The sequence below is a fragment of the Gossypium raimondii genome, chromosome 9 (assembly GCF_025698545.1).
Source record: "Gossypium raimondii isolate GPD5lz chromosome 9, ASM2569854v1, whole genome shotgun sequence".
NCBI classification, from domain to species: domain Eukaryota; kingdom Viridiplantae; phylum Streptophyta; class Magnoliopsida; order Malvales; family Malvaceae; genus Gossypium; species Gossypium raimondii.
The window spans coordinates 42718997-42861572 of NC_068573.1; the positions used below are offsets into that span (position 1 = coordinate 42718997).

General features: G+C 33.7%; 13 protein-coding genes and 4 long non-coding RNA genes across 35 annotated transcripts in view; 9 read left to right on the top strand and 8 right to left on the bottom strand.

The window, feature by feature from the left end:
• Nucleotides 1-765, bottom strand: part of LOC105799929 (putative tRNA (cytidine(32)/guanosine(34)-2'-O)-methyltransferase) — a 3361-nt gene extending 2596 nt beyond the window's left edge. The window contains exons 1-3 of the mRNA XM_012630751.2: nt 387-765; nt 205-298; nt 71-120 (exon numbers count right to left, since the gene is read on the bottom strand). Of these exons, the coding sequence (XP_012486205.1) occupies nt 71-120; nt 205-298; nt 387-413 (171 nt within the window). The 5' untranslated portion in view covers nt 414-765. The remainder of the gene's footprint in view (nt 1-70; nt 121-204; nt 299-386) is intronic.
• A 1881-nt stretch (nt 766-2646) lies between these two features.
• On the bottom strand, nt 2647-5251 carry LOC105799932 (glycerol-3-phosphate 2-O-acyltransferase 6). The gene is made up of 2 exons (XM_012630754.2): nt 4504-5251; nt 2647-3703 (listed from the first exon to the last, which is right to left on the bottom strand). The coding sequence occupies exons 1-2, from the start codon at nt 5119-5121 to the stop codon at nt 2807-2809; spliced, it is 1515 nt and encodes a 504-aa protein (XP_012486208.1). The 5' UTR covers nt 5122-5251; the 3' UTR covers nt 2647-2806.
• A 12583-nt stretch (nt 5252-17834) lies between these two features.
• On the bottom strand, nt 17835-19353 carry LOC105799933 (aquaporin PIP1-2). Its single transcript, XM_012630755.2, has 4 exons — nt 18937-19353; nt 18564-18859; nt 18329-18469; nt 17835-18207 (listed from the first exon to the last, which is right to left on the bottom strand). The coding sequence occupies exons 1-4, from the start codon at nt 19268-19270 to the stop codon at nt 18115-18117; spliced, it is 864 nt and encodes a 287-aa protein (XP_012486209.1). The 5' UTR covers nt 19271-19353; the 3' UTR covers nt 17835-18114.
• A 4033-nt stretch (nt 19354-23386) lies between these two features.
• On the top strand, nt 23387-24242 carry LOC105799934 (uncharacterized). Its single transcript, XR_001135690.2, has 2 exons — nt 23387-23648; nt 23951-24242. It is a non-coding gene; the product is annotated as an uncharacterized LOC105799934 (long non-coding RNA).
• A 10264-nt stretch (nt 24243-34506) lies between these two features.
• Nucleotides 34507-35220, top strand: LOC128032444 (uncharacterized). The gene is made up of 2 exons (XR_008188598.1): nt 34507-34648; nt 35017-35220. It is a non-coding gene; the product is annotated as an uncharacterized LOC128032444 (long non-coding RNA).
• Nucleotides 35221-37768: 2548 nt separating this feature from the next.
• LOC128032437 (uncharacterized) lies at nt 37769-38861 on the top strand. The gene is made up of 5 exons (XM_052620527.1): nt 37769-37901; nt 37988-38232; nt 38314-38514; nt 38596-38684; nt 38760-38861. The coding sequence occupies exons 2-4, from the start codon at nt 38131-38133 to the stop codon at nt 38671-38673; spliced, it is 381 nt and encodes a 126-aa protein (XP_052476487.1). The 5' UTR covers nt 37769-37901; nt 37988-38130; the 3' UTR covers nt 38674-38684; nt 38760-38861.
• A 9723-nt stretch (nt 38862-48584) lies between these two features.
• On the top strand, nt 48585-52578 carry LOC105799935 (auxin transporter-like protein 2). Its single transcript, XM_012630756.2, has 9 exons — nt 48585-49077; nt 49252-49456; nt 49547-49732; nt 49826-49938; nt 50039-50222; nt 50320-50417; nt 51025-51232; nt 51368-51625; nt 52094-52578. The coding sequence occupies exons 2-9, from the start codon at nt 49280-49282 to the stop codon at nt 52304-52306; spliced, it is 1437 nt and encodes a 478-aa protein (XP_012486210.1). The 5' UTR covers nt 48585-49077; nt 49252-49279; the 3' UTR covers nt 52307-52578.
• A 6189-nt stretch (nt 52579-58767) lies between these two features.
• Nucleotides 58768-60443, bottom strand: LOC105799938 (uncharacterized). Its single transcript, XM_012630760.2, has one exon. It carries the CDS (start codon nt 60124-60126, stop codon nt 58936-58938), a length of 1191 nt encoding a protein of 396 aa, XP_012486214.1. The 5' UTR covers nt 60127-60443; the 3' UTR covers nt 58768-58935.
• Nucleotides 60444-69596: 9153 nt separating this feature from the next.
• On the top strand, nt 69597-72109 carry LOC105799936 (uncharacterized). Of its 4 annotated transcripts, none has more exons than XM_012630757.2 (5): nt 69597-69899; nt 70275-70314; nt 70394-70554; nt 70649-71356; nt 71693-72109. In XM_012630757.2, the coding sequence occupies exons 1-5, from the start codon at nt 69690-69692 to the stop codon at nt 71927-71929; spliced, it is 1356 nt and encodes a 451-aa protein (XP_012486211.1). In that variant the 5' UTR covers nt 69597-69689; the 3' UTR covers nt 71930-72109. The 4 variants fall into 4 exon arrangements, with proteins under 4 accessions (XP_012486211.1, XP_012486212.1, XP_012486213.1 ...); XM_012630758.2 differs by having other exon boundaries at nt 71708-72109; XM_012630759.2 differs by having other exon boundaries at nt 71584-71778.
• A 53-nt stretch (nt 72110-72162) lies between these two features.
• On the bottom strand, nt 72163-74327 carry LOC105799939 (protein yippee-like). Of its 2 annotated transcripts, XM_012630761.2 has the most exons (6): nt 74214-74327; nt 73921-74081; nt 73322-73365; nt 72676-72784; nt 72493-72548; nt 72163-72414 (listed from the first exon to the last, which is right to left on the bottom strand). In XM_012630761.2, the coding sequence occupies exons 2-6, from the start codon at nt 74014-74016 to the stop codon at nt 72330-72332; spliced, it is 390 nt and encodes a 129-aa protein (XP_012486215.1). In that variant the 5' UTR covers nt 74017-74081; nt 74214-74327; the 3' UTR covers nt 72163-72329. The 2 variants fall into 2 exon arrangements, with proteins under 2 accessions (XP_012486215.1, XP_052477073.1); XM_052621113.1 differs by lacking the exon at nt 74214-74327 and having other exon boundaries at nt 72676-72787; nt 73921-74202.
• Nucleotides 74328-92147: 17820 nt separating this feature from the next.
• LOC105799942 (high mobility group B protein 1) lies at nt 92148-94275 on the top strand. 4 transcript variants are annotated; one of them, XM_052620707.1, is made up of 8 exons: nt 92148-92338; nt 92790-92837; nt 93074-93196; nt 93286-93343; nt 93429-93473; nt 93757-93837; nt 93925-93990; nt 94067-94275. In XM_052620707.1, exons 2-8 carry the CDS (start codon nt 92791-92793, stop codon nt 94091-94093), a joined length of 447 nt encoding a protein of 148 aa, XP_052476667.1. In that variant the 5' UTR covers nt 92148-92338; nt 92790; the 3' UTR covers nt 94094-94275. The 4 variants fall into 4 exon arrangements, with proteins under 4 accessions (XP_052476667.1, XP_012486220.1, XP_052476669.1 ...); XM_012630766.2 differs by having other exon boundaries at nt 92152-92329; XM_052620708.1 differs by lacking the exon at nt 92148-92338 and adding an exon at nt 92347-92407.
• Nucleotides 94276-95613: 1338 nt separating this feature from the next.
• Nucleotides 95614-97285, bottom strand: LOC105799941 (cis-prenyltransferase 4, chloroplastic). Of its 2 annotated transcripts, none has more exons than XM_052620706.1 (3): nt 96831-97285; nt 96632-96699; nt 95614-96430 (listed from the first exon to the last, which is right to left on the bottom strand). In XM_052620706.1, the coding sequence occupies exons 1-3, from the start codon at nt 97191-97193 to the stop codon at nt 95992-95994; spliced, it is 870 nt and encodes a 289-aa protein (XP_052476666.1). In that variant the 5' UTR covers nt 97194-97285; the 3' UTR covers nt 95614-95991. The 2 variants fall into 2 exon arrangements, with proteins under 2 accessions (XP_052476666.1, XP_012486218.1); XM_012630764.2 differs by having other exon boundaries at nt 96783-97284.
• Nucleotides 97286-102047: 4762 nt separating this feature from the next.
• LOC105799943 (proline--tRNA ligase, cytoplasmic) lies at nt 102048-106556 on the top strand. 6 transcript variants are annotated; one of them, XR_008188681.1, is made up of 7 exons: nt 102048-102289; nt 102439-102533; nt 102623-102722; nt 103535-103669; nt 104009-104228; nt 104463-104556; nt 105988-106556. XR_008188681.1 is itself a non-coding variant. In XM_052620710.1 (6 exons), the coding sequence occupies exons 4-6, from the start codon at nt 104031-104033 to the stop codon at nt 106020-106022; spliced, it is 327 nt and encodes a 108-aa protein (XP_052476670.1). In that variant the 5' UTR covers nt 102051-102533; nt 102623-102722; nt 103535-103669; nt 104009-104030; the 3' UTR covers nt 106023-106556. The 6 variants fall into 6 exon arrangements, 3 of the variants coding, with proteins under 3 accessions (XP_052476670.1, XP_052476672.1, XP_052476671.1); XR_008188682.1 differs by having other exon boundaries at nt 102439-102487; XR_008188680.1 differs by having other exon boundaries at nt 102049-102533; nt 105988-106122; nt 106190-106556.
• Nucleotides 106557-108087: 1531 nt separating this feature from the next.
• LOC105799940 (vacuolar cation/proton exchanger 3) lies at nt 108088-111444 on the bottom strand. Of its 2 annotated transcripts, XM_012630762.2 has the most exons (12): nt 111095-111443; nt 110748-110815; nt 110612-110640; nt 110075-110271; nt 109715-109927; nt 109492-109623; nt 109279-109395; nt 109124-109177; nt 108901-109017; nt 108709-108799; nt 108567-108625; nt 108088-108481 (listed from the first exon to the last, which is right to left on the bottom strand). In XM_012630762.2, exons 1-11 carry the CDS (start codon nt 111356-111358, stop codon nt 108570-108572), a joined length of 1338 nt encoding a protein of 445 aa, XP_012486216.1. In that variant the 5' UTR covers nt 111359-111443; the 3' UTR covers nt 108088-108481; nt 108567-108569. The 2 variants fall into 2 exon arrangements, 1 of the variants encoding a protein (XP_012486216.1); XR_001135691.2 differs by having other exon boundaries at nt 108567-108799; nt 111095-111444.
• A 1239-nt stretch (nt 111445-112683) lies between these two features.
• LOC128032610 (secreted RxLR effector protein 161-like) lies at nt 112684-113223 on the bottom strand. The gene has a single exon (XM_052621278.1). The coding sequence runs from the start codon at nt 113221-113223 to the stop codon at nt 112684-112686; it is 540 nt and encodes a 179-aa protein (XP_052477238.1).
• Nucleotides 113224-120819: 7596 nt separating this feature from the next.
• LOC105799944 (uncharacterized) lies at nt 120820-123266 on the top strand. Of its 5 annotated transcripts, XR_008188557.1 has the most exons (3): nt 120934-121123; nt 121338-122464; nt 122551-123266. It is a non-coding gene; the product is annotated as an uncharacterized LOC105799944 (long non-coding RNA). The 5 variants fall into 5 exon arrangements; XR_008188558.1 differs by having other exon boundaries at nt 120820-121123; nt 121338-123266; XR_008188561.1 differs by having other exon boundaries at nt 120820-121123; nt 121367-123266.
• Nucleotides 123267-126925: 3659 nt separating this feature from the next.
• LOC128032431 (uncharacterized) lies at nt 126926-128259 on the top strand. Its single transcript, XR_008188562.1, has 2 exons — nt 126926-127067; nt 127805-128259. It is a non-coding gene; the product is annotated as an uncharacterized LOC128032431 (long non-coding RNA).
• The last annotated feature ends 14317 nt before the right edge of the window (nt 128260-142576 follow it).

The following is a 142576-nucleotide window of genomic DNA, read 5'->3' on the forward strand; positions in this document are numbered from 1 at the left end:
GCATGTTAACAAAGAAGACTAGCTACTTAAAAGTAGCCGATCGGGTTATCATCACTAAGTGCGTGCAAACCTGACTCCAGCTACCAGGGGCAGCACATAAATCTACCACGCGCTTAACTCCTACACACCAAAACAGAATCAAAACCAATGAATTCAATGTTCTACGAATGTATTTATGCATAGACATATATAAGAGAATTTGACCTTCAAAAATATTGAATTCTTCGTCAATCTGGAGAAGCTTAAAGGCACTCCGAGCACGCCAACCTTCTTCTTTTGCTTTCCGATAGTAAATATCCTGAATATCAAACAGCTTACCCTTGTTAAAAGTTGCAAAAATCACTGAAAATCCCAATAAAGAAATTAATACGAAAAAAAAAACTCACCCTCTTATCCCTGGAAGCTTTACCCATTAGTTTCAAAATATGATACCGTTTCTTTTTCTAAATACACGGAGGAATAGGGAAATTTCTTAGTTCTAACTTCAAAAACCCAGCCGTCGAGGTCGAGGTCGAGGTCGAGGTCGAGGGTTTTACAGTAAAAAGGGGGTGATCTGACAATCAAGAAGGAAAAGACTGGGCAAAACTACGTAGCCAGAAAAAGATAATTGGGCCGTGAAACAAGAAAAGGTTGGGAATGGAAACCGGTTCAACAAGCATGGGCTTATTTGCTATTAAGCTATAACAAAAAAAACCCACTAAGTTTGATCGAATAGACTTGTTTCCTTTCTTGGAGTGCCTTCCCATTCTGTTTGTAGTGATGTATACTATGCTTCAACTCCATACAGACTGTTTATAGCATAAACATAGTATATACCACTAATAGAGTCTGAATCACCTTACTGTCTCAGTAAAATTACCTTGAATTTCTCTCTGGACAGAAAGGGTCCTTAAATGTCTGTACAGATTTACTGGGTCACTTTTATGTACGGTTACTGTACTCCCTTTTTATTTTAATTGGATGAATGGGGATTCTTTTTGAATACTGTCTTTTTTGGAGGACTGTTTGCTCAATCAAGTTTGTGTGGAGGATAGGCCAAAGCATGTACATGGTGTTTTCAATCATACTAATCGATTCTTGCTATAAGATTATCTAATAAAAAGGTTTCTGATTTTATGGGTCCAAATATCCTTTTTGTTTTTCTTTCAATAAATTATGCGAATGGTGAAGTAATTGGGTTTGGAGCTTCCACTCATTTTTTTCCTTTTGAGCAATGGAACTCAGAAGTTCAAAAGAGCCCTCTTGGCATACAAAGTAGATTTATCTATTATAAGCAGTTGTTGATTGGATTGTGAGATGGATTGAAGCAAACCCTATGGAGTAAACACTACTAACAACTCATGGATTTACTGATATAATAAATGTTGAGTCCATGCATTAAACAGGCCGAATTTAAGAGCTGCTGCAGTTGTGGGACTGCTTGACAGTGTGGCTAAAATAACGGTGCCAGATTTGGAGTAACTGCAATGCAAGCTCAATTCTTTTTCTGTCATGGCCACGTGCATTATTACTGAATGAAAAGCAACACCCAAAGTTGTAATTTGAATATTAGGCAGGGGATCTAGAATTCCAACTGTTTGTAATCAAAGGTGGGGGAGAACATGGGGATTGGTCCCCATTTTCCAGGATGGACCACTCCATTTTAGATCAAACCAATGGTTTTTCTAATATTTTTGTTTAGCACTGAAGTAAGCCAAATCTGGATGTTTGTATATCACCCAACTCCTGGAATTCATGAGTGGTGGCCGTATTTATTCTTCTGCTTAAACAGTGGGAGAAATTCAAGCAATAAAATTGGGCTGGTGGGTTGAGACTGGAGAGGTAAGGGAAGATTCTGGTTTATGAGCTAATTTTGGAGACATTAATGGTCTGGTTTGGTCTATGGCTCTATACTAGGTCAATAAAACAGAGCTAGACAAGAAAACTAGTGTCCTGCAATTTCAACAAGTGCTGGTCACTATTCTTTGGCATTGAGACAGAAAAATTCTTATGTAAACTAGGTTCTAATTCAAGCATCTCACCCTAGCAAACAGGGAAATCAAAGGTGAAAAAAGCAGGTTGCAATTGCAGTATTCATCTCTCAACTTGAATTGAGGTTGGCGGCCCATTAAAAATAGAAAAATGGAAACGATTTTAGTTCACCTATACCATCAAATCCATATGCTTAATCAATTCCGTTGACTCAAATGCATTGAATTTTATCACCTAACTAACTAACTAGGAGCCCGCAGCCGTGGCTTGATGTCTTCTACTTTATTTAGTAAACAATGAAAAGATAAATGTAAAAAAAATATCTTCATTACCGACTTTCTCATTAGAGGTAGATTGTATTCATAAGCTATTTATGTTTTAACTTGATGATTGTTTTCCTTCGTTGGAGATTCTTGAAGTTAAAAGAAGAAGAAGAAGAAGAAACAATCACGTGACTCAAATCAATGCAGCGTCACTTGCTCTGTATCTAATCTCTGATAAGTCCTTATCGAGCCAAGCCAACCCTTAGGACCACAAAACAAAGCCAACATCTCATTTTCATCAATTCATCAAATGGTCATCACCAAAAACTACGGTGATATCCTAGAAGAATGAAGATGCAGAAAGATAGGGTAGGAATAGCAGAGAGCAACCAGTGACATTAGGCATTGGCCATTAAAACATTAAAGATTTGTATGTATTCAAATTACTAGCAAAATATACATATTTGTTATTTTTATAACTAGCATCACAAACAATTTTTTTATTTGTAAGACAAAGTTTTAACGTAATGAAAAACAATGGCCAAATTAATATAAATCATCTCTTTTTTTTTTTAAAGTACTTGAGCCTTTTCCTTTTCCTTTTCCTTTTCTTTCATGGATGGAACCCGACCGTCCGTTCCTGCAAGCATGGCATACTTGTCCTTCCTTGTCAAGTTGGTGCACTCAAATCCCAATGTCCCAGCCAGCACCCTTTGGATGTAGTTTGCAACTTCAATGGCTGATTTTCCACCTTTGCAAGTAAGCTCTGTAGGCAGCTGGTTCAAGAAGGTGATCTCGTAAGTAGGCATGGGATTCATGAATACAAAATAAGGATCCAACAATTTGTGTCCCCGAACTGTTGTCCCGTGGAAAACTGTTTGTTTAGTGTTGATTGCGACCGGCACAATTCTATCAGTGAGTTCAGCGAACAGTGCACTGAATCTTAGCAGAAATGGTTCTCGGCAGGTAGTCCCTTCAGGACAAATAACCAAGTCACCTTCCTTGAGAAGGCGCTTGATGTCGGCAGCATCTTTTTCTCTTTCTCTCGATAATGCAACGGCCCGAATAGGCGAAATAATTTCAGTGAATTTACTAATACTATAAGTAACACAACTGATTTTTCGGCCTAAGGCAACCGCTGTGACAACTGGGTCTAAAACTGTTCTATGGTTGCAAACAAAGAGGACTCCACTTTGGCCTTTCCTAGGTGCTGGTGGAGGGGTACCCTTAACAATCAATTTGATCCCCAGCAACCTGTAATTGTATCGAGCAATTCGCTCCGGCAACGGGATGTTGGTGTAGACCCTGAGTAGGGAGAGGATGAAGCCTATAGGAAGCCATAGGAAGGTCAACAGAGCAGCCAAAGGGGTTGGCCTTTGGACTAGGCGGCCCTCATGAAATATAACAGGGCTTAGAAGCTTGTTCCTTGGCAATGGTTCGCATTTGGTTCTTGGCACCATGTATCCTTCCTGTACATAAACAAAATCAATGTAAAAAATGCCAATCAATTCCATAAGTTTATTCAATAAAACTTGAAACTTTTTGGTGTTCACTTCACCAACAATCATCTAACCATCTTGCCATGCATTAACTCCACCAAATAATATTTCAGCTCAAGAATATGAAGCTAAACGTAAGGAATCCATGCACATGTTAATTTTTTGTTTTAATTATTATTACAGAGTTAATTCAAAAGTATTAGTACTATATTTATGATACATGTCAGTTTCATGTAAAAGTACTTTTCCTTTTCTTCTTATTATTAATTGGGAGACAACCCATTGAAAACATCACGTGGATGGCGCTGCTGCTTGGAACAAATGGAACATGATTTGTATAAAAACTAGAGGTACAAAAGAGTGGTTATGGCACGAGAAAGTTGTGTTCTTAATTAGAAAATTAATTGAAGAAAAACTGGCTTGAAACTTGAATTGCAACTTGTTCTTTGATAATCTTTTCAGCAAAAAGAAAAAAAGCTAGAGGAGAAAAAGCTTTCAGGATTAGGAAAGGTGTTGGGTAAAGCTAAACGTAAAATTAGGAGTATGGAACACTGTGGACCATTGAAGTATGAATTTTGTAACTATAAAAAGGCAAAGGGACAGGCATCTCAAGCAAAAACATTATTGGGGATCATAAACGCACTCACCAAACATAATCTCATGTTTAAGGAATCTGTGTTAGATCCGATATTAAGAAACCATCTGTAAAATTGTTCAAATATGGCAGTGAAAAAGAGAAAGAAATGAGGGTTTAGTTAGTGAGACTGAACCTTGCATAATGACATGAAATCATGGTCGGTTTCTCTGTCTCCTAGCCCCAAATCTGGCAAGTTGGTCCCGAATTCTTTCAAAACGGCAGCCCTTTTGTGTTCTCCGACGAGAACTCCAGGTTTAATGGCAAAACCAGTTGCCCTGCCAGATTTCGTCACTTCCAACTCTGTTCCAATAACCTTGTCAGCTCCTAAATATGTCTTGGCAAAGGGTTCCACCATGATCCTAGGACTCGCTGTAATAATGTATCGTTTGCCAAAGGAGCTGAAAACTCTCCAGCTGTCTGGATGAACATCCTCGGCATAAAACTTGGGCAAGACCGACCTCGAAACGAGCTCAATGTCTCTAACTTTTAGCCCGGAGAAGGTGATGAAAATGAAGGTATTAATGGCTACGGACTCAGAGATGAACAAGTACGTAAAGTACACAAATGGAACGGATGTTAACAGAACAAGTGCTCTAACAAGGCTACCAGCTTCAAGAGCAACAAGCATGAAATAAGGAAAAGCACTTTGTGACACGAGAAGGGTCCCATCTAAATCCGCAGCCACCGTCTGATTCGATCTTCCGTCGCTGCTACATTTGGAAATCGGTTCGAAACAACGGTAAGCCCCCATGATTATGGAAGAGAAGTTAAAAGATAGCCTTAGTCTATTGGTTTTTGTCAGTAATGTCGAGAAAAGAGAAAGGAGAAAGGGGGCTTTAATAGGATTGGAGAAAGATGGCAAATGGCAATGATATTGTTGAAGCTATTCGTTAGCTTTTATAATTTAATAAAAATAAATAAATAAGCAATGTAGTTGAGACTTTGAAGGATACGAAAATGAAATGTTTCTAATTAATAGATCCCTTGAAAAAAATGATTATTATTGTAGACTTGTGATTAACCTTTTCCACGACAAAAAGATTATATGCATAATATATATTTTACGTACAAATTTGGGCAGTTGAGTGAGAAGAGGGGTCCGTCCGAGTAGTTGGAAATCAGATGCCAATATCCACAGGGTCATTCAATTAGCCTATATTTTAGTTCTCGGACGCCGCCCACAGCCGCTTCACCAAAGCTCATATTTCGGCTCTCGATTGCTGCTAAATTTACCATACCCTCTTTAGGTTAAATGAAATTTTCATGGTTTTCAATGTTTAGGGTCTGTTTGATTGCCAGTAAAATATTTTCCGTAAAATGATTTCGGGAAAATGTTTTACTTTTCTGTAAAATGATTTACTGGAAAATATTTTCTGATGTTTGATTGAATCTGTGTAAAATATTTTCAGCTGTTTGGCAGATTTCATAGAAATATTTTTCGAAAAAATTGTTTTTACATATATTGATATGTATTAATAAATTTTTATATTTTAAATTATTTTTACATATATTGCAATGATTTATTTATAATAATACTCAATTATTAAGCTACAATATTAATCGTTATAAATTGAAAAAATTAATATCAAATAAATTATTTGTAATTGTGTTAAAAAACAAGTATTGAATAATTAAAAAAGTTACTGGAAAATCGATAAACAGAAGCAATTTTCTACCGGGAATGAAGGAAGGAATAAAGGAGGCGATAGAGAGGAGAGCACGGAAAATGTCTTACGGAAATTGAAAGGGTAAGACATTTTCCCTAAAATGTAACCTATTTTTCCTTGTTTTGGAGTTCATTTTTCAAATGGAAAATGTTTTCCACCAATCAAACGCTGGAAAAGTTGGAAATGATTTTCCGGAAAATCAATTCCTTCAATCAAACAGACCCTTAATTTCGAGTTTGGGTTGAGCAGAAAATGACCAATAACTAATTACCACGTGGCTTTAAGTTCTCAAATTAAAAAATATATATTAGCATGTGGTGACAAAATAATATAAAAAAAAAGTAAATAAGACATTAAATTCAATTAGATGTGGGGGGAGAAAAACAGCTGGATGAGGCTTCAGCAGTTGAGCCAACTGGAGACTGGAGGTGCTTGACTTTTAATTAATGCAAGGCTAACTAAATGGGCTTTATTTTCATTATCTTTTCTATATATTTCCGAGATATTATTTTATTTAATCTTTTTAATAATCCCGTTATAGAATTACTCATAATTCCTCCCCAAGGGTCCAACCCATAAATGGGAAGATGATGCGTTTCAACGCGCTCGAGCTAAGAAAATATTGACTATTTTGTTTACTTTTTTAAAATATCAAAAATATAAAATTATTTATTAAAATGCGTTTTCTTTTTTTGATTTAACAAAACTTTGCTACCTTTTGTGAAGGGAGAGAGTGCATATAGAGACTTGCCCTAAAATAAAATAAAAATTTACTTTAAATTATAGTTTGGTCTCTCAAAATAATAAAATTTGATTTAATCCCTTTTAAAATTATAAAAATATATGCGAATACAAATACAATAGTAAAATTATATTTTAATTCTCATAAAAATATATAACTCAATCTCGATTCCCCAAATAAAATTTCACCCAACTACCCATAAGAGACAAGGTTCTTAGTGTCCATTTCCCCATACATTTTTTTGGGTACATTTCTCCTCTATATTTTTTTTTCTTTGATACAATGCTTACGGCTGGTCATTTATCAACTTGGAACTTTGGTTTGAAAATTTGGATTTGAATTTCATTTGTTATGTAAATGATAAGAATGAAATGTATATATTATGGATAAATTAGTTGGGATTCAATCTAATATATATTAGAAAAATATAAAAATATGGATTTATCAAATCTAAAAATATTTTTAGGATTTCAAAGTCATTACTAAATAGTTCTCTAGCAAATCCATGAATTTGAGATTTACATTATTTTTTAAATTCTAATTCTAATTCTAAAATTTAAATTATATTTTTTATAAATTTAAAATCAAACATGTTCGAGGTTCAAATTATTTCTCTCAACAATATTGTTTCTAAAGTTTAAAATGCGTCTCCTTTCATAAGTGCAATGTGCCTTACCACACCACTTAATATTTATTAATGTTATATGATATACATTTAATTTAATTTAATACATTTGAAGTGTTGTCTTTTTGTGAAAAATAATTAATTTCGTTACCAACTAAATTAAATTTCTATGAAGTGAAATAAAAGAATAAATGATTGTCTTACTGTAACTTAAAACAGGCATTTTCAGTTGAACCTGTTATGGAATTTTATAGACTTCGGAAAAGTAGTTAAAATTCCAAGGGGGTTAGATATTGACATCAACCAACTTCCACTCCTCTCTTGTAGCCAATAAGAAAGCGATTAACTAAAATAAGGTCATCAAAACAACATCTAATTAAAAGCAGGATTTTGTGGTTGAAAGGTAGGAAAGTTTTAGCCTTTTATTTTTCCTATCTATATTTTATTTTATTGGGTAAACTGTGAAAATGGACACTAATTATTCCCATGTTTCTGTTTTGGTTACTTAATTTTAAAAAATTTCAATCTAGGCACTAAACTTTGTATCTGTTATTGTTTTGGTCACCTGCCTTTAAATTGATAACGTAAATGATAACATGACGTTTTATCTAATTTGTATAATAACACATTAGTCATCAATACTTACATATTCTATCAATTTGATCCTAATTCTAAATAATTCAATAAATTTAACTCTTCACATTTACAAATTCTATCAATTTGATCCATGCACTTCCTACCCAAAGCTTTCAGAAAGTTTTGACAACAGAGGCATTCCAAAACTCAAAAGAAAAAAAAACTTCTTCGATTGTGCAAATATAACATATGCTTTACAAGGTTTATTGATGATTGAACTATATATATGGAGATTTTAGTTTCTAGGTCATTTAAATTTCTACTTTTTCTTGTATTCGATGGTTACCCAATTAAATCCATTGCTCAATAGAAAAACTGAAAAAAATAGAATTTTTGTTGTTAATTGATTTTATTTTGTCTGCTAAATCATCCATAAATAAGAACTGCAACTTTGCTATTAATTATTCTGAATTTTATTGAATTAATTAGTACCCACGGCTAGATTTTATGTTTCAATCCTGGTTCTTTGAATTTGGACGTTTAGTGGCGATCCGATTGTTTGGTTTCTAAGAAATAATATATTTGCACTTATTATTTATTACATGTTATATTTGCACAATTAGAAATATTTTTCTCTTTTTAGGTTTTACAAATTTATAAACGTGGAATGCATTTGTTTTAAAAGTTGAAATTGTAAATGTGAAGGGTTAAATTTATAAAATTATTTAGAATTAAGATTTGATTACTTGGTTTCTAAGCAATGATATATTTGCACGTGTTATTTATTACATGTTATATTTACCCAATTGGAGATTTTTTCTCTTTTTGGGTTTTACAAATTTATAGATGTGGAATGTCTCTGTTTTAAAAGTGAAAGCTTTGGTTATAAAATTTGAGAATCAAATTGATAGAATTTGTGAATGTGAAGGGTTAATTTTTTAAATTATTTAGAATTAAGATCAAATTGATAGAATATGTAAGTATTGAGGACTAAATGTGTTATTATACCAGTTAGAAAAAGGTCATGTCATTATTTCTGTTATCAATTTAACAGCGGATGACTAAAATAAGAACGAATACAAAATTTAGTGCTTAAAATTAAGTGATTAAAACAAGAATGTGATCATAGTTGAGTGACCATTTGTATAGTTTATCTTTTCTTTTTTTATACAGCTATGTATATTTTATTAAGTTGCTCCCAAGTAGACCTGTTCATGGGCCGGGCCGGGCCTAGAAAAAAATTTTCGGCCCGCCTCTTAGGCCCGGGCCCGGCCTGAAATATGGGCCTAAAATTTTGCCCAAGCCCGGCCCGGCCCGATTTTTAATAAACACAAAAAATATTTTAAAAATAAAAAATAAAAAAATATTTTTAAAGTATTTTAAAAATAAAAATAAAAATAAAAAATATATTTATTATATTCGGGCCGGGCCGGGCTCGGGCCAAAAAAGTTGAGCCCGAGCCCGGCCCATTTTTTAAACGGGCCTCGTTTTTTTGCCCAAGCCCATATTTCGGGCCTATATTTTTACCCGAACCCTCCCATATTTCGGGCAACTTTTAAATCTGGCATAATAATCACGTTAACCCTTAGCATTTATACATTGTGTCAATTTAGTCTTGATTCTTAAAAATCTAACCCTCAACATTTACACATTATATAATTTGATTTTTTACAATTTTGCTTGACTCTTTCACCTAAAAAGCAAAACAATAAATAAATTATAAGCTAAATTTGATTGAAAATATTCAAAAGATGGAAACACCTAAAATCCAAGATAATAATTTTTATCTTTTCTTATTCTTTTAAAATTAATCATCAATGTCATAAATAAAAGCAAAGCTGGAAAAAAAAGAAAAAGAAGAAGACATAACGACTTATTTGGTGTTAAATTTAATAAAAAATTTATTATGTTCTAAGATTGTAAATATAGTTTTAAATTATTAAATGAATTAATTATTTTCAATTATAACCATTTTAAATAGGTAATAAATTTTATTCAAACATAATAGTTTATTATTATGAGCAAATATAACCTAATTTTGGTCTAAATTTACTAACAAAACAAATTAATTAATTAAATGCATGGACCTAAACGAACATGTTAAATGCTTCAAATAGGGACATAGTTACATAAACAATAAATAATGTGAGGGACCGAATATGGAACTAGCCCATTATTCATTTCCCTCAAATGCCAACATTTTCCTCTCTAGATAGGTGTCACCATGCGAATACCCATGGACACTCATTCCCTATATAGTTTATGTTAAATTATAGAGCAAATATTTGAGGTAAAAATATGCTTGCAACCTCTATATAATTTCCACGTTTAGGGTTGGTTAGTCAGATTTTTTTAAGAAAATGACTTAAATAAAAAAAATTAGTATTTTATAACTTTTTGAAATTAGTTGAACAAAATAAAAATTTTTAAATAGTTAAGTGATTTTGGGTGTAGTTTACCCACACGTCAGTCTATTCAAATTATATATAATCATATAATATTTTAATAACACAATTAACGACTAATTAATAATGTTATAAAAGAATTGACTTCTAGAAACAACGAAGAAACCAGAGGTGACAATAAAACATGGGAAAAATAGAAGAGTGAGAAGGCAAAGAAAAGCAGAAAGAAAAACAAAAATTAAGGCCGTGTGTTTAAACCAAAATCCTTCAACGAGAAACTGGAGCTTAGCGTTTCCCATGAACTTTGGCACAAAAGCATGTGTGGGATATTAATTTCTAGAAACAATCAATCATAAGCAAATGACAAAGCAGAGGTCAAGACTATCTCAAATTTAAAAACACCAAAACCAACAACCCTGAATAACTCTAAAACTCTTGTAAATCAAGAAAGATTTGCTTAGACAAAGCAGTCATGGATTTAGTTAGGTTAAGCCACCGGATTTAAAAAACAAAGGAAGATTAGATAATTTGTATTAAATTAGGAATGTTCATCGCAACTAACACAGCGGCCTAGTTCGGGAAGGTCCATTTTCATTAATTATTTTATATACAATGTTGACATTAATTTGTTAGGTCATTAATGTATATTATATACATATTTTTTGGATAAATATAATAGAAATATTTGTTATTTATATGATGTAAGTTAAGGGTACATGGGGCTTTTTGCATTTGGTCTTACCTAATTTATCGGTACTTCTTCCAAACGCATTTTTCAGTACAGTTGATCATAATACAAGTAAGGAGTATTATTAAGCAGTTGAATTTATAAAATTCCATAAATATATAAAATAATATAGTCGGATTCAACGGCAAAGCAAGAGGGGCATTCCGCAAACATTTTTTTTTTTTGAAAAATGACTCTTTGAATATGTTTATGAAAATCCATGAATTCAAAAATAATAATTTTTTTTAATCCTGGGCGGAACCAATTATCCTCCTTGGTTTCGCCCCTGATTAAATAAAATATTTATTACATTTTAGTAACTTACGTTATCGTTTTGTTATGAAGTAGTCATTTTGTTGTTAAGCTCCGTTAACAACAATTCTAACTGGTTGTCCAAATGGATTTTAAATGCCAACTTGAATGTCCAATTGGGACGATAATAGGTTTTTAATTAAAAACTTTAAATTAATTACACCTTAAACTGAAAAAGAAAAATCGTTTGTCTTCTTTTTCTTTTAGTTTTCTTTTCTATTTTGACAGAAAAAATTATTCTCATTCAAGTTGGCATTTAAAACTTATTTAGACTGCCACGTAGAATTGCCGTTAGGGAGGTAACGGAGCTTAATGATAGAGTGGCAATTTCGTAACAAAACGATAACGTAAGTGACTAAAACGTAACATTTCAAACATAAGTGATTTAATCTAAAACAAACAAAAAAATAATTATTTTTATAATTTAACCTAATTATAAAATAGATATAAATTATTAATGGGGGGAATAATTTAGATTAAGACATGCATGTCCTTAATGAGATTAACATGAATTCAATTGACAACAGTAACTTAATCATGTTATTTAAGCCTACCTTCCTGAAACATATACATGCGTAAATCACACGTCAATCGGCATTTCATTCTAATGTCATGTAAAAGAAGAAAGCGAACTAAATGCGGTAGAAATAGACATCATTTCATTTCTTTTTGTCGTTGAACACATTATTTATTTTTATGGGAAAAGAAACTTTCTAGTATTTTTTTCTTCTTTTCCTTTTCAAGCAATTTCTTAAAACAGAAACTACTTTCTTTTTTTTTTTACTTTTTAGAATAAAGTGAATTCGTTATCACGGTAAAAAACACAACAAAAAGTTAAAATTCAGTCCTAGATACACTCAAGTTCTAGAGTCTTTCCGTAATGGGCACATTAGAAGCATCTATAGAAAGGAGATCATATAAACATAATAGAATACTGAAATGCGTATTTAATAAGGTCACCGTGAACATTGATTAATAGGCGATAATTTAATTTTAAATTTTGATATTTCAATCATTCATATTATATGGATTTTGAAAATATCTTATATATATTGGGTTAGATTAATATAGACGTGAATTGTCATATAAATGTCATATTAGCAGTTATTTATTTTAAAAATATATATAAAAAGTAAATGTTTAAAACAATTAATTACTTACATGGTATACAAGTAGATGCCACGTTAGCAAAGTTTACAGACAGATAAATAATGAAAATTCAGGAGTTGAAAGAGGCGAAAATTAAAATATAGGGCTAAAATAACTTTTTTAATAAAGTTAAAAGACCAAATAAGTTATTACGCCAAAATAAATAAATAATCTAAATTTACGTACTAAATGATACATTAAGCAAGTGCATTTATACGTTGTGTGTAATATTATCATGCTATTTAACCCTAAGAGTAACAAGCACCACAAGCATGCAAACCAAACACGGGCCAAGGTCATAGGCTGTCAATGAAGAAGCCCACTAATAATTGTTTTGTGTTTGGCCCAAAAGGGCATATATAGAAAAGTTTATATCCGATTGAATGGGAAATTTGTATTTTAAGCCACTTAATTTACCATTCATTTTAATATAGGTTACAAACTTTTAGTTTTATCAAATTATATCACTAAACTTCAACCATTATCAAATCAAGTCACTTATGCTAATTCTATTAAGTGATTTGCATAGAAAAACCGGCTCAAAATGCATGATATCCCGAGATTGATTTTATTTAAAAGATAAATAATGTATGCATGCTAAGATAGATTTTAGATTAAAATTATTGAATTTAGAGTAAAAAGATGATACAAAACCTAATAAACTAGGATTTGTCATATCAAATCATCAAGAATAAAACTAGATGCGAAACATACCTAAATCCATTAATATTTTGAAATCTTTGAATATTGCAATTTTGATATTTTAAATTAACACACAAATAATTTAAAGAAGATGAGATGTTATATATAATTTATAATTTATAAAAAAACAATTTAAACCTAAAATAAAATATACAAATGGTGAGAGTTGAGACTTTGAAACTTGACATTTGAACATCAATATCTCCAACGTTTCATCATTCCAAACCTTTTATTACTGTACTCTTACATAAGTAATTTTTGACATGAGAAAGCTTTGCTTAGACAAGGTAGGATTTTTACAAAATAATATAAAAAAATTAAAATTACCAGAATGTTATAAAAAATTTTATTTACCAAAATATATTAAAAAAACCAAAAAACAAAAAAAAAACAGAAAAAAACTGGACTGATTTGACAACTCCTCGACAAGGAACATGTTGGCGGCACCAAACAAGGAACCTGTTGGCGGCACCAAACAAGGGTTCCTGTTGATGCACCACTGTGTTATAAACACGAACTCATCCAATTGAAACAAGATTTGTATTTTTTTGTTTTAGTTTAGTTATTAAGATTAAAATCAAGAAAACTCAAATTAATAGTTTTAGTTAGGTTTTATTATCAAAATATTACAAAAAATAAAAATTTTATAGTATTATTATTATTATTATTATTATTATTATTATTAAGATGTTACTTAGTATTATTGTTAGTAAAAATTAGTATTATTTTTATAGTTAGTTATTAATAATTTTAGTTAGTATTATTTTGTATATAAAATTATTAATATTATTATTGTGTTAGTTATTAGGATTAGTGGTTAAATGGCTTTCATGTACAAAATTGAATATTGAAACATTAATTTTTTATTTAAGTTATTTATTATCCGTGCGAGATGTTTTACGAGATTTTGTTTATTTTTGATGATTAAATATTGAAGATGGATGCTAAGTTTTTGTATGCGTTTATTTCGATGAGTCATCTTGACAACAAGTGTTGGATGTGTATTTGAATGTCGCAACAAATAGCAATGAGATTTAATAGAAATGTCTCGTTTGATGAAATGAAGGCAAGGATTAATGCAAAATTTTAAGACGTTGTGGGAGAAGGATAGTAAAATTTTCTACAAGTTTCCGGTTTCGACAAATCCAGTCAAATTCGTCGAAATGGAACTTGCGCGACGACAAAGACGTTGAGACAATGGTCGATCTCTACTGTGGGAACGGGAGTGACAAGAATGCACCGATTCACTTATTTGCTGAGTTAGTCGGTATGGAGCAAAATGCATCTGATGAAGAAGACGGGGGTGAAGAACCGCGGATGGTGGCTCCAATATCATACGTTGATAGTGAATCAACTATGGGTGGATCGATGATCGACCGAATATTACACCCGATGTTGATATGGTTGGTGGTGAAGAAGAATGTGATTGCGAAGAAGAAGGTGGTGGCGATCATTGGGATGAAGAGGTCGATAGTGACGGTGATCCCGATGTGGACGATGTACCTGATGATATCGACGATGAAGACATTAACGCTTCTTCGATCGGGGAGCAGATGCGGCATATTTTGATACACAATAATCCTGGGCCACACATGTCGCTCATAAACCCCGACGCAGCAGTATGTAATGAGTTCCCGAGTACCGAAATAGTTCATCGTCACGGTGGCCGTAACATCCGATGATGATGAGTTATTCATAGGCGTAGATTCATTGTAAAGAAGAGTGCGATATGCCATCAAACGATGCAACATGAATATATCAGTTGATTATAAAGTCACATTGTCTACTCCGACAATATATGTTGGGGAGTGTTGGAAGGCAGCGGAAGGCTACAATTGGCGGGTGCGAGCTGCATTCATTAAAAGTTCTCAGATGTGGGAGATACAAAAATTTGTTGGTCCTCATACATGCACATCAACACGTATGACAGAAGATCATGGAAAACTTGACAATCTGTACGTGTATCATGCCAATGGTGAAGGACATGCCGACCATTAAAGTTTCGGTACTGATTGCCGAAATGCAAGCACGATTCCAGTATCGAGTCTCATATCGGAAGGCATGGATTGCTAAACAGATGGCGATGGAGCAATCAGTATGGAGATTACGATTCATCGATAACGAGCTTCAAGGTTGGATAGTCGCTATGCGGGAGTATGTACCGGGACCGTGATTGAGTTGCGACAAGGCCATATTACGGCTCGGATGACCGATTCTGACCAAAGAAAAAGGATTTTCCATCGGATGTTCGGACGTTCGATCCATGTGTGGGCATTTCCCACCGCAAGCCACTTGTGCAGTAGATGGGACCGGCCGTATGGAAAATACACAGATCCTACTTCTTGCGCTTGCTCAAGATCGCAATGAACGTGTTCTCGATAGCATTTGCTATCGTAGATAAAGAGAACATGGAGTCTTGGGAATTCTTCCTCACAAACTGCGGAGGTATGTTATTAGCAACGATAACATTTGCATCATCTCCGATAGAGGGAAGGGTTTAATTAAGCAATCAAGCGTTGCCCGGCAGCCGTGGAGATCGGCCATCTTGATCCGTCACATTGCATGCTAACTTCCACAAAGATTACAAGAATGCGATTGGAAGAGACAAGTCGTGGCAATGGGTAAATGATAACCTTATATTTTCAATATAAGTTGTAATGTTTCATATTATGGAGTTACTAGAACTTATTTTTCTTAATACGTATGCAGCGTACGAGTTAGAGCCACATCTGTTCCGGCAAAAAATGATTCGACTTAAGAGTGACATGGAGGGGCAGACAAACACATCTTTCCGACAATGGTTGGGCACAATGGAGCCGTGGCAATGGGCTCAAAGTTTTGACGAGGGCTTTCGTTATGGCCAAATGACCACAAACTTAGTCGAGGGGATCAACGCTGTTTTGTTAAAAACACGTCATCTTCCGATTGCATCTGTATTTTCTGCTACTTTCTACAGGCTAGCTACTTTGATACCAAGAATGGGTCAGCAGCAAGTCGACCAGATTGAGGCGGGACACGTGTTTGTCGAACATGTCAGGGATACAATGGTCGCAAACCGTCGGTTGGCGAGGTCAATGAATGTAGAAATATATTCACGATGACTGGAAACATTTTGAGTTACTGAGAGCATCAGTCGTCGACCTGGTATACCAACTAGGTCCTACGGAGTTGATCTCCGGAACCGACAGTGCGAGTGCAGAAGGTTCGAAACACTTCATTATCCCTGTGCGCATGTCGTGGCAGCGTGTGCTAAAGTTAACGTTAATGTTGAACAATATGTCGATGATGTGTACACGCTGGAGCGCACATTGCGTGTCTGAGAAAATGAGTTCCCCGTCTTGCCTGACCTATCAACGTGGGAGGTGCCTTTGACGACTTTCGAGCTTCTCCCGCATGTAGGGTCATGGAGGAATCGAGAGGTCGTCTGCATCAAGCGAATCCGTAATGAAATGGACATCGTGGAGAAGTCGTGAAAGCGTTGTGGAATATGCAGAGTTAAGTGGTCATAGTCGGAATAAATGCCCTAACCAAACTTTCATGTTGGACGATCGTCCGGATCGGATCGTAATTGACTTAATATTGTAAAATTTTATGTGTAATGATAAAAACTATACAAATGGTTATGATTACATTGTATCCAAATTAAGTTATAAAATAGTATATGGCGTTTGGAATTATTAATATTATATCGAAAATGGAGGCATATAACCTTAAATTAAGATTTAATATAATGCAACTTTAAAATAATTATATTGGTAAAAGAATTGAACAATAACCATGGCCCAAAGATGATGCGATCCCATGGCACATGTTTGTACATTAACACGTTTGTATTTTTTGTAATATTTTGATAATAAAACCCTAACTAAAACTATTAATTTGAGTTTTATTGATTTTAATCTTAATAACTAAACTAAAACAAAAAAAAAAAATACAAATTATACAAAACAATAACAACAAAATAATCAATTATTTTTTAAAAAATAACTTCTTTTTCTCTCTTTTTCTCTTTTTTTCCGCAGCACCTCTTCTTTCTTTTCTTTTTCTTCTGATTTTTCTTGTTTCAGCTGGACAGAGTTCGTGTTTATAACACGAGTGGTGCCGCCAACAGGGAACCCTTGTTTGGTGCCGCCAACAGGGAACCCTTGTTTGGTGCCGCCAACAGGGAACCCTTGTTTGGTGCTGCCAACAGGGTTTCATTGTTTGGTGCCGCCAACAGGGTTCCCTTGTCCGAGGGAGTTGTCAAATCAGTCCAGGGTTTTTTTTTTGGTTTTTTTGTTTTTTTTGGATATATTTTGGTAAATAAAAAAAATTATATATATTTTAGTAAATAAAAAAAAATTATAACATTTTGGTAATTTTTAATTTTTTTTATATTATTTTTGTAAAAAACCCGACAATGTATTTAAATTTATGTTACATTTGTGGGATGGAAGATGGAAAGGGTGCAAAATGCAAATCATATGGAGACGTTTCTGTGTGAATAGGCTTAGGGCGGTGATAGAGGAAACAATTATTTTGCTACCAACTCAGCCTATACGGCTGTACTAGAGATAGAGTGAAACAAGCCGGCAATTTATTTAAGAGTAGAAAATGGTCAATTTGCCTGCCTTAATCATAACTTTTGTCGTGCATCAATTACATTCATATTAGAGAAAACCATTGACATTGAACCACCACTAGTACAATATAGGTGCCCATGCTTTGTTCCTTAACCGACCATTAATTACATAGATGAAAAATAAACATCAAACTCACTCCTTGGAAGAGAAAATGATAATGGAGAACACATCATCGTAGACTGACACTTATCAAGCACCTGTTTCCTTCCTCACTCCCTTACTTGGACTTGAAAGGGATGGCCCTTATCACTATTTGGTGGTACAAAGCTGCTAAGGCTGCTCCAATGAAAGGTCCTAACCAGAATATCCACTGCACTCAAAGGAGGATTTTGCATTAGATATAGATATCGTTTCCAAATCATATTTATTTGGCCTCTTCTACTTGCTTGAAATGAAAAAAAAAAAAATTAAAGAAATATGGGAAAACTTACATGGTCATCCCATGCTTGGTCCTTGTTGTATATAAGAGCTGCGCCGAGGCTCCTAGCTGGATTAATGCCTGTTCCAGTAACGGGAATTGTTGCCAAGTGGACCAGGAACACAGCAAACCCAATAGGCAGCGGTGCCAAGATCTGACATCCATTTTAGATTAAACAATGGGCAACTCTACAATAAATTTCAGATAGAAAGGAAAGGGAAGGTAGAGAAGCTGTAATTCTTGCTTACAGGGACGTGAGAGTCTCGTGCATTACGCTTAGCATCAGTGGCGGAGAAGACCGTATAGACCAGAACAAAGGTACCAACAATCTCAGCACCAAGGCCACTACTCTTGCTATATCCCGAGCTAACCGTGTTTGCACCGCCGCCTAGCCTTTCGTATTGGGTCTTTTGGAAGCTCTTTACGACGGCAGCGCCACATATAGCTCCAAGGCATTGCATTATCATGTAAAAGACTGCTCTTATCAGCGACAACTTCCTCGCTAAGAACAGCCCGAAAGTCACCGCTGGGTTAATATGACCCCCTGCCAACATACATAGATAACATTAGTACATATCCATGTTGGAACTAATCTCCAAGATTTTAACTCGAGTTGTGTACCTGAAATGCCAGCAGTGCAGTAGACAAGAGCAAAGATCATGCCACCAAAAGCCCAAGCAATGCCCTGAATCCCAACAGTTGAACACTTGGTTGAAGATTTAGCGACACCCATTACAGTTAAAACGGTGATGTAAAGAAACAAGAAAGTGGCAACGAATTCGGCAATGCCAGCCCTGTAAAAGGACCATGAAGTTAACTCGGCAGGCTCAACCAGTGGTGCAGCAGGTGGTTCCTTGTAGTCCTTGGTATCTTGGGTTTGAGCAGCTGTTCCTATAGGCTGCCTCTCCCTGTACTTATTTGCTCCCAGCCTAACATCTTCACCTTGTCCTTCCATTTTACCGACGATTAAAACTGTTTCAGGCTTTTGCTGGGATGGAAATGGATCAAGCAATGGGCATGGCTTAGGAAGTGAGGGGATTGGGGGGTATTTATTTGTAGCGTGACTTTGGGACAAAGATTTGAGGGAGAGTAAGCCGAACCCTTCTGGAGTATTCTGATTGGTTGAAGAGGGAAATGGACTGTGTCACTGTGCACTGGTGTGACATGTGACCGACAGTCCATTCTCCACGCACATCAAGAAAAGGTCGCCTCTTTGCTGGATATCATGTAAAGATTTTGGATGTCCTTGTCCTCTGTTGTTTTTCTTGAGTAATTTTCACTTCATTAAATATGGACCTTGCATTTGAATATTGCATGCAGGAGTGGGAATCTTTTTCTTCTCAATATGTGGTTTGCAGTATGGTTATGATTCTCGCTTTCGGCGTAAATTATTAATGTTTATTTTGTAAGATAAGAAAAATGCTATGGAGGATTAATTTGTTAGAAGGGTTGGTGGAGTTTTCAAGTTCTCAACGTGCTCCATTAAAAAATCTAGTGTTTTTTTTTTTTGAATTTCTTACGACATAAACTCAAAATTGGTGTCATCTTCTTTGTAAAATACTACGCTTCATATAAGGGAATGATGGTACCAAATATTATATATACTTTTAATTATTTTTAACCTATAAATGGAGTTAATAATTCAAAGAGAAAACATGTAGCTGGTGCTATAATAGTACATTTTTACTTAAAAATAAGAAGACAAAAGGTTATATAGCACGGGTTGGCAGATGTTGCGGTGGGCGCAGTCACATCCTGGGACCGAGGCGCACACCCTTGCGGGTCCCAAACTAGGACCCTCAAGAATGACTAGTGATCATCAACCATTTCACTAGCAATTTATTTATGAAACTAGATAAATTGTTTTCACGCCTACAACACCAGTCACAAACTACATTATAATTTATAGCAAATTCTTACTATGAGTCAAGTACTAAGGTTGAACCACGAACTAGATTATTGTTTCCATGGCAACACCACCAAAATCAATATTGTTTTAGTTAAAAATCTCTGTCCACATGCAACTCCATACATGTCTAAATTTAAGTGGTAGTCCATACCGGGACTTGGGAGGAATAAGATGACAATTAACAATTAGAAATGATTCTCTCCAAAGATGTGCTCTTTTTAACTGCTTAATCACTAACATTCCAAAGAGTAAAGACAATTATTTATGTCCTCAGAACTTAATAATTGGTTATGGAGGATGATGGGTTTCAGGCAACGGTCCAACCTAATAATCTAGTAACCAAAAAGCAATGTTGCTTTTACATTTATATTGGTGGTTGTTTTTCTCCCACTATAGTGAGAGGCTGCAGCTATAGGACCGACCTCATCCAAGGGGAGGATGATGGATGAAAAGTGTGAGTGGGTGGTAGGGCCATAATGTTGCTTGCTTTTGGTTGAATAAGAGCCGCAAGATGAACAGACTCCTACTTCTAGTCACCAAATTGGGCATGGTGACCACCGACTTTTGCCGCCCTCTGTCTTAAACTAGTACAAAACTCATGTACGTCACGTTGCTAGGGAAAGGGACATTGGGCTCTACTCTCAATAATGACCCATTAGCTAAGGCTTCTTCTTCATTTTTTTTAGTGGTTTCTTGAGAATGAACCCACCACAGTCTGGGCTATGAGCCTATAATGTTTCATCATTATCTACTTCTGGGCTTGTTCTCCTCATAAATTTGCCAACCAAGTGCAATGATGACTTTGCTGACTACACCAATGCGATTTTTGGTAAAAACTCCTCTCTGGTCCCTCTCAATTTTGTTATTAAACAAATTGGTCCATATCAAAAAAATCAAAGCAATTTGATCCCTTTTAATTTTGAAAGTGAGCAACTAATGACAATTAATCACAACGTTAATGTCTTTAGCAATTGTACATGTTTTTATTGATATAATAACAAATTTAACCCTCAAATTTTACACATTTTGTCAATTTAGTCCTAATTTAACCTACATTTGTTAACATTTAGACAAGATATGTAAACATTGAAGGTTAAATTTGTTATTACACCAATCAAAATTAAGTACAATTAACAAAAAAGAGCATTAACATCATAACTAATTATCTTGATTTGCTTACTTTTGAAATTGATAGGGATTAAATTGCTCCAATTGTTTCAGAGGGACCAATTTGATCAATTTAAAAATTGATAGGGACTAAAAAGGTGTTTTTACTGAACTTTTTTTGTAGTAGTTTTTAATCTGGAATTTCACTCGTAATATGTGGCCCAAAGCTGAGCCTGGTCAAGAAAACTCCTCTAGGCATCATTGATAAAACCCAAAAGTCAGACGATTAAATTTAACGAGGCTTTGTATTCTTAGCCATAGTCGTTGGCCCAATTATGTCTAATTCTGGTTTTCTTACTTTACAAAAATTGAATTTTCATGATAATTTTCATGTCCATGATAATTGGATTAACTTTGAGGTAATTACTGACAAATTAAAATAAATGAATTAACTTATTAATTTCTGTAAAATTCAAGATTATGCATCTTTTCAAATACATGCTCCATGTATGATATTGAAAACACCCTCAAATCGATACTACTTCCTTCGGCTTCTTTAAATTTCAGAGCCTTCCTTGACCTTGTATGCTTTGTGTTGAAACCATTTTTTTAAAACAAAAATTTAGTTATCAACTTTAAAAAACAAAAAACTGGAGTCATCATCGATGCGTTATTGAGGTGTGATCGGCTCACCTTAAAAATGATTTTGGTCTATGAAATTTGTGAAAACGAGTTCGGGAGTCAGTTACGCACGAGGAAGGATAATCAAATGTTTAAGTCAGACGAAGAAATCGAGACCCAAATTGATTATTTTAATGTCTTAATGTCGAGGATTAAAAAGATTTAAAAAAAAACTCAAATGATGAAATCTGAAAAGGATAATCAAATGTTTAAGTCAGACAAAGAAATCGAGACCCAATATGTTAGGGTACAACTTCTCAAAATCTCCAAACTTTGAATATCACTTTTATTTTATAAGAAAATCTTCATTTCAAGAAAGTAATATGTCATGCCCAATACGTTAGGACACAACAAGTTAAATTCCCGAAAATGATTCTTATACTCATGAATTTTGAATAAAGAATATTCTCGTCTATATAGGATTAATAAAGAAAATCGGAACCCAATACGTTACGGCTCAATTTCCTCGAAAATCCCTAATATCGAATATTACATTATTTAAAAAACCTTTGAATCAAAAGAAAATGATTTTAATGTTTTGACGAAACCAAAATATATATTTTAAAAGGTATGTCAAAAGTTAATGTACCATATAAAACAAATACTTTAATTTAAATTATACATATATATGTGCATGGATTATGAAATATAAAAGATGCATACATATTATAAAATGTTAAAGCATATATATATATATATATATACAAAAGTCATGAAGATAAAACAATAATAAAATATACATAAAATATATACATGCATTTACAATAAGTAAAAATGTATAAGTATAATATATTAGTAAATTATATAAAAAATGCAGAAAATATATTTATAATAGTTTTGAATAGTGTATGAATATATATATACATATTATAAAAATATATAAACATATATATAGATTATAAAATATGGACAATATATAAATATTATAAAATATAAATGTATATACATATATATATATAAAAACTATGAAAATAAAATAACAAAATAATAATAATAAAATATGTATATGTATCTAAAACATTTAAAATATATACATATATATTATAAAATACATATGCGTGTTATATATGTAGGTATAATAATATATAATATAATAATAATAACAATATTAATAAAATAAACCCCCAAAAAAATGAAAGATTTAAGTATTAAATTGAAAATAACTGAAGTTTCAGGGGCAAATCTAGAATAAATAAAACACCAATGGATCAAATAGAACACGCAGTTAACAGTGGAGGACAAAAAGTGAAATTAATCCCTCCCTCCGAAACGCTGCGCAGCAACCCGGATTAAATTGAAACAGTAATAAAATATGTTGCAAAATTTAAAAGAAATAAAAAATAATTTAAAATCACTGTAAAAAAAGGGGGATCAATTGCGCAAAAGGCCCATTTTGAAGAAATGCGCGGATCCTCTCCGGGTCGGATCGGGTTGCACACGGGCATAGGCTACACGGCACCGTTTTGGGGCCACTGAAACAGGCCCTAAACGACGTCGTTTAATACTATATAAAAGCCCAAATTCTAAACCCTAAAATCTCACTCCCCCTGTCACTCAAAATAGTGCCGCAGCACTCCCCTCTTCCGTTTCGGACCCATTTCCGACCGGCCACAACAATAACGACGGCGCTTCGACGGTAAGTCCTCCTTCCCTTACCCTTTTTGTTTATTTCGTTTAGTTGTTTTTAAAAGAACAAGAAAGAAAAAAAAATCAAAAGGAACAAAACAGTAAACAGAAAAGGAAAAAAAAAAACCAATTCACCACCTTCAAAAATTGTTTCTTTTTATTCCTTGTTTCTGTGTTTTTTGGATCTCCAATCGTGTAACGCCTCTTACAAAAATCCCCTGGCTTTTTATAGCCAAATCTTTTACATAAATAAAAAAAAAACTTTTACAATTTGTTGTTGTATATTCGGTCACTACCCATGGTTCGTTGCAGGTGAAGGAGAACGTGGAACGGGCATTGCAGGGCTGCTGAACGTGCGAGCACGACGTGGGCAGTAGAACGGTTGCTGCGGCGTGGGGTGGCTGGTGCCAACTGCTATTTAGGGTTAGGCTAGGGTTTGCACACTTGGGCCTTTGTGGGCCAAATGTAATTGGGTCAGGATTGGCCCAAGTTTCATTGGGTTTGATTGGTTAATTTGAGCCCAGGCAACAATTGGGTATTACACTTCGATACAATTAAACCATGCAATTTGGGCAATGCATTATTAAATTTAACGGTTCAGCCATCCAAATCTTGAAAAACAATTTCGCGTGGGTTCCCTTCATGTCTGCCACAAACACAAACACTATCCTTTCCCTTCTTGTAATGAGAGAAGGGTGGCAAATAGTAGTGGCAGAAAAGAAAAGAAAAAAACAAAAGAACATGAAGTTGGAAGAAATACACTTTCAACATGGACTCCTTTTCATTCATTCATAATAGAAAACCATTTACTTGAAATCATGCCAACAAGCTACTGGTTTAGTGGGCATTTAGAGTTGACACCAAGTTCAAGATTTTAAATCTTGGACAAACCCTAAAATTAGCAACATAAGGAAGATAAAACCAGAAATGAATGTGCCATCGGTTACCCTTTTTCAGTGCCAGGAAGCATCAGCTTATAAGGCTTCCATTTGAGCAAAGCGGTTCATCACATGCACTTTCAACAATTGTAAGGTGTAGGACACGAATGCCCACTAGCAAAGGTAAAAGGTGAAGCTTTAGTTTTGTACCTAGGAACTATAGAGCTCAATCAATCAATTGATGTCTGTGTAAATATCCATGTATTTGGATTTCTAAAGTTAGTGAAACCAATGCTTAACATTCTATCAAATTCTTATCCTCGCATAAAACTTACATTAGACAAGAAAAAGAAAGCCAGAAAAAGCCCAATTCAAACTTAGAAAGCGGTGTCAGAAAGCAAGGCTAATGGATAAAAAAGCAAAGGAAAAGAGGTGTAAAGTGGAAGGATGAAGGCAATTTTTTCTATTATCTTTCAAGTCCTCTGTCCTGCTCTGCTACATGGTTATGAAGTTTGAGTACTCAACTTCCCTGGAAAACTTGGAAAAAGACGTGTGGTGGGAAATGGCTCATTATTTTTGGTACACCATAGTGGCTGCAAATATACTATGTTAGCCCCTGGAAATCTAACAAGCAAGAAATACTTTTCGTCCTCTGGCATTGGTTCATGTGTGTCACAGAGCTTTTGTGTGGAAATATGAGGGAGGTATCCTTAAGTCAAAAAGATGCCCACAAATTCGATGGTGGCTATAGTTTGATGGGACAATTGGTATTGAAATTAATCATTTGATTGGATTCCATCGAAGGGTCTTAAAATATCTCAATATCCAAGCCCATAAAAATAGCAGTAGAAAAAGGAGTAAGTTGAGCATAAAAACAAACTCTGGAAAAGTGTGTGAATACTTATTGATTCGAGTTTGTTTATAAGGATACTTTTGTTTCACTGAAAACGATTTTTGGAAAATATTTTTTTGTATTTTCCTATGTTGGTAACTTTGACAAATGACTTTAAGAGTGATTTTATTTTATATAAAATTAACTTAAGTCAAGCTTAATATTATTATACTAATAATAATCTTTTTATTTTAAAATATTTAAAATAAATAAAATATTATAATTTTCAATATTATTAAAGATACCTATTTAATTATCTATATTTAATCATATAATAAATTATATTAATAATTTATAATTTTAATAAATTATTTAATATTTCAATTTTATTTTAATAATAAATTTTAAAATAATAATTTTAAATAATATTCTTCATATATTATTGAAAATTTTAATATTAATATTTTAATAATAAATATTTATTAAAATTATAAATATATTAATAATAAATGTTTTGTAGTGTAAAGGTTAAAACATGCCATAAGTCTATGTACTCTTCACAAATTTAGAATTTAGTCCTGTACTTTTATTTTCAAGAACTTTGTCCCCTACTTTTCGATTTAAAATCAAGTCCAATTGTTAACATTGTTTTTTTGTCAATTTTGTTAATATCACATTTTTAAATAAAAATACTGAGTATTCATGTAACTAAAAAATGGCGTTATAATGAACATGAATTTAACAAAATATTTTTAATAATGCTAATAGTGAATTTGAATTTTAATATCTAAAAAGTAGGATTAACCCCAAAATAAAATTACATGGACTAAATTTCAATTTTCTGAAGAGTACAAGGACTTGTGACATGTTTTAACCTAGTACAAAAATATGAAAATTTTAATTGTATAAATATGAGTATTTGTTTAAATAATGCTTAACTTCATTTATCCCTTATAACACTAATGTGTCAATATGTACTCTCATACGTATAATTTAAACTAAGTTTTAATTAAGCCTTATTTATTATTAAGTTCATATATAACATTGATTATTACAAAATATTTTTAATTATAAAATAAATTTCGATTGTTAAAAGAAAATTGCACTATAATATTTTATAACAAATATATTTATATCGTGTTTGCTTTACAAAGAACAATGTAAAATATAAATGTATAGATATAAAATAAACTTAATTAAACAATGAAAATATAAGAAAATATCAAATAAATGTTTGTTTGATTGAAAATAACTTTTATGAAATATTTTCAAGAAATTTATTAAACAGTAGAAAATATTTTACACAGATTCATCTAAATATCATAAAATATTAAATTTTTTAGAAAAATAAATATTTTTAAAAATATTTTTTGAAAACTAATTTGAGTGAAACAAAGGGGGGAGGTAGGCATCAATTTTTGTTCATTAGCCTAACTGGCATACAACAACGTGTGGCAATTCAAGAAGGGATAAATAGGCAGAGCTGCCTTTGTGTCTAAGGACAGGATACACGTGACTAGCTCGATGATCCCTAATCTCGAATGTCTGTACTCTTCGATAGCTCCAAATAGTTAACGACCCTTACCCCAACCTAGCTTCCTCAGTATGACATTGAGGCGCCATTAATGTTTGACATTTGAACTCATTAAATCGGAATTTGCTGAAGTTATATTGCAAATTCGTTGTAAGGTGATGATACAATTGTAATAGGGTGCTCATTATTTGTGAAGGAATGGAAATGGAAGGGGCTTCTCCTGGACATATAAGTCCAAATAAAATTCAAAGTGTTTGTTGATGATCCATCATGAAGGAACATTGAAAAGATTGATGGGAAATTGAAATCAGGGCATTCCCCCCACCCCATTAAGCCCGTATAATTCTTCTGCTCACCACCAATTGTTGTTTCATATCTAAAATGGAATACATACGATGTGCACAGGTTTGGGACAGACCCCATTAGTTTCTCATTTATGATGATCCACCCCATATGTGTCCATCCAGAGATGCTAATCGTGTATATGGCTTACTATAGCATGTCTCAAACATGACGTTTGGATTTTTTTTGCCATAGAAATTAAATACTTAAGTTTCAATAAGAATAACGAGAGATAGGTTGTCAGCTTGATTATTAGTACATGTATGATAATTGTACTACTATCTTAAGCATGCAAATGTTTGAAACATCGACAGCATCAAGTTAAATAATTGAGCATGGAGTAAATTTTGAGCAAGAGAAAAACAAGTACAGATTGAGAGACAAATGAGGGAGCATATATAAACTGGAATTATATGCCCATGTTGGAAGAAAACAAGTGGGGTATAGGCTCACATGGCATCTAAAACAACAAACATTGAACCTCCTGACATGAAATACTTTCCCAAGGAGGGAGGAAAAGAATCTCATATTCAAGATTATATATATTATGTGCCTTAGAAGAGCTGGTAATTAAATAAAAGGAATAAAGTATGGGAAGTCCTTCAAGCAGCCTTCAAGCCCCAGATGGTGTAGCTCCTTTTATGGCATGCAATGAGGGCGAGACTCGACTCTGATTACCACTCACATTTCATTTCAAAACATAGTGTAGACATTACATAAACATCACTGTTAGAGTTGTGTGACCCAAATTCTAGGATATTGTTTGCAAGTCAAGTTAAACAAAATATATATTTTTTCTAGAATATTTAGTATTTATTAGTATAATATATTTAGCATTTATTAGCATAGTTTATTTGACTTACTAATTTAGCCTACAAATAAGTTCTTTTACAACCTTAGAAAAGACACCCATTAGAGATTAGAACTCATAACACATTTAGAGAAATTTGTGTTTACGTTTTGAAGGTTCTTTGTTTTCGGGTTTTTCGGGGTTTAGTTTTTTTATCTCCATCTTTTGTACTCTTTGTTCTTTTGCCATTATAGTAAAATTATCTGTGCCCGTGATTTTTTTATTCTCTTTGGAGGGGTTTTTCCACGTTAAATTTGTGTGCTCAATTTCTCAAATTATTCCGCTATTTTTGTTACTTGTTGCTTAATCGGTTCGATCCTAACAAGTGGTATCAAAACTAGTTCAATTTTCATAAACCATTCCGTTCAGAGATGATAGCAACAAGGTTTGAAATTGAGAAGTTCGATGGTGAGACAAATTCCATTCTGTGACAAGTTCGGATGATGACAATTCTAGTTCAAACCAGCTTGAAAAATGTTGTTACCGGGAAAAAGCCTTAGAATCTAAATCAAACAAAATGAGAAGAGCTTGATGAAAATGCCTTATCTGCTATCCAGTTGTGCCTCGCGAATACGGTATTGCAAGAGGTATTGATGGAGAAGACCTCATATGCCTTGTGGAAAAGGTTAGAAACTCTTTATACGGCTAAGTCTCTGGCTAATCGTTTAGTGTTGAAACAACATCTATTTACGTTTCGCATGAATGAAGGTGAGTTTCTTAGAGATCGCATCAGTCAATTCATTAATCTTTTAAATCACTACACCAAAACAGGCTTTTAGCGGCGTTTGGACAAAAAACGCCACTAAAAATGAAGCAGTAGCGGCGCTTTTGGAAAAACGCTGCTAAAAATAAGCATTAGCGGCGTTTTTTGGAAAGCGCCGCAAAAAGCCTAAGCCCTGAGTTTTGGGGTCTTTAGCGGCATTTTCTGAAAAGCGCCTCTAATGCTTAGGTCTTTAGCGGCGTTTTTGAATAAGTGCCGCTAATGCTCGTACCTTTAGCGGCGTTTTTTAATAAGCGCCGCTAATGCTCGTACCTTTAGCAGCGTTTTTTGAGGAAGCGCCGCAAAAACATTTTATCTATCTATTTGCTATGTAATTTGTTTATTTATATTAATTAAAATCCAATTTATTTTTAATTGAATATTTGTTAAAAATGGATAAATTTGAAATAATGAGACGTAAAAATAATTTGAAATAAAAAAAACATAGAAAAATATTTGTTAAAAATGGAGAAATTAAAATACTATTATTTAAAATAATTTTAAAATTTTTGGGTACATAATTGATTGATTTTAATTTATATATTAAATAATTTCAAATATAATTGTAAAAGATACGATAGTATTAATTTTAAAATATTTAATTTAATTATCATTATAGTTTAGGGTATATATATATGGTTAATTTAGGATTTTGTAGGGCTGGTTTAAGAGTTACAATTTTAAGGTTTATAGATTATGGAATTAGGGATTTTGATTTAAGGGTTGTGATTTAAGGTTTATTTAGGGGTTAGGGGTTAGAGTTAGAGGTTAAAGGTTAGAAGTTTAGGGTTTATGGATTCGGTGTTAGGTTAGAGTTTAGGGTTTGGACTAATTAATATATTTTAAATTATATAATATTAAATAATGTTTAGGGGTTAGGGATTTAGGGTTAGGGTTTAGGATTAATTTAGATTAATTAGTGTTTTTTAATTTATATATTAAATAATGTTTAGGGGTTAGGGGTTTGTGATTTGGGGTCGAGTTAGGGTCTAGGATTTAGATTAATTAGTGTTTTTTAATTTATATATTAAATAATGTTTAGGGTTTAGGTGCAGGGGTTTGGGGTTTAGGGTTAAGGGCTAAGAGTTAGTGATTTAAGGTTTAGAGATTAAGGTTTAAGCTCAGATTAATTAGTTTTATTAATTTATATATTAAATATGTTCTTAATAATATTTAACCTTAACAATTTGATATTTTTATATGAATATATATAGGTAATTAATTATTTAATTTGGACAGACCAAAATATAAGAAAAATAAAAAATATAAAAGGAAATAAAAAACTAAAATTTATAATTTTATCAAAACTTTTAAATATTACTTAAAACTTTAATAATTATTTACTAAAAATTTTAATGAAAATACAATAAATAAATAATGTGAAATTTAGCGGCGTTTTTTCTAAAAACGCCGCTACTATATATACAAATTTTCCAAAACGGCACCGTTTTGGTAAAATAATTTAAATTCCTTAGTGGCGTTTTTGCCAAAAACGCCGTTAAAGGTAGACATTCCCGGCGTTTTTATAAAAAACGCCACAAAAAAAATTCCAAGCTGTTTGGATACGACGTCGTTTCAGTTTATGGATAAAATTTAAAATTTGGAAAAACGGCGCCGTTTCAGTGGAAGAATAGAATCTGTTACTAGCGTTTTATTGAAAACGCCGCAAGAATATATAAGTGTTTGTAAAAACGGTGTCGGTTTAATTCAGGTAATTAATTTTTGTGGCGTTTTTTCAGAAAACACCAGAACAGACACTATAATTTATTAAAACGATGCCGTTTCTTTACGTGCTTTAAAATATTAGTGGCGTTTTTGTCTAAAACGCCGCAAATATGAATACAATAGAGGCGTTTGTTTTAAAAACGCCGCAAACGAGACTTAAAATTACCTTAAACGGTGCCGTTTCCTAAGAGGACATATTTACTTAATCCCTCCCCTCCGTCTCCTTTACCAAAATTTGAAGAAACTTAAGCAGAGTAACAACAACGATTCGACAGGGAAGAAAATAAAAAAAATAGCAAGAAAAAAAAAGGAGCCGACATCTCAGGAATCAACAGAAGTTTGGAATCGATCTTTACACCATTGTTGGGCAAAGCTGCGAGATGTGTATCCCAGGTAAGCCATTTCTGTCGATAACCGATTAAAATTTTAGGGTTTTGTTTATTTGGGATTCAGGGTTTCGATTAAACCAATTCTGTCATAAAAATAAAATTTTAGGGTTTTGTTTATTTGGGATTTAGGGTTTTGTTTATTTGGAATGAATCGATTGGGAATGGGCAATTTGAATGAAATAATTTTCAGCAGAAGGAATAAATTATTGATGGGTTCTAATATTTATTCATTTGACATTTTTTGCGCATGTTAATTACAAATTTGTTGAATATTTTTTGAGTTGAAATCATTACGGATTTCATCTATTTGAGTTTAAAGCTGAAGCTTTTGAACTTAGATAATCCTGTCATTTATCCGGTTTGTTTGAATAATTTCAACTTCCAGTCATTTATCCGGTTTGTTTGAATAATTTCAACTTCCTGTCATTTATCCGGTTTGTTTGAATAATTTCAACTTCCTGTCATTTATCATTACAAATTTGTTGAATATTTTTTGCGCATGGGAATTACTTTTTTTTTACTCCTGATAAGTATTAGGTTTAATCCATTTCAGTTGAAATGAATTGAAGTTATGCTTAAATGTATTTGAGTTGTTAACTTATCAAGTCAGATTGGCTCGGCTTTAAATTTGGGTTAATATAGGTGAGGTAAATTTGGAATATTCCTAGTAACCAAGATGCAGAAGTCCTCCATTGGGAAATATCGGTTCCAACATCTGTATGTACAATATACAAACATGATGATGGGTCAACCAACCCAGAAAAGGCTAATTTATTGAAAGGCAAAAATAAAAAAAAGAACAAAACAGATTGCTAGCTGGATCTTTAAGTTGGTTATATTTTTTTGTATAGTTTAATTTTTTTGGTTATATTTTAGTTGTATAGTTTAATTATTATTTTTCATGTTTAGAAGGGAGTTTTATTTACCATTTTAGCTAAATTTGCACTTGACTTTGCAGCTTATTACATTATTTGATGTTTAAATTTAAGAATTGCTATTCCGCAAACGCAATTGTTTTAAACTATTAAAATTGAATATAATTCTTAAATAACTTTATATATTTGAGTAATTGAATAAATTATGGGCGAATCATTTAATCGGTTTAGCATTTATAAATTGAATTAAATATATCAAACTTTAGATTTAAAATTTTCATGCCAAATGACCTAACCTCCCAAGATTTGATAGATTCTTCTCCTAAATTTTTAACTATAAATTGATTCCTATAGTATGAAGTAGTTAATTAATTGAAATTAATGTTAGTGCCTATGTTAATACTGATGTTGTTAAATTTGACTTGAGAGACGTAGAAGCCACGTTTTCAGTCAAGTCTTGACCGAAATTATTGGAAATTTGGTTTCGTGTTATGATCACCAAAAATATAGCATAATTAAAATATGTATATAGCTTAAATGAAATAAAATAAAAAAATCCAGTGCATATATAGTTAGATGACAAAATTCATTGGTCATATGCAGTCAAATAATATAGAAATGCTTAATCCAGTGCATTTCATGGATGAAACATCTTATTTGTTTATATGACAAAATTCATTGGTCATATGCAGTCAATTTCTTCCCGCAAGCTTGCTGCCTCTTTCGCTGCATAAGTCGTCTATTCTTTGGCGTGGAAGGTAAATTTTCATTCTTCTGTTGTAAAGTATCGCCGATTAATCATGTAGAAATAAGTTTGAAGATAAATAAGTTTGAAAATGATGAAAATACCTTAGTGGTAAACTTGTAGAAATAAGTTTGAAGATAAATAAGTTTGAAGATATAATTGAGTTACTTGAGTTTGAACTTAATTAAACTCGTTTACCACTTTTTGTATTAAAATAGTTAACTTACATAACTTAATTAATTAATATTATATATAACTTACATAACTTACAACTTACATAACTTACATTAATATTAAACATAAATTACATAAATAGTATTTTATTTGGTGTTTATTATGTGTGAATTTGCATGTGTGGAAGTTTCGTGAATTAATATTATGGTTTGAGTGCTTAATTAAAGAAAAAGGACTTGATCGCGAAAAAAATAAAAAGGCTAGTTAATGTGTAAAGTGTTAAATTGCTAATGCCTTTTTAATATGGAGTCCTTAATAGGTTATTAGCCCACTATTAAGTAAGTGGGTGGTATTGGTCAAGAATGACCTTGTATTATAAGGTATATAAATTTATAAACAAAGGTTAAATAAGTAAACTAGTAATATGTTAATATATGTTAAATTATATCAAAATATAATTCATTATTCTTCATCTTCTTATGACCGAAACTAAAGAAAACAAAAAGAGAAAATCATAAGCTAGGTTCGGCCAATTTACAAGCTTAATTTAAGGTTAGTTTTGTTTTAATTTTTGATAATTTTTACGTTTTTGATATCGTTGCTAAGTTATCTTTAAAGCCCATGCTTGAATTTTTGAATTGGTTGTGTATTTTGTGATATGCCATTGAAGAGAGCTTGTTGTTTTTGTTGTTAGATGATGGAAAATAAATATATGTTGTTAGATTTTTCATGTTTTAATTAGTAATTTTTAATAAAAATGTGTATTAAGGACTAAATTAAGAAAAGTGTAAATTGAGGGACTAAAATGTGAAATATATGTCATGCATGCACTTACATGAGCTTATTGAATATTCGGCTAAGCTATGGTACAATGAAAGTTTGTTAATTTTATATTTTTTGAAATAGAGACTAAATTGTAAAAAGTGTGAAATGTCAGGGGCAAATTGGTAATTTTCCCATTTGTGTTTTTTGGACTAAACTAAATGAATTATTGAATAAAAAAGTTAATTTTTAATATGTTTAGATCGAGAAACGAAGAAAATGGAATTGGATCGGGGGAAGTCAAAAGTAATCGAGTAGTCGACTGTGTTCGTCGATATCCGAGGTAAGTCTAATAGCAATTTAAATGTTATTAATTTGGAATTTATATAAATATATCTATCATACATTTAGTAAGCTGGTACTAAAAGTATACAAATTGAATAAAACTTGATGACTTTTCTATGTGAAAGCCGAACATAGAAATTAATTTTGGGAGGTTAAAATTAATGGTATAAATTACATGTATATTAATTAAAGTATGCTTTAAGTTCAATGATATGAAACTAATAGTAGAATTTACATGGATATGTAGTTCGAATGTAAGATTTAATTTCATGAGTTGAATTTAAAGTTATGAACTATAGATATAGTTGAATGTATGATACAAGTTCTTTGAGTTGAACTTAATATTATGAATATATATATATATATATACACACACATACGGTTTGAATATATATATATTTTAAAGTTCTTGAGCTGAAATTAATGTACAATTTTATATACATATGTGATTCAAATATAGGTTATAAAGTTCTTAAGCTGAATTCAATTTATGAATTTTACATACATATGTGTATGGTTCGAATATAGCTTACAAATTCTTTGAACTGAATTTTAATGTTGTAAATTATACGAAAGATCATATTTGTATTTGAGATTTTCAGGCTTAATGCCTAGCAGGCTTGATGCTGGTGAATTAATTCAGACTTTATGTCTAGCAGGCTTTGTGCCGGTGAAATGTATCAGGTTTTGTGCCTAGCAGACTTTATGCCGGTGTTTTATACAAGGCTCTATGTTCTATAAATCTTATGTGAGCAATAGTAAAAGCAAATAAAGGTGTTAAGAAAGCTAAATTATTCAGGTATGTGTTAGCCACTTGCTTAATTAGTGTTAAGGTAGGTTGATTATTTTTAAATTGATAATAGTTTCAAATGAAATATAGAGTATGAGTTAACCATTTGAGTATAAACATATTTTGGCATAATGATTTATTGAATATTTGGCTTTGCTAAATATTTATGTGTATTTGGCCATATGGTTTGTTTATATGAAAATTTAATGTGATTTTATTTAAAGCGTTATATGATACAAAATATTAGGATCTTTGGTTTATTTTAACTTAATGATGGAATAAGTATTAATATAAAAATATATATATGAATTTCTGCTTATGACTTACTAAGCTTTAATAGCTTATTATGTGTGTTTTTGTTTACCTCGGTTTTATAGATTTTGGAATCGTGTTACGAGCTCGGGGATCATCAGCAAGCCTATCACACTATCGACTGTTTTCTTCGGTATTTTACTAAGTTAAAATTTGAGCTTATGGCATGTATAGTCTGGATAAAATAATTGATTTTGGAACTTGTATGTATATAGCCATGCGAAAAATGGCTTGTCTTTAATCATTAGTATTTGTTTTGGTTTTTGTCTTATGGGTTCTTGATTAAGTGTTTAATTTTATAATTTTGGCTATGGCTTATTTATATGTAATATACGGTAGCTATGTTTTGTTGATAATATGGTGAATGAGATGATATATATATATATATATATGAGTGGAATGTATGGAATTGGTAACTAATTGAGTTGCATGTTTATAAATTTTGGAAGTGTAGGATAACTTGATTCGGGTTGTATTGATAATATGTTTGGGTGTATCTTGGTTATACTGAGTTCGGTTTGTTTTTTTTAAAAGAAAATAAAAATGAGTTATCCATGATCATTTTGTTTAAGTTGAGTTTATGTGATTTTGAATGGATATTTGATGTGTATAATTTTATATTTGAAATTGATTATATTGGAGCATGAATTGAGCTTGCAATCGAATGAATTATTAAGGTGATATTTAATTATGAGTTTTGACATGTTAGTTGAATTTTAATTATGCTATGTAATAATTAGGTATTTAGAAATATCGTAAATTCATGTGGTGCTTTTAAAATATGTTTGGTTTGAAAATATAAGTGATTATATGATTCGGCTTGATGTTCATATTTAAATTGATAAGTATGCGAATTGATGAATGTCAATAAAGTATAAATATGTTATAGGTAATGTGTTATAATGACCGAACATGTATTTCTTAGCCTGGTGATGATATTGAAATATGGTTATTTGGAAATGGCTCATTAGGAGTTCAGGCGTAAGCTTTGTTCTTTTATAATGACGTATATTTGTCTTTTAAATGAGTTTAAATAGGTTAGTCGAATAGAGTACATGGTAACTGGCAAGGTGTGAACATAAATTGATGTGAATAGCTGAACATAAGGAATTTAATTACTCAAGAATTTTTATTGAATCGATGTGATAATTCATAATTCTTACTTAAGATTTTAATGTACATTTTCTTGTATGGCTTTGTGACATGTTTGTTTAAATATAATTACGATTATATGCAATTCGGAATTGTTTGAAAGTTGTATCTTATTTAGTAATGCATCGTAACCCTAATCCGACGACGGATAAGGGTTAGAGGTGTTACATGAAGCAATTCTTGGCGGACCCGTTTTCTATCGATGGATGTATCCCATAGAAAGGTGTTAATTACAATTTTTAAAATTTTCCTTCATTCACCTATATGCCTTTAGTTACAACTTTTGATAATGTTGTATATCGTGTTTAGGTTCCTATCCAAATTAAAGTCTTATTGCTGCAACAAGCGTTATCCAGAAGGATCGATTGCTGAAGGCTACTTGGCAGAGGAATGTATGACCTTCTGTTCAAGATATTTGGAAGATGTTGAAACAAGGTTGAACAGACCAAATAGAAATGCTGGACTCACGGATCATAACTTTGCTGATAATTATTTGTTCCAAAGTTTTGGAGAACCAATCGGTAAAGTTGAAATTGCAGAATTAGATGATTTATCGTGGGTACAAGCACATCGATATGTTCTGTTTCACCACGAATCAATGGAACCTTTACGCAAGTAAGTTCTAGAAATTTGATAAATATTCATCATTTAAAAATTGTTTATAGTCTAACAAATGAACATATTTTTAACATAGTGAGTACAAAAATATTGAGATCTCGTTCAGGCCTCCGAAGAACACAACATCGAGATATCAATAAGTTGTTTACGAATCTTTTCATGAATGGTTAAGCCAAACGGTATGTAATTGGAGCTTTCACTGACAAATAATAATATTTACTCAAAACATTTTTAATTACTCAGTTTACTTTCCATTCAATAGGTTTGGAGTGGGAAGAACGTCACCGACGAAGTTAAATGGCTTTCCTAAGGTCCAAATCGGGTGGTTAAAAGATGTAGTGCGTTCCTCATAAACGGATTCAGATTTCATACAAAATATCGCGAGAGATTGAGGAGAACGCAAAATTGTGGAATAGTTATTAATTCCTCAATTACAAGTTATGCTAGTGCTAGGGACAATAATCCTGTGGAGGGAAATGTGGAATATTTTGGACTTCTTACTGACATAATTGAGTTGGATTACTACGGCAAATGGAAAGTTGTCTTATTTCGAGGTGATTGGGCCGATGTTAATACTGCACGTGGAATCAAGCAAGATCAATTTGGTTTCACAATGGTAAACTTCGCTCGATTGATTCACACAGGACAATAATTGATTGATGAGCCGTATGTATTTTCTTCTCAAGTCAAACAAGTTTTTTACTCAAAAGATCCAACTGATGAGGGTTGGTACGTTGTACTCCGTAACATCCCTAGAGACTTGTTTGACATGGGCAGTGGATGTAGAGATGACATTGACGACAGAACACAAACTTTGCCATTTCCAGAACAGAACTTAAACGAAAACATCCCTAGTACTAGTACACAATTTCAATGGGTCCGCCAGGATACGGATGAAGATATTTACGAATTATAATGTAGTAAGCTTTTACGATTATCTAATTATATTTACGAATGATGATATTTCAACTATTTTATATGTGATATTATTGTTGTAATTGTATACTATGTTTTCAACTAATTTATTTGTATTGCAGATAAAATGCCTAGAAAAAAGTGTGATTGCACCGCATTGTTCAATGTACTCCAAACTCGGCAGAAACAAACAGCACTGAACAACAGACTGCTGTTGGATCTTCGAATGTTCCGGTTACACCTGAGGAACCTATAGAAGTTCAAAGTAATTTAACATTTAATTTACATGTGTGTTGACTTCTTGTTTAATTTTTTTTAAATTTCGTATATTACAATACTTTTATTTTTCAGATGAAACTGGTGGGACGCGGAGAGTTCGCGGACGTACGGTACTGAGCGATTTATATGAGCTAGATCCAGTTGAGCATGTCCAAGTATCCAGTAATAGCTTTGGTCAGCCTGTTGGATCAGAAGCTCGCCTTTTAGCAGGATACATGGGCATTCTAGCACGGAATGCAAATATGTTGCCACTTAACTTCGAGTCATGGCATAAAGTGCCCGAGAGTAAAAAGAACCAAGCTCTCGATAACATTAAGGTAACAAAACGTGTATGTCATTTATAATACTTGGGTTTAAGTTTCGTTTACATTTACTTTCTTAAGTTGTGTTTTTTGTAGGCGAGATTTGCTCTAGAGGTCTCCGATGCTTATGTAAAGAAGGCATTGGGAAAAAGATGGAGAGACCATAAGAGCACTTTAAAGAAAGACTATTTTAAGACAAAAACAACACTCGACGAGAGATTACAAAATGTCCCGCCGGGAATGCTGAGGTACCAGTGGGAAGAGGTCGTTAGATTTTGGACTTCGAAGAAAGGAGAGGTATGTGTAACTTATAAAATTTTGTAATTATTTTACTGTATAGTATTTCCTAATTAACGTACTAATAATTTCATAATGTAGGATCGTGAACGAGTTGGAAAAAATAGTAGGCAACAACAAAAATTCACTCACACAGCTGGGTCGAAAAGTATTGCGTAGCTCATGCAGAGGTATTTTGAATTTTTTAATATTGGCAGATATTTATTACTTTCTATCAATTAATATTTTTACTATTGTATTGTAAGAACTGTCGTCCGGTCAAAAAGTTGGACGCCTTCAACTTTTTGACATTACACATAGGAAGAAAGATGGAAACCCTATGACTCCTGAAGCTGCAGAAATTATGGTACGTTTGCTTAATACAATTTCACTTGTTTTAATTATTTATAGTGTTTATTTTCTAATGATGTATTTCATTTATTGTAATGCAAATATTTTTAAGTTATGTTGCATTGGGTTTTTTAATATATATTATGTTCCTAACTATGTGATTTATTTTTTAGGAAAAATTAAAGTATAAAAAGTGAGTCTGGGCGATTGCTTCCAGTGATAGTTCTGTTCATATTGACGACATTGATAACCGGATTATCACTGAAGTTTTGGGTCCTGAAAGGTATGGTCGGGTTCGATTTCAAGGATCTTTTGTTAACCCATCCCAATATTTTGGATCTAGCTCGCAACAATATATGCCTTCGGGGGGTCGAGCCGAAGCTGAAGTTTAGAGGTTAAGAGACCAGATGGCTCAGATGCAAGCGACAATAATTGAGCAAATTACACAACTTAAAGCGGAGGCAACATCGAGAGAAGCTGAGGTTCAAAAAAGATATGAAGAACTCCAGCTACAATTGAAAGCGAGATCAAAGACCCGGTGAAGCCGAGGTTCAACGAAAGTATGAAGAACTCCAGAAGACTTAAAGCAGATCTGCAATAAGAGAAGCAAAGGCGGCAGCGAGAGAAGTACAGGCTGCAGCGAGGGAAGCAGAGGCTAAAGCGAGGGAAGCAGAGGCTGCAGCGAGGGAAGCAGAGCAGCGTCAAAAGTTCGATGAACTCCAGCAGCAGCTTCAGAGTATGATGAAGATGTTCAAAGAATGCAATAAATTACTGCCTTAGACTATCGTGTAAATATACTTGATTTTGACTTTTAATTTATCATTTTAACTTTTAACATTTTTGTAAGAATAATACAAATTTTATTTTATTTATTGATATTTATTATATTATTTGTTTAATATATAGATTTATTACTTTTAATTTGGTTTAGATATGATTTCTTCGATTTGTTTTTACGGAGGGTGAAAATATAAAAAATTTATTTTACAAATCGCCAAATTTAGTGGCGTTTTTTAAAAACGCCACTAAAGGTGTTAACCTTTAGTGGCGTTTTTGGTAAAAGCGCCGCTAAAGATAAGGTTCTTTAGCGCGTTTGTGAAAAAGCGCCCTAAAGATGATGGTCTTCGCGGCGTTGTGGGGAAAGCGCGCTAAAGATTAGGTTCTTTCTTGGAGTTTGTGGTCGAAGTGCGCTATAGATCGTGGTCTTTGCGGCGTTTAGAGAAACGCCGCTAAAGACCGAATCTTTAGCGGCGCTTGCAGCAAAAACGCCGCTAAAGACCCTGATCTATAGCGACGCTTCGACCACAAACGCCACTAAAGAACCTAATCTTTAGCGGCGCTTTCCCCACAAACGCCGCAAAAGACCCTGATCTATAGCGGCGCTTCAACCATAAACGCCACTAAAGGTCTTAGTCTTCAGCGGCGTTTGTGCTAGAAGCGCCGCTATAGACCAACACCTTTAGCGGCGCAGTCATTAGCGGCTTCTGTTGCGGCGCTAAAAACGCCGCTAAAGGCCTAAAAAAGCGCCGCTAAAAGTCTGTTTTGGTGTAGTGAATGATTTAAAGAACGTTGAGGTTCATATTGAGTAGAGACCAACTCTTGTTCGAAGATGTGAAGGGACATTTATTGAGTAGAGACAAACTCGACAATGAGTTTGGTTTGGATAGCAAGGCAGATAGGCAAGCTTCCATTTGGGTAGCATCAAATAAACGAGACAAAATGTGTCGCTATTGTAAAAGTTAGGTCACGTCAAAGCAAATTGTTATAAACTGTTAAAATAAAAGAGCTGCTGAGAGTAACGAGAAAGATGTAGCTGGTGCTAATTTAGCCGATGAAAGCGGTGTTGATTTCTTGTTACTGTCAACGAGCGATGTAACTCCAAGCTCACGTCCGAGTGGATCCTAGATTCGGGATGTTCTTTCCACATGTTTCCCAATAGAGAATGGTTCTCCACATACAGTTTGGTTAAATGTGGAGTTCTGCACATGAGAAACGATTCATCTAGTAAGGTAATTGGTATTGGTACTGTTAAAATAAGGATACACGATGGGACAATTAGGACACTCTCAGATGTAATGTATGTACCTGATTTACGAAAGAATCTCATCTCATTGAGTATTTTAGACTTGAAAGGATGCAGAATCAACATCTAGTCGAGTGAGATTAAAGTATCTTATGGAGCTCTCGTTTTGTTAAAAGGGAAAAAACCGGCAGTCTTTATATTCTGGAAGGTTCTACAGTGACTGGTGAAATCGGACGTCCTTCGTCCGTTACGGAGTCAAAGTCAACTCGTTTGGAGCCGAGGCAACTTGGTCATAACAGGGAAAAAGGTATGACCGTTTCGTTGAAGAGAGGTCCTCTTTTGGATGTAGGTTTTGAAAAGTTAGGGCAGTGTGTTCATAAAAATCAGACCCGAGTTAGTTTTGATTTGGCAGTGCACAAGTCGAAGGCTAGAAGTCTTCCAACTTCTAAGCACAGATTCGACTCAGTTAATTCCCTGTATAGTTCAAGATAGGTCCGTGGCAGGCTTTGGCAAAGATGGCGTTGTAAGAATTCGTGTCAAGGTAGAGATTGTCAGAGTTGTGTGGCCCAAATTCTAAGAAATTACTTGTAAGTCAAGTTAAACAAAATGTATTTTTTTCTAGAAGATTTAGTATTTATTAGTATAATATATTTAGCATTTATTAGCATTGTTTATTTGACTTACTAATTTAGCCTATAAATAAGTCCTTTTACAACATTAGAAAATATACCTATTAGAGATTAGAACTCATAACACATTTAGAGAATTTTGTGTTTACATTTTGAGGGTTCTTTGTTTTCGGGTTTTTGGAGGTTTAGTTTTTTATCTCCATCTTTTATACTCTTCGTTCTTTTGCCATTATAGTAAAATTATCTTTGCTCGTGATTTTTTATCCTCTTTGGAGGGGTTTTTCCATGTTAAATTTGTATGTTTAATTTCTCAAATTATTCCACTATTTTTGTTACTTGTTGCTTAATCGATTCGATCCTAACCATCACACAATAGCTCCTCCACATATATACATATTTAAAGAAAAACACAGACAGCGAACAAAAGAAGCATTATTATCATTATTAGGGTTATTATTATATATGATTCGTAAGCCAAATTGTCACTGTTATGCCACGGGCTTTTCCAACAACTCCCACATGGCTATGTAACCAAAAAGCCAGGCATCTGATGTGTGTCTCCTAATCCAAGGCCTTTTCCATCATCATCTTCCGGCAAAACAAAAAGAAATCTTTAATTACATGATCTGTAAATAATTATTACTCCTTTGCCTAAGCCTTAACCACAAATCTCTTTGATACCTGCAAACAAAATCAACAAATTCATTCTCCCATGCACGTTGAAAAATTAGCTCAAACATATGACTCTATCATCGCCATCAAAACAGTGACTGATCGAGCATCGAAAGTGAAACTGAAATGGCAAAAAACAATTGCATTGAGCTCAGCACGAAAATTTCCGTTTACATAAGTGCAAGATGGATGAAAAGTAATTATTAGTCCATTTTAATCACAAAACCAGAATTCGTGGGCACGATGTTCTCTACATGTCCAGCTTGCTCTCGAGTGGAAGCTGCGAATGTGGGTCACTAAAAACCCCGGGCATGGTTCAAATCACTGATTTTGTTTCTCCAACACAGTGCTTGCATGCTTTGAATAGCCGCACCAATTCCTCTCTAACAACTTTCACCACCCAAAACTCATCTCCTTATTCATGCTTGCCATTCGCAATGCACCCTTATCTCTCTCTACTCTACTACTACAATTGCCATGCTCGTAAATACCTGATTGGTTCCGGAAGTTTAATTGGTTGATGAATCATATACGTCTGAACTGAAAAAAGAATTAAAAAAAATTGTTAAAATAATGAGATTAGAGTAGGGGTGAGTGTTCGATTGAATTGAGTGAAAAAATTTTGAGATGGTCGAGTTGACGAGTCCTATTTTATCATTCTAACTTGATTTAATTTTTTTTTCAAATCGAGTCGAGTGAAATGAAATTCGAGTCAATTCGAGTAAAATTGTTCGAGTTAAATTAAAAAATTAAACATGTCAAATAAAAATATTGTTATAATATAACTAATTTCGTATTAGAGGACATAAATTTGAAATCATATATATTTGAAAAAAATTGAAAGCAAAAAAAGAAGATACTTTCAGAGGATAAAGTTGAATTATTAATTAAGTTATTTAGGTCTTAAAATTATTGTTTTAGAAAATTTTAAAATTTTAAATTTCTTTATATATATTTTAGAATTTCTATAATTTTTAAAATATAAATTTTGAACTTTTATAAATATTTTAAATTTTGAAAATTATTTTGTATTTTTTAGTTGAGAGCGAAATCAGTTTGCTCATTTTCAAAATTGATAGGGACCAAAAGGATATTTACACCAATTTATTATTCGAATTATTCAAATTGTAAAATTCAACTCGACTTGGACTCGAAACTCGAATTACTTATTTGAGTTTACTGGAGTAGCTCGATTCAATTAACTCGAAATTTAAATTTTTTTTCGAATTGAGTTGAGCTTTGCCCATCCCTAGATTAGAGAATAAAATAATCCGGTAAAATCAGTTTAATAAAAAAAATGAGCTTTTTTTTATATTTTGGTTTATTTTTTTGTAAATATAAAGTTTTAAAAAATATTTTATGGTTTTTATTAATATCTTTTAAAGAGTCTCAAAATAATTGTTGATTGAGTCTTAGTTTGATTGACATGGGCATTATTGCCAATATAGAAGGACATGGGTTTGAGTGTGTTGAAACACATTATTTTTCTATTTATGAAAACCAGTTATAACCTGAACTTATAATGATTCAATTTATTTCAAGCATGTTAATAGATTTAATAATTATTTTTGACGTCGAGAAAAAAAAGTAAGATAATTTTATCATTTTCAATAATATATTCACCTAAGATAAAATTATATATAACAACCTTAAAAAAAGTGTTTTCACAACATTTCATCTTAAAATACCATTAGATGCTTGACGGTAAACAATTTGCTTCAGGTGACAACGCAATTGCTACTTTTTTTCTTTCTTTTTATTATTATTTAATTTCCATTTGATCAATCCGCAACTTTTGGTACTGTGATAATGCCGTTGGAGTTAATCTAGCCATGTCTTAGATCCGTTAAAGAAATTAAAGCGGAAAAAGTTGAAGACAAAGTGCATGTTTACTAGACTTTGGTCTCCCAATTCATGCAAACTATATGGTGTCTTTGTTATCATAGTTTGTTCGTAATTGTACCTACCATCACACTCATTCCTTTCCTACAGTGTGGAGCCGAGAATTCATTGCTCGGTGCTAAAATTAGTGTCTTCTACATAAGTTAATATTCGAGATTAATTCATAAAAAATCTTTTATCGTCTTTTTTAATTGTTAAGTTATATAAGGCGATTTGTTTTGCTTGAACACTTTTTTATATCCATAATTGCATTGAATTTAATTAAATTTAAAAATTAAACCGAATTAAGCTATGAAATTTGCCAAAAATTTTATTTCTGTATATAAAATTTAAATTGAAAAATATTGTTTAAGAATATCTTTATCATAGAATTCAATGTGTCTAGCATTGAATAAATATACACTATATAAAGTGAAAAAGTTATTATGATTTTGCTACAACTTTTGCAACTTGCGGTTTCATTAAATGTGAATTGGGTTCAACGATGCTGCTTTGAATTGGTGAAATTCCGAACAGCTTTTTGTCGCTGTAATGTATAGCAGCGGTAAAATCATATTGGCGTCACAGTCAGTGGCGGCACCTCCGTAGGCAGTTTACCCATCAAAGTAAGAAAGAAACTGTTGGAGGGCAGTAAAAGTAAACTAATAATGTATAGGTTGTTTTCGCATTTAAAAAAAAAAACCAACAACAGAACAGTAGCTTCCATTACTCCCTAGTAGCATTTTTTATTTTTAACCTTTGGTAACGGAATCTTTCAGCCATGTACATAAAAGAAAGGTTTAAATTCTAAAATACGATTTATTTTATTTTAATTATTCTAATTTTTATGAGATTAATCACTTTAAATAAGATAATTGTGTTAATTAATCACTGTCTTTAATGAATTATTGATGTGATACATTAGCTTATTAAATAAATGACATGTGACATTTTTTGTTGACTTTTTATTAAAGTTTAGGTGGACTAATTATAAGGAGGTCCCTAAACTTTAGTCAAAAGTCAATAAAAATATCATGTGTCAATCACTCAATGTGTTAATGTGCCAAATTAGCAATCTGTTAAAAGAAAATGAAAATTTTAACAACAGTGACTAATGCACATAATTATCTTATTTAAAGTAACTAAATTACAAGAAAAATTAGACCTATAAAAATAAGACAATCTATTTTAGAGAGACCATGGATGTAGTTTACCCTAAAAAAATTGTGCATTGTGCATATTTTACTTTATTTCCACTTATAATTATATGTGTGTTTACATCTGGTTTGTCGATTATAATTCATTAACAAAAAGATGGTATAATTTATGTTTCGTCTGTTATTCCACCAAAGATTCTCTTCATCACTTCTTCATGCCATATTCACACACATATATAATTATTTATACCTCTCTCATTGTTTTAACTAAAATCAAATATGATTTTATGTATTATTTATAGTAAAATAAGCTTGTTTCAATCACAGGAAATTTAATTTTCTATAAAATCTCAAATATATTTAGTTTTTGGAGTGAAATCATAATGTGGCAAGGTGCTTCTTAACCCTCACACACACCATCATATATGTATGTATATATGACAATTTGCATCAACAAAATCCTTGGGGGAACTACTGGAAACCCTGCAAGCTTCATCTTTTTCCATTCTACTCAACCACCATGATTATCTTTAATCCTAACCAACCAAGTGGAAATCCTGTTATTATATATTATTACTGGATGGGGGGCATTTACATGATGTTTAATGAGAATTTGGGATCCAATCCCCACAAAGTGAGGCCTAGATATGGACTCACCTTTCTCCAACTGGAATTCCCATGAACTGCATGTTTCCATGTTGATGCAATCCATGAATGTAAACGCAAAGCTATAAACTCTTGAATCAAATTCATAATATAATAATTATTTTTTATTCCAAGAAGTGGGAAAGTATGAGCCGATCATCGTAGGCCGTACCCACTGGTTTGACCCTTATCCCAATTTGGCTTTTAATATGGCCTACTCAATTATCACCTATTATTAAACCCCATTACAAGATGCAAACTCTTTATATTTTAATGTTTTCCGTATTCCAAATTTTACTCAAAACTTCATTTAATTAAATCTCACTCGACTCAGCATGTATTAATTTTTATAAATTTAATTTCTCTTTATATTTTTCGTTTTATATATAAAGGATTTGCCCAATCATCCAATCTTTTAGGGTTTTCTACAGGTACCTTTGAACCCCCAAAAAAGGGACTCTGTTTATACATTTATTCTTATTAACATTTTTTGAAACAAAAGTAACTTTTATAAAATAGAATTTTAAAAATGGGAAAATATAGTTGATTTAATAAAGACAAAGAAGGGGCCACAACAAGTCGTCCGATTAAACTATAAGCCGGTTTTATTTATAAGGCTTCATTGCGCGCGTGTTTTTACTTTAAAAGCGTGCCGCGTTCTGGCGGGTCCGTCTTTGCTCCTCTTTTTACCCTTTTTTTCCTTTTATATCAACTTCCAATTATGCCGCTGTGCCCATAGTGACTTTCCTTTACTACACTGTGAGGAATTACTAATTTATTTTTAGGGTAAACTATAACAATAGTTATTAAATTATTATTTTTTTGATTTAATTATTAAAATTTCAAAACTAAATATTTTGGTCACTTACTCATTAGTTGGTCTAATAATAAATTTAACTCTCCAACATTTATACATTTTTAATTTAATCCTAAATAAAAATTATTCAACAAATTAAATAAATTCAACCTCAAAATTACAAAAATTATTAATTTAATTTTAATTTTAAAAAATCAATAGATTTAGCCCTTAGTCTAACTCTTTATCCTCTTTTAGGTCTCTCTTTCAATGACATTTCATCTTTATTATAATTCTTCTTCTTCATAAAGTAGTTTACGATGAGATTCATGCATTCTTATAATACATAAAGAAAAGAAAAGAAAAACACAGGCTAACATCATTAAAAAGAGAAATAAAACAAACAAAAAAAAAATCCTCGTCATATCTTTTGATCAGTGCCAAAAGAAACCAAAAAAAAAAAAGTAAAAATGAAAACCAAAATGGACCTCCATTAGTCCTTATTCTTGGCTAGATTAGGTGTTCAATTACTAAATAGAGAATAAATAAATAAAATCCTCCTCATATCTTTCATGTGTACCCACAACCGTCACAAACACGCAACTTTAAACTCATGGCTAACTAAGCAATTTTAATGGGTTAATACAGAAAATTTACCATCATATTTTTTATAATTATTGAAATTTTTTGCTATACATTATTTTTATTGATATTCATCATTATATTTTAAAATTACGATTAATTTTATCACTTAACTACTTTTATATGTTTGAATTTTATCATTAAAATTTACCACCAATTTTAAATTTTTTATTAAATTTTACCATTCAATTTCAATTTTGATGATATTCAGTAAAGATTTCTTTCAAGAGAAAATATTTGGTACAAAATACTGGCCCTTATTTTAATTGTCAGCAATAAGTTAATTTATAAAATATAAAAATATAAATTAAATTCAAATTTTATTTAAGAAACAAATACTTGCTACATGTATAAAAATTAGTTTAATTTTAAAAAGAACCATTTTATTATTTTTAATAGTATAATAATTAATTTATTATGGTTGAATATTAAAGTAAAATATAAAAATATTTTTTATAAAAATTGTCTTCAAAATATTCCAAATTAAAATTGAATAAAAATAATATATTAGGGGCAAAATTCAATCCAACCAAAAGTAAAACCATAAAAATGAATATAAAGTGAAAAGATAGTGAATGAAATATAATGAAGAAATTATAATTTATGTTTGAATTGTTATTAAATTAGGAGTAAGGGATTGATTGAATATTTGTTGAGAGTGTAGTGTAATCCTGATCCATGTGCTGATGGGATGAGTGGGAAATGGAATCCATTTCATTGATTGGGGTGGGGCGAGGGAAGAAGCCTGCATCAATGACCAATTAACATTCAATACAGAAAATGAATCCCCTCAATTATTTTGACTGAGATTTGGATTTGGATCTTAGGTTAAGCAACAGGCAGCAGCTGAGCCACCATTAATTGGGGAAATAAATCCCCGGAATTACACAACTTAAGAACCTCGTAAATCAGCTCTGGATCTGTTGCTTGCTGTAATAAATAAATTATCCTCTCACTGACACACAGCCACCATTACATAAATACCAAGCAATAACTTGACAGAATTAGGTAAAACAAACTTTCGCAAAAAAATTTATGGTATTTGGTTAGGTTGAGACTCTCCATTTGAGATCAGAACAACGTCTCAGTCGCTTTGATCTTTAATTGTCTTTTAAGAATCGAATCAAAAGTGAAATAATACACAGGGAATTTTGGGTTTAGTCACTCTCACACTTTTCCTTTCAAACTCCACTCACACAAAAATAATTATTATTAAGAAAAAAATAAGTATCTTTAGCTGCTTACTGCTTGATGTAGTGAACTTTTCAAAAGCCAAATACAAAAGCAACTGTAGTATTACTTCAGAGTATATAAATATAAATCTATATAGGAGTGAAATGAGCCTTTAATTCAACCACTGCAAAGACCATTGAATCTGGTTGGGAAGGAGGGGAGAGAGAGAGAGAGAGAGAGTTTTTTATTTCCTACTTTTAAGGTCTCGCCGTCATTGGGTGCCACTGCCACAGAGTTGTTCTTTTTTTTTTATTTATGATTTCAGCAGAGAGAACCATGGTGGCTGCATTAAAGTAAGAAGCTTTTACTACGCCTAAAGTCTTGACTGACGAAGAGGAGCCAAGCAGACCCAGAGCTGGATTTTTGAGGCAATTATTTCTGCCAATTCTTCAAACTCTTTATCCCCATTTATACAAGTCTGTGCTACACCTGGTCTGCCTGTTAGTTTCTTTGGCTTTTCCTTTTTCATCCAAGACAGAATATTTGGGGGTCATTCACACATCTCTGCTTGATTTTCTTCAATCTTTTTACACGAAAGAGACAACTCAGAACAAGGTTTGTGCTCAACTCACTTGACTTTTTTCTTTCCATTTTTCTTTTTGGTGTTTCTATGGAGTTTATCTTTTTCTACATTTTGGATCTGGAGTGTTATTGACTATCGTTTTCCCGGGGGGCTGCTCTCGTTTTGATTATAATTTGTCTCGTTAATTGTCCTTTTATATGATTCAGATTCTACCAGGATTTAGACGTTAAAACAATGTTGCCCCAAAAGCAAGCAGAAGAAGCTATCGTCTCCAACTTTAGCGAGACGGGTCATGAAACCAGAGAAGAAGAAAATGAAGATGAGCAACAACAATCGATGTTCAGCGTTACGAACTTACTCTGGCATGGTGGCTCCGCCTGGGATGCCTGGTTCAGCTGCGCCTCCAATCAAGTATCCATTTATCTTCACCCACCAATACCCACCATTCTTTCTTAACCTGTTAATGTAACAAAAATTTTCTCCTTTTGTTTTTCCTTATAGGTGGCGCAAGTGCTATTGACACTTCCCTATTCCTTCTCTCAGTTGGGGATGCTGTCAGGGATTCTACTTCAGGTATTTTATGGACTGATGGGAAGTTGGACTGCATATCTCATCAGTGTGCTGTATATAGAATATAGAAGCAGGAAGGAGAAAGAGAATGTCAGCTTCAAAAACCATGTCATCCAGGTTAAGAAACCTGAAACCCACTACTACCACCATTACTGATGCTTAATCTTTGCTTACAAAACCCTGAAAAAAAATCTAAAAAACCATTTGCAGTGGTTTGAAGTGCTTGATGGGTTGCTGGGTCCGTACTGGAAGGCAGCTGGACTTGCTTTCAACTGTACTTTCCTCTTATTCGGATCTGTCATACAACTCATAGCTTGTGCGAGGTCAGGAGGATCCATCTTACTTCTTGATTTAACATCAAACTTAAGCAGAATCTGAAACTGGGTTTTTATTATTTTGTTCTTTTGCTTTGCATGATAACAGTAATATTTACTACATCAATGATAAGCTGGATAAACGGACATGGACCTACATCTTCGGTGCTTGCTGCGCAACCACAGTTTTCATACCATCCTTTCACAACTATCGGATTTGGTCTTTCATTGGCCTTGGGATGACTACCTATACGGCCTGGTACATGGCCATAGCTGCTGTTCTTCACGGCCAGGTAAAATATATTAAAAAAAATGCCATGCAACCACCGGCTTCAATGCTTTTTTTCTTTTTTTCCTCTTCTCTTTGCATAACATAATTTTGGTGCTTAGGCTGAGGGCGTAACTCACAGTGGTCCAACAAAGCTAGTACTCTACTTCACCGGAGCTACCAACATTCTCTACACCTTCGGCGGACATGCGGTGACTGTGTAAGCTCTTGGGTTCTCCTTGAAAAGTTGGAAGTGATAATAGATATTCATTTCTCTTGTTACTACGCGGCTTTTCTTTGCAGCTTTTGCCGGCCATCTCGGGGTTCGAGACCAACACAAAATCATGAAAAAAAACTTTTTGTTTGCTCGGAAATGAACATTATAATCCCACCCACGCCCTTTATCCATTTCTCTAGGAAATTGAACAGTTAAATAGTCATATGTTCAACTTCTTTTCTTTGTTTCTTCAAAAAAAAAAAAACTATATTTTGGGGGTTCAATCATACATTCAACAATTTGCGAGTTGTTTTCGCTGCTACATACATCTTGATTCAAACAATTAGCCCAGTTTAGTCTCCTTTGTCTTTACCTGTACCATAATTTCTCTATAATAGACTAAAATGTGCATAGTTCATTCACCAAAGAATATTACTAAAAAAGTTACAACATCACTTGGCTTTAGGGCACTTTTGCCATTTAGGTATACTTCCTAATCAACTTGTTATACACTAAGATTAAGCTAATGAATGAACGTTATTGACCATTTTATCACTTTTTTTTTTTGAGGTAAAAACAATTTTGACTGAAGTTTTTTTTTTCTTTTCAGGGAAATAATGCATGCAATGTGGAAGCCTCAAAAATTCAAGTGCATATATTTGTTGGCCACATTGTATGTTTTTACCCTAACAATTCCATCTGCTTCAGCCGTGTACTGGGCATTTGGGGACCAGCTTCTCAACCACTCCAATGCCTTTTCTCTCCTCCCTAAGACCGGTTTCCGTGACGCCGCCGTCATCCTAATGCTTATTCACCAGGTTCGTTTATACTAGTAACTTTTTTTTTTTTTTGCTTCATAATTAAACCAGCGAGTTTTCTGAATTCGAACGTGTAATAGTGGTTTTATTTAATAGCAAAACTAACAGTGGGATATTGATGAAATGTTTTGGCAGTTTATAACATTTGGTTTTGCTTGTACTCCATTGTACTTCGTGTGGGAGAAAGTGATAGGGATGCATGACACGAGAAGCATTTGTTTGAGGGCGCTGGCTAGGCTGCCAGTGGTGATTCCGATCTGGTTCTTAGCCATCATCTTCCCATTCTTCGGACCCATAAACTCAGCAGTTGGTGCTCTTTTGGTTAGTTTCACCGTCTACATCATCCCAGCTTTAGCCCATATGCTCACCTACAGAACAGCATCTGCCCGACAGGTAAAATTTTTTTATTTTATTACCCAGTTTTTTTGGACTGTTATCTAATCTATCACTTCACAAAAGCTCCCGTAAGGCCATCATCTTGTTGTCCCACTTGCCAGTATTGCCCCCTTTCTTCATCACTTCATGTATGGTGCTAGTTGTAGTTTCTTTGTTTATGAAGGCTATGTTGTTGGCATTTAATTGTGTGGAGAAAAAAAGGGGTGGGGATGGGGGAAGTCTACAGCAAGTGTACAAAAGCATTTAAGGCTTGGATTTGGAAACATTATTGTGTCTTGGATTAGCTGGCTGACTTGACTGTTTTCCTTCCAGTTTGGTTGTGTATAAGTTGGTCACACTTTATATCAACCAATGCCTAACCCCAATTGACTGATTTGGTTGCCCAACTTTGATACTAACCCGTTTGGGTGTAAGGAGTTTGAACTTATTCTGTGTGGTTCGTTCTCTTTTCCCTGTTGTGAGCAGAATGCTGCAGAAAAGCCTCCATTCTTCTTGCCAAGCTGGACTGCAATGTATGCAATAAACGCCGTGGTTGTGATGTGGGTGCTAGTGGTTGGATTTGGGTTCGGTGGATGGGCTAGCATGACCAATTTTGTCAGGCAAATTGACACTTTCGGGTTGTTTGCAAAGTGCTATCAGTGCAAGCCTCCAACACCAGCAGCTGCACAGCACCACTAGTCTTACTCATGAATCCAAACCCCAACAAAAAAATTGAATTCTCTCTTTTTACTCCATGTTTTGTATCATACATAGGGAGATAGCAAAACCTCCCCTACATGTGATGTGTGTTAGATTTTGCCTTTTCTCCTTTTTATATATATATTTATCCCCTCCCCCCTCTCTAAATTAGTTGTTCAATTAAAATAGTGTGCTTAATAGTGATGATTCCTTTTTGTGTCATGGCAAAGGCCTAAAATTAATCATAAAATAGTCTTATATGTTTAGCTTCACTTCGTTCTCTTCTTTTGTTTATATATATTGCTAATTTTTTTCCTGAGTTGATTACATTATACATTCACGGAATATTAATCTCTAAACTTTAAAATATTTTAATTGAAATTTTAAATCAATACATTATTTCAACCAAGCCAAATGCCACTTTAGATTGAACATGATTTTCTTTCTGAATACATATAGATTAATAAATATTTTCTAAAGCTAATTGATAGATTGACAAATAAACTTGATTGGAATGATGAAAATCCAACGCTAAAAAACAATGAAAGCGTATGGTTTTGGGACATGTTTAGACGGGCCTTTTAACATTAAATTCAGTGGAGGAAAGTGGGCCATGGACCCGCGCCACATTCACATGGGTTTCACGTTGACTCATCTGATTGTCACATGCCACTCTTTACTCCAAAATATTCCCTCCCAAAAATTGGCATGTGAACATACCTACACTACTATATTCATGTATCTCACCTCACGTGGTTTCATGTATAATCAAAAACCAATAATCATATAATATATCTATCATCACTCAATTATTAATAAATTTATGTTATAATTTTTTAATTTTAGAAAATTATAAAATGATGATTAGATTATTTAAATCATAAAATAATTTAATTTTTTTATTTAGGTTATTAAGCTGTTAAGTTCTTTTCATTATAAAAAAAAAACATCAAAATTAGTGAGCTCAAAGTGACGATCGGATAGGTGAATCAATAAACATCGACAAGTAGAAGAACATATCTTAAGTCCAAGTCGATCTGATAGTCAATGTTAGAGCTCGAAGAAAAAACCGTTTGATTTTTGGTTCGCAAATTGAAGAGAGGAAAAAGAGAATTAGAGTTTTCAATTAGTCTAGACGGTATGAACAAATGTCATATAACAATGATTTTAATAGCTCAATGACTTAAATGAAAACTTAGAATAGTTCAATAATCATTTTGTAATCTTTTGAAATTAAGTGACCAAAATATATATTTTCAGATAATTTAATAACTTTGAATATAGTTTAGGTAAAATATGAAGATATTTTATTAACGTAATGATGCAATTTATAAATAAATAAAGTTACAGTTAAATTTGGAATTAATGAAAGATGGCATAGAAAACGAAAGTAATATCAAAATTACGTGTGAAAATGAGTATATGCATTTATGATGTTCTACCCCTAAAACATATGAAATGCAATTTGGATATGAAAATAAAGTTAGCATATGATATCAATGTTCTTCTAATAGCATTTGTTAATATGTTTGTCTGAAAGTTATTCCACGTCATATTTTTTTACCGTTAAGCCACGTGTCAATATTAGACACATCGTTCATTTAGGCATTCCAACACCTTTAAGAAAAAGGTACTTGAAATGTAATCGGCTGAAGGCTCGAGAATGAATAATCCATTCAACAAAGGTTTGGCAATGAGGTCTAAGGCCAACCTTCCAACTTCCAAAAGCTAAAGTTGTAGAGGTCACAAAATCTTTGTCCTTTAAGTGCAGATGATCCAGAGAGCGTCACAAATAGGGGTAAGCATTCGATGGAATCGACTGAAAAAATTTTAAGTTAATTGAATTCACGAGTCTTATTTAAAAAAAAATTAAACATGTCAAATAAAAATATTGTTATAGTATAAATAATTTCATGTTAGAGCACATAAGTTTAAGACCATATATATTTGAAATTTTTTTAAAGCAAAATAATCATAATAAGATACTTGAGTATGATCCATTTGAATTATTAATTAGGCCCCAAAATTATTATTTTTGCAAAATTTTAAACGGTAACTTTTATATATATATATATATATATTAAAGTTGATAAGGACAAAAAAAGTATTTACATCAATCTGTTATTCAAATATTCGAGTTATTTGAATTGTGAAATCCAACTCGAATAACTCAATTTGATTAACTTGAAATTCGATTTTTTTTAATCAAATCGAGTTTTGCTCACCTTTAATCACAAAGATGGCTGCCACCTTCCCAGCAACGGAAAAAGAGTTGTTGAGCTCTTTACTGGGTGAATGTAAGGATGTTTTCGTTGGATTTGGTGCCCTAATTGTAGTATTTTTTTTCTATGTACACTTGTAATTTTTAAACAAATTGGATTAAAAAATATTACGCATTGGTTTAATCTCCAAATATTATGCATTAGTTTATACGACTTTTATAAATTTTTTAATTTTGAAAAAAGTTGATCCCACAATTCAAATTTTTTTGGCTCCGACTCTTATTCAATGATTGCAAATAGATATAATTGTTTATGATGTTTATTTTCTTGTTATTTTATTGGTAATTATATTGTCCACTACTTTCTTATACTAACATATTACAAACGATGATTTTGATTTTAATTCGTTACTTGTTTAGAAATTTCTTTCTCAAGTATTATTAATAATTATAATTTATACCACCAAAAATAACATAGATGATTACAAAGTAATTACCTCTATCAATTAAATATGTCTTGGGAATTACAATTTCTTATAATTACCGGGTGATGTAATTACTACCTTAACATATTATGAAATTTTAAGCTAAAGTATTAAACTTTTTAAAGGTGAAATAGATCACTAAATTTCAATCTTCAAATAGTATTTGTTGTTTTGTTTAACCACATGGAACAAATACATAGGTGTCTTGTTGCTGTTCTTTTTTTATTTATAAAGGATTGACAATGCTGACTGACTAATTAAGATCAAAGTACTAGAAGTAAGTGAAAGATTAGGCATTTATCGGATTTCAGCTCCTCATTTTAACTTTTAATCATGATTAGGTAAAGATTCATGTGGGAAAGCTGGGTTCCAAATTCCAATAAGATGATAAATATGGTAGTGATCGCCAAATCTACCACATGCTTACTTCTTTGGTGCAGTTGATATTCATTCCAAAAAGATGGCTTAGGATTCTATCTTCCTAAACAGTTTACTAATTACACGTCTTTATGCATAAAATACTTCATAATAGAGATGGATTTTTAATTTTTCTCGTCTATGCTCGAATATCATAAAAGACAACTCAAGTTTGATTTGGTTGCTCTTCTTTTGATTTACACGTGAAAACATTGCAATTTGCAAAAGGGTAATAAGGGCCATGGACCTTACTGTACTTACTCCTTTGGGCCATCCATTTTAACTTCCATTCTCAATTAAAGAGTTTGAACATTGAAGGCTTAAACTGACCCAACATTTGAATCTTAACTCAATCTGTATACAAGTACACTCCCTCATAGTTGTACAAAGCTGCTTAGGCTGATATGAGAAAGATGATTGAATAAAGGAAATGAAGCAGGAGCAGGGTCCATATTCCCATTCTTTAAGTCACCAACCCTGGTTTAAGCTGGAGTATTCTTCACTTAAAGTCACCTCAATGTGACCGCAAAAACATTAAATCCACCATCCATGAGTGAATTCAGGATCCTGTAACCTTCTGGGGTGTTCATGAAGCTATACAAATTAAATTAGTAAACGTATGCACAATCCATCTGGTTTGGTGCCGAACAGTCCATCCAATGGCTAACAACTATCTAGGTCCCAAAGACTGCCACATTATGAAGAACTGAGCCGAACAATTTGAATGTAATTTCTCACTCAATTCCACTGCACTATTCCATTCTTTCATCTACACAAGCATCGGGAGGTGGAGATGAATGATCTTCATTCTCTGTTTCTGTCAATCCCCAAAATCCAAATGTTGCATTCTCATGAAACGAATCTTATAAGCATTCCAAGTAATATTTATCATATTAAACAAAATCAAATTACTAAATGCCTCTAAATAGAAGAAAATACAAAAACATCAAAAATAGAAAGGGAAAAAGAACTAACTTGGAATCAACAAGTTCAGTTTTTTTCCTTTAAAACTATGTACGAACTTTTTATTCTCCTTCAACAAGTTCAGTTTAATCGAAATTGGAAAGGGTAGGGCACTAAGTTATCCGTATGGGTAACAAAAAGAATAGCAGCATAGGAGATGGTGGAGAGGTAAACTGGCACATTCATATAATCATATATAAATCAATGATATATAATTTAAGGCTTAGTGGATATTTTCTTTTTGAAACAATATTACAAAAACCTCTGAACTGCACCATCAATGTCCAATTGAATTCAATTTTCGAACAAGGTTGAAGTCGGAGTAGGAATTTGCAACTTAGACACATTTATTGTTTAGCCCAACTATAAGAGACTTTTTTAGTACCCAAAGATATCCCCTGAAAAACAAATAGATTGTGATTCTTTCAAATACGCCAGACAACCGTTCCAAAAAAACATTGTCAATCAATCCCTTCCATTTGCATCCTCAGCTTATTCTGTAAATTAGACGCTAACCACTCATGTAAACCTCCAAAAAAGAAAGCATTCAGCTTGACTACTGGAATTATTCGAGACCATATCTCCTTTGTTGCAAGACAATCTCGAATAACATGTAGTATAGCCTCAGAGACATGCCCACATAGACCACAAGAACCATCTTGTCTAATCCCTTGCTTCATACGTTCCAAATTAGCACGTAGGTGTTGTTTGAGTAGAAGCCATATAAAGTACCTAGCCCTTTGAGGCCCTTGAAATTTCCATGAAAGCTCCCAAATCATTTCCTTCGGATTTCATGACTCATGAATTTTTCAATAGACACTTTTAATGGAAAAGGATCCAATTGATGACCTAACCCAAATGATCCTATTAATCTTGCTTCTGAATGGAGGGGAGGAAGGCTTAGTGAAATATTTTAATTCTACAAGAGGATTCAAAGAAGAATATATATATATTTTTAAAACAAAGTTAATTACTATACTTTAAATGTTACATGTACCCCTCCTTAAAACTTGGCTAAAAGCACTGCTAATAATATATTAAATAATTTTCCATGTATTATTGTTGGTAGGTCAAATTTAAACAAATTGTGGTTGTACATGCATATATATATACATGTGATCATAATTATATTAATAGAGTAAATGCATGATATCAAAGAGAATTTTCTTGCATGCATCTGAGGAGAAATGGATGTATCCTAGTCTGAACCAAATTTGGATGGATAAATAAGAAAGTGACTGAGACATGCCTGGATTCAGGTAGTTAATAATACCGTTAAGAGATATGCAGGGATCTCATGGACTCGGCTCCATAATTGGGTCCTGCTTATAAATGCGTGAGCTAGGATGTTCAGGGGAACAATATATATAGATGGATGTGCCCTGTTCTTTTCATTATTACTGTCCTGGGGAATTCCAAAGGTATCTCCCTTATCTAGAATGAACATATTTACTTGATGAAATTCTTTTCTTGGTTTCTGTATAGCATATAATAAGATGTGTTCTTTATTTAGCTTGTTTATAAAGCAAGCTTCAACCATTATCTAATGTAAAAACATCCCTGTTTAAGTCAAGTTCCAGGTTTACTTATAGATATGAACCCAGGATGTGTGTCATCTAGCACAAAACTAGACCCTCTTCTGTTTTTGTTTTCTTTTACCATGGCCGGCTTTTACTTTTGTTTTCTGGCAGTTGTTGGCATATGTGTTCCTTTTTTCTTTCTTCTTTGTCCATATTTTCTCAATAACAATGAATTGTGTTTTAATTCTTGAATTGAGGGTTGATTTTGGACAAAAGAAAAAAGATTTTAGATTATGATATCATCGGAGATAACCGAAGAACAAGATGAACAGAACCCTTATTTCATCAATTCAGAAGCTCAAAAAGAAAGCATTAGGCGGATAATCCAGCACCAGAAATCTCTGTATTGGTCTTCATCATCATCTTCTTCGATAACTTCCAACGCAGCGGCTTCGAGTTCCTCCATTTCGTCTTCTCGAAGAAGTAGCAGTTTATTAGAGTTGATGAAAAGCGGAAGCACGTCATTGAAGAGATTATTCGAAATGGAACATACTAGTTTGTTAACTCATTTCCAGGATTACAGTGGCTCACCAATCGTAAAATCTGTACCCTTATGGGGAAGTGATACAGATGGTGAAGTAGAGGATCCCTGGGCATCGATTAAGCCGATTGGATCGTTAGATAGGTTCGAAACCGGTAGCCTAAGTGGCTCTGTTTCAGATGGTAGTTCCATGGGAAAAGACTCTAGATTCAATAATAGGAAAACAAGAAATAGTAACCGTAGACTGAGCAGGAAAAAGTCATATAGGAAGCTGCCAGGTTTTAGATTCAGGTTGAGGTTGAGAAGACTTAGGATTATGATTTGTGGTAGATTGATCTGATTTATCTGTATCTAATTCACATTAAATTTACAAATGGAAATCATAAAGAAATGAAAAATCACAGACCTCGAATTCGAGTTCCTTTCAAGCAACGAACTGTACAAAATTGTGAACCTGTTTGAATCGGCTTTACAATGTGCAATCAAGAACTATATATCTGATTACACAAGACACAGTGCTCTGATAATAACTTTCCCATTGCACTTCCCTCTTCAACCATTAGTTTGCTACTTTGCTTATTCCAGAGATGGAGTCCATAGCTCTTCTCGTTTAGCTCTTGCAGCTTAGCTTCAAACCATTTGGGGTCAGCCTGTTGTGATGGCACCTTAAAAAGGCGAACTATTTTAATCCAATCAACAGGATAAAAGGCCACAGGTGGCAAGATGGTGAAATTGTAACCAGGTCTTCCTTCCACTCTATGAACCACCCTGGAAACCATATAGGGACCATTATGTCCCCATTTGTTACCATCAAAGGTTAAAGCAAATTCCTCAATGAACTTGTATAGGAGGGGATGGTTCATATCAAACACCAGAACTGCATTGTTCAATCTCGTCCAGTTCTTCGCCGAATTGATGCTTTGTGCTCCGATTGTATTCTTCAGACCTTTAAAACTTTTCAGCACTATGAAATCCGTGTCCAAGTAGACACCTCCGTACTTGTATAAAGCTGCCAGTCTCATTAAATTGGATAGATTCTGAGCCAGAGGGATCCCACCAGGGTCCTTTTCCCCACTCTTGATGTCATTGAACCAAGCTTCGGCTGGCGTATTCTTGAGCAAGAATGGCAAGTCTGGGGTCACTGCTTGAACTTTGAACCCACGATCGAGCAGGGGTTTAAGGATCATGTGACCCTGGGCAGAGTCCAGGGTTCTTGATAGAATCATCAGACAACCATGAGGATGTGCCTTAAAAACACTTTCCACAGCTAAGATTTCTCTTGTTCCAAAAGACTCAGCCGTCGAAATCCATGTCATGAAGAAATGAACCTCGCACTTGTGATTAAAGAATTCCTGGACCCGACCATGGAACTTCTCTGTCAACTCGTCCGACCTGAAAATCTCGTTTTCCGGTAGTTTTCTACGGATTCCCCTGTGAAACTGATCATTTTCACTATCACCTTCAACGATCATATTCCTTTGTGTAGAAATAGTGAATGAAATAGGAAGAACAGTGAAGGCAGCCGATTGCAGAGACATGTTAGAAATGATACTGTACGCAAACATAAAAAATATAAGAAGCGAAAACAAGACAATAGAAATAACAGGCGATTTGGACCGGCTAACAAGCCGGTGCCCAAAAATTTCATGAGAAACTACTCTTTTAAACGTCATGATACTTGGCAAGATATGGGGTGGAGTTTCAGAAGCAATTAGAATTTAGAGCTCCCAAAATAAAGCTTGGATGGAGGTCAGAGAAGAAAGAGATGGTTTGAAGTAAATAAAAAGAGAGTCAGAGACACGTCCCAAAGGAAACATGTATAGAATTAAACATATAAAAATGGGAAACTATGAAAATGGATTTGTTTTTCCCATACTTGGTTTTTCTTTAAACACGTAATAATATTTATTATAGGTCTAAGAATTCTAAAGGCATGTTGTCAGTCGTGTTTGGCAAGTTTGAAAAGCCGCCAGCCGCCGGGGTGTATCGAAAATAAAGGATGGAAATTAGCAGTTTCCTTGACCCTTCTTACGAGTTCTATTTATCCCGTCCTGCTTATATGACTAAATGGATGTCAAATTCATGCTCTTCATGGGTAAGGCTTGAAAGGAATAGCTGAGGCTATCCATAATCCTACAAAAAAGCCAATAATCATGTTATCTAAACGTTTAGCTTTTTAAGGAAATTTTGACCAATTTTTTTATTCCCATTAATAAAAACAACTCTCCGATATAATATTAACTGACAAAAATATAATAAAAAAACTTGTCCAAATTAACTTAAACCTGCTTTAAAATCTAAAGCCGATAAAGAAGAAAGGTCATAATTTTGAACATTACTTGTTAATTACCAACCCTATCTAAAATCACTCGATTTATTATTGACTTCTTCCTTTGTCTATGCTTTACAAAAACCTATTCTTTTTATTAATATGACCCACTTACACTCTTAAATACTATACCTAATATTCAGTATCTTGAATTTGTGGGTTTTAAGTTTTATTCCTACCATTCAAAATATTACATTTATGTAATAATTGGTTTTTAAATTAATTTCTATAATCATAATTAAGCAAATCCATTAAGATTTATTTCTTGCAATGCGGCTCTCTGACTTTAGGATTCAATTAATATACTTGGAATAGATTATGGATTCTGAATATATTATTTAATTATGTGTAAGTCATACATCCTAAGTTAAATTATTTTTTTATTTGATGTAATTTTATTAGCATCATCACCAGTTTGTTCAGTGATTTTTTTAATATCTATTTTGATAATATTATAAGGTTGTCCCAAAATAATAATTCTTTTAAAATTATAAAAATATAAACCTAATATTTCCTCCAATAACAAATATCTTTCATACCAATACATCTCCATAAATTCCATCCATACATATTTGAAATGCGGTGCCTCAACCAGTATAATTTTTTTAAATCAAACTTCGCTTGAAACCTATTCAATATAATACATACATTCATATTTTATATTTGAAATCTATTAATATGATATTTGTAAATATTTTAAAATAATAATTCATCTGAAACTATAGATCCAAGTATCAATATATAATAATACTAATCAAATGTATATGTATCTGTATGGTACTCACTGTGTTGACCAAAACCAGTCTATGCATATATTACCTAATCTTAAGCTACCTCAGCAACACCCAAATTTCAATGCTTTATAGTTTACGTTTCTATTTTTCTTTTCCTTTTGAAATTAGTTAAAATTGATTGAATTGAATATCGGTGAGTCTTAGCTCGATTGGTGAGAGGCTATAAGTAATTTTAAACATTGTGTTAAAAGAGCAGATATGATCATAATCTATATTTATTTGTCCTTTTTACTGGGTTTGATGGGTATAAATGATTTTAGGAAATAAATTATAAAAATTTATTGTTTTAAAAATTGATGATAAAAACAAATAAAAACTAGTGGAAGGGAGCAAAATAAGTTGATATCAATTATAATGGATTAATAAGAGAGGACCAATCGGTTTCGGTTGATGATGTTTTAGGGAATTGACTAATTCTTTGATTTTCACCCATCTGAATATATAAATTATATGGACCAGCATTGGAGGTCTTGATGAAGACCAAAATTTGGTCCCTAATTATATTTTGGAAGATGAGAAGTCCCTATAAGGCTTAAGTATTTACAATTTTTATTTGATAAGAATTATTTATAATAATTTTAAAAAAAACTTCAATTATTATAAAAATTAGTCATGAATCATGATAAAATTTTACTTTTGTTATGTCATGCCAGGTACAAAAAAATCATCATAAAATATTTAATAAGAGATAAAAAAAAAAATCTATGCTGCTTTATGATAATTTATCTTCTTTTCTGTCTTGCAGGTCTTTACTTCTCCGCAACTTGGATTTAGCATTAAACGCATGTATGCATTAAATTATTATGTTTATTAACAATGGTCTTAATCTCTAAATTAGCTCAACTAATTATTTTATAAAAAATCCAGGCATCTAACAAACACAAAGATGACAACATGTGGAAATTTCTGCATTATTTTTATTTTCGATACGTATTTTATCCATTAATTGCTGTATTTGTAAACTGAGTAATCAAATCGTGGCTACATGATTAATGAAGACTTTAAAAGGATGGAAGGAGGAGGGCAGGACGGCTTGCCCCCAAACATTTGACTTTAAGCACCCATTTGATTGCCTTCTCCATTGGGTCTAAACGATACAACTTGTTTAAGCACGTCCACACCACCACACACTGTTATAGGTTTTTATTTAGATTTATTAACCTATATATTAATATTCTGACCCCCAAACATACTTCATTTTGACTTTTAATGGTAAAATTTTATTAAGAATAAAACCTTTTTATAATACATTATTAATAAATTTTAATTGATTAAAGCGTTTGAAAATAGTTTAAGTTTAAATTTAAATGGTTTGATCCTAAAACCTCAAATTTGAGTTATTTTATTGGGACATAGAGAATTTTGACATATTATATTTACAATTAGGAGCATTTTAATAAAACATGTCAACGTTAGTGGCTAAATTGGTCATTAAACCATAATTTTATTATGTTTATGGATTTATTTTAAATATTCATATTATGAATGTATCTAAACAGTACCATTTAGATATTGTTTTGTAAAGACAAGTTGTCTGGCAATAGTACTTTAGATATTTGTAATGATTTCCATTTTAGGATTTGAGTGAAAAACAATAATTCAAGGGTGTTTAAATAATTAATCAAACGATTAATTGAATATAATTAATATTAATTGATTTTTAATTGTTTAACCATTAATCGAACCAAAATTTATATATTTTTAATTTTTGGTCAAAATAAGTATAAAACATATCAAAAAATAAATTGATAATGTCAATTTGACCGAATTAAAACTAACTGATAACTGAATTTCAAAAAATTCATTAACTGACGTCCAACCGAATTAGATGAATTAACCGATCGATTCAATCAGTTAATTACATTTTAACCGAAATTTAAACACTCCTATATAGCATACATGTTGTTGATTATTTTATGTACCTTACCGTGTCGAAGTAGAGTTAAACTCCATTTATAGTGTTAGAAAATTCTAATGTATTCTTACACTTTAATTAGAAAAAAAAGAAATAAAATTTCAAAACAACAAATTTAATAAAATTAATAGCCACTGTTTTGTTAGGATTAAAATTCCAAAATTTTTAAATATATATATAGAGAGAGAAACTAAAAACATCATCAAAGTGTAAAGACTAAATAACATAGTTTAACCTACCTAAAATGAATTAGTAAATTTATTTGTTTGTTTGCGAAACCAGGGCTGAAATTTTTTATATGATTCCTTTAAAAATTTTAAAATTTAAATTAGTAAAGGTAAAATTGTACTTTGACCCTCTTAAAAATATAAAAATTGATTTAATCATTTAAAATGATAAATATAAAATCTATTAAAATAATAAAATTATATTACAATTTAAGTTCGGAAGATTAGATTTATTGTGCATCAAATTTGAATACAGAAAGTATCATCTAAATGGGGGCCCACAGTAAGTTTTACTGTTTGCAGCAAACTTGGGGCTTTAAAGAAAGAAACAAAGATTAAAAGATAATTGGTGAAACCATGAAGAAACATCGTTTTCATCATATCAGAAGCTTCCTTAATCTCATTGCTTTATTACTTTGATCCTTTGCCTCCCCAATCATCCCATAATCAATTACTTGCTTTTCAGCATGCAATATATATGGGTAAACTACTTAGTTGGTCACCCAATTTTTAAAATATTTTTATTTTGATCACCCAAAATGAATTTTTTGCAATTTGATCACTTCATTTTTAGAATATTTTCATTCTAGTCACCCAACCTTAAATCTCTAACGGCGATTAACTGTATACGCCACATTGTAACACCCCTTACCCGTATCCAACACCGGAATAGGGTACGAGGCATTACCAAAACACATACACTTGTAAACGTATTTAACCGAGTTATAAAATTCATCTAAATTAAAACTTTCAAAAATAATTAACATGTTTCTATAACTTTTCACAATATATCCTCAAAATATTATAATCATAATAATTAGGGCCTACGAGACCCGATACATACTCATGCAATTTAATGCTTCATTTCCATTTCATTCAATTCGCAATTCCTCATGCTCACAATTTAAATCATATCACTAGCAATTTCCATTTAATTCACTTACAATTCAATGACATTAAGTTCAACACTAATACGTATTTGCCATTTAAATCAACGTTTATCGATTATACCATTCAATAACACATTTATGAAATTCTCAATTTTGAAATGAAAATATCACTTTAGCTTAAATAACAACATCATCCTGGTATAAATACACTACCACTTATCCATTTACTTTAATTCTTTTGGGCCCATTTGTCACTTACCATCCTTAATCAAATTAGGGAACAGTTACGGAAGATTGAGTACTTCACTTCCACTTTGCCATAGTATAACTATGGTCTTACGTATGATCACTTATCACTTGTCCCTGATCAGATAAGTGTAGCTAGGCTACCACTTATCACTTTGTCACTTGATCAGATAAGTGTAGCTAAAGCTACCACTTATCACTTTGTCACCTATCACTTATCACTTTGTCACTTGTCACTGATTAGAAGTACTCAAATCCGGCGTTTCGCTCAATTTGATCATATATTCAGTTTTCACATTTTTATTTTATTCTCATTTCATCAATAAATATATATTTCATCATACATTATATAATTCATGAAATTAACATTTAATCATTAAATTCCAGCCATATGAACTTACTTGTCATTATCTTTCCACACTCGTTTTCTATGCACATCACACAAGATATAAACATATCATTCAACCATAGTCGCAAGCTGGTGTATTTAAACATAACTCTTTTTGGGGCTAGCCACATAATAAACCATTTCAATGCATAACTTATAAATTTAACGTGGCATAGTCTAGCCACTACTTGGCCAAAGCCTAAGCATGTATACCAAATATGTTAGCCAAATACACATATAGCATAAGCCTTATAAGCATGGATGAGTACAACATTTATTCATGTATCAGGCTTACCAACATGTGTTAATTCATAAACCATTCATGACATTATTTCATGCCAAATCATATACCGAATATATCATACACGCATACTATGAAACTTTATTTTCACACATGAGCTTAAACCATGACCAATAATAAACAAATATAAGCATCATTTCTATTTCATCGTTTATCAATTATAATCAAGCATATGACCAATTATACACAAATCATTCATATATTTCTCAATTTTCCTCCACCTCCTCTCCATTCCTCATCCTTAATGTGTATAACACATTTAAACAACATTATTCATACTTTCACTATTTTCTTGTATGTAAAATTCAAGCTGTCCGTCTGAGTCTAAGTCACTAAATTATTTTTATCTGGAGATACAGAGCTCCAAATTAAGATCCGTAAATTTTCCCTGAAACTAGACTCACATATATTCTTACCATAAAATTTTCAAAATTTTTGGTTCAGCCAATTAGTACAGTTTATTCTTTAAAGTTTCCTCTGTTTCGCTGTCTGACAGCTCCGACCACTCTTCACTAAAAATGAATTAGCTAATTGTACAGAATTCCGATGATATTTTTGTTTGTTTCCTTTGAAAATAGATTCATTAAGGATTCTAAGCATATAAATTATAACTCATAATTATTTTTATTCAAGTTTTGATGATTTTCTAAAGTCAGAACAGGGGAACCCGAAATCATTCTGACATTGTCTCAAAAAATTTATTATATCTCATGATTTAAAATTCCATTTCTTACATTGTTTCTTCTATGAGAAACTAGGCTCAACAAGATTTAATTTCATATTTTATTCACCCTATAATTTAATTCCCACAATTTTTGGTGATTTTTCAAAGTTATACTACTGCTGCTGTCCAAAACTGCTTTAGTGCAAAATGTTGATTTCCATTTTGCCCCAAATTTCACAGTTTATACAATTCGGTCCTTTCTCAATTAACCCCTCAATTAATCTAATTTTCTCAATTAATACTTTACCTAGACATTATAAGTTGTATCACAACTATTGAAATTCAGAATTTCCACATATAACTCTATCTTGAAACTCTTTTACTATTAGGTCCCAAACATTCACTTTCTATTAAATTCTTTCAATAAAATCAGCATATGAACAATTTAAAGCTCTAATTCCAAGCTAAATCATCATATACTTCCAGAATGTATTCATAGCAACTTTCAACTTCTTTCATAGAATCAAAAACTAATGAATACAATAAGTGGGCCTAGTTGTAAAAGTCACAAAAACACAAAATTTTCAAGAAATAATCAAGAATTGAACTTACCTGCAGTAAAAATAGGAAGAACCAGCTTAAGAAAACCCTTCTATGGTGTTTTTGCTGATGAGAATGCGGAAAAATAAAGAGAAATCTAGATAATTCCACTTTGGTCCTAACTTTATTAAGTAAATTTTGCTATATTCCAATTTTGCCCTTAATTCTCCTTACTTTGTTGCTGATTTCATGCCTTTGCCGTCCAGCCCAAATAGAACTTGGGTCTATTTCCCTTTTAAGCCCTCTTCCTTTTATCATTTAAGCTATTTAATCATTTCCCATAATTTTGCATTTGTTACAATTTAGTCATTTTTGTTCAATTAATTATCAGAACTTTAAAATTTCTTAACGAAACTTTAATACTAACTTTTTAACGCTACATAAATATTTATAAAAATATTTATGGCTCGGTTTAAAATCCCCGAGGTCTCGATACCTCATTTTCGATTCTAATTATTTTAATATTTATTTCTAGTGTATTATTCACTATTTCAAAAATTTTCCTAACTTCACATTTAACTTATACTCACTAAATTAATAATATTTTCTACCCATTTGTCGAATTTAGTGATCTCGAATCACCGTTCCGACACCTCTGAAAATTCAGGCCATTATATTTTTCCTCGTCGGATTTGTGGTCCCAAAACCACTAATCTGACTAGACCCAAATCGAGCTGTTACACACATCATGTTTACACTTTCATTTTAGTCACCCAATTTTTAGGTCAATTTCATTTTGGTCACCCAAAATGAATTTTTTTAAAGTATTGACTGGGGTATAAAAAATCAATGATTAAAGTGAAAAGCAATAGAAACTAAAATAATTCACAAATTGTTAAATTGTACTTGTTTATCCCATCGCTGAAAATTTAATTTTTTAATATTGAAATTTGAAAAATTCAAAACATCCAAATAAATTGTTGAAATTTTTTATTCATTGATAATTTTAAGCGATTTATTACTATAATATCAAAATTAATTAATTTAATCTCCTTTTAATTTTTAAAATTTTATTTTATTTTTATAAATTATCATTAACAAAATGAACTCAAATTTTGTCTATAAAACTTAAATTCCTTTTGATTATATACTCTCTAATATTCCATGTTGTGAAAGTAAATGAAAAGATACTTGCAATTAATTAAAGACATAATGACTTTTTTGGCTCTCCAACTTTACAAAAAAATTATTTTAGCCATTCATTTAATTTTTCGCTTCTTTTAGCCCTAAAACTTGCATTTTTTGTCAAATCATCCCAAATTAGATGAAAAAGTTAATACGTGTTAACTTTGCTGATGTAGCATACATGTGGGTTTGCCAAATAGATGACACATCAACATTTAATTAAATTTTAAAATTTAAATAATATTAAAAACTATTTTATAAGTTTTTAATAATTTTAATGATTTTTAAATTTTAAGAATAGTTTTATATTTTTTTTGAATTTTTGAATTTTAATTAAATACTTACATGTCATCCACGTGTACGCAACATCAGTAAAGTTAAAATGTTAATTTTTTATTTATTTTGGGGTGATTTGACAAAAATGTAAGTTTAAGGATAAAAAGGCAAAAATTAAATAAAGGGCTAAAATGACTTTTTTGTAAAGTTTGAGGATCAAATTAGTCATTATGCCTTAATTAAATTAATTGCTTGTTTTAGGTTTAGGTAAAGAAGCGATGAAAAAATACGAGTTTTGTTTGGAATGGAAGATAAGATTAATTAATTGTAAATATGTTTTTTGCTTTTAGCTTAGTATGGAAGATTCAAGATCATATAACCAAAAGAAATTTGGGTTTCGTGGACAACTATTAAAGACAATAATTTTCATTAATAATTTTTGAAAATAATTTCAAAACATCAAAATAAATTAAATAAATTGTTGAAATTTTTATCCATTGATAATGCAACCGATTTGTTATTATAATTTTGAATATTTCTATTTAAAATTTATATTTCAAATAAGTACAATTTGATAATTTTGTGTATTATTTTAGTTTTTACCATTTTTCACTTTAATCCTTAATTTTTTCTTACCACAATCAACACTTCAAAAGATATTTTTGAATGACCAAAATGAATACGTCTTAAAATAGATTAGTTTTTAACCATAAGAATTAAGTAAGATGATAAGGGTTAGTATTTAAATTTGGTTCTTTTATTAGGATTTTCATCGATTTGAGTTTGAATATTTTTAATTTATATTGATTTTAGAGTTTGATTTAATATAAGCTTGAGTCAGTCCATGCCAATTGTTGCTCTTACAATGATCCTAGAAACTAGATCTCAAATCCCAAATCGGACGAGGTCTAACCGGTCTCTTTCAGCAGCCCTTAAACAGGATAGTGGCTCCAGAGAAGGCTTACCAAAAGGCCCAAATTTGATACGTTATTTTAGGATTTGATCATACACCAACATTTCAGGGAATATGGTAACCCCAATGCTGTATCGACTGGACCCTGACCTCTTAACAACTTTTAAAAAACTGGTGGCCATAAATGGAGTATAGCACCTGGAACTGCAAGCCGATTATGAAACTAGTAAAGAGACAGATGTGACCGCCATCGAACGGCGTGGGATCAAAACAAAGGCTCTCTCGAAATGTTAAAAACATAACAGTTGCCAGTTAGGTTGAGAGATTCTTACGCAAGTAAAGCCAGATTCAAACTCAACTCATACGGTCATTACGTGTCTAAACGCCACGTGGATGATGATACCAATCCCCTTGCCTTCTTTATCCCGATCAGGTCCCACCCATTTTATAGAGATCACCACCACCACAACCAAAATTATTACCCACAATAGACAAAAGCAATGATTTTTGTGAACCACAACTGAAAGCCGCAAGTGAGAGAGCGAGAGTTACTGTTGTGAACTGGAAAATGATGAAAACCTTAACAAGCTCTTGTTGCTCCAAGCCCATCATTGAGAAGCATAATGATGTCGGGTTTTCTTGTTTCAAGGATCTTTCTCTTAATAGACCTCAACTATGCTTATTTCCTTCAAAAGATGTTGTTAGAATCCGGTCCTTGCATTTGCTTTCTCTGCAACACAAGCGTCTGCATCCTCTTCTTTCATCACAGGACTCGCAGGTATGTACCCTTTATCTCTATTTTCGGTTTTTTTCCCCCTTAGAGATATTTCTTCAAATATTTATGGTTTTGATTTATTTTCTTCTTGTACTGGTTCTTGAATGGTTTTGGTTTCTGGAAACTGTAATTCTTGCCTTCTGTTGTTGAGGAAACTCGTTAGCATGATTCCCAAGTTTCTGCTCTTTTTTTAATATATATGATCTTCCCTGTGAATCTTTAATCTAGTCTGGCAGTGACTGCCTTTTAATATTTAAGGAATCTTTTAGACTGTCTATTTCTAAAGAATTTAATAATCAATCGATGGTTTCGTTTAAATGTAGAAACGTAATATATTGTTTCATTTACCGTTTCAATCGGTAAATTTCCATTATGTAGGTGGAGTTGGAAACGGTGGAAACTCAACCTGAACAAGAAAGTAAGATCTTGCAGCCTTTTAAATATTTGTCTGTTATTGATTTTGCTGAAATTCTCATTTTAAATCCTGTAATGCACAGTTCCATCAAAGACTGTTAATGTCAGATTCCAGTTAGAGAAGGAGTGCTCCTTTGGAGAACATTTTTTTATAGTAGGTGATCATCCAATGTTAGGGTTATGGGACCCTGAAAATGCTGTACCACTGACTTGGTCTGAAGGACATGTTTGGACAGTAGAGCTGGTAAGGAGGAATCTTATGAAGAATGTGAAATATTTTTAATGTTGAAACTCGCAATGGCCATATTGATGACATTTATTGTTTTGAACTTGCTCAGGATGTACCTGTTCGAGTATCAATCCAGTTCAAATTCATTCTTAAAACTAGCACTGGGAACCTTTTATGGCAGCCGGACCCTGATCGGATATTTGAATCCCGTGAAACTGAGACCAATAATACCATTGTTGTTTGCGAAGACTGGGATAAAGCTGAATATCAGAAAATTATAGAGGAAGAGGCATTAACTAATCAAGACGGACCTCTTCTTGATTCTGAGATGGCAATCGTTGCAGAAAACTTGACACCTCCAGAGGAAGAACTAGTCCCTGACATAAATCATACCTCTCCTGGAGAGGAGCAATTACAAGCATTACCTGAGGAATTGGCCACTGGCAATGGTGATCCTTCACCAGAGAAGCCATTGGCTATTGTTGCAGAGAACATTAGTTACCCAACAGAAGACTTCATAGCAAATGCTGCAGATGATGGAGTGCTTGATTTGAAGAGAACTAACTACCCAGATGATGAAGCTTTGGATATTTCAAATAAGAATGTTTTGGTAGCAGAAGACATTGGTGATATCAGCAGAGCAACTGAAGAAGTTGAGGGAAATATGATAGCATATGAAGGTAATCCTGTTCTAGTGCCTGGCTTGAGTCCATTAACAACAGTGTCAACTGAAGAAGAGATGTTGAGTGATGATGAGAATAGTACAATTAATGCATTGATTGGAGTCGATGAAGCCTTAGATCACAATTTGTCTGAGGTAATTGCCTGATGAGTGTATTGCTCTGCCCTTTCTGATGGTTTAAGAAAAATGGCATATAAAATTATTGCAAATGGGACAAGAATTATCAATGCTTGATCAGTTATTCTAATATATAAAGCCTCAAATGTAAAGGAAAGACTTCAATGCTTTAATCAGTACAGAATTATCAATTACTTGCCCATTTGACAATCTGTGATGCTTTGATATGAACTTTACAATGATAGGGTTAAGGGAGGCAATATGTAGTTTTCCCCTTGCAAAATCTGCCTTGGTTGTTGGTATTGCGGCTGATAAAGTTATGCCTTTTCCTTTGCGATGTTATTTTAATGCCAGCATAATAATGTTCAGTTAGATGAGAAGCCAGAACCTGAAGGAGAACAATCGGAAGAAGAAACAACTGCAGTAGCCAAGGACGATGAGGAGCAGCTCAACCAGCATATTCAGGAGCCCCCAGTAGCCAAAGAAGAACTTCCTGATGTGGCGCCTTTTCACAGAAATGTGTTGCAAAGTGATGTTCAGTGGGGTCGTAAAACATTGCAGAAGCTTCTCAACGGTTTAAGATTTCTATAGCTCATCTAGACTAAACTAGATATTACATATGGTCAATGAAGGATGCATGTACATACAAACACTGCTTCCTTTTATTCTGTTGTGTATTCTATCATGTGAAGTAACCAGAATTTTGTACTATGCGTTCATGGTGTGTTCTGTATTAATATCAGGAGTTAACAAGCAATCCATTTGGTAATATGTAAAGACTTGCATAAAGATTTCATTAGGAAACAATGACAAACAACATGGACTTTGACGAATGGTATCATTCTAGTATCAATTGCAAAGGAAGTTCAGTAACAGAAAATATTTCCATATTAAGAGGCCATGGAAGGCCAACAATCACATGAGATTAAAAGGATGTACAATTAAGACGTTTGGTCAAATGGCAAACTGCCAAAACTGAATTGCAAAGTAATCAAGCATTATCAGCATCACTTCCACTAACCATAGCATCATGATTCACCAAATAGTTGCTTCCATCAGGACCCAACACCTTAAACCTGCTCCACAGTTAGAAAATACATTTGAGAGCATTGCAATTTTACATGCAAACCAAAAGAAAAAGGTGAATATGGCACCTCTCAAGAATGAACTTTCCCTCTTTGTACTTCTGAGTCTTTTCATGTGCAGACTCCTAGAATCACTCAGAATTCACAACGTTAGCAGAAGAGAAAAGGTTCTCTGAAAATAACTCATGCACCTAAGCCTTGAAAAGAAATCAAACCGGCAAATGCGCCAAAAACTGAAAAACTAGTTCTTACATATTTCCATCCCACAATTGAGCCACACCCAACACAGAATATATCAACAACAGTGTGCAATCCAGTCATCATCATGCGTTCTTCTTTCTCTCCCACTGTGATATTCACACTGCTATGCATTAAAAAAGAAAATAAGTAATTTGAACCACTCATATCTGCAGATTATGCTATGATATAAGTAATGAAGCATGCCCCAAGGCTTTGAAATCCATCATGAGTATTTTGCATTTGCCTATTCCATGGTTCTTCTTGCAACAATGCATATACTTCACTTATAGTCTAGAGATTTGACAAACTAAGCAGTCATTAATGAAGGGAAATCATAGAAAAGTCATGAATGACTTATTTATTTTGAGCTGTCTGCTTGTCAGTGTGTTGTCTAGAATAGCGGGTAGCTGACTGGTTCAGATTGTTGACTTCTTGGTGTTTATTTAGTGGCAATAAGATGATCTGGGTCATCTTTCTTTGTGCAAATTGAAAGAAAAGAGCATACATACCACAATCAAAACCTCACAAATACATAGCTCTCACTGATTGCAGAAAGGAGAGAATAAATACATAGTAATATAGTAGAAAAGAACAGTGCTAGACAAGACTCTACAGACAAAAGTTGACTTTATACAGTACGCAACAAAGGAACACTTACACCTTATCAAAGAGATAAGCCTTTCCATGCCTGCAGTGGAAAGACTGAAACACGGGTAAAGGATGAGGTTAGTATGTGTCTGTATTGCTGAAATATAACTGATATTATACCAGGGGACAATGAGAAAACAGGGTTTAGATGAAGAGATAAAAGACAGAAAATCCATTCAGGTTCGAGTAAGTATTGACAATCTCCCCTGTTAGTATGATGATTCTAAGAGTATCCAAAATTTAACAAGTTAGACTAACGTACAACCTACTTATTCTACTTCTTCAATCAAAGCAAATATTTATACAAGAATCAATATACCAACATCCACAATTGCAAAACAAAAAAGGAATCACATTGAATGTAATGTGCAACATTTCAGCAATCAGAAGCAGAATAAGGCATCAGTTGAATCCCCACTATTATTTAGATGATGGTTCAATCATATTCGGTTTATCTATCACAATATTTATCAATTTCCCGTAACCCAAGAACACTTCAGAAAGGAACCCAGAATCACATGTAACCCCCATAAAAAAAAACACTAACAATGTAGAAAACTAACACGTGAAAGATCAAAAGATGTTGTCAGCAATAAGAAAAAAACGAACCTTAGAAATGATGTCGTCGAGGAGAGCCAGATGGGTATGGCAGTGGTTGCAGCTATAAACGCTTCCTTCAAGGGTAATTACGAACAACCTCCCCATTCTGCTTTTTTTTTTTTTTTCCCTCCCTTTCCTTATCAAAAAACCTATCAATCTTTCCACTAAACCTTCAAAAAGAAATCAAATAAACGAGAAAAAAAAAGTAAGAATGGAAGAAACTGGATCGAAAAAGAAACCAATGTAGGAAAAGTAATGGCGGACGTGTAATGTACACATATGTTACATATGAATGACATTACCTTTACCAATTCCGAGGCAGCAGTCACAGAGAGCAAAATATAAATGAAAATCGCGATGAAATTTGGAGCCAATACTGGATCGGTTAACCCAATTTTTATTTATATGATTCCAGGTTAAAGAAAATATGGATAGTTGAGTTGAGCGTAATTTATAATCTTCATTATTAATATTAATTTCTGGAACTTTTAGCTTATAACTAGTTTATTAAATATATTTTTATAATTTTTAAAATATATATTTATTAATTATATGAGAATTTTGATTTAATTTATAATTAAATACACTTTCTTCTGACTTATAAAGATTAATTTATTTATCTTTTAAACAAAGATTCAAACGCGACGCAGATTTCACCCATCGTCGTCGCACCGTAGGGAATAACGGCTAATTTATCAAAAAAGCCCATTTTTAAAAAAATTACCGAAATGAGCCGATTTTTTAATTATTTACCGGAATGGGCCATTTTCCGCGAAATCGCGTCCACGTCGGTAGCGATGTCGAGTGCGTGACAGATATCGCGTCCGTCGGTAGCGATTGCCGACGTGGAAGGAAATCGCGTCCTTGAGGAAGCGATTTCCTTCCACGCCGGCAGTCGCATTGACATGGACACGATGTCATGCCACGTAGCGCGGTACCGGGGACGCGATTTTGACGCTGATTTTACGTTTGAGTTTTCTGACTTTTAGGGTTTAGGGTGCAAGCTTTTTAGGGGTTAGGGGTCCCAGAAAATTTTTTTTCGAGTTGACGTATCTGGTCAAATAGTGGGAAATCGCTTCTACCAGGATGCTATTTGAGAAGAAATTGTGAAATCATGGCCTTGTGGACACGATTTCGCTACAGTGGTCATGTAAGAAATAATTTTTTTTGACGTTTTCTGAGCAAATAGTATAAAATCGCTAATACCAGGATGCTATATGAGAAGAAATTGTGAAATCGTGCCCTCGTGGACGCGATTTCGCTACAGTTGGTCATGTAGAAAATAATTTTTTTTGACGTTTCTGAGCAAATAGTGTCAAATCGCTACCGTGGATGCGATTTTGCTACTGAGCAAGTTTAATGAGGCTATAAATTAGGCAGAAAATGTTCTTAGAATGCATAACTCACAGCAGAAACATTTTAGAGAAGCTAAGAAACTTAGAGTTTCAAAATGAGTGAACGTATTAGTGTTATTATTTACTACGATTGTGAGGTTTGCCACACCGAGAATGGTGTTTTTTTTTGTCGGAGAATACGGTCATGATTGTCATTTAGCCAAAACATAGATTTGTGAACTCCGTAAAAGAATTAGGCGTAAAATCTTCAAACGACGCTAATGAAAGTTCATCAATGACGATCGATTTTGTTCTTCGTTGATCCGGTGACATATGACTCGTTCGACATAAAAGGTGCTCGTAGCTTGGAGGCAATGGTGCAGACTCATCTTGCTAGCGAGCAACTTATATTGAGTTATATGTACAATTTACGCCGCCAATTGATGTACTTCCGTCCGGTGTTCAAGATGTATACGACCGGCCGACACTTTCGGTTAGCGTGTTACAAAATACGGAACGACCCATGTTCGATAGCGGTGTCGAATGCACATCCCCAAGACACTCGTCGGTGGATGGGACATGTACGTCGGTGGCTCGACGTTTGACGCCGGAAATACGAGTGGGAAGCGCATCAAGTTCTACTGGATGGCAATCTACATCCAATTGGGGACGTTATCAAATGCCCAGAAAAAGGGATGACGTACTACCTACGACATCAACCGATGAGGGGACGTCGTACGCTGCAGATGATTGTGGGTTAGAAGGTGACTCCGATGTGGATCCACTTCGAGAGCCCGGGCCGGATGGTGCAGAGGTGGGATTATTTTCTGAACCGGAGCCTATTCCAACAGAAGGTGAAGATGGTGATAGAAGTGCAGATGATGAAGAAAATCCACGATTCAGAGCATACTCACCTCCAGCCCACATGCATAATGTCGATCTGTCAAATGATGATGCGTTAGAGTTTCTAGATCTACCACACCGGGTGCGCGATCGTACAAGTTCGGGGGTAGATCTCGGTGAACTTGAAGTTGGTAATCAGTTTACCAATAATGATAGTTTTATTGGTGCTTTGAAACAGCATAGCATCAAAAACGGCGTTAATTACCACGTCGTTAAATCAAAATCTGATAAGTTTGAGGTGAAGTGTGCGGTGGAAGACGGCACATGTTCATGGAAAATCGTCGCCTCGTTAAGGAAGAGGACAGGGTTGTGGGAGATCAAAAAGTACAAAGGTCCACATACATGTGCTGCAGTATGATTGAATGTGTCTCGAATAATATTTTTATTTTCCAATGTTGCATTATTTAATGTACTCCCTCCCTCTGTAGGTGTTTTAGAAGATCACCCGAAAATGGATTCAGCTATGTTGGCTAGCTTGATACTGCCCACGATAAAAGCAGATCCTCGGACTTCAGTGCCGGCGATAATTGCCAATATCCGTAGCCAAATGGGGTACACGCCCTCTTACCGCAAGGCTTGGATAGCTGAGCAAAAGACATTGGAGAAGATGCATAGTGGGTGGGACGCCTCATATAATGAAATATGGCAATGGTGTCAGGTGGTACAGAGATACGTCCCAAGTGCCATCACAGACCTTGAAACGGAACATGCGTACTACAACGACCGATTGCTACGTGGATGCCAAGTGTTCAAAAGCCTATTTTAGACCTTTAAGCAATGCCGAGACGCATTTCCCTACTGCAAGCCGTTGGTACAAATTGACGGTACCTTCATGTTCGGTAGGTACACTCATCGGCTATTGGTTGCAGTGGCATAGGACGGCGGTGGGAGAATTCTTCCAATTGCATATGCAATAACACCGGGGGAGTCGTCTGATGACTGGGATTTCTTTCTCTCTAGGTTAAGGAGGCATGTGTGCCCCAACCTGATATCTGAGTTATTTCAGATCGGGGCGCCGGTATACTAGCTGCATTTGATAGAGAGGGAAGCTTGTGGCAGCGTACACACCATAGATATTACCTGGGACACGTTGCTTCGAACTACTACAGGCAATATCCATCTAAGACGGAACGACGACAAGTGACCAACAATGGTATTTACTGTATAACTGTATTATTTTGTTTGTCAAATTGAATTAGTTTTATTGGTAGAAGCGGTATAAAATATTCACTATGTTCTTATATTGGTAGGGTATGAAATGAATAAAGATCGTTTTCACGAGATGTTGGCAATCTTGCGATCCCAAAACGGAGAAGGGGCGGACTACCTTTGCAACATACGTTTCGAACAGTGGGCACAAGCATACGACGGAGGCCTACAATATGGCCATATGACGTCGAACCTGGCAGAATGCATAAATTCTGTTCTTAAAAGAACGCGCCATCTACCGATAACAGCGGTTGTGCAAGAGACATATTTCGCATTTGGCGCTTATTTCCAAAGCGAAAAGAACTTATGCGAGCGATGCAGGGTGGGCATGTATGGTGCAGTAAGGTAGTTCAAGAAATTAACAAGGCGAAGGTGAGGGCAAACATCATGCACGCTGTGTGTCACGATCGAGACAATTTATGGTTTCGCGTGACGGAGTTCGACATACCGCACCAAGGTGTTGTTGGCGGGCAATATCGTGTACACTTACGAAACAGCACTTGTGACTGTGGGAAGTTCGATGCACTTCGTTATCCATGCACTCATATTATTGCAGCCTGTCAGAAACTCCGTCTGGATCCGCTGAGTTATGTGGACGAAGTGTACAAATTAGAAAACATGTACAACGTATGGAGACAAGTTTTCCCACCGGTCCCAGATGAACGTAAGTGGCCACCCGTATCTCTTGCTCCTTTTAAGCTGTTACCGGATAGAGAATTGCGTCGCAAGTCGAAGGGTCGACCTTTCTCCACTAGAATACGGAACAATATGGATATCCGAGAAACAGCCAGTCAACAGAAGTTGTGCGGATGGTGTAGGAACCCAGGCCATACAAGTCGATCATGCCCTAATCACAATAGTTGAATGTAATTATAGAAAAAAAATTACCTTTTATTCAATTATTAATTGATAATTGTATTAATTGTTAGTAAAATTATCAAATTACTACAATTTCTTAAATGTTAGCACTAGTCAAAACATTTTACGAAATCGAACATTATGTAAAACTACAATTTCTTAAATGGTTAGTAAGATTATCAAATCCGCTGAGTTATGTTAGGGTTTTTACATTAATTAAATTAGGTTAGGGTTAGGGATTTCAAATAAAATGATAAATCGGGTAAGAGTTTTCAATTAAATTAGGTTAGGGTTAGGATTTTAATTAAAATAGGTTAGGGTTAGGGTTTTCATGTAAAATAGGTTAGGGTTAGGGTAGGTTAGGGTTTTAATTAAATTAAAATAGGGTAAGGGTTTTAATTAAATTAAAATAGGGTAAGGGTTTTAATTAAATTAAAATAGGGTAAGGGTTTTAATTAAATTAAAATAGGGTAAGGGTTTTTAATTAAATTAAATTAGGTTAGGGTTTTTAATTAAGTTAAGTTAGGGTTTTAATTAAAATAGGTTAGGGTTAGGGTTTTAACTAAATTAGGTTAGGGATTTTAATTAAATTAGGTTAGGATTTTAATTAAATTAAATTAGGTTAGGATTTTAATTAAATTAAATTAGGTTAGAGTTTTTAATTAAATTAAATTAGGTTAGGTTTTTAATTAAGTTAAGTTAGGGTTTTAATTAAATTAGGTTAGGTTAAGGTTTTCATGTAAAATAGGTTAGGGTTAGGATTTTTAACTAAATTAGGTTAGGGTTTTTAATTAAATTAAATTAGGTTAGGGTTTTTAATTAAATTAGGTTAGGGTTTTTAATTAAATTAGGTTAGGGTAAGAGTTTTTAATTAAATTAAGTTAGGTTAGGGTTTTTAATTAAGTTAAGTTAGGGTTTTTAATTAAATTAGGTTAGGGTTAGGGTTTTTAATCAAATAATGTCAAAATAACTCGGAAAAATTTCTATGTGTATTACATCGTCATAAACTTCTATTTCATTACATCAAATGATAAATTTTAATACGGTAATCAATGTCTATGACCGGGGGATTCTGTTCCACATGGCGGCCGTCGACGGTTACGCGCTAGATTCCTCCTTCTTTTAGCTTCCGGCGGTGATTGTTCTTCTTCAGGTGGTGATTGTTGTTCTTCCGGTTCGGCATCTGCTTGTCGGACTTGGGACGATGATCCACTTTCAAAGAATACTGTATGTGGAGGTGTCTGCATCATGAACGGCGACGGAGTTTGAAAGCCATGCGTTGCTGGCGATTGGTAAAAAGGATAGCTCTCGACGGCCCCTTGCGATTCCCCCGAGGCCGATGGCCTAGTTATCGATGGTCCGCTTCGGTACACAGAAATGGAGTTTATCCGGCATTTGGCTCCAACCTGCCATAGGATTCGGAAAAGGATACATGTACGGGTTAGGGTACATATAAGGGCTAGGAAACATACCTGGCATCATAGGGAAAGGCGATTGCGTGGGTATCATCTGTTGAATTGCTGCGTCAGGTGACTGCGTCGGTGTTCTCGTTGGGGACGGTGATTGCATGGCCGCTGATGATGAGCCGGGTGAATGTCTGGGCCTCGTTGATGGGCTGCCATCGTAGTCTTGTCCCCTTGGATTTAGAGGCCCGCGCCTTTCCCTCCGACACGTATTTGCCGCTGCCTCTCATCTGGCATAAGTAAATATGACTTCCCGTGGATCCTAAACCATGGCATGTATTTTGGAACGCACGCTAACTCGGGAACGATGATTTGTTCCCGAGTAGGTAAATATTCATGCCGATTTTCCCACATTTTCGTGTACTCTGACCAGTATCTAGGTCAATCCGTACCTAATAGCCGAAGGTCGATTTTGTGGTGCTCGTCAAACACCTCAGGGTCCGCAGGGATCGGTTGTCTACATCTAAACTATCGTAGGACACTGTCTGTCTGGTGGGGCTCCACAGTTGCATAGTTGATCAACACCACTTTCACGTGCCAAGCGTCCGGATTTTGTAAAAACTCTTCCGAGATTACTACCCGGATTGCCGGATCCTCGTATGGTGTCCATTGAAACTACATGAACATGATAGAAATATTACTTATATACATAATACTAAATAGTAAATACTAAATATCAATCCACTAGCGAATGTATGGAAATATCTATTTGCAATAATACTTATTTCTGCTTCCGACCGTTGGTCCAATAGAAGCCGTATATCTTCAAGTTCAGACGGTAATCCACAATAACTCGCCGGATGGTTTCACCTATTAAATAAATTTTTAGCATACTTTTATTCTTACAAAATCTACATAACAATTTCAAAATGCAATATAAAATTTACCTCGTTACGAGTGGGAATGTATATGGGTGGTTCACTCGAGGACGTAGAAATGGAAAGTGAAACCGTGCCTATGATTGCAGTAGTGACAGGCATCCTCCGATTTTTGCTCTCATCGGTTTGGTCGCCCGCACATCTCCCGATATAATGTTGCCAAGACGGCAGACCCCCAACTAAATTCACCGGCTGCTCTAAAATGAACGAGTTTTAGTAGCCACCTTAGATGTACACGGCTCTGTGACGTGTCGTGTAACACCCCTAACCCATATCCGTCGCCGAATTAGGGTTACGAGGCGTTACCGAACAAAATCAACCCTTTTTAAATCCAAACTGATCACAAATATGAAAATTAAATCTTTCGCATAGCTATTATAATTTACAATCAAAATGTGATTAACATCGTATTCAAACCTATACATGCCATAAGATTGAGTTCAAATATTTAACAAAATACCAAAAGAAGCCGATAGTGTGATAGACTAAGCTGATGATCCCCGAGCTCGTAACGCGTCTCCAAAATCTATAAACAATAAACAAAAACAATCAAAGTAAGCTTCTATAGCTCAGTAAGTTTATAGCGTATCCAAAATACAGATAAACGAACATATGTAAAATCATTATATGCTTATAACCAAGTTACATATACAATCATTAATTACATATACAAATTCCATATTTACTTATCATTTTCATTTCATGAATGCATATCTATGATCTTTCAATACATATGTCAAAAGCTTATACTTTTACTTATCAACTACCTGAATCAAATGCACATTTATACTTCCAATCCACATGTGCCGATTTCATACATGTATATTCAACAATTTCATAGCAACCAATATATGTACTTGCTCACTAAACTCATAGATCCAAACATTTATAAGCTCATCGAATACATATAAATAAGTATTCATATACTTATTCATTATATATATCTAACCCAAAATCATTTATATTTAAGTATCACATGCATATAATCACTTAATTTAACATATTCACCAAGCACTTAGCCCTGCTAGGTTTAAAGCTCGATTCGGATCACCAAAGACGTAGCTCGCTAGGTTTATAACCTGATTCAAATCACCGGCACGTAGCCTGCTAGGTTTATAACCTGATTCAAATCACCGGCACGTAGCCTGCTAGGTTTATAACCTGATTCAGATCACCGGCACGTAGCCTGCTAGGTTTATAACCTGATTCAGATCACCGGCATGTAGCCTGCTAGACTTAAAGTCTGAATTATTTCACCGGCACAAAGCCGGTTAGGTTTTAAACCTGAAGATTTCAGTTTCACATATACGAAATACTCATCAAGTAATTCTTTAAAGTAATCACATAATTGTAAAAGATCATATTCAAACATATGAGAGTTTATAAAATCCTATCTTCAATTCAATTCAAGCATTTGTAAATTGTATGCGCACATATTTATTCATATACATATTACTTAACTAATTTAATACAAAACTTTACATACCTAAATACATTTATTCGAACCCAACTAAACATATATATATGTATACGTTTGATGCTATCCATATATGTATATATATAAATATATACTTAACACATAACATTAAATTTTATTAAATACCTATTCGAATGTAAACATATAGAATCACCCGTTCGAAATTTCTTATGCATATACAATATACATACCTTTAATCGAACTTAAAAAATATACATAATTGTACATATACTTATTTTCAAACTTATTTTGCATTTATAGTCCCCATATCACCAACTATTTTCAAATAAGTCATAAACATATGGATATATATATATTGAAATATTTAAACAATGTATATATATATATATATACCTATGTACTATTCTTCATTAGATTTATTATCAAAACATATATAAAAATATATCCTTGTAGCCGAATATAACTTACACACAAAGATTATCCATATTACCAATCTATTCAACCAAAGTATACTTGATTATAATTCAACAATAATTCAACATAGATTCATACACACATATATATATATTAATTCAGTTCCATTTATTAGCTAATAGACTTACCTCGGACGATGGAAAATCGAAGTCGGACGATTATTCGACTAATTTGGCTTTTCCCCGATCTAACTCCGATTTCTTTGGTTCTCGATCTAAATATATTCAAAATAAGATAATTTATTTATTAACACATTCAATTTAATCCAAAACACATAATTTGGCAAATTACTATTTTGCCCTAATATTTACACTTTTGCAATTTAGTCCCTATTGCATAAAACACAATTTATACAAAATTTGCCCATACCACACAAGGGCCGAATATTCATGGTTCTCATACAAGTCCACACATTGCATTTATTTCACACTTTAGTCCCTAAAATTTAATTTCACAATTTAGCCCTATTTACTCAATTTCACTAAAATTCCAATACAATATATATTAATCTAACAAATATATTTCATATTTCACCTACTAACATCATAAAACTCAAGCATTCATCAATGGCACATTTCAAAATCATCCACAATTCACAAAATTAAGATATGGGTTTTGAAGAACACGAAGCAACGATCTCAAAACGTAAAAATTATCAAAACCAAGTAAAACATACCTTGAATTAAGCTTGTTAATGACCGAATACCTCAAAGCTTTTAAACCCTATTTGTTTTTCTAAGTTTCGGCAAAGGAAGAATGAAATAATGGCTTCAATTGATTTATTATATCATATGTTTATTTAATTATTAGTTTACTATATTAACCTTTAATACAAAATATATAAACCTTATAATATAAGGTCATTTTTGACCATTATCACCCACTCACTACTTTATGGTATTATTGCATCATAAATCCTTCCATTTAAAAAGACAACAACAATTAGGGGCTTTTATAATTAACCCCTAAATTTTCATTTTTCGCGATTTAATCCTTTTATTTAATCGGACACTCAAACAACAAAATTAAAACACGAAAAATTCACACAATCAAATGCACACAAAGTAAACACACAAAATAATATTAAAATATTTTGAGGACTCGGATTTGTGGTCCCGAAACCACTATTCCGATTAGAGTCAAACCGGGTTGTTACAACTCTCGCCCCTTAGGGATTTTCGTCCTCGAAAATCTTACCGGTGAATAGGTTTGGATAACGCTCTTTCATTGTATCTTCTGACTCCCAAGTTGCTTCTTCAACTCCGTGTTTATGCCACAATACCTTAACTAACGGAATTTTCTTATTTCGTAATTCTTTGATCTCACGAGCCAGAATGCTAATCGGTTCTTCCTCATATGACATATCAGAGTTAATTTCAATTTCTGTCGGACTAATTACATGTGAAGGATCAGATCGGTATCTACGGAGCATCGAAACATGAAATACATTGTGAATCTTTTCTAGCTCAGGTGGTAACATCAATCTATAAGCAACCGGTCCGACACGCTCTATAATCTCATACGGTCCAATGAATCTCGGACTCAATTTGCCTTTACGACCGAATCTGAGTATTTTCTTCCATGGTGAGACTTTCAAAAACACCTTATCCCCGATCCGAAATTCTATATCCTTTCTTTTAAATCAGATAAGATTTCGACGATCCGATCTTGATTTCGATATCTCCGAATCACTTTCACTTTCTGTTCGGTCTCCTTAATCAAATCAACCCCGTGTATCTTATTTTCACTGAGCTCGGTACAATACAGTGGTGTACGACATTTGCGACCGTACAAAGCCTCATAAGGTGCCATTTTGATACTAGATTGAAAACTGTTATTATAAGCAAATTCAATCAAAGGTAAATATCGTTCCCACGTACCTTCAAACTCGAGAATGCAACATCTTAACATATCCTCAAGTATCTGAATGATTCGCTCGGATTGACCATCTGTTTGCGGATGAAAAGCTGTGCTAAAATGTAACTTCGTACCTAAAGCATCTTGTAATTTCTTCCAAAACCGCGATGTAAATCTCGGGTCTCTGTCTAAAATGATAGAAATAGGTACTCCGTGCAATCTCACAATCTGAGAAATGTACAATTCAGCAAGTTTATCAAGTGAATAATCAATACGAACCGGAATAAAGTGAACCGATTTTGTCAATCTATCAACAACAACCCAAATTGCATCTTTTTTGCTTGGTGTTAACGGTAAACCGGATACAAAATCCATCGTAACTCTGTCCCATTTCCATTCAGGTATCATGATCGGCTGAAGCAATCCAGAAGGTACCTGATGCTCGGCTTTTACTTGCTGACATATTAAACATTTCGAAACAAAGTCAAAAATGTCTCGTTTCATTCCATGCCACAAATAGTGTTGTTTCAGATCATTGTACATTTTCGTGCTACCCGGATGAACAGAAAATCGACATTATGGGCTTCATTCAAAATCATCTGAATTAACTCTGGATTTTTCGGAATACATAATCGGTTTCTGAATCTCAAACAATCCTCAGTATCAACTAGAAACTCTGAATCAACATTTAAGTCACACTGAGTTCGTTTTGCAATTAAATCATCATCGGCTTTCTGGGCTTCACAAATCTGTTGAACAAATAACGGTTTCACTTTCAACTCAGCTACTATCGCACCATTATCAGACATAGCCATATGTGCGTTCATTGCACGCAAAGCAAACAATGATTTTCTACTCAGGGCATCAGCAACAACATTAGCCTTTCCCGGATGATAGTCAATCACAAGCTCGTAATCTTTTAGCAATTCTAACCATCGGCGCTGTCTCAAATTCAAGTCTTTCTGAGTCATCAAATACTTCAGGCTTTTGTGATCGGAATAAACATGACATTTTTCGCCAAACAGATAGTGGCGCCATATTTTCAACGCAAATACAATAGCGGCCAATTCCAGATCGTGAGTCGGATAATTCTTTTCGTGCAGCTTTAACTGTCTTGAGGCATAGGCTACAACTTTGCCTTCCTGCATCAAAACACAGCCCAATCCATTTAAGGATGCATCACTATAAATAACAAACTCTTTACCCGATTCTGGCTGAACTAAGACTGGAGCTTCGGTCAAGAGAACTTTCAACTGATCAAAACTTTTCTGACACTTTTTTGACCACTCGAACTTAACGTCTTTTTGTAGTAACTTTGTCATCGGGGTCGCAATCATAGAGAACCCTTTCACGAATCGTCTATAGTAACCAGCGAGCCCCAGAAAGCTTCGAACTTCCGAAACATTCCTTGGAGGTTTCCAATCAAGTATAGCTGAAATTTTACTCGGATCAACCCGAATACCCGATGCTGATACAACATGGCCCAGAAAACTGACTTCACGTAACCAGAACTCACATTTACTAAACTTTGCATACAACTGCTTATCTCGCAAAGTTTGTAACACAACTCTCAGATGTTCGGCATGCTCATTTTCGTCTCGAGAGTAGATTAAAATGTCATCAATAAATACTACCACAAACCGATCCAAATACTTCCCAAAGATTCGATTCATCAAATCCATGAAAATAGCAGGTGCATTAGTAAGTCCGAAAGGCATAACAAGGAACTCATAATGTTCGTACCTCATTCGAAAAGCAGTCTTTGGCACATCAGAGTCTTTAACTCGCAACTGATAGTAGCCTGATCTCAGATCTATCTTCGAAAACACAGTAGCCCCTTTCAACTAATCGAACAAATCATCAATCCGTGGTAACGGATACTTATTCTTTATAGTCACCTTATTGAGTTACCGGTAATCAAAGCACATTCTCATCGTTCGTCTTTCTTTTCACAAATGTAATCGGTGCACCCCAGGAGAGAAACTTCGGTCATGCAAAACCTTTATCACCAACTTTTGCAACTGTACTTTCAATTCTTTTAATTCGATTCGGTGCCATACGATGCGGAGCTATCGAGATTGAGTCGTCCCGGTACTAACTCAATACCAAACTCTACCTCTCGAATAGGTGGCAAACCCGGTAATTCTTCGGGAAACACGTCTGAATACTCACACACTACTGGCACAGATTCAATCTTCTTTTCGGTCACTTTACTATCAAGAACAAATGCAAGGTAAGCTTCACAACCCTTTCTCACATACTTCTGAGCCGACATCGAGGATATTATTGCAGTAATAACATCTGGAAAAGAAGCCTCCTCTCGAGCTCGGATGGCATATGCTCTGGCAGGTGCACAAGCCTCAGATCGAACTGCCGTGTCCTTTGTTCCTCTCTGACTACCACTTACATTACTCAATTGCCTCGGCGGTCTACCTCGTACTGGCACATTACTCGGTCTAGTATTCTGCACAGTGTTTTGCTCAGCTACCATCGGACACTCTCGAATGAAATGATCCTTTGAACCGCACTTAAAGCAAGACCGATCATGGAATTTGCAATCTCCAGGATGCCATTTCCCACAATGCTTGCACTCTGATCTATTTTGTCGAACACTACCAACGCTAGCAACTGAAGTAGCTCGTGAACTCACAGGGGGTCGATCTCGATCATACTTAGGAAACCCTGCAGTAGCTTTAGATCGGCTATGATCCTCTCTGGATTTCCTTGAGGTCGACTGGAACGATTTCTTAAATGATCTTTTATGAGAATCTCGAGCTTCATAGTCAGCTTTCCTCTTCTCTTTCCCGAGCTCCTCAGCTTTACAAGCTCGCTCAACAAGTACTACGAACTCTTTTATCTCAAGTATGCCAACTAACAGTTTAATATCTTCATTCAACCCATCTTCAAATCTTTTACACATGATAGCTTCAGTCGAAACACACTCTCGAGCATATCTACTGAGTCTCACAAATTTTCGCTCATATTCTGTCACTGTCATACGACCCTGTTTCAATTCAAGAAATTCCTTACGTTTCTGATCAATGAATCTCTGGCTGATGTATTTCTTACGGAACTCAGTCTGAAAGAATTCCCAGGTCACTCGCTCTTTCGGAACCACCGATACTAGTGTATTCCACCAGTGATATGCAGTGTCCCGTAGCAAGGATATGGCACATTTCAAGCACTCATCAGGGGTGCAAGATAACTCATCAAACACTCGAATAGCATTATCAAGCCAAAATTCAGCTCGCTCAGCATCATCATCATCAGTAGCTCTGAACTCTTCGGCCCCGTGTTTTCGAATTTTATCAACAGGAGGCTTAAGTAATCTCATTGGATCACTTACTTGAGGTATAACAGGAATCGAAGATGGATTAGTCGGGGGTGGAGGTTGTTGTGCAACCGGATTAGTTCAGACATATTGAGTAAACCAGTCATTCATCATTTGGTAAAAGGCTTGTTTAGCCTCTCCCTCCTGGTTACTCGAGATTGGTCGAGAATCTACTGGCTCTGTCCCTTGCGCGGGAGCAGGCGCTATACTCTCAACATCATCAGCTACGGCTCGTTCGGGATCCATTACTATACGAAAACACATTTTTAGACGTCAGCAGTCATCACACTATCTCGATATAAAAATATGGCATGTATAGCTAGACTCATACACGCTACGTTAGTCCGAGAATCGACTAAATCGTAGCTCTGATACCAATAAAATGTAACACCCTTAACCCATATCCGTCGCCGAATTAGGGTTACGAGGCGTTACGAACAAAATCAACCCTTTTTAAATCCAAACTGATCACAAATATGAAAATTAAATCTTTCGCATAGCTATTATAATTTACAATCAAAATGTGATTAACATCGTATTCAAACCTATACATGCCATAAGATTGAGTTCAAATATTTAACAAAATACCAAAAGAAGTCGATAGTGTGATAGATTAAGCTGATGATCCCCGAGCTCGTAACGCGTCTCCAAAATCTATAAACAATAAACAAAAACAATCAAAGTAAGCTTCTATAGCTCAAGAAGTTTATAAGCGTATCCAAAATACGATAAACGAACATATGTAAAATCATTATATGCTTATAACCAAGTTACATATACAATCATTAATTGCATATACAAATTCCATATTTACTTATCATTTTCATTTCATGAATGCATATCTATGATCTTTCAATACATATGTCAAAAGCTTATACTTTTACTTATCAACTACCTGAATCAAATGCACATTTATACTTCCAATCCACATGTGCCGATTTCATACATGTATATTCAACAATTTCATAGCAACCAATATATGTACTTGCTCACTAAACTCATAGATCCAAACATTTATAAGCTCATCGAATACATATAAATAAGTATTCATATACTTATTCATTATATATATCTAACCCAAAATCATTTATATTTAAGTATCACATGCATATAATCACTTAATTTAACATATTCACCGGCACTTAGCCTGCTAGGCTTAAAGCCTGATTCAGATCACCGGCACGTAGCCTGCTAGGTTTATAACCTGATTCAAATCACCAAGACGTAGCCTGCTAGGTTTATAACTGATTCAAATCACCAAGACGTAGCTCGCTAGGTTTATAACTGATTCAGATCACCAAGACGTAGCCCTGCTAGGTTTATAACTGATTCGGATCAAGGCATGTAGCCCTGCTAGACTTAAAGTCTGAATTATTTCACCGGCACAAAGCCGGTTAGGTTTTAAACCTGAAGATTTCAGTTTCACATATACGGAATATTCATCAAGTAATTCTTTAAAGTAATCACATAATTGTAAAAGATCATATTCAAACATATGAGAGTTTATAAAATCCTATCTTCAATTCAATTCAAGCATTTGTAAATTGTATGAGCACATATTTATTCATATACATATTACTTAACTAATTTAATACAAAACTTTACATACCTAAATACATTTATTCAACCCAACTAAACATATATATATGTATACGTTTGATGCTATCCATATATGTATATATATAAATATATACTTAACACATAACATTAAATTTTATTAAATACCTATTCGAATGTAAAGATATAGAATCACCTGTTCGAAATTTCTTATGCATATACAATATACATACCTTTATCGAACTTAAAAAATATACATAATTGTACATATACTTATTTTGAAACTTATTTTGCATTTATAGTCCCCATATCACCAACTATTTTCAAATAAGTCATAAACATATGAATATATATATATTGAAATATTTAAACAATGTATATATATATATATACCTATGTACTATTCTTCATTAGATTTATTATCAAAACATATATAAAAATATATCCTTTTAGCCGAATATAGCTTACACACAAAGACTATCCATATTACCAATCTATTCAACCAAAGTATACTTGATTATAATTCAACAATAATTCAACATAGATTCATACACACATATATATATTAATTCAGTTCCATTTATTAGCTAATAGACTTACCTCGGACGATGGAAAATCGAAGTCGGACGATTATTCGACTAATTTGGCTTTTCCCCGATCTAACTCCGATTTCTTTGGTTCTCGATCTAAATATATTCAAAATAAGATAATTTATTTATTAACACATTCAATTTAATCCAAAAACACATAATTTGACAAATTACTATTTTGCCCCTAATATTTACACTTTTTGCAATTTAGTCCCTATTGCATAAAACACAATTTATACAAAATTTGCCCATACCACACAAGGGCCGAATATTCATGGTTCTCATACAAGTCCACACATTGCATTTATTTCACACTTTAGTCCCCTAAAAATTTAATTTCACAATTTAGCCCTATTTACTCAATTTCACTAAAAATTCCAATACAATATATATTAATCTAACAAATATATTTCATATTTCACCTACTAACATCATAAAACTCAAGCATTCATCAATGGCACATTTCAAAATCATCCACAATTCACAAAATTAAGATATGGGTTTTGAAGAACACGAAGCAACGATCTCAAAAACGTAAAAATTATCAAAAACCGAAGTAAAACATACCTTGAATTAAGCTTGTTAATGACCGAATACCTCAAAGCTTTTAAACCCTATTTGTTTTTCTAAGTTTCGGCAAAGGAAGAATGAAAATAATGGCTTCAATTGATTTATTATATCATATGTTTATTTAATTATTAGTTTACTATATTAACCTTTAATACAAAATATATAAACCTTATAATATAAGGTCATTTTTGACCATTATCACCCACTCACTACTTTATGGTATTATTGCATCATAAATCCTTCCATTTAAAAAGACAACAATAATTAGGTGCTTTTATAATTAACCCCTAAATTTTCATTTTTCGCGATTTAATCTTTTTATTTAATCGGACACTCAAACAACAAAATTAAAACACGAAAAATTCACACAATCAAATGCACACAAAGTAAACACACAAAATAATATTAAAATATTTTTAGGACTCGGATTTGTGGTCCCGAAACCACTATTCCGATTAGAGTCAAACCGGGTTGTTACATGTCGGCCATGAGATAGCCTCCAATTATTTGAAGAATGTATGATCGAGCATATCGGATTCTTTCAATTTCGGTTGAATTTTCATTCAGATCGGGGAAGGTGGCACGTAACCAGCCCATCTCCACCTTACCTCCATCCATTTTATCCGGAACGGCGCCCAAAAGCTCGTAGCACACCGCCTCCCAATTGCTAGATTGGGCAGACCCGATCCATGGGTGCCCGCCCACCAAGCAATCCCAAATGCAGATGGACATCTTCTAGAGTGATAGTGCACTCTCCACATGGAAGATGAAATGTGTGCGTCTCAGATCTCCACCTCTCGATCAACGCACTGATCAGTTTCGGCTCCAACTTGCATCCCCGGCCTACCGTCGCCACTTGCCAAAATCCCGCTTCCCGCAGGTAGTTCTCTACTAACGGTGATGGAGGAGCATGCATATTCAATATTGCATTCCAATACCCGATCTTGACCTTTTATAACAAAAAATAAATTAATAAATATCTAAAAATACATAAATAAAAATATCTTAAATAAAATTTAAAATTTAAAATTAATACTTACCATGTTCATTTGCTCCACCAATATGTGATTCCTATTAAGACGAATCAATGATCCGGCCATTGTTGAAAATATTAAAATTTTAAAATTATTTAAAAAATAAAAAATTTAAAATTTTCTTAAAATAATGAAATTTAATGGAAAAAGAAATTTAATATGGATTTGAAGATTTTTGAAGGAAATTGAGGGATTTTGGAAGGAATTTGAGAGTTTGAGAGAATTTTGGAAGGAATTTTAGAGAACTTTTGAACGGAATTGAGAGAATTTTTGGAGGAAATTGATATTGAATTTGTTTGTGAAAATAAAAGGGGTGGGGGTTTATATAGTAAAAAAAATTTTGACCGTTGGGGGGGGGGCAACGGTCAATTTTTTGACCGTTAGAGCCTTCATTCGCTGCTGCGCCACATCGCGTCTACATTCTCGACATCACACGACGTGGACGCGATTTCGCGGAAAATGGCCAATTCCAGTAAATAATTAAAAAACTGGCCTATTTCAGTAATTTTTTAAAAAAATAGACTTTTTTTGGTAAATTAGCCGGGAATAACTTGGCGGCAAAATAATCAGCAACGCTCAAGCTCATCGGTCACAAAATTCCCCTAAATTAAGCACGCGGCCCTAATAAAATTTCATTAAATACACAATTATATAATTATCAACCATATTCTCGAATATATCAAACCGGCTATATCCAGTAAAATGAACCGCATTGGCTTCTCAGGCGATGGCGGCAATCGCCTTCACGCCAAAGCCCTTAAAAGAATAAACCGGCTGACCCGGTCATTTCTATCAAATTTTTTCACCGCTCTCTGCCCCCCTGTTTTCCTTTCTCTTTCACCGCCCTTTGATATTCTCTAAAAACTCTTCGATCCTTATTTTTGTTTGCTCTCAAAAGCATCTGTTATTAATTTCCTGTGAGGTAGCGTTGGTATTCTCTAGATCTGGTTCCTTCTGGTTCTTTTTTTATTTTATTGTTTTTATGGATTAGAACGGTGAAGTAAGTAAAATTTAAGAAAATCGTAACTCTGTTTGTGTATATATAATGTTTTTTTATTCAGTAAATAATCATGTAATGCGAATAGGCTTATTTAAACACTTATATTATGTTATTGGAATTCGACTTTTCATGATTTCTTTTGTAAATTTGAGTTATGTTATTAACTTAAGTTCTGCTTTGCTTGACTACCAGTAGTTTGTAATGATCAAAATGTCATTTTATTTTATGCTTGTTTGTTTGTTATTCTAATGTTTTTACTCTTTTTTTTTTTTTAAAAGAAGGTAATTCAAAGTCAACGTGTTTATTATATTCTGAATTTTGATTTACATGTTTATATAAGTGGCTTATTATAGTCTTTTTCCGTGTTTTTGGTTTTCTGTAGAATGACAGGAGCTAGAGGTAAGGGTGCTGTGAAGCCTGCTGAGGATAGGTGAGGTGACTTAGTACTGCTTTTTTCACTTTTTACATCTAAAATGAATTTTGAGATATTCTTTCTGATATTTTACTAATTGTTGTCGTTGTTCCTGCTAATGTGTTAGCGGTGATTACTAAACCAATCGGTTTTATGAATGCTTAAGCCTTAATGAATGTTTATATATGGATAAGATCCATACGGTTTATATAGGAATATTGTAATGATGAATATATTGTCTCTATTCTTTGTAGAAAGGTTGGGAAGCGGAAGGCTCCTGTTGATAGAAGCAGCATTCGGAAAGCTAAGAGGGAGAAAAAGGCTAAGAAAGACCCCAACAAACCAAAGAGGCCTCCTAGTGCTTTCTTCGTTTTCCTGTATGTATTTCACCTGTAGCTGTAGGTTATAAAATATTTGAATGTGGTGCTCTACTGTTTTCATTGGTTTAATCATGTTTGCGTAACAGCGAGGAGTTTAGAACTACATTCAAGAAGGAAAATCCTAATGTGAAGGCTGTATCAGCTGTAAGTTGCAATCTTTGAGCATGCTATTAAATGTATGTTTTTCCAATGACTTTATGGTTTTCTATTTAAATTTTTTTGCTTCCAGGTTGGAAAAGCTGCGGGAGAGATGTGGAAATCCATGTCCGAGGAAGTAAGTTCTGAAATCTTTATTACATAGATGTCTATTTGTTGGTGCTTGATACTGCAATTTTTGTGGATCTCCCCCTTTTTCTGCCGCAACTTTGGAATTCTTTGTGGCTTATTATTGTCTGAATGTATGCATATGCGTTATCATTTCTGGCAAACAGTTTCCACGTCAGTTTATCATGAAAGGTATATTAGTAGTCATGGTACATAAAATTTTCATTTTTACAAGAAGGGTTATTAATAATTGTAATAATCTCTGTTAATGACATTATTGCATGTTTATGAAGGAAAAAGGCCCTTATGAGGTCAAAGCACAAAAAAGGAAGGTTGAATATGAAAATCAAATGAAGGACTACAACAAGAAACAGGTGAATAAATTGTATTATGATTTCTTCATTTCAAGCAATGATTTGTTCGACTTTTTATTTTATTTGTTTCACTGTCATAATTGGTAGGAAATTTCTGCTAATGGTCGGGATGCTGAAGAGGTGAATGATGAAGAGAATGAGGGTAGTGGAGAGGTAATCTAGTTTTAAGTTCTGCAATACTGGTTTGTATTTCCCTTGTATAGTATTGACGCTGTGCACCTTTTGGAAGGAGGAGGAGGATGAAGACGAAGATTGAAGGGCAGTGGTTGATTTGGACATAAAATATAATTGTAGGTCTCTTTGTACCGTAGCATAATGATGTTTTTGTATTTCTCGCTTTTAGCCAGTATATAGTTGCTGACAAGATGAAACACATTCTAGTTTATCATGCTTTCCTCTGTTGGACAATTATGCGCTAGAAAACAGCCCAATTGTTGACCTTCGATTTCATTATTTTGTTCTGAAAAGGGCTCTAATTAAGGAAAGCCACCAATGACCAAACAGAGTAAATCAAACTCCATAGCATTTTGAGGAATCACATATTTACGAGGACAAGGGATTAAAGTAGATATGAATTTACTGACAACGGAAGATACATTACACTCTCAAGAGGAGGATCCAGGTTCGAACTTTGGAAACGACATTATTGGTAGTGGTAGTCATGGATCCCGAAAATGGACTGTAACTGTAAAACAGACATAAAGAATACTAAAAAAATAGATATGAATTTTGCAACTTTTAATTTACCTGAATTTCATTACCGGATTAAGTCAAAACTCGACACCCAATCAATGAATGGGGTTTTAACAACTTTGACATTTAAATTTTCTATTGAAATTATATTTTATAATTATATTCACGCCTATCTTGATATCGAGCTAAATAATTGATTTAAATAAATTATATCAAATTCAATTTGTTTACACATAAATTTCACAGTTAGGATTTAATTTAGGTGCTCATAGTTTTATGACAAAGATGCAATACTTTAGGGGTTGGTTTATTTTGATGAGGATAAAATTAGTTCCGATTAAATGAAAAATAATGGGTGAGATTTGTTATTGGTGACTATATTGGATAATGTAATAATGAGATTCAAATCAATCATATGTATTTAGAGATAGTTTTAGGGAGGCTGGCTGGTTATGGCAACATTTAAGTTGCCTTGCTTTCAATTTCCACCATTTCCCATCAAATGGATCATTCTACATGTAAAATTTTAGGTATATTAGTCTCTTTAAACTTCCAGCTCCACATGTTGTGCAGAACTTTGTTGGTGTGGAAAATAAGATGTGATGGACAAGAATCTGGCAAAAGAATTGCACTTACATCAATTGTTACAACCCTAGCTGGAATTAAGTCATTCTCACAAAAGCTTCGGCGCATCCATATCTTCCCGCGTTGCAACGAAACGATTGACCTCCCTACTCCCTATTGAACTTCGGGGCTCTGCTTCACGGCCTAAAAAACTAAAGAAAAGGCACTCTTCCAAGGCCTAAAATAGATGCAGTTACAAGCAATCATGTAAGGTAGTTCTTATCTTATGGTGTGGGAGGGCAATAGAGATAAGTGCAATTGTAACGAGGATTGGTGGTTCTTATGACGGACAAGAATGTGTTTTGGATTAATTATAGAGAAGTCCTTAACTTTAGTCAAAAGTAAAAATGCTAAGTCAAATTTAATGACAGTGACTAAATTGTCCAAATAAAATTTAGAGCGATCAAAATAAAAGATTCACTAAAAGGCAAAAAAAAAAAAAAAAAAAGGGACAAAAAGTAAATAACCGTATCTGTTTATTACTGAAGGCCTCCAGAGAAGCATTAGGAGTACAGAGTGGAGCAAATCTTACTTCACTACACGTAATTTACGTGGTTATTAATCTATCACCCTAGAGAATATAGAGGGAAGTCATGGTAAGGAGAACTTAATGACAGTTACAAATTACAGTGGGGGGTCTTTCGAGTGTTGAACCTTGTTTACGATCAACTTCCAGTTCCAAGGACATTACATTTAGTTTCTTACCTGATTGCACTGCAAAATATATGCTCTGTGCAAGTTGATTCTAATACTCCAATGGCCAAATACAGCTTCTTGTTAACCCCCTTCGTATGTCACCATCAATAACTAAGTGTCAACAGTCGTACACAAATAACTTCATACACCGTAACGTCTCTGCCTTTGCTGAAAGGCAAGCAATGCCTTCAAAAACTCGGCTTCTCCGAAATCCGGCCATAGTGACTGTGCAAAGAACAATTCAGTATATGCCAGCTGCCATAACATGAAATTGCTAATTCTAAACTCTCCACTTGTCCTTATAAGCAGGTCGGGATGGGGGAATTCAGTGCAATTTGTTTCTAGTTCCTGTTCCATTAGAGAGACATTGATGTCACTGGGTTCGATAAGACCACACTTTGCCTTCAGAGCAAGCCTTTGGCAAGCTTGAACAACATCATAGTGTCCGCTGTAACTGACCGCTACGATTAGTTGAAAACGTGTATTATTCTTGGTGGCTTCCTCTAAGTTGACCATCAGTTCCTGAAGGGCCTTAGGGAGCTTAGTTAGATCTCCAATAACAGATATTCTAATGTTTTCCCTGTTATCAAAGCACTTTCTTCCTTAGATACTATCAACAAGTCAGAATGGAGAATCAGTGGAAATTAGGAGAGAAATTTGAAGACACCAAAGCAACACATAAGTTCATGTAATATAGTATCATTGGGTTCCAAATGCATATGCAGTAAGATGAGAGAAATTTGAAGATCAACAGAGCGAGTTCAAAATGTATTAATATTACCTAAAAAAGATCCCTGTATCCTCTTGCATTCCCCTTTCAAACAAACTCATCAAAAATTCCACTTCCACCTGCAATGCGATGAATGAAAGTGTGAGCAGCTATAAATTAACACCCCAATTAAATGAAAGCAAGGCATGAAAACAGAACCAACTTTGGGACGAAACCAATTATCACTAGAGAAAGCAAAAACACTGAGTACTTTTATCCCCCATTTGCAACAGATCTCCACAATCTTCCTCAAGGACTCTACGCCGGCTTCGTAACCTGACCTGACGGGCAAGTCTCTCAACCGGGCCCACCTACGGTTCCCATCCATGATCACCGCCACGTGGCTGGGCATTGCGTCTCTCCGTAGTCCTAATGGAAGCGTTTGGCTGTCTTCAGGTCTCCGATCAAAGGCTTCTTGTTTGCCTTGATGAGTGAGCGCGTGTTCCATGGAGGAGCAGAGTGGGGATTTGGGCGCGTGGAGTGTGTGGTAGTACGGCACGAGGAAGAAAGGTTTGGATAGAGGAGAAGGAGCGGTGATGAGCGGAGTCGGAGAGAAATGCAGAGAGAAGGGCATTGCTAGGTTTCGGCGGAACGGTAAAGGGTGCTGTTTTGCTCAAAATTGTCGGCATTGCTTCTAATCTATAAGACAACGGGTGAAGTGGGTTAACCTATTACAAAATATAATAGACAACAATAAATTAGTAAAGAAAGTAAAGTTAGCAGTTATTGTCATGATGATCACCATCCATCCTTTTCGTTTACCATTAGTTTTTACACGTGTATTTTTATATAATTATAAGTTTTAAAAATATTAATTACCTCCAATAACTATTATTTTTAAATATAATTATATAAATTAAAATGGTTTAGAGTTGTATCAACCAGTACAGACCGATATATATTAATGTCATGAGGCTAGAACTTAGAGTCCGTTTGTTTACATGTAAAAGGTTTTACGGAAAATGTTTTCTACATTTTCCTGTGTTTGTTTCACAGAAAATAGCTTGGTCAACGGAAAATGACTTACAGGTCAACGGAAAATAAGCCTTTTTCATTGTAAAATGACTTATCCTTTTGAAAAGCGTAAGCCATTTTCCGGAAAAGAGCTCCTCAATAGATGATTTTACTTTTATATAAAACTTAACTTAAATCAAGTTTAATATTATTATATTGATAATAAATTTTTTTATTTTTAAAAATATTTAAAATATTATATTTTTTAATATTATTAAACATACGTATTTATTATTTATATTTAGTCATATAATAAATTATTAATATAATTAATATAATTTATTATTTTAATAAATTATTTAATATTTAAATTTTATTTTAATAGTAAATTTTAAAATAATAATTTTAAATAATATTATTCACATATTATTGAAAATATCAATATTAAAATTTTAATACTAAATATTTATTAAAATTATAAATATATTAATAATAAATGTTTTGTAGCATAAATGTTAAAATATGTCATAAGTCTATATACTCTTCACAAATTTACAATTTAGTTTCGTACTTTTATTTTCAAAATTTATTCCTCTACTTTTCAGATTAGAAAATCAAGCCCAATCACGACATTGTTGATTTTTTTGTCAATTTTGTTAAAGTCACATTTTAAATAAAAATATTCAGTTGGTAGTCATGTAACTAAAAATAATCATTGCAATGAACCTAAATTTAACAAAATATTTTGAATATATGTAAAAACAATGTAAAATATAAAATTATAGATATAAAAAACTCAATTAAACAATGAAAAATAAAAAAATCTCAAATGTATGTTTATTTAATTGAAAACGACTTTTATGAAATAATTTTAAAGAACCTGTCAAACAAAAGAAAATATTTTACACAGATTCATCCAAACACCAGAAAATATTAGCTTTTCCAGAAAAGTAAGTCATTTTCCAGAAATCATTTTCCGGAAGCCATTTTCAGTGAAACAAACGGAGCCTTAAATTCAAATCTGCTTATATTAAATTAACTCTCGAACAAAAATTCTCTAAGCCACCGAAATAAAACGAAAGTAAACTCTCAAATGAAGAAGAAAAAAACGAATAAAAAAGATACAAATAAAACTAAGCACACTAAATATTTGAATATATGCTATCAGGGAAACCTCTATTTATAGTTGAACTTCTCCAAATATAATGGTACAGTTTAAATTACATCAATGATTGAGATCAAAACCTATCCACAAGGAGTGCGTTCTAGAAGTTTCAAAGTTTTATACAATCTTATCTCTTAAAATTTACAATATTCACTATAGTAACTCTAGTTTTACTGGAGTGTTTCATTAGCCATTAAAACTTCAAGTAAATGAGTTTTTTTATATGTTCCACGAATCGGGTTAATGTAGGTGAGTTAAATGAGCTTCATTTAATCAATTAACCTCCACAAAATGTTATGTATATATTCATCACGACCTTTGATTAGTGACCAGTGACATTGAAATTTTGATTGAATAAAACATAACTAGTTGATATTGATTTAGAATTACCAAAACAATATGTACTAACCAATACCAATACAATACCGACTACCATATCCCCAAACCATTTTACTTTTGGTTGACAATCCATCCTGGGCAGCTAACTAAGAAATAAACTACTCTATGCCAAGCAACTTTAGGATGCTTAAGTCTTAAAAAGTTTTGAAAGTACTTTGAAAAATTCTGTAATAATGGGAAAGTTTCAATTTCTTCTTCCAAGCCCAGCTATACCAATTCTTAAACTTGATCATCCTGCAACCTTTCGCCTTCAAGTAAATAAGCATTTATCCATGCCACCTATAAGGATCATGTCTACAACCATATTAACCACTTTTTTCTTTACCGTACAATTTCAATACCAACTTATTGTATATTTTCAGAACCACTTTTTTCACCATACCTTTTAAATATACTTTCTTATTGGCTTGTAAGGTCGCAAGAGAGAGCTCGTGTAAACCTCGCAGGAACAAAATCATGAATCATGCTTGCGAAGAAGACCCCTCCTAGTGATTGACAGATGTGAGGTTAGCTCACTGCACCAAAACAGGGGTTTAGAGGCGTTTGGACAAAAAATGCCACTAGAAATCGAGCATTAGCGGCGCATTTTGAAAAATGCCGCTAAAAATAAGTATTAGCGGCGTTTTTCAAGAAGCGCCGCAAAAAAAGAAAGCCGAACGACGCCATTTTCAAAGTTTTGAGGCATTTAGCGGTGCTTTTGAGAAAGAGCCGCTAATGCTCGAGGCTTTAGCTGCGTTTTTGGGAAAGCGCCGCTAATGCTCGGGATTTAGCGGCGTTTTTGAGAAAGCACCGCTAATGCTCGTGCCTTTAGCGGCATTTTTGAGAAAGCACCGCTAATGCTCGTGCCTTTAGCGGCGTTTTTGAGAAAGCGCTGCTAATGCTTGTGCCATTAGCGGCGTTTTTGATAAAGTGCCGCTAATGCTCGTGCCTTTAGCGGCGTTTTTGAGAAAGCGCCGCTAATGCTGGCCTTTAGCGGCGTTTTTGAAAAAACGCCGCTAATAATAAAATCTAAAACCATTTCAATTATCTCATTCTTTAATATATTCTCAAGTAATGTTTCAATTATATTTTTTTATTATAAGTTGAAAAAATTAATATTTCGTTGTATTTATTATATATTGGTCAAATTTACATTAAAATGATAACAAATAATATTGTTTAATCCGTAATGTTTTTGTTAAAGAGAAGTCCTAACTCCTAACTATTTATTATTATTTTTCAATCACAGTTTATTTAAACTACTTTACTAGAAAAATATATTAAATTATGAGTAAAATAAAATATCATAAAACTTAAATTGTTGTGTTGTAAAGAATAAAAATAGAATAAATTTTTATAAGAATAATAAATTTTGATAGTTCGCTATATAAATCAAAGAAAGTAATATAAAACACCAAATATCGTGATAAATAATGAATTAATGAAAGAGTAAGGTAATACATGAACACAACAATGACCTAATATATAGTACGTACTCAAGAGTAAGCGAAAATGAATAAAAGGGACAAATGAGGTTGTTACTTGGTCTAATACCCACAAGAAATTAATACTAGGTTTTTTAGGCTGAGAAAGGGTTATAGGAAAATATTATAAATATTGAAATTCGAATAAAATTTATTAAATATTGAATTTTAGAAAATAATTAAGTGAAGTTGGGATTCAATTTAGCTAGTAGAGTTGGTGGGGTTAGTTGGACGATTTGCTCCCGAAAAGAAAAAGCTGTTTGTTTTTTCTTGACAACAAAAATTTGTTAGCTGAGTCTCGAGTCTAGAGTCTAGAGCCGAATGCTGCTTCAGGCGGTATAGTGGTAGTAGTGGACAAGTAGGTCTAATTTATCTGAATAGCTCAATGGCAAAAGAAAGCAAATATATTATATTTGCAATCATTAATCGAATTACGTTGGGTACTTCATTAGGGTGGGTGAGTGGCGAGTGCTGAAGTCCAGGGTTGGGAAAACAAAATGAGCAGAGCAGAGCAGGGTTTGCATTTGGATTTGGGTCGGGTTAGTGGATAATGATGAATAAATATCATCATAATGTTTATTATTTTAGGATTACATTTTTGAGTTCAGGGTTTAGGTTTAGGGCTTGGGGATTGGGGTTTAAGGTTTAGAGTTTACATTTTAGTGTTAATATGAGGTTAGTGTTTACGGCTTATAAGATAATGATCAAATTTATTGTTTTAGGGCTTGATGTTTATGGTTTACGGTTTAGCGTTAATGATTTGACTGTTACAATGCATGGTTTAGAGTTTAAGGTTTAGGTGTTACCATTTTAAGGTTTATGGATTAGGTGTTACCAATGTCCAATTTTAAAAAAAAATTTCAACTTCAAGCTCGTTTTACCCGAATCACCCATTTCATTGTTTAAAAACAATAAAAAATATAAATCTAAGCCTAACCATATTTTGGACTAGGTGTGTTGTATGGGTAGTGAACATTTCTAATTATCATTTAAAAGTAAATAACATATATTTTTCTAAATTTTGAAAGGTTTTATATTTTTCGTGATTTAAAATTTTAAAATGAATTTTAAAATATTTTAATTTTTTGAAAAATTTTAAAAGATTTTAAACTTTTATTTTTATAATATTTATATACTTTTAAAGAAAAGACCAAATTAATAAAAATTACAAACATTAAAGACTACAAAATTATTTTATCATTTTTTAATTGCTACATTGATGTTTTTAACTGCAAAATTAGATGTTTAAATTAAAAAATTAAAAATTTAATATCTCAAAATTTTAACTGCAAAATTAGATGTTTAAATTAAAAAATTTAAACACAAAACAGTATAATAAAAAACAATAGTGGCGTTCTTTTAAAAAAAACGCCACAAAAAAATAATTTTACTTTAAAAAAAAAGAGCCATTTTATAAATTTTCCCCCCTGAAATCCCTCCCTAATTTCCCCCCTTGAAACCCCCAATTTTACAAACACACCGTCCTTTAAAACTTTTAACGCCATACCCATTGCTATATTTTCTTCCTCAACCTCAATTCTTAAACACCCAAATTTGGAACCCTAGATTTTTCTCTGCAGAACTTTTCTTAATCCACAAGCTTTAGCTGCTCTATGCGATTCCATCACAGATCCGAAGAACTTTTCAAATGTACAGCTCCATTTCACTGCACCCCTCTTCCTGATCCTGGTACCATCTTTTAATTTAAGAATAAGCAAAACCCATGTTTCATTTTCTTCAGTTTCTGTTAACGACTGTTCATACCAGTGTTTATGTTAACACCTGTCACCATCTCTTCTTCTTTCCTTGTTTTTCTATCCATCTCGTGGAAACTGCAGTTTGGCATTCTCAGGGTGGCACCAAAGCTCCTAACAAAATAAAACAAAAGTAGAAACACTTTTTTTTGGATCATTGGGTTTTCAAAGTTTTTGGGGTTGGTTTATCTTTTCCTTTTTGGTTTTGAAAGATTGTTGTGGGTGGTTTTGATTGTTTATTTTTCTTCTTTGTTTTCCTTTCTGTAAGAGAGTGAAGATCATCCAGGTGTTGGCGGTGGACCCAGTCATGACTGCTGACGGGAGTAATCCATTGGTCTCTGTTCAACCCAATGCCCTCAAGTTCGTTTGTAAGTTCTACCTTATCTCTGTTTTCACTCCTATGCATGCATGTAATGCATACATTCATGATTCAATTCCAAGGTTATGTGATCAACTTGTACATGGGACTGGAGATGACTGTTCCTTTGATAAGTTTATGGAATTAGATTATGAAGACTCTAGTGACTGATATGTTTTTTTGGATGCTAGCACATACCCATTCAGCATCCTCCCCCAATTAGAGGAAATGCCAAAATAATTTGTGAAGCTTGACATGGTGTTCTTTACAAGATGCCAGTTTTATCTTTGTATCAATTCTTCAATGTGTGGCTAGTTTATATTTTGCTCTTAGATGCTGGTTTCTTTGAAATGCTAAATGTCAATGCGATCTTTGTCTTCAGCATATGGTTATTCTGGAAAGTTTTTGAGGAACAAATTTTTAAGCTTAGTTAACCTATGTTTTCAGTTGAGCTTGAAAAACCAAGCTTTTGTTAAAGTGTTGAACAAAAAAATCAAACTATTTTGATTTTATCTTTTAGGCAAATAGTGTGGGCTTTTGATGCACCTAGAAAGTAATGGTTTTGATTTTATAAGGTCAGTGCTCTTTCATTGATTTTTCACTCTAGAATGTGCTGATAAGAATTTGATCATAAAATTGTTGTTATATGCACCTTCAGCTTTTTAATTCTTTTGTATAACTTGGGGAACCTGTACATGTTTTACTTTTATAGAACTTTTGGAAGTTTTCTTTTTCTTTTAATTTTTATTTTCCGCCTTCCCTTGTCAACGGTTTAATTAAATTTATGATGCATATGTACTTTAAATTTTTTGATTCTTGCAGGTTCTTCAAATGCAATTGTAAATTTTGATAGCAATACTGCTAACAGAAGCCTGCAACTAGAAAGACAAGGAGCATGTCGAGATTCTCATTTCAGTGACGGTGCTTCTATTTGCAACAATAATGAAAAATTTAAAGGTCAGAAAACTTATTTTGAATACGAACATGCCTAACGTTTTACCAACTCAAACCAAAAGAAAAATCGGATAGCTTATTTGTTTAATTATTACGTAAAAGATGATTATTTGCTGTCCATTTTCCTATTAGTAGCCTTGTGCACTTCTCTTACATGTCCTCGGAATTCATAACTTCTAATAGTACTCAAAATTATGCTCTTTAAGTCCAAAACAAAATTACGTATTTTCTTAGCTCTTTAAGGTCATGCAATTAACCCTTTTTTTCTTATTTCTGCTTTCCTTCTATTCTTTTATGTATTATTTTCTTATTATTGAAACCAGAATGTGTTTTATTGGACAGGTGCGTGCAGTTCGCCGTGACAATGGAGAAAAGACTGATATCTCTAGAGATCTTTTTGGTTGAACAAGTAAAAGGAATGTTGGATAAGATTCAACAGAACTTATTCGATGTGGCAAAACAAAAAAGAGATGCCTGCATTGAAGTTGTAAAAACGTGGGATGAGTTTATAAAAGCTCTTGGGCAAAAGAAACTGATCTTAGCTCCTTGGTGTGATGAGGAGGTATGACTTTAATTTGTAGAATCCTTATTATTTATAGGGATCATGACAATTTAGCATTTAACTGGTATTGTTTTAATGCTTATTTGTTACCCTTTTTTCTCAGAACTGCATCATTAATCATCATTAATCTCAAGTATTTTGTTAGGCAACAACATGAGCTGGATCATATTCTAATCTCTCGAGGCATATGTAGCTCATTTTTCTTAAATGATGTTTTATGTTTTGTATATATAGGAGGTGGAGAAAGATGTGAAAGCTCGAACAAGGGGTGAGATGGGAGCAGCTAAGTCTCTTTGTACCCCATTTGAACAGCCTGAACTCCCAGAAGGTACTTGACTCCATCCATGCAGGCATTTATTTTAAATAATTTAAAGAATATGAAATTAACCCTTTTCCATCCAAATTTATTTAGAGCAAACAAGGTTTTATATATAAAATTATATATATATATTGTCAATGATTATGTTTGATTGATTCTGCTGGAGTTCAGAACCTTGACAGAGCTGCTATATAAGAAGCTTAGTTGGCATTTCAATTCATCTATAGATAAAATAACATTTAGTCTTTAAATTTGTCAAATTTAAACCCTGATTAAAAAATAATTTATAAAATAATTTTTTATTTTTTTAATCAAATAGATAAACCCTGATTTTATTTTGGATTGCATTGATAACATTGACACAAAGGTATCATCATGACTTATGAACTTTCAGTTTTACCTATTGGCTATAAGAATTTTATATAACGTTGCAGTCAAATATTGGCTTTTCACCATATATAGAACTCCTAATTTCTTTATTTGGTTCATGTTATGCTCTAATTTATGCTTTATTTTTCATTATTATGATAGTGCATGGCTAATCCTTCTATATGCTTGTTTGATATTGCACCCATCAAAATCACGAGTAAGCAAGCAACATAAGTTATTCAGCTGATTGCTAATAATCTGTCAGCATAAAACACTGTTTCTGGAATTGATGCTTTTGGATAGGCAATAACAAGTTAAAAAGTACAATGTAGTATAGGGTGGATGGAGAGGGTTACTGCATATTGATAGGACATAGGTTGCAAAGCTATATGGACAAAATTGAGGGGTTAATAATAGGATTTTTTTAATGGCAGAATGATGGAAAATACTAGGAAGATTTGGTGCTTATTGTTGAGTCCAGCATTGTGTTTTATGTAGGGTGTAAAAAAATTGCTCAAGGAATTTAATTATCTACAGTTTTTGCTTCTTTCTAATATTTTAGGGGTTTGGCAATACTTTTATATATATATATATTTAAGATTGGTTACTTTATTCAGTAATCGAGGATTAGGATCAGCTTTGCTACTTAGTATGTACGAAGGTTAGGTTTTGCTTCAGTAGCTTTGGGTTATGCCATATTTATGTTTTTGTTTTTTTATTATTTATTGTGATTTGAGCTTCTGGCATTTTATATTATTGATTCTGAATACGGTGAAGTTGTTTTGAAGTTGTCAATCATTCTAAAAGGGGGCTCTTTGCATCTGTGGCTTTTGAATCTACACTTGCTACTGCAGTTTTCTGGTGGTTGCTGATCTTATGATTGGTGTTTACTTTGGGGCCTTGTCCAATTAGATTTTATTTGGTTTGGAAAAACTTTAATATCTATGCTTGTATTTGTTATTTTGGATATGCAATTTTACTCTTGTTTATCTATTGCATTAAGAAGACATTGTTTAGGGGTTTATTTCCTGCTATCATTCACTTTACTCTTTCTCAAATTTTTGCTTCTAGGTGAGACACCGTTTAAGGAAAGATCATGGAATTGAGGGTGGAATTCGTGTTGTTTTCTCTTTAGAGAAACCTAAAGTTCAACTGCTTCCTTTTAGAGGACCAAGTGGTGAGGAAGACAACCCTTCAGATTATCAAGTGAGGATGCTTGCTTCTTACTTTTGCAGTTTTAAAGTACTCTGTTTGATCACCTAACATCATGCAGTGGGGAAATTCATCCAATATATTGAAGCAGAATTTGAAATGAGGATTGAAAGTACATTTGGATGGAGCTAAAGCTGTGTTTCTTTTAGCGATATATTTGAACTTGCTGGTGTTAGGTCCGTGGTTTTTGCTATCTCTAGATTTAAGGGTAGAAGGAAAAGGAAAATATTTTGGTCTACATTAGTATGTAATCTACATGTTTAATTCAACAATTTAATGTGTTATTCTGCTGTCAGATAGTACCTGGGCAGGTTCAACAATTTAATGCATTGTATTTTTTATTACCTTGCAATGTGTATATTCATAGGTAGGTTCAACTAATTAGTCTGTTTTTCATATATATTATTTATTTTAGTTTTGATTTTAAATTTTTATATTTACTTTAATATTTACGACAACTTGAGTTTTAACTTTTGGATTTTAATTGTGTTATTAATTTGTTATTTTAAAATTTAAAACTAAATTCATTAATTTTTATATTTAGTTTTAAAGTTAAAATTTTCATAGAAAATTTAATTTAAATAATATTTATTTATTTATCCTTAAAAAAGTATATTTAAAGTTCAAATTTTAAAAAATAAAACATAATATAATATTTATCATAAAAATAAATATTATTTGATTAAAATAAATTTTTTTAAAGGTTATGTTTTTAGTGGCGTTTCTGTGAGAAGCGTCGCTAAAGGTTTGTTCTTTAGCGGCGTTTGTAGGAAAAGCGCCGCTAAAGATAATATTTGATTAAAATAAATTTTTTTAAAGGTTATGTTTTTAGCGGCGTTTTTGCGAGAAGCGCCGCTAAAGGTCGTGATCTTTAGCGGCGTTTGTGGGAAAAGCGCCGCTAAAGGTCGCGGTCTATACCGGCGTTTGTGGGGAAAACGCCGCTAAAGGTCGCGGTCTATAGCGGCGTTTCTGGGAAAAGCGCCTCTAAAGGTCGTAGTCTATAGCGGCGTTTGTGGGAAAAGCGCCGCTAAATGTCTTGGTCTTTAGCGGCGTTTGTAGGAAAAGCGCCGCTAAAGGCCTTGGTCTTTAGCAATGTTTGTAGGAAAAGCGTCGCTAAAGGTCTTGGTCTTTAGCGGCGTTCTAAATTTTTTTTCGGCGCTTGTCAAAGCGCCGCTAAAGGCCTAAAAAAGCGCCGCTAAAAGCCTATTTTGGTGTAGTGGCTGGGAGAGTCAGTCCCAGGGTAATAAAGAAACACGTGCTCCACAACAAGCGTCTAATAAATCAAAGTAGACCCAGAGAATGTCAGCACCAAGGATAGGGAATGTCAGTACCCTCGGCCCAAATGTCAAGACAAAACAATGAACCCTATTGTGAACCGTGATAGTAATAGTAAGAATTATATATAAATACCCTAACAAGTTTCTCTTAATACAACATAAGAAAATATTACTCAAACACTTTTAAATATACTTTTTCTTGAAACCATTTTTTTTTTCTTCTATAAATTAGCTTTTAATGTTGAAAGAAACACGACAACTGACAAAAGTTGGATAATAACAAGGTAAAAGAAAAACAAAAACAATGATATTTTTTTATCGGCAGGCTCATGGTCCTACATACTATCTCCTATGAATATGATCATCTTGTAAGAAGGGGAGAAAAACCATGTGGCGTCCCGATGAAATTGCTGCATCCCTGTTTCATTAGCATAAATTCATAATCACCCGTAATATTTAGCTGCAACGAAGTAGGTACATATACTTCTCTCCACACCTACCTACGTGCTTGACTTTTCATCATCATCATCAACCTTAGACACTCATAAATTACTGAAAATAATATTTAGATCCTGTAACTATTGCCTCGTGTTTTTGTTTCTTTGCAGCTAACAATGAACTTGATTCGACACGAATTCTTCAGGAAAATTTAAATGGAATAATAATTAGGTAAATTGGCAAATAAAGAACAACAACGATTTCATTTATTTTGATAGCTGCAGTACAAGAGGGAAACAAACCACCACATGTGTAGCTCATTTGCTGCCACTACTTAATTACGGGCATAACTGAGAAACACACCTAAGAGAGATGTATACACAGACAGAACAATGTGCTGTGTATTGTATAGCCTGTCTTCATCAAGCTTCAACGGTATACTTATAGATAGTATCCATCTCAACTTTGAAGGCATGACAACTTGTATGCGGCCTAGTAACTGCAAATTGTCAGCTTTCCGTCAGGCCCCAGATATGAAAGAATAACAAATGCATGAAATCTCTGTTCAAGTTTCAAACATTTCATCATCAAAAGGGGGGGGGGGGGTGGAGTAACGACATCCCCCGAGACGGCAAAGCCTGCATTTGAACCCATGGTTAATCGTTAGTTTCCGTAAATATTAAAAATCAATTCTTGTAAAAGCCGTCTAAGAAATGTACTTACTTATCAAGCTCTGAGGATTGTGGCAAGTTCAGCTCCCGAGTTTGTGATGTTTACTTGGTCTGAGGTGAACAATTGAGTTAGAGGAAATAATAGTGTAAGTAGGTGATATAGTTGAGAGCTAAAGATGTACGAATATCCTTACTTAGAGGTGTTTTAGATACGAAAAAGCAAGCTCCAATAACAATGTAGAGCAGTAGAAGAACCAGGCCTTTCATGTAGTGAGAAGTGCCATCCTACAAGGTTGATAATTCAAGATTTTTAGGCTCAATTTGGTTAATAATGAATGATACTCGAGATGTTTTATTTGCAAAATTGAATAGAACGGTTAACTTACCTGTAAAGTGAAGGCAACAGCAATAATGGATAGAGCGAGAGAGCCAGTTTCAAGGAGATTGAAATTAAGATCCATGTTAATGCCCATAATCCAAGAGACAAGGACGCAGAGTGGGACCTGAGTCAACATTGAAATGTTGGTTTCTTTTAAAATCAGAAGCTCCAAAATATAATGTAAAGTACAGCATGTGCCAAAGAAGGCTTTAATTATTTTAAGTTCGTACCACAAACATGGAAATCTGAGTTGCAGACCCTAATGCAACACCTAAAGAAATATCCTGCAATATTTGTTCAGTCCCAAATTTCTGTCAACATATTGTTCTATTTATAAAACAGTCTAGAGGGAAAGGTAGAGGGCAGGGATCTTTGATTTACTCACCAGCTTATTTTTAAAAGCAAAAATGATTGCTCCTGCATGTTCTGCTGCATTTCCAACAATGGGTAGCAGAATAATGCTGATGAAACTTACAGAAATTCCCCAAGTATCCGAGGCATCCTGAAATTTAGTTACTCATAGTTTAGTTGTAAATAATAAAGTTGATAACAAAGAAATTAATAGACCAGGTTATCAAGGGTAGTAAACTAAAATTACCTCAATAGTTTCTACAACATATTCAGAGAGGAGAGAAATGACAACAGTCATTCCAACTAGCCATATAAACCCACTCCAAAATCCAATTACTGGCTCTTCTTCTGATATTCCATCGTCGTCGCCTTCTGCTTCCTAATCAATGGCATCACAATGGGTTATTCACCAAAATTAGCAGAAACTGGGTTTTAGGAGAAAAATATGTAAGATTATTGAACTAGACTACCTCTGGAGCTTCAAACAACTGCCTGTGAGTGAATAGTTGGAAGACTATGTATGACACGTATGCAATCAACATGACAATGCTGCTTGCTCTTGACAACTGCAGCGTTGGGTCGGCTGTGAGAGCAGCGGATGCTCCACTCATACGGAACAGCAATGGCAGCGAATGGCACAATAATCCAAGCAAAAGAAGGAGAGAGTTCACATCCGCTTGTCTCTGTCAAATTCAACGGTGTTTGACACCCAAATTAGCCGTGTTAAACATCTATATGCCACTCCCACAATGTGATGAAATAACTTTTAGGTGGTGGTAGTAATTTTTTAAACAAATATTGCTCGTAAAGTTTGACACGTAATAACTTACCCTATCATATTTTTGTTCCCTTGCGATGTTGGCAATACCGCCACAGAAGAGAGAGGTCCCAAGAACCAAAAGCAGGTTCGATAGGACTGAACCCAGAAGGGAATACTTGACCACATCTATTTTATGTTGGCTTAGTGCGAAAATTGCTATGATCAGCTCGGTTGCATTCCCGCATGTTGCATTCAACAGCCCTCCCACTGTAAAAATGAAAATTATATTAATTTAATTCCATTGTTCAACAGCCCTTTCATATTCTTCATACAAAAAGAAATTTTATTTCTCAGGAAGCTGAAATGTTCATTTTGTGACCATATGTTGCACCAAACACTCACGCTTGGAAGAGAGATGAGAAATAAGATTTGACAACTGCTTTTAGGTTTTTAAACGCTTGGGATTCTCTTGTTGGTTTAGACCCACAAGTGTCGAATCTGCTAGAAACGTATGGTAGGTAGCAAAGTTGGCAATCATGGAGAAAGATAAATTGACCCAACCTTTTGAAAACTAGAGTAATATATATAAATGTGTGTTGATAATTACCTGTTGGACCAGTGTAATAAGCAATTTGCCTGCAAGTACACAGAAAGAAGAAACAAAAGGGGTTCATGATTAGCCAAATTAGTTAAATTCTAGATAAGGATGGATAAAAGCACAAATGAAGATGAATATGCCTTACTCGGTGAGAAAGCTGACTCGTTCAGCCAATGGTGTAAGTCCAAGTAAACTTAATGCAAACACCCAGGGCTGTTAATCATAAATGTCAGCAGACAAATTGAGAAACAGCAATAAATACTGTTTTCAAGTGGAAATAATCAAATCATATTTTATTAATTAATAGTTGAAAGAAATTAGTGAATACATTTTGATGGCTTCATGTTTTACTTTTATATAATTTGAAGATTTGGTCATCGTCAAAGTCTTCCAGCACAGAAAATCTCGTAGCAAATAAGTCAAAGCGAATTGAGTCCAACTCAAGTCAATCCAAGTTATAAAATAAATGATTAAAGAAACAAAGAAACTCACTCTTCCAAATCCATAACACTCAGCAACAATGGCCAATGGAATAGCTGGGAAGAGAACGGAGAGCTTGGTCCCTAATATGACCTCTTGAAGATTGGCGAGGAACTGCCTAAGCATTGCATACCGAACCTTGGAAACAAGCGTCAGGTCCGATTTTTTCCGCAACGACGAAGACGACATGTTGTGTGCAGTCCTGCCATGGCGAATCTCCTTGCTAGATCCCTTCAACCCGTTCTCCACTAGCCATGGTTCATGCAGGGAAGCCATCTTGTTTTGCCACAATCTTGGTTGTTTTTTTAATCACAAAACACCGTTGAGTATCGTGCTATCTATCTCGATGAGTTCGGGTGTAAGACATAGTCCGTTATAAATAGCACTCCATGCAGCTTCCAGGAAGTTTCATAGAAATAATATAAAAAGAATTAAATGATTGCATACCAATTCAAGTTTTACCACATCTATGTATACTTTATTATATATTTTTGTAAAAGTTAAAATATAATTTTACCTTTATATAATTTTTAAACGATTATATTTTTTATGAATTGTTAATTATAAATTTATCGTATAATTTTATTTTTAATTGTTGAGGCATGTATATAATTATATTATATTATATTATTGTATTATATTTGTATATAGGCAAGAGATGGGTAGAATATTAAACATAGAAAGGGAATGTTTCAGTTGCATGATTGGAATATATCCATATATTATTGTATTGCAAATGATTTTGTATGGATGCGGTATTCAATTATTGTGTCAAAGTCGTAAATAAACATAGTTAATTCTGTTTAGACGTACCATAAATCTGTAATCTATATACTGAATATATAAAAGCTCCAAGGGATTCTCTCAGGACCATGCCATGCTCCTTTCTTCTTCTCCTTTTAGATTTTAATTTCATATTTATTTTTATAATAATATTTAGTATTTGTTGGTGTTAAAGGCAGTAGCAAGCTGGTTTTAACTTGCTTGATCAGCAAGCCTCGTGGCTTGGGGAAGAAACAAAAGCAAGAAAATTTGCTTAATAAACATAATAGAAGCAAAGCAAAAATTGTAGAGCATTTGAATGAAAACAAGCTGAAATTTTTCATTGACAAAGCATTGGCAAGTTGCCATTACATATATCACACTTGAGTTAATCTTACAAATCAAAAATACTACCTAATCACTTACCTAACACCACTTAAAACATTGGAAATTGTTAATCAGCTTGCATAAGTTACATTGCTGAATTTTCAGTCAATCAACATCAAAAAATTACATCAAAAGTTTACCAATTAAGTTCTACAAGAACTAAGTCACAAAATATAAACTTAAACCAACAAAATAAGTTGAAATTGGACAACATTCACGAGCTTTAGTTGCTGCCTTCAAGTGCTGCTTCTTTACTGTATGTGGCTTGCATGGCCACGATTGTTGCTGCATGTGTTGCATGGAAGCTAACTTCAACACTCCTCCTTAGTTTCCATGCTTGTAACACCTAGCTGCTTCCTTAATTTTACAAACCTTGACACATTAAGTGCCTTTATAAAAATATCTGCAATTTGCTCCTCCGAATTGCAATGAACCAGCTCGATTTCATGAGCTTACTCCATTTCCCTTATCACATGTAGCTTGATATTAAAATGCTTTGTTCTACCATGGAAAACAAGATTCTTTGCAATTGCAACAGCAGACTTGTTATCACAATAAATCTCTGTTGCTCCTTCTTGGTCTTGGTTCAAATCAACTAGGATTTTTCTAAGCCATATGGCTTGATTTACAGCAGCTGCAGCAGCAACATATTCAACTTCTGCTGTTGATTGTGCCACAAGGTTTTGCTTCTTAGAGCTCCAGCAAAACATGCTTGAGCCAAGGCTAAAAGCATATCCAGATGTGCTCTTCATATCATCACATGAACCAGCCCAGTCACTATCAGCATAGCCTATTAGCTTCATGCTTTTAGCCCTTTTGAACAACACACCATGGCCAATGGTGCCTTTGATGTACCTCAGCACTCTTTTAGCTGCCTGAAAGTGCTGATCATTGCAACAATTCATATATCTTGACAGCACACTAACAGCAAACATGATGTCAGGTTTGGTTGCTGTCAAATACAGCAGGCTACCAATAAGGCTCTTGTACATTGTCTCACAGACTGGCTCACCAGTTTCTCATGCCAACTGCTATTGGTGTGCTAGTTGGCTTGCAGTTCTTCATTGAAAACTTGTTCAAAATCTTCATAGCAAAGGATCTCTGACTGAGAAAGATTCATTCTCCAGTTTGCATCACCTCCATTCCAAGGAAGTAATTCATATTTCTCAAATCAGACATTTCAAACATCTTCATCATTTTATCTTTGAAGTTATCCAACATAACATTGTCTTCTCCTGTCACCAAGAGATCATCAACATAAAGGGACAAGATGAGCTGTGTTTCAGCTTGATTCTTCTTGACATAGAGTGTTGGTTCACTGACACTTCTCTCAAATCCCAAACTAATTAAATAGTTGTCAATTCGAGCATACCAGGCTCTAGAGGCTTGCTTCAAGCCATATAAAGCCTTTTTCAACCTGTACACCATGTGTTCTTTGCAAGATACAACAAATCCTTGAGGCTGGTCAACATAAATTCTTCCTTCAGGAAGCCATTGAGGAATGCAGACTTCACATCTAGTTGATGAATGGTCCACTGCTTTTGAGCAGCCAGAGCAACTATCATTCTGACTGTGTCAAGCTTGGCTACTAGTGCAAAAGTCTCCATGTAGTCTAGGCCATACCTTTGGCTGAAACCTTTAACAACAAGCCTAGCTTTCAGCTTGTTTAGACTACCATTAGCATTCTGTTTTGCTCGATAGACCCATTTTACTCCAATGGTCTTCATTTCAGCAGGCTTTTCAACTAGCTCCCATGTCTGGTTCTTTTGAATCATGTTGATCTCATCAACCATAGCTTGCTTCCAACCTTCATCAGCTTTTGTTTCTTCAAAACTACTTGGTTCTACTATGGCAGCATGTGCTCTCTCATAAATTTCATCCAAGAGCCTTGTGCCCCTGACAGACACATTATCAATGTCTATTTGAGGACCAAACTGCTCGGGTTCAGTCTGATCAGGCATTAACTCTTCTGAAACAGCTTCTGGCTCATTTTTCTCCCAATTCCAGCATGCCTTTTCATCAAAGATCACATCTCTGCTCACTTGAATCTTGTTTGTTGAGGGATCCAAGATCTTGAAACCTTTCTTAACTGAACTATACCCTACTAGGATACCTGGCTGGGCCCTTTTTGACAGCTTATCTCTCTTCACTGCTGGTATTTGTGCATAGCACAGGCAACCAAAGACTTTCAGATGAGCCAACGATGGCTTGAATCCAAACCATGCTTCAAAAGGTGTCTTGTGAGCAAGTGTCTTGGTTGGAAGTCTATTCTGAAGGTAAACAGCAGTGTTTACTGCCTCAGCCCACATGGTTTTGGGCAATTTCTTCTCAAACAACAGACACTTAGCCATATCCATCAAGCTTCTATTTTTTTTCACTGACTCAATTTTTTTGGGGAGTATAAACATTAGTTAGCTGGTGTTTGATACCAGCATCATTGTAAATGGCTTCAAACTAAACTGAGGTGTACTCAGTTCCATTGTCTGATCTTACAGACTTTAATTTGCATCATATTTCTGTTTCAACCGCAACTTTGAACTTCATAAACACTTGAGATACCTCAGACTTGTGTTTCATGAAGAAAATCCAGCAACATCTAGTACAATCATCAATGAAAAGAATGAAGTACCTATTTTTGTTAAGTGATTCAGTCTTCATTGGGCCACACACATCAATGTGCACCAGCTGCAGCCTTTCTGTGGCTCTCCATGCTGTGCTTGCAGGAAATCGCAGTCTTGCTTGTTTTCCTAGCTGGCATACCTCACAAACTTCATCATTCTCCACTAAGTTGGTAAAATTTTCAGCCAAACCTACACTGATCATCTGAGCCATTGATCTGAAGTTGGCATGTTCGAGCCTTTGATGCCAAAGCTTGGAATCATCAGTAGAGGCTGTGTAAACTGACTTTGAGTCACTTGGCCAATAAACCTCAAAGCATTTGTCAGTCATGGTGACTGTCATGAGACTTGATCCACTTGGATCAGCAATCTGACACTGCTCGCCCTTGAACACAATTGAGTAGCCTTTCTCAAGTAGTTGAGCTATGCTGAGAAGGTTTCTATCAATCTCAGGCACCAATAGCACATTCGAGATGACTTTGTTGTATGTGGGAGTGTATATCAACACATCCCCCTTTCCTTCTGCCTTTAGAAACTGACCATTGCCAACTTTGACTTTAGTTTTGCAGCTTCTGTCCAAGGTCTTGAACAAGGATGCATCTGGTGACATGTGGTTAGTACAGCCACTGTACAATAACTAGCCTTTTGAACACTTCTTCTCAGCAGCTGAGCAAGACACAACAAAGACCTGTTCTTCATGGCCACTGATGTCTTCAGCTACCCGAACCACTTCACTTTTCTGTTATGAGTGAGTCTGCTTAGGCCTGCCTTTGTTTTTGTAGACCTTTTCAGCATGCCCTTTCTTCTTGCAATATTGACATAGAGCATCTGGTCTAAACCAGCATCTTTCTTCTGGATGATAGAGCATCTGGTCTAAACCAGCATCTTTCTTCTGGATGATCAGACCTCTTGTAATACCTGCAGGGTTGGTCACTGCTTCTTGCAGTATCAGGCTTAGGCCTGTTTTTCCAGAACTTTTTACCTTTATTAGCATTGGTGTTCGAGGCCTCTCTAGCTTTGGCTTGAAAAGCACCTTCTTGAAGGTCTTCAACTCTGCTAGCTCTTCTTTTATCTTGAGCATAGAAAGTGTTTATTAACTCAGTCAAATATATACTAGCTAGGTCTCTTGAATCCTCTAAAGAGGATATCTTTGCCTCATACCTTTCAGGTAAGGTAGAGAGGACTTTCTCCACTATCCTTGCTTCATCAAACTACTCACCAATGAGCCTTATGCTGTTGGCTACTCACCAAGGAGCCTTATGTTGTTGACCACAACCATGATTCTATCTGCATACTGCTTTACAGTTTCTTCTTCCCTCATATTCAAATTTTCAAAATCTCTTCTCAAATTCAACAGCTGTTGTTGCCTTGTCCTTTATGTGCCTTGAAACTCCTCCTTGAGCTTATCCCAGGCCTGCTTTGGAGTTTCACAAGCCATAATTCTGGTGAAGATGACATCAGACACACAATTCTGAATACATGACATAGCTTTGTGCCTCTTGGCCCTCTCATCAGCATGTTGTCTAATCTGAGCTACTGTAGGATTGGCCCTCAGTGGTGCTGGCTCAGCATCAGTGTTGACAACTTCCCATAGATCAAAGGCCTGCAGGTAAGTCTTCATCTTGACCAGCCATATATGAAATCCTTCTCCATTGAAGACTGGTGAAGCTGCTGGAGAAAATCCTGAAGAAGCCATTCAAGTTATGGTTTAAGTGGAATAGGTTCTCTAAGACAAAGGCTCTAAATACCAATTGTTGGTGTTAAAGGCAGTAGCAAGCTGGTTTTAACTCACTTGATCAGCAAGCCTCGTGGCTTGGGGAAGAAACAAAAGTAAGAAAATTTTCTTAATAAACAGAATAGAAGCAAAGCAAAAATTGTAAAGCATTTGAATGAAAACAAGCTGAAATTTTTCACTGACAAAGCATTGGCAAGTTGCCATTACATATATCACACTTGAGTTAATCTTACAAATAAAAAATACTACCTAATCACTTACCTAACACCACTTAAAACATTGGAAATTGTTAATCAGCTTGCATAAGTTACATTGCTGAATTTTCAGTCAATCAACATCAAAAAATTACATCAAAAGTTTACCAACTAAGTTCTACAAGAACTAAGTTACAAAATATAAACTTAAACCAACAAAATAAGTTGAAATTGGACAAGATTCACGAACTTGATTCTTTGCCTTCAAGTCTTCGCTTCTTTCTTGTATGTGGCTTGCATGGCCACGATTGTTGCTGCATGTGTTGCATGGAAGCTAACTTCAACAATATCTTTAATTATTTTGATTAAAACGTTAACATTAATTTTAAAAAGAATATATGTCCAAAACAAAAAATAGTAATTCGAATGAGTATTTTATAAAATTCAGCTTAATCATTTTAATTATTTTAATTATTTGGTGTCAACTATCTAGAATAACTAATATATTGTAAAAGTAAAAAATTAAATTATATCAAATTAAAGTATAGATGTTAAATCCTAAATTTAATCATAATAGAGGGTCCATAACTATAATTTAACCTAAAACAATCTATACCTAACTTAATCACTTGTCATTTGGTTTAAAAAAATATTTGATATTTTTTTATCGAGTCTTAGCTCGATTGGCATAGGTACTGTTTCCAATGTAAGAGGACCTGGGTTTGAGTGCACTGAAGCGCATTATCCTCCTATTTATGAGTTAGGTTGGGAGGGATTATGGGTAATTCTAGACATTATATTAAAAAAGTAGATGTGATGTTTGAATTTTTTTAAAATATTTATAATTAAAATTTTAATTAATAAAGAAGTAATTTTAATCATAATTATTCTAATAAATACATATTAAAATTTTAATAGGTATCTAATAAATAATTAAAATATAATTAAAATTATATAAAAAATTTGAAGGCAGGAGAATTCTCTATGAATACATTCTAGTGTATATATAAGCAAGATAATTTTTAAATAGGTTAAAATATCTTTAATTGTTCAAAATATTTTACTAAATTATAATTAGAGTAAAATATTATTATTACATTATGATTATAAGTTTCTAAATTTTTTATTTGAATATTTGGATAACTTATTTTTAAATTCGATTATATATTTATATTATAGTTAATGCATTTATTAATAAATTTTATGATAATCATGAGTTGTCAATTGAGTCTTAGTTAGATTAACATTGACGTTGTTGTCGGTGTAGAATGACATGAGTTTGAATATGCTGAAGTGCACTTATCATTCTATTTGATAGGAGAGGAGTTATGGGTAGTTCTAAGCTTTATATAAAAATATATATTAACCTTTAATTAATTAGTTATATAATCTTATAGTATTTAAAATTAAAATATGTTGAATCTCGTATGTTGGCCTGATGGCCAGATTGTTAGTATTTAAAAAACACATGACAAAAAACTTCCAAAAATGAATACTTATTAAACAATAAAAAAATATAAAATACTTAAAAGACAATACGGGTTCAAACCAGCTCTTAAAATCATTCATATTCTTAAATGCTCTCAAAATAGATATTGGTGGCTGATAGAGATTCAGCAATGACAAGCACCAGCCCAAAAATAGATCTGTAAATTGAACAGAGAGAAAGATATGTGGAGTGAATGAGGAAAACAAAGAAATAGATGATTGGTGAAAGGGAGGAAAAACGACAGCGGTAGCCAATTCAAAAGCTAGCACCACAGCTGGACAAAACAAGAGAAAAGAAAACATAAATCATAAAACCCAAAACTATTTAATTCATAAAACCGAAATTAAGTTGAATCAGATGAGAACAAAAATCTTTCAATGTTATTTTCTCTATCTATAAAACTGGAATGGGAGGGTAGGAGAAGAATTAGGTCATTGTTGGGATTCAAAAACTACACGAGTTTTCTTAATTGCTTCTTATCGCATACAAGCAGAATTGCAATTCCCTTGGTACATTTGTGAAAGCAACTCCAAAATTTTTATTAAGCTCATATTATAAAACAGAAAAAAAAAAAAAACGATACGATTGGAGGGAGAATGAGTAGTCATCGTTTACGGACTAGTCCAACCGGCCCCAAACATTTAATTTTATTTAATTAAGAAAAAGGGAGGGGCAAATCGGAGCCACTTAGAAGATTTTGTACAACCAAATTTGTTTTTGATCGTACAATCCCAAGATTTTCTCTGGCTATAATAGTGTCCACACTATAAACAAGTTGTAGTCTAGTAGTGTTGAAGTGTTGCTATCCCGGTAGATGTTATATGTTAATGTCAACCTTGTGTTCACGCTACATGAAGTTTTTTACATTTTTCATATGATTTTAAAAATGTCGGTTTTCTTTGTTCTTTTATGAGTTATGACAGTACAATTAAAATTGAGGCATAAATTTTGAAGAAGAGAAATTAAAGTTGAAAACGATCACGTATGCCAATAAAAAAAACAGACGTGCAAAATTCCGTACTGAAATTTGGGCGACGAACTTTCGACGAAACTTCGTGGGAGAAAAAGTACAAAAACGACGTACGGTTACGTTATGAATATGGTTGAATTTGCGCCTTGCTGCAATGTCACTAATCCTAATTATTGGTATACCTATCAAAAAATCCCAATTGTTAGTAACGACACAGCAAAATTATTTTTAAAAGATGATATATTATTCTAGAAAATGCAAAATTTGCTTGGGAAGATGGTCAGGGAAGATTTTCAAAAGTTACTGGAGTGTGTTAGTATTAGAAGCTGAGCTGTGGGGGGCGAGACTGGTTTGCCAAGGGTGATATTAGAAGTAGATAATGCTGCTGCTGTCCAGATGGTTAATGGGGAGGATCGGGAAATGCACCATAATGCTGTGGTGCGAGGAGTAAAGAATATGCTTCGTCGGACGTGGGAGGTAAGAGTCCAGCATGTTTACCGATAAGTTAATGCAGTAGGAGATCGTATGACAGCATTAGCACGCGGCTATGGAATGGACCTACGGCTATGGAGTTACTGAATGAAGAAAGGAAGACGCTGCTGTAATTATTCTTGAATGATTTTCGATTGTTCTCTTATTCTACCAAAACAAAAATTGAGGAATTGGGCAAACCAAATTCTATAGAGATACAAGGTCCTATTTATTCTTTTATTTATATATTCACCATCAAACCTTTGCTACAGCAAAAGAATTTATGATTTAAAAATCAATTATTTAAAATTTATTATAACAATTAAGTTATTCAAGAAGTTAGGGTAGATTATAGTGGTGGTTAACACCATGTGCAGTATGGAGATTCATTAAAGATAAATATTTGGAGGTAATAATTAAGCAAAATGAGTACAATATAATATTTATAGGAGGTTGGCTCAATGTGGATCCCGGCCATCGAATGCTCTATCCTATATGTGCAAGCAATAGAATGGCGGATTGTCATGCTAGGAACATTGTTGAAGTTGGTGTCAGGTGATTAGTTGAAGTCCCATTAGACTTTACAATTTAATATTTAGGGTTGGGGTTTTATGGTTTAGAGGATTTTTTTGTAAAATTTTTAAAAGTTTTTTTTCTCTATCAGAAATGTTTCTAAACTGTTAATGGTTTCATTTTACATAACATTTAATAATAAGAAGAATAGTATTTAATGCATATATAATAATATGACATCATTATTAAATTAAACAAAAGAATATTGAAAAGTTATAAATAAATATTAATAATTTTATTCAAATATAATTAAATATTTTTTTGAACATTAATCTCGTTATATGTTTTTATCATATTTGCTCTTTTTGATACAATACCTAGAACTATCCATACCCCCTCCCTAACCATTTAATGCACTCAAACCCATAACCTCCTACACTAGTAACAATGCCGATACAAATCGAGTTAAGACTCAATTGGTAATAAAATTAAATATTAATGGTGTATAATTAAGATAAAATAGACAGTTGAAAGAAGTCCCCAGCAGAAGAAAGAAAAATGGGGTTTCAATCGAATGAGAAGGTAAGTGCAAATTTACACTTTACAAGTCATCTCCAAACATGCAGAAGACGATAAATCATATTTGTCGGAAGCAAAATGTTAAATAAGGGAAGGAGGAAAGAAGTTTCCAGGTTAAAAAAGTAAGTAAAGGTTTCCCACTTTACACGACCTATAAAAAATTAAAATTTGCAATATTCATCAACTTATTCATCAAGTTTTTTCAATCTCAAAAGTATCGAATTGCAATGGTTTAGTCCTCAAGAATGTTCTCTGCAGAATGCTTTCCATCGGCAGATCAGCTGAGATAATTTCGTTGCTTCCACATTTTTATTAAAGCAAAGGTAAAGAAACATCTTATCGTGTATAATGCATGCAATTATTTGTTGTTTTTAATGGTTTAATTAATCATTATATTAAGTTTGGTGGGTGGTGGTAGGTAGAAATTTATTATTTATCATATTTTTAGTAATTTTTATTTTATGTTTAGAATTTTAGTTATCTTTCTCTACAATATTATATAATAAATGGAGCTAAATTAAGTCAACTATTTGCTAGATTAATTGACTCAAACCCTCCACTTCCAGAGAAGGTTTATGTTCATATATAGACCTTCAGTTTTTGAAAATGTTGTGGCCACTGAAGCACCTATCAACTTGCTCTCCAGGTGGAACACTGCTGACCTCGAACAACAGCTAGGCATATATAGCTACCCTTTCTTCCATTCTTGTAACTTTAGAAATATTTTATTTTATGGCAGTTTTTTTCCAAATACAGTTAAAAAAAGTATCTCAAATTTCAGTTCAACTTTTTTTTTTTTGGATTTAAACTCCTTAATCTCTCCCTAACTCATAAATAGGAGGATAATATGGTTTAGCGCACCCAAATTTACATCTTCTTGTATTAATAATAATATTTATATCAATCAAGTTAATACTCAATCGGCCAGTTCAACATAATTTTATTTTTGATTAATTTTAAATCCAAACATTTTAGGGATCAAATTTAGAAGCGTGTCAATTGAAATTTTGAAATCAAGTATTTTGTTATTCCACCCGTAGTTAAATCAACATGTAATTCATAGTTGTTTAATTGAACTTCTGTCCTAATCAAATTGATATCACTTTATATTTTATATTATTTTTATTAAAACTACTCAACGAAATTTACATAAGTTATCTTTATATATATAAAATCTACTTTTACATATAATTTCTCCCCACCTTTAAAACAGAGAGAGAAATTATGTTTAAATACGCTCAAACCCACATTGAAGAGAGCAATAATGAGTAAATTTTTATTTTGAAAATGATTGATTAGGTAAAAAATCTTTTACGTTGACAACTAATTGGAGAGAGCAATAATGAAAAATTCATTATCAAGTTGATTTTTGCCGATATTGGTGCAAACATTAGTTAGTACGAGGACAAATAGTTAAGCAAGAGGTGGAGCCAATTGAGGGCAGAAAGCAAGGAAAAGAGTGACATGTTCTTGTCTCCATTAATATCTGTCAATATGCTTATATATGCCCAATCAGTAACGGAAGATCCGCCCCACAAGCATGTGCGAGGAGCCAGGGACAGCTTCCAGGAAGTTTCCTCTATCAAATTTAAAATGGAGTTTGTTTCATGCGAATTATGGGGGCAACAGCTAGTCCTTAATTAATAGCGTTGCTAAAAAACAAGGTTCTTCCAAGATTTTCATACTCTCCAAGATATCAATGTCGTGAATTTATTTCATTTATTTTTTCCCCTTTCATTCTTCTTTTCAGTAAGGGAATTATTGGTGACATCAATGATAGGGAAGGGTGATGCCAAGGGCAGTTTCCAGGAAGTTTCCTCTGCATCTTTTGATAAGGGCAAATCGAAAATTTTAGCAGATATCTCATTCATATATAGCTTGAAGATTTATTTCATCTATACATTTCATCCAACTTAAATGGTGTAGTTGATGCTCAAGTTGGTTTAGATTTAGATGTGAAAGTGGAATCAATTAGTCTTGTTAATTCTACTTATTATTAATTGGCCACATTTGAGAGTTATGCCAATTCTTTTCTTTTTTTTTTTTAAGACTTTTGTTACTTGTGATTTAATGTTGTCTTTTCTTTTAATTTTATTTATTTATTCGAGTTTAACACTCATAAACAAGTCATTTTGAGTTATATATTCTAATTATTTCAATTTTAAGTTGGATGGATTTAAACCATCGAATTTCTGGACTTACAATTTTGGGTTGAAGTGAGAGTTAATAGACAGATTTGAATGGGAAGCAAAAATTATATGTTGCATACAAGAACTCCATTAGAGACTTGTACAATTCCTAGTTTCTTAGTCCATAGAATCAAGTAAAGAAAGCAAGCGCTGTCTAGGGCTAGGCTCACTAGTAATTTGGCGGGGACATTTACATGGATGCTCTTTTCAAAATTCGATAACAGGAATTAATTTCTGTTAGTTTATCTTTATATATTAATTTAGTTATTTTAGTTTATATATTTTTTCAATTTTAAAATTTCAGTCATCATTAAATAATAACCGTTACATTCATTAAGTTTTGTTGTTTTCAAAATTTGATGTGACAAACATATTATTATATGTGTAATGTTATGCCTGCTTATTATTTTCACATATTCGTCACTCTAAATTCAGTTCATGGATTAGCTACAGTCATTTGCATCGAGACTAAAATTTTAAATTTTAAAAAGTTTAGGGACTTAGAATGATCTAATTGGAGAATATAGACCAAACCTACAACTATACATATAGTGTAAGACTAGTAATTGAATCTAACCAAACAGGCTTAACTGTTACCGCTTGGGTGAGGGCTAAATTTTCAAATTTTGAAAATTATAAGGATTAAAATTGATCAAATTAAAGTACAAAAACCAAATTCATAACTTTTGCAAAATATAGGGACTAATAGAAAATTTTAACCTTAAAATAAGTCTTGGATTATCTGCAATTGACATTTTCTATTTTTCTTCACAAGAAACTATACTGAACTTTTTCCAATTTTTGGATAAGTGATAAACGGATGGTTTCTGTCACACAAAACAATGCAAATTTTATGGACTGTCGTAGGGTTTTTTCCATTTTACAGATTTGTAATTTGATATGTTAATAGGACTTTTGGGTAATTTTACAGTGGCGGAGATCTAGATTTTGAGTAGTGGCTTAATTTTGATATCTGAACCTTTTAAAGATAAACCTTGAATTCTCTACTCCAGTTTTACAAGACAAATTAATTAGACAGAATATGATTTTTATTTATGTTTACTACTCCTTTGTATATTAAATTAGTTGCTGAATTTTTTTTATTAGTTGCGTTCCTATTATTTATTTATTTATTATTATGAGCTACTTTCTTTTTTTTTTGGTGATTTGAGATTCTTGATTGAAGAGTATAGATGAATCGTATTAATCATTTCATCAGAATATTGAGTTTCTACTTACTGATTTGAACATTTTATTCTTCTTCTTCCACTTCTTTCTCTTCTATTGTTATATCTTACTCTTCTTTTCCTCTCTTTTTTATTTTATTTTATTTTGCAAAGGTAATGATTTACAATTTGAGCAACATAATTAGTATCAGAGCTGCATTTTTATAAGATGGCAGAAGAAATTGTCATCAAAATGCAGTAAGAACTTAACCAACTACAACAAAAGTTATTCAAGATACAATCAAATGTTGAACAACTAGATGAGAAATTCAATGAAAAAGTTCAAAGGATTAAGGTTGGAATTGTAAAATTTCATTGAGCTTTAAGCATGAAAGGAGACGTGATGAGGTTCCATCATAATCATATTTCAGATCTCTTTCAGTTTGTATTTAGCATGATTCTTGAGAGAATTTGCATTAATTCATGACATTTTAGTTAGTTTGACATTTTCACAAAGTTCCATATTTTTTATGTTTTATGCTTTATTGTTATTTTTATTAATTTTAATTAGTTTTTATTTTAATAAATTGTTTATGTCGTCTTATAAATGTTAGAAGATGTTTAATTAAAGGCTCGTGAATGAAAAAAAAAAAGTTCAATCAAGAAAAAAAATGGTCAAAATCATACTTTAGCAAAGACTACTTAGGGCACTGCGATGCCTTGCTGATTTTTGGCATATTGTTTTTACTTGGTTCTTATGAAATTCAATTAGGTCTTTTTCTCATCTAGACTAGCCTCTAACTCTAAGAATCATTATAAAACACCTATAAGCAGTTAATTTTATCAAAATTAAGGATATATAACTTTATTTTAATTTTATTGCGTTTTTTTCTCTCAATACGTGTTTCTAAAGACCTTTTTTAGTCAAAGAAATCGCGAAGTTTTGATTCTACATGTTTGTGAGATATCATATAATTGATTTTTTCTATTATTTGGTATTTACATGTATTCTACTTAAATTATAAATATTTAGGTTTCTTGGATCCATATTCGATGGCCTAGAATATTTATTTTGTCAATTAAAATTATTAAATCTATAATTGTTTAATTATTCTAATACTTGCCTATGAATAACATGGTTTGATATAAGATAAGTAAGCAATTTATCTTGAGTGTCATAATGTGTCAAACAAAAAATTGATAGGCTAGACATAAATATTTTTAACTAGGACTTGCCACTAATCATTTTGGTCTAAGTGTGATTAGTCATCTACTAAGGCTAGTTCTCCATTGTTGTTATGGTTGAAAATACTTTTCAAAAGTGATTTTCAAAAGTGTGCTAGAAAAAGTGTTGTGCAAAAAGTGATTTTGAAAATGCTAGAGGTGTGGAAAACCGATATGGAGCCTATTGAATTATCATTGAGGCTACCACCTGTGAGAGAAGTGGGTTGTGCATCAAACTTTGTGGGAAAATTGGTGATTCAAATTGGGTAATTGGACAGAGTAAATGCTATAAACGAGGTACATCTTAAGCACTTATCTAGTGTTTTACATTATGACTTATCATTGGCTTGACAAAGACATAGGGGCCTTTTCAGAGTTTTGAAGCAAGTAAGCCGAATGACTTACAAATCAGAGTTAGTAGCAATATGATATGAACTCGTTTCGGATGGATTCGAGTCGTATGTGTTTGCCAGATCATGAATTTGAGTAAGGCTAAGTTCGTTTCTACAAAATAGAAGAAAGGCTACAAACAAAAGTTTAAAAGGGAAATAGGTTTAACAACGAATGGAAAATTCGGCTAAGGGCAGAGAATGAACCAACAATAGAGATTGCTGACCCGAGTCTCAAAGTAGCTCTTAGGTGAATGACGTTATAGGAAAACAGCAAAGAATCTTGACCTGTAATGGCCCAAATTTGAGGTTATCGGAACAGTGGTTTCGGGACCACAAATCCGATGAGGAAAAATTTATTTTTCTTATATTTTTATGGTCTATGATTTCACGGAATGATTTTGTGAAAATTTCGTTCGAAAATTTCGACGTTTGGGCACTCAATTTAGTCAAAAGGACTAAATTGTAAAAAGTGCAAAAGTTGAGTTCTACATGTTAGAGGTGTCCAATTGTTATGAAACTTTAAATTGGAGGTCCTTATATGGTAATTATACCATTGGTAACTTGGTAGACAAAAATGGACATGAGATAAGTGAAATAGAAAATTTTTAAGTTAGGGACAATTTGGTAATCTAGTAATTAAAATGAATTAAAAGGGAAAAAGATGGCAAAAATCATCATCTTCTTCATTAGGACGAAATCAGCAAGGGGAAGCCATAGTTAGGGTTTTCAAGCTTCCAAGCTCCATAGTAAGTGATCCCAAGTCCCGCTTTTAATGTTTTTACGTTTTGGAGTCTCGGTAGTTTAATTTAGCTTATTCTAGCAATAATTTAACCTAGGGTTTATATTTGGAAAAATACCCATAGGTGAAAAGTGTTTATTTTGATGTTTTATGATAGAATATGAAGCTAGAAATTATGTTAAACAACTTTTGCTAAGCGATTTTAAGTGAAAACGAGTAAAACGACATAATCGGTAAAAATACCTAATGTTCATAAGTACATGTTAGAGTGGGAATTTGATGTTGCCATAGAAGGAAAAATGTTCAGAATGTTATAAAACATAAGAATAAGAGATGAAGTTTAATTTCCGAGCCTTGGGGCAAAAATGTAATTATGTAAAAGTTTAGGGCAAAATTGTAATTTTGAAAAGTTAGAGTCGAGGGCTGTTTTGATGAATGTGATTATTAAATAAGTTAAATTTACTATTTTAGATCAAGAAGTTCAAACTCGAGGTTAGACAAAGGGAAGAATAAAGTTGAAGACTAAGTTGGTGAATTTGGCTATAATTGGTACCGAGGTAAGTTTACGGTAAATAAATGCAATATTTAAATATTTATTATCAATGCTGTTATTTTCCAGCAACTATGAATTTATTTTATGAATTTATTTGATGATGATCTAAGCATGAAATGATAGAGAATTAAAATTAAAAGTCCAGTTGATACATAAGGATGGTCTTGGATACGAATGTCATGACATTTGGGTAAAGAGGTCCCATGTAAGACCATGTCTGGGACATGGCATTGGCACCGAGATGAGAGGTCCTCAGTAAGACCATGTCTGGGACATGGCGTTGTATCGAGATGAGAGGTCCTCAGTAAGACCATGTCGGGACATGGCATGGGCACTGATATGAGAACATCCCATGTAAGACCATGTCCAGGACATGGCTTTGGCATGTTATTATCGAAGAGACCGAGTATCCTTATTATTCCAATGTAGCTCAACGGGCTTGTAAACGAATTATGTTCATGAAAGTTCGGTTTAAAGCATAAATGGCAAGCTCGGTAAGTTATAAGAGTTAAGAACTTATTATACTATCAATTGATGTTCAACGATGCAGCAAGAGTTGAGTAAGTTATGTACACAAGTATTCTAAGTAAACAAGCAAGAGAACTAGTATGAGATTAACTAAAGAGTAAACTAGAGATATAGACATTTGAGTTTAATTATTTAAGTTAAATATTGTTATTTATTTGCTAGTAAACTTACTAAGCTTTATGCTTACTTCTTTTATTTCTCTTTCTCTTATAGTATTGCAAAGCTACTTCAAGGATCCTAAAGAAGTCGGAGATCGTCCACACTATCAACCACAACTGCTCGGTATTTTATATCGAATCATGTTTGAGTTATGGCATGTATAGGGATTTAGTTATTTTGTATGTTTGTGATTATGATTTTGCTAAAGAATGGTGTGTAAGTATTTGATGATGTATGGTTATTAAAATGGTTAAGTATGAAGGTATTTGTTGTTATAAGAGTCTAGGTGATAAATTATGTATGGAAATCATGAAAGGATGAAATTTTGCAAAGAAACAGAATTCAGGCAGTAACAGTGACGTAACTTTGAAAAATCACCCAAGATAGTATAAAATGAATTAGAGGGTGAATGATATATGGAATTAAATCTTGTTGAGTCTATTTTCATGGAAAAATAACGCTGTAGCGAAAGGAATTTTATATTTTAAGATATGTGAATTTTTGTGAGACAGGGTCAGAACAGTTTTTGGTGTCCCCTGTTTTGAGTTTAGAAAATCATTAAAAATTGAACAAAAATGGTTATGAGTTATAGTTTATATGTATAGATTTCTAATTGAGTTTATTTTCTGTAGAAACAAGTAAGAACTTCATATGAAAATCCTACAGTGAGAAAACTTATTTTTAGTGACTAGAGGTCAGGGCAGTCAGGTGGTGAAACAGGGGAGACTTTAACTAATAAACTGTACTAATTGGCTGAACCAAAGATTCTAAAAATTTTATGGTGAGTAGATATATGAGTCTAGTTTCAGGGAAAATTTACGGAATTAAATTTCGAGTTCTGTAGCTCAAGTTATAATTAATTTAGTAACTGCTGCGCGATTAGACAGATTTGCTGTAAATAGTGAAATAAATTTTCAAACCTAGTTTTTATGCTCCGAATTGGTAAGATAAGCTAAGTAATGCCTCGTGCTCGACTCCGGAAACGGTCTCGGGTAAGGGGTGTTACATGACCCACTATCAAATGTGATAGGAACCAAAGGTATAATGAATGCCACACCAAAAGGTGATAAGTTTGATAAACAAAGGAAATGATAGACGCCACAAGCTATGCTTGATAAGTCAGATCAGTTCCAAAAGAATCAAAGAGAATTGGATAACTCACAATACTCAAATTTAGCATAAATTCAGCCAAAGGTTTTTTTACAATGAGCTAATTACAAGTATTTATAATGCTAGATAAGGCCTAGCTGAAAAGTCACAAATATTCAGCTTAAATGAGCTAATAATGAGCTGAAATAAAACTCAATTACTAAGCTCAAACTCTTGAAATTGTAGGCCTAAATAACAACAACTATCAATAAGCTTTAATGTTCTTAATTCAGCTAACTTAATAAACTTGAATGCTTAAGTTTCATTCTTGAGCAGCCCAAGAGTTTAAAATAAGCTGTAAATTCTTCTTTGGTTAGCCTAATAGACACCAGCAACAATTCATGATATTTTGGCTCATGAAGTGACCATTTAAGAAACAAGCAGTTATGGAATAAGAAAAGGCTGCTACCAATTTAAGGAGGTGTAATGCTCTCCTTTTAATGATATAACAGCTCCTTTTAATGATATATAATGCTCCCTTTGCATGTAACTGATTTCTACTTGAAAAGTCACTTTAATCATTTTGTAACAGCCCTTGAATGTAACGGTTTCCAACTGAAAAGACACCTGCAATCAAACACATTAAAACAAACACATTAATCACATTTAAACTCATTAAACACAAAACACATTAAAAACACATTAAACACATTAAGCTTAATAAGCAACTAAATAGTCACCTGCAAGCATTTATTAACAAACACATTAAACACTTAATTTAATAAACTTATAACTCATGCAACAATAAATTATTCCAGCAACTAAATTAACTAAACTTAATTAACTAATATGAGTAATTTATTCCAACAACTTAATTAACTAAGATGAAATAATGCATGACTTAATTTTAATTATGCAAACTTAACTAACATGAAAGTTACATAATGCATGACTTTATTAGATGCAGAACGCATATTAATGATGCGCTAACTATGACATAATTAAAAACATAAACTAAAATAACTAAAAATTAATAAATCAAAGTCCTTATTTTTCCAGCAGCCAAATTAACAAACTGAAATTAAAAACTTCATTTTGCACTTGGGCCCCTCGAGCTTAGGCCAATTCTGAGGTCGTCGAGTTGTATCGAAACATGATGCGGCCGGGATCACATCACAATACTCAAGGTTAACCCGGTGTTCAATGTGGGTGTGTTGAAGCCTATTTGTAAGGATCAAGGGGACCCCAATCGAAGCAAGTCACCATGGGCCAAGAATGGTGGGCTCTTATGATCGAGATGTACAAGAGAGAAATACAGTTCGAGTTAGGCAACGACGGAGACATAAGTTGAGGCAAATGTTTCGAGGGGCGGAACTACCCGACGAAGAGAATAGTTGGGAATTAACCGAGGCATTGAGACAATGCATAGACAAGTCAAACCAGTGCCATTCAAAGGACGTGATAAGGGCATCACGAGAACGAATGGGGAAGAAAGTCATGAGCCTTGAATCAAAGCCCATAATGAATGCGCATAAAAAGTCTCATGGAGGTCAATTGATTAAATAATACTAATTTGTCCTATTTGAACTAGCTCGATTCGTGAAACCTATGAAAAAGTCCATTAACTTGAGACCTTGGTGGCCCAATGAAACACTTCAGTAAACTAGAGTTATCAGGATAATTATTGTAAATTCTAAGGGACAAAGATGTATAGAGTTTAAATCCCTTAATACTCTCATCTTGTAGGTAGGCACTAATTTTAGTCGTTAATATAATTCAATCTGTACTATTGGATCTAGGAGACCTCAACTATAAATAGAGGCATTCTCTCTCATTTGTAATCATCCCTTGTATTCTATTTAATAATGCATGTACTCAAACACTTAGGAGGATTTGAAGCAAAGAAATTGCCTAAGACTGCGCAATTTGTCAAACTAAAGTTCTAGTCGTATGACACTTGAAGGGGGTAAATTTTTCAGGCAAAACAGTTGCCATTCGGAGGAAAAGAAATGAAAAGAGTGAGAAGAAAAGGAAATTGATAATGATGCTACCATTCAGTTAATGCCATGATAGTCTTTGTTTGAAAATAATGCCTTAGCTTCATAGCAGAGATGACCGAAGCTAGTGCTAGCTTCTCTAACTTGTAGTGCTTGACCTCTGCTCCTTGTTACACTTTTCTAATGAATGCTCGAGTCTCTAGTTCCCTTCTATGTATTTAACTAATGCCACACTATTGTCTTATCCTACGTTGTTTTAGCATATTGGTTAGCAATAAACAAACTCAATTGGTAATATTTACTCACTCTTATAACTTATTTTTAGTAAAGAAAATGAGAAAGAAATCTTATTTTTTACAAAAAACTTTTATTCATCTTTCTAATTTCAAGTTTAAATTTATATTAATTATTTTTATTTTATATCTAACTACTTTAATACTTGAGTAATAATTTTTTTCCTTATATTATTGATTAAATGCTAAAGTTACATATTTAATTAAATTGGTTAATTTATGAGAATGCACCACTAATTTTGCCATATTTATTGAATTTTGTGCAGGAATGCAATTTGGGGCTAAATAGAAGAAAAAAGAAATAATTGGGCCAAATTAAAGAAAGAAGCAAAGAAGGAGGGCCAAAGTAGAATTTTTCCAATATTAATTAGCTGAAAATTTTGTTGACTTAGTGGGGGAGATTATTTTGGGATATTTTTTGTCATGGAATATTTTTTTTCCTTAATTTTCTATGACTAATTGGCTCCTAATTTAGTAAATCCTCTAGTATAAATAGAGCATGTATTGTTCATTTATTCATCAATCAAAAATATTAAGTTCTTATCTTTCAATACATTCTCTCTTTCTCTATTTTCTCACGTAGCATTGTTATTTCTTTAGTTGCCTTTCCTTCAATTTTAATTTCAGTAGCTAATCACCAAATCAAGCCATTTGCAATTCCTTTTCAATTTTTTCCAAATAGTCAACCACCCCACTTTAATATATTCCAACCCCATACTCAATCACATCACCCATCTTTTCACCATTTCTACCTTATTTAATTTATCAAATACCAACATGCCTCAAACCTTAGCCAACTAAATCCATTTTCAGCTTTAGGCCGAAATTAGCCTCGTCAAAACCCGTGAGTTACGAACCCGAGCCATTTAACTCTTAAAATTCCAGTACTTATTACTTCTCTGGATTAAGAGTATGATTTTGTCAACTCATAAAGTCAGATCAACACTAAGTCAAAAAAGACGTCGTTTGATTTAGTGTGGTTAGACGTACAGTTGGAATTCCGAAAGGAACATTTCTAATCGGTTTTCTGTGAACACATTGGCGTGCCAAGTGGATATTGCTGTTTGGTTCCATCAAGGGAAGTAGTAACCGGATTTAAATGTCCCACGCGGTTGAGGGCATTGGTTCGAGCTAGGCTCTTCTAGAACGCAAAGCTGCCGGAGTTCTAAATCACGAATGTTTCGTGGTTGTTCGATTGGTAAGAATTAGTTATTGGACGTTCCATAACTAATTTACATAAGGAAGAGTTGGTGTCTGAGGTGTCCTTGGTAGCTATAACTAGCTTATTGGAAAAGAGGAGTTCATCCAATTTCGATGATCGGTTCAAAGACGAGGAAAATTCGTGTCTAAAGCTGAGCTTATTCTAATTAATTTTTCTTCATATTTATTTCACTGTTTTTATTATCCTGTTTTCAACTTTACTTTTTACGTTATTTTTCTATTTATTTCAGGTCATCAAATTTTATCCCCCCGAATTTCTTGGGCACGACAGCTGCCCCGACGTAAATCTGGTCAAGAGAGCAACAATTTACAGTAAACCAGTCTCTGAGGGATCGACCCTACTCCCTATACTGCATAATTTGCAATTTAAGGCGTAGGTTTATATTGGTGGATTCGACACCCATCAGTTTTGGCGCCGTTGCCGGGGACTGGCAACACTTACAAATTGTTTAGATTATCTTCATGACCAGATCTTCATCCGGAGATCTCGAATACGACCTAGAGATCGAAAAATCAGCATGAGTGCGACGTAAAGAGACGGAAGTTCTTAAACGTGTAGAAGCAATTCAACGAGGAAAACAAGTCGAAGTGGTTGAACTTGAGACCAAACCACTTTGTGAAATAAAAGAGGTAGAAGACAACCTCGGTGAACCAGAGAGGATGGCAAACCGAACCATTCGTCAGCTAGCCGCTGCTCCCAATGAGCAAACACCGTTATGCATCAATTATCCAGCCGAAGAAACCCCGTTCGAGTTGAAGTCAGCCCTGATTCACCTTTTGCCCACTTTTCGAGGCTTGAAGAACGAAAATCCACATACCCACTTGAGAGAATTCCACATGGTCTGCTCAAGCATGAAACCACAGGGAGTAACCGAAGATGAAATCAAACTTCGGGCCTTTCCTTTTTCTTTAGTTGATACAGTAAGAGAATGGTTATTTTACTTACCCCCCAGTTCTATTACAACGTGGGATGACTTATCTCGTGTTTTTCTTAACAGATTTTTCCCAGCATCGCGAGCAGCTGAACTTAGGAGAAACATAGTGGGAATTCGCCAAATGGAGAGTGAATCGCTCTACGACTATTGGGAGCGATACAAAAAACTGTGTGCAAGTTGTCCTCAACACGGTTTGACCGAACAATCACTTCTACAATATTTCTACGAGGGTTTGCTCCCAATGGAAATGAAAATGGTTGACGCTGCTAGTGGAGGGGCGCTTGTCAATATGACTCCTCAAAGGGCAAGAGAACTGATATCCACTATGGCGGCAAATTCTCAACAGTATCGGCCGAATTCAGAACCCACAAGACAGGTTAATGGGGTAAACGTTTCATCCTTAGAAGATAAATTGAATAAGCTTACCAATGTTGTTCAATCTTTGCTTACAGAAAAGAAGAATTTGACTCCACTGTGTGGAATATGTACTACGTCTGAACATTCGACGGATTTGTGCCCAATCGAAAATTCAACGGCACATGTCGACGCTGTCGGAGGTTTTCCAGGACCTCCACAAAGACGTTATGATCATTTCTCTAACACTTACAATCTCGGATGGAAGGATCATCCCAACTTGAATTACGGAGCTAACCCCTGATATAATCCATCGTACCAACCAAGACTTCCGCAACCGCCACCCAAGCCGAGCACATCTCTAGAAGCTGTTATGGAAAGACTTGTTGTCAATGTTGCGAAGTACCAACAGAGGACAGACGCATCAATACAGGAGTTAACTAATCAAGTTAGTAAACTCTCGACGGCAGTTAATCGTTTGGAATCTCAAGGTAAATTACCTTCCCAGACAGAACCGAATCTTAGGCAGAATGTAAGTGCAATAACTCTTTGTAGCGCAAAGATTTTGGAAATAGTTCCAGAAAAAAGTCATGGGCAAGACAAGGAACGGGAAAAACAGATCTCTGATACAAAAGTCAAACTGGAATCAAAAATTCAGAAACCATTCATGATGCCACCTCCTTTCCTAGAGAGGCTCGCAAAGGATAAGAAAGTGAAGGAGGAAAAAGAAATCCTCGAAACATTGAGGGAGGCAGAGGATCAAGACAAAACAACTTTCACATGCCCTTTCAGAATGTTTGCGTATAGACGAATGTCGTTTGGACTCTGTAATGCTTCGGCCACTTTCCAGAGATGCATGGTGCGCATATTCTCCGATTATGTCGAGAAAATCATTGAAGTCTTCATGAATGATTTCACGGTGTACGGATTTTACAGACGATTCATAAAAGACTTCTCGAAGATCATGCAACCGCCTTGCAGTCTATTACAAAAGGATAAAGAATTTTAATAACACAGGTCGTCGAGCTAAACGACGTTAAACAAAGCGCTGTTGGGAGGCAACCCAAATTTTCTTTTCCTTTATGCAAATAAAATTTTTGGTAAAATGGAAAATGAAAATGCATGTCAAGGATTAGTTCTGTCTAAGGAAAGACTTGGTACTTAAGTATGTCCATTGTGACTCACCTCTCTTTCCTGGGAACTTACTTGGTGCATTTTTCATGACTATTTTACCGAATCTCGTAATCTTGATTTTTTTAAATGATTTATTTCTTGAGATTATTGCTTAGCTATTAAATTTGAGAAAATAAAAATTTTTAATTTTCCTATTATTGTTATTATTTATTTTTACTATTTTATTTTATTTTATTTTCATTTTTATTTTTGCAGGAAAACATTCCAAGACAAAATTAAATTCCACATGTCAACCGACAAAATTCTTTTTATTTCAGCCAAGGCCCACTCTACCTACAAGACCATCCTCCACGATGTTGAAATACATGGGGAGTTTCTTTTTCTCTCTTTCTCCTACTTATCTTTACTTTTATTCTTTAAATTACATTGGGACAATGTAAAATAAGTAGGGGGGAGGGAAATATAAATTGGTTCTAATTTGCTTATCTGTTGTCGCTGTTTTTGCATGTTTTCGGTAAAAGGTAAAATTTTTCTTTTAATGGTACACTTATGGCTTGACCTATTTAGCTATTTAATTCTCTAACACATGAAACTTTTCAATAACCTAGACTTAGTAGGTAAGAAATTTTTGGGAATTATGAGTTTGCTTGATTGCCTGTCTTTTATCATATGTCAAATATTTGAAAAAAAAAGAGAAAAAAAATGAATAACAATACTCCTCTGATACGAATGTTAAGAGTGAAAAATTGGGGTTGTACATCGGGCTGAGTAACCGGAACGTAGTGCTTGGGTTGTCATTACATCTCGCGTAAAAAGGTTCGTGTGGTTGCCCAATTTCTTTGCACTCACTCCGCTAACAAGTTATCATGAGTAGGGCGAAATAACCCGCTTAGAGACGTCCGAATTGAGTAACCGGAACATGGTGCTTGGGTTGTCATCATGTCTCGCGTCAAAAAATTTGAAAATGCCCTAAGTACAAAAATAATAAAATGAAAGGTAAGCCTATCAAGCTCTCATAAATTCTGAAATATATTTACTTACTTATTAGGCTAGGTTATATGAGATGTTAATGTGCTATGATTAAATTGTTGAATTGTGCAATCTATGAGGGTCAAGTCTTATTTTGGAGGAAATTTTTCCTTTTGCAGAAACATACAAAATGCTCGAGGACTAGCATAAGCTAAGTAGGGGGATTTGATTAAATGCTAAAGTTACATATTTAATGTAATTAAATTGGTTAATTTATGAGAATGCACCACTAATTTTGCCATATTTATTGAATTTTGTGCAGGAATGCAATTTGGGGCTAAATAGAAGAAAAAGGAAACAATTGGGCCAAATTAAAGAAAGAAGCAAAGAAGGAGGGCCAAAGTAGAATTTTTCCAATATTAATTAGCTGAAAATTTTGTTGACTTAGTGGGAGAGATTATTTTGGGATATTTTTTGTCATGGAATATTTTTTTCCTTAATTTTCTATGACTAGTTGGCTCCTAATTTAGTAAATCCTCTAGTATAAATAGAGCATGTATTGTTCATTTATTCATCAATCAAAATATTAAGTTTTTGTCTTTCAATACATTCTCTCTTTTCTCACGTAGCATTGTTATTTCTTTAGTTTCCTTTCCTTCAATTTTTAATTTCCAGTAGCTAATCACCAAATCAAGCCATTTGCAATTCCTTTTTCAATTTTTTTCCAAATAGTCAACCACCCACTTTAATATATTCCAACCCCATACTCAATCACATCACCCATCTTTTCACCATTTCTACCTTATTTAATTTATCAAATACCAACATGCCCCAAACCTTAGGGCTAGTTTGGATGGGCGGTGTGTTTACCTCCGGTGAGGTTAAAAACAGCGGTGGCGGTGAGATTAGTTACTGTAGCGGTGAGATTGGGTACTGTAGCGGTGAGATTAGAAACAAAGTGGAGTGTGTGTTTGGATTCAAACGCAGCTGTAGCGGTGAGGTGAGAATGAAAAATGACTATTAAGGACATCAGATTAGAATTGATATATAATAGAAGTTATTTAAATTATTTTACATTTTTAAAATTATTAAAATATGCAAAATCATTTAATAAAATATTAAAATGTATCTTCCAATATTTTAATGAATTATATAATTAATTTAAATTATTTATTAGATAAAATGATAATTATTTTTAAATTTTTATAGTTATAATTAATTTTTTTTATAACAATGATAAATATTATTTTCACAAATAATAACATTATACTTGGATCTAATTTTGAAGTATCTAAACGGATGATTTTTAATAATAAAAAAATAGTAACATAAGACATAACAAGTTTCATTATTACTAGAAATTAGGTTATGATACAAAATGTGTTTACAAATATTGATTCATTAAACTAGTTGTAATGGTTTCCCTTAACATTGTGATTTCAAGGTCACTTTCTCTGTTAGAAGAGCTCGATTCACCTCTGTCAAACTGGCTTGAAGAGACTAGCATGTCCGGTATATTCTCAAATTCTCGAAAATCCTCATCATTTGACCAAGCATGTCTTCGAATGTAATTATGCAAAACCATTGTTGCAATAACTATTAAAACTTGCTTGTTGAATGAATAACTTGGAATATCTCTTAATATTGGCCTTTTTTTTTTCCACACTCCAAATGTTCGTTCAATCACAGGCGTAACGAAGAATGGGCATGATTAAAGATTTCTTTTTCCAGATACTTGATGATTACCTCGACGAAAATCGTAAATGATATCGTTCCCCTATATGGACCTAGAAAATCGCCATTTGTGGATATCCGAATCCACAAGATAATATTTTCCGCAAAAAAGTAAAACATAATATCAAGTTTAAAATAAATTAAAATTTTAATATTTTTATGTAAAAGTAATTAAAAATTAAAGTTCGACACGGTGGAGGTGTGGAAACTTCAACTCTTGCTTTCTAATTGCTTGTAAAAAAATTCTACTATCATGTGCTGTTCCTTTCCAACCAAGAAATGCAAAAATAAAGCACATGTTGAAGTCACAAGCTGCCATAATATTTTGAGTTGGTTCACCTTTCCGTCCAATATAAGGTATTTGAGAAGAAGGCGAAATGCATGCTTTTATGTGTGTTCCATCTATGGCCCCAATACAATCCTTTAAAATAAATACATGTAATGAGATAAAAGTTAGAAATAATTTATGTTTTAAAAATATAAAGATTGTGTAAATTTTACCTTAAAGTGAGGCCAATATCTTGTATCATGTCGAATATGGTTCGGTACTTCCTCGAATTGACCTTCAATGGGTTTAATCGTGTCTATTCCCATTCGAGCAAATATATGCAACATATCAGTAAAAATTCGACTAACAGTTTCCCCAGATCGTTGAAATCGCTCTGTTCCATTTGAATTTGATTCTCTATTTCCAAGAATGTACAATGATAACGCTAATTTCTCCATCGCCGATACTTTCCCATTCTTTAAGCCATAATTTGTTTGCAAATCATGCAACAATCTGTGAAATATATTTTTTGGCATCCTAAAACTAATCATGCAACGATCATCGTGCCCATTTAATACTTCGTCCACCCACATTTAACCAGTATAATTTGAATCCATACGTGGTTGCATAGTGAAATAAGTTTCGTGGTGTACCAATACACTGCTTAACACATATTCTTCCTCATTATGATAATTGTTGTGCTCAACTTGGTGACCCAATGAAACACTTCAGTAAACTAGAGTTATCAGGATAATTATTGTAAATTCTAAGGGACAAAGATGTATAGAGTTTAAATCCCTTAATACTCTCATCTTGTAGGTAGGCACTAATTTTAGTCGTTAATATAATTCAATCTGTACTATTGGATCTAGGAGACCTCAACTATAAATAGAGGCATTCTCTCTCATTTGTAATCATCCCTTGTATTCTATTTAATAATGCATTTACTCAAACACTTAGGAGGATTTGAAGCAAAGAAATTGCCTAAGACTGCGCGATTTGTCAAACTAAAGTTCTAGTCGTATGATACTTGAAGGGGGTAAATTTTTCAGGCAAAACAGTTGCCATTCGGGAGGAAAAAGAAATGAAAAGAGTGAGAAGAAAAAGGAAATTGATAACAGATGCTACCATTCAGTTAATGCCATGATAGTCTTTGTTTGAAAATAATGCCTTAGCTTCATAGCAGAGATGACCGAAGCTAGTGCTAGCTTCTCTAACTTGTAGTGCTTGACCTCTGCTCCTTGTTACACTTTTCTAATGAATGCTCGAGTCTCTAGTTCCCTTCTATGTATTTAACTAATGCCACACTATTGTCTTATCCTACGTTGTTTTAGCATATGGGTTAGCAATAAACAAACTCAATTGGTAATATTTAGTCACTCTTATAACTTATTTTTAGTAAAGAAAATGAGAAAGAAATCTTATTTTTTACAAAAAACTTTTATTCATCTTTCTAATTTCAAGTTTAAATTTATATTAATTATTTTTTATTTTATATCTAACTACTTTAATACTTGAGTAATAATTTTTTTCCTTATATTATTGATTAAATGCTAAAGTTACATATTTAATTAAATTGGTTAATTTATGAGAATGCACCACTAATTTTGCCATATTTATTGAATTTTGTGCAGGAATGCAATTTGGGGCTAAATAGAAGAAAAAAGAAATAATTGGGCCAAATTAAAGAAAGAAGCAATGAAGGAGGGCCAAAGTAGAATTTTTCCAATATTAATTAGCTGAAAATTTTGTTGACTTAGTGGGGGAGATTATTTTGGGATATTTTTTGTCATGGAATATTTTTTTTCCTTAATTTTCTATGACTAATTGGCTCCTAATTTAGTAAATCCTCTAGTATAAATAGAGCATGTATTGTTCATTTATTCATCAATCAAAAATATTAAGTTCTTATCTTTCAATACATTCTCTCTTTTCTCTATTTTCTCACGTAGCATTGTTATTTCTTTAGTTTCCTTTCCTTCAATTTTTAATTTCCAGTAGCTAATCACCAAATCAAGCCATTTGCAATTCCTTTTTCAATTTTTTTCCAAATAATCAACCACCCCACTTTAATATATTCCAACCCCCATACTCAATCACATCACCCATCTTTTCACCATTTCTACCTTATTTAATTTATCAAATACCAACATGCCTCAAACCTTAGCCAACTAAATCCATTTTCAGCTTTAGGCCGAAATTAGTCTCGTCAAAACCCGTGAGTTACGAACCCGAGCCATTTAACTCCTAAAATTCCAGTACTTATTACTTCTCGGATTAAGAGTATGATTTTGTCAACTCATAAAGTCGATCAACACTAAGTCAAAAAGACGTCGTTTGATTTAGTGTGGTTAGACGTCTGATTGGAATTCGAAAGGAACGTTTCTAATCGATTTTCGTGAACACATTGGCGTGCCAAGTGGAGATTGTTGTTTGGTTCCGTCAAGGAAGTAGTAACCGGATTTAAATGTCCCACGCGGTTGAGGGCATTGGTTCGAGCTAGGCTCTTCTAGAACGCAAAGTGCGGAGTTCTAAATCACGAACGTTTCGTGGTTGTTCGATCGGTAAGAATTAGTTATTGGACGTTCCATAACTAATTTACACAAGGAAGAGTTGGTGTCCGAGGCGTCCTTGGTAGCTATAACTAGCTTATTGGAAAAGAGGAGTTCATCCAATTTCGAGGATCGGTTCAAAGACGAGGAAAATTCGTGTCTAAAGTGAGCTTATTCTAATTAATTTTTCTTCATATTTATTTCCTTTGTTTTTATTATCCTGTTTTCAACTTTTACTTTTTACGTTATTTTTTCATTTATTTGGTCATCAAATTTTATCCCCGAATTTCTTGGGCACGACAATGCCTTCGACGTAAATCTGGTCAAGAGAGCAACAATTTACAAAAACGGTCTCGAGGATCGACCCTACTCCCTATCTTGCATAATTTGCAATTTAAGGCGAGGTTTATATTGGTGGATTCGACACCCATCGGTTTTGGCGCCGTTGTTGGACCGGCAACACTTACAAATTGTTTAGATTATCTTCATGACCAGATCTTCATCCGGAGATCTCGAATCGACCCGAGATCGAAAAATCAGCATGAGTGCGACGTAAAGAGACGGAAGTTCTTAAAGCGTGTAGAAGCAATTCAACGAGGAAAACAAGTCGAAGTGGTTGAACTTGAGACCAAACCACTTTGTGAAATAAAAGAGGTAGAAGACAACCTCGGTGAACCAGAGAGGATGGCAAACCGAACCATTCTTCAGCTAGCCGCTGCTCCCAATGAGCAAACACCGTTATGCATCAATTATCCAGTCGAAGAAACCCCGTTCGAGTTGAAGTCAGCCCTGATTCACCTTTTGCCCACTTTTCGAGGCTTGAAGAACGAAAATCCACATACCCACTTGAGAGAATTCCACATGGTGCGCTCAAGCATGAAACCATTGAGGAGTAATCAAGATGAAATCAAACTTGGGCCTTTCCTTTTCTTTAGTTGATCTGATGAAGAGAATGGTTATTTTACTTACCCCGGTTCTATTACAACATGGGATGACTTATCTCGTGTTTTTCTTGACTGATTTTTCCCAGCATCGCGAGCAGCTGAACTTAGGAGAAACATAGTGGGAATTCGCCAAATGGAGAGTGAATCGCTCTACGACTATTGGGAGCGATACAAAAAACTGTGTGCAAGTTGTCCTCAACACGGTTTGACCGAACAATCACTTCTACAATATTTCTACGAGGGTTTGCTCCCAATGGAAATGAAAATGGTTGACGCCGCTAGTGGAGGGCGCTTGTCAATATGACTCCTCAAAGGGCAAGAGAGGCGATATCCACCATGGCGGCAAATTCTCAAAAGATGTCGGCCAATTCGAACCCACAAGACAGGTTAATGGGGTAAACGTTTCATCCTTAGAAGATAAATTGAATAAGCTTACCAATGTTGTTCAATCTTTGTTTACAGAAAAGAAGAATTTGACTCCACTGTGTGGAATATGTACTACGTCTGAACATTCGACGGATTTGTGCCCAATCGAAAATTCAACGGCACATGTCGACGCTGTCGGAGGTTTTCCAGGACCTCCACAAAGACGTTATGATCATTTCTCTAACACTTACAATCTCGGATGGAAGGATCATCCCAACTTGAATTACGGAGCTAACCCCGATATAATCCATCGTACCAACCAAGACTTCCAGAATCGCCACCCAAGCCGAGCACATCTCTAGAAGTCATTATGGAAAGACTTGTTGTCAATGTTGCGAAGTACCAACAGAGAGATGACGATCAATACAGGAGTTAACTAATCAAGTTAGTAAACTCTCGATGGCGATTAATCGTTTGGAATCTCAAGGTAAATTACCTTCCTGATGTAACCGAATCTTAGGCAGAATGTAAGTGCAATAACTCTTTGTAGCGCAAAGATTTTGGAAATAGTTCCAGAAAAAAGTCATGGGCAAGACAAGGAACGGGAAAAACAGATCTCTGATACAAAAGTCAAACTGGAATCAAAAATTCAGAAACCATTCATGATGCCACCTCCTTTCCTAGAGAGGCTCGCAAAGGATAAGAAAGTGAATGAGGAAAAAGAAATCCTCGAAACATTGAGGGAGGCAGAGGATCAAGACAAAACAACTTTCAAATGCCCTTTTGGAATGTTTGCGTATAGACGAATGTCGTTTGGACTCTGTAATGCTTCGGCCACTTTCCAGAGATGCATGGTGCGCATATTCTCCGATTATGTCAAGAAAATCATTGAAGTCTTCATGAATGATTTCACGGTGTACGGATTTTACAGACGATTCATAAAAGACTTCTCGAAGATCATGCAACCGCC

Coding starts and splice junctions, on each gene's coding strand:
- LOC105799932 (XM_012630754.2), bottom strand. CDS start 5,121: ATGGGGGCTTACCGTTGTTTCGAACCGATTTCCAAATGTAGCAGCGAC. Junction 3,704..4,503: donor ATTTCATGTCATTATGCAAG/GTTCAGTCTCAC, acceptor GTTTATGTACAG/GAAGGATACATGGTGCCAAG.
- LOC105799933 (XM_012630755.2), bottom strand. CDS start 19,270: ATGGAAGGACAAGGTGAAGATGTTAGGCTGGGAGCAAATAAGTACAGG. Junction 18,470..18,563: donor CACGAGACTCTCACGTCCCT/GTAAGCAAGAAT, acceptor AATGGATGTCAG/ATCTTGGCACCGCTGCCTAT. Junction 18,208..18,328: donor ACCAAGCATGGGATGACCAT/GTAAGTTTTCCC, acceptor CTTTGAGTGCAG/TGGATATTCTGGTTAGGACC.
- LOC128032437 (XM_052620527.1), top strand. CDS start 38,131: ATGGGCATTCTAGCACGGAATGCAAATATGTTGCCACTTAACTTCGAG. Junction 38,233..38,313: donor AAGCTCTCGATAACATTAAG/GTAACAAAACGT, acceptor TGTTTTTTGTAG/GCGAGATTTGCTCTAGAGGT. Junction 38,515..38,595: donor GGACTTCGAAGAAAGGAGAG/GTATGTGTAACT, acceptor TTCATAATGTAG/GATCGTGAACGAGTTGGAAA.
- LOC105799935 (XM_012630756.2), top strand. CDS start 49,280: ATGTTGCCCCAAAAGCAAGCAGAAGAAGCTATCGTCTCCAACTTTAGC. Junction 49,733..49,825: donor TCAAAAACCATGTCATCCAG/GTTAAGAAACCT, acceptor AACCATTTGCAG/TGGTTTGAAGTGCTTGATGG. Junction 51,626..52,093: donor GAACAGCATCTGCCCGACAG/GTAAAATTTTTT, acceptor TGTTGTGAGCAG/AATGCTGCAGAAAAGCCTCC.
- LOC105799938 (XM_012630760.2), bottom strand. CDS start 60,126: ATGACGTTTAAAAGAGTAGTTTCTCATGAAATTTTTGGGCACCGGCTT.
- LOC105799936 (XM_012630757.2), top strand. CDS start 69,690: ATGATGAAAACCTTAACAAGCTCTTGTTGCTCCAAGCCCATCATTGAG. Junction 70,555..70,648: donor ATGTTTGGACAGTAGAGCTG/GTAAGGAGGAAT, acceptor GAACTTGCTCAG/GATGTACCTGTTCGAGTATC. Junction 71,357..71,692: donor TAGATCACAATTTGTCTGAG/GTAATTGCCTGA, acceptor TTTTAATGCCAG/CATAATAATGTTCAGTTAGA.
- LOC105799939 (XM_052621113.1), bottom strand. CDS start 74,016: ATGGGGAGGTTGTTCGTAATTACCCTTGAAGGAAGCGTTTATAGCTGC. Junction 73,366..73,920: donor TCGACGACATCATTTCTAAG/GTTCGTTTTTTT, acceptor CCCGTGTTTCAG/TCTTTCCACTGCAGGCATGG. Junction 72,549..72,675: donor CAATTGTGGGATGGAAATAT/GTAAGAACTAGT, acceptor GAGTGATTCTAG/GAGTCTGCACATGAAAAGAC.
- LOC105799942 (XM_052620707.1), top strand. CDS start 92,791: ATGACAGGAGCTAGAGGTAAGGGTGCTGTGAAGCCTGCTGAGGATAG. Junction 92,838..93,073: donor GTGAAGCCTGCTGAGGATAG/GTGAGGTGACTT, acceptor TATTCTTTGTAG/AAAGGTTGGGAAGCGGAAGG. Junction 93,838..93,924: donor AGGACTACAACAAGAAACAG/GTGAATAAATTG, acceptor CATAATTGGTAG/GAAATTTCTGCTAATGGTCG.
- LOC105799941 (XM_012630764.2), bottom strand. CDS start 97,193: ATGCCCTTCTCTCTGCATTTCTCTCCGACTCCGCTCATCACCGCTCCT. Junction 96,700..96,782: donor ATAATTGGTTTCGTCCCAAA/GTTGGTTCTGTT, acceptor ATCGCATTGCAG/GTGGAAGTGGAATTTTTGAT. Junction 96,431..96,631: donor GATACAGGGATCTTTTTTAG/GTAATATTAATA, acceptor CTTTGATAACAG/GGAAAACATTAGAATATCTG.
- LOC105799943 (XM_052620710.1), top strand. CDS start 104,031: ATGGAGAAAAGACTGATATCTCTAGAGATCTTTTTGGTTGAACAAGTA. Junction 104,229..104,462: donor CTCCTTGGTGTGATGAGGAG/GTATGACTTTAA, acceptor TTGTATATATAG/GAGGTGGAGAAAGATGTGAA. Junction 104,557..105,987: donor ACAGCCTGAACTCCCAGAAG/GTACTTGACTCC, acceptor TTTTGCTTCTAG/GTGAGACACCGTTTAAGGAA.
- LOC105799940 (XM_012630762.2), bottom strand. CDS start 111,358: ATGGCTTCCCTGCATGAACCATGGCTAGTGGAGAACGGGTTGAAGGGA. Junction 110,641..110,747: donor CGAGTCAGCTTTCTCACCGA/GTAAGGCATATT, acceptor GTGTACTTGCAG/GCAAATTGCTTATTACACTG. Junction 109,624..109,714: donor AGTTGTTTGAAGCTCCAGAG/GTAGTCTAGTTC, acceptor GCCATTGATTAG/GAAGCAGAAGGCGACGACGA.
- LOC128032610 (XM_052621278.1), bottom strand. CDS start 113,223: ATGTACAAGAGCCTTATTGGTAGCCTGCTGTATTTGACAGCAACCAAA.